Below are 126442 nucleotides of genomic sequence, written 5' to 3'. Positions count from 1 at the left end.
AAGGTTTGTTGGAAAGACAATAGTTCTTTGTAATGTCACGTTATAAAGACCTGCAAGGTTTGTTGGAAAGAGAATAGTTCTTTGTAATGTCACGTTATAAAGACCTGTAAGGTTTGTTGGAAAGAGAATAGTTCTTCGAAATGTCACGTTATAAAGACCTGCAAGATTTTTTGGAAAGAGAATAGTTCTTTGTAATGTCACGTTATAAAGACCTGCAAGGTTTGTTGTTAAGATAATAGTTCTTTGTAATGTCATGTTATCAGGACCTGCAAGGTTTGTTGGAAAGAAAATAGTTCTTTGTAATGTCACGTTATAAAGAACTGTAGGGTTTTATAGAAAGAAAGTAGTTCTTTGTAATGTCACGTTATAAAGACCTGCAAGATTTGTTGGAAAGAGAATTGTTCTTTGAAATGTCACGTTATAAAGACCTGCAAGGTTTGTTGGAAAGACAATAGTTCTTTGTAATGTCACGTTATAAAGACCTGCAAGGTTTGTTGGAAAGAGAAGAGTTCTTTGTAATGTGACGTTATAAAGACCTGCAAGGTGTGTTGGAAAGAGAATAGTTCTTTGTAATGTCACGTTATAAAGACCTGCAAGGTTTGTTAGAAAGAGAATAGTTCCTTGTAATGTCACGTTATAGAGACCTGCAAGGTTTGTTGGAAAGACAATAGTTCTTTGTAATGTCACGTTATAAAGACCTGCAAGGTTTGTGGGAAAGAGAATAGTTCTTTGTAATGTCACGTTATAGAGACCTGCAAGGTTTGTCAAAAAGAGAATAGTTCTTTGTAATGTCACGTTATAAAGACCTGCAAGGTTTGTTAGAAAGAGAATAGTTCTTTGTAATGTCACGTTATAAAGACCTGCAAGGTTTGTCAGAAAGAGAATAGTTCTTTGTAATGTCACGTTATAAAGACCTCCAAGGTTTGTCAGAAAGAGAATATTTCTTTGTAATGTCACGTTATAAGACCTGCAAGGTTTGTTGGAAAGAGAATAGTTCTTTGTAATGTCACGTTATAAAGACCTGCAAGGTTTGTTGGAAAGAGAATAGTTCTTTGTAATGTCACGTTATACAGACCTGCAAGGTTTGTTGGAAAGAGAATAGTTCTTTGTAATGTCACGTTATACAGAACTGTAGGGTTTTATAGAAAGAAAGTAGTTCTTTGTAGTTTCATCTTTTAAAGGTCTGTAAGGTTTGTTAGAAAGAAAGTAGTTCTTTGTAGTTTCATCTTATAAAGATCTGTAAGGTTTGTTAAAAAGAAAGTAGTTCTTTGTAGTTTCATCTTATAAAGATCTGTAAGGTTTGTTAGAAAGAAACTAGTTTCTTGTAGTTTCATCTTATAAAGATCTGTAAGGTTTGTTAGAAAGAAAGTAGTTCTTTGTAGTTTCATCTTATAAAGAACTGTAAGGTATTTAGAAAGAAAGTAGTTTTTTGTAGTTTCATCTTATAAAGATCTGTAAGGAAAGAAAGTAGTTCTTTGTAGTTTCATCTTATAAAGATCTGTAAGGTATTTAGAAAGAAACTAGTTTCTTGTAGTTTCATCTTATAAAGATCTGTAAGGTTTGTTAGAAAGAAACTAGTTTCTTGTAGTTTCATCTTATAAAGATCTGTAAGGTTTGTTAGAAAGAAAGTAGTTCCTTGTAGTTTCATCTTATAAAGAACTGTAAGGTATTTAGAAAGAAAGTAGTTCTTTGTAGTTTCATCTTATAAAGATCTGTAAGGAAAGAAAGTAGTTCTTTGTAGTTTCATCTTATAAAGATCTGTAAGGTATTTAGAAAGAAACTAGTTTCTTGCAGTTTCATCTTATAAAGATCTGTAAGGTTTGTTAGAAAGAAACTAGTTTCTTGTAGTTTCATCTTATAAAGATCTGTAAGGTTTGTTAGAAAGAAAGTAGTTCCTTGTAGTTTCATCTTATAAAGAACTGTAAGGTTTGTTAGAAAGAAAGTAGTTCCTTGTAGTTTCATCTTATAAAGAACTGTAAGGTTTGTTAGAAAGAAAGTAGTTCTTTGTAGTTTCATCTTATAAAGAACTGTAAGGTTTGTTAGAAAGAAAGTAGTTCTTTGTAGTTTCATCTTATAAAGATCTGTAAGGTTTGTTAGAAAGAAACTAGTTTCTTGTAGTTTCATCTTATAAAGATCTGTAAGGTTTGTTAGAAAGAAAGTAGTTCCTTGTAGTTTCATCTTATAAAGAACTGTAAGGTTTGTTAGAAAGAAAGTAGTTCTTTGTAGTTTCATCTTATAAAGATCTGTAAGGAAAGAAAGTAGTTCTTTGTAGTTTCATCTTATAAAGATCTGTGAGGTTTGTTAGTAATAAAGTAGTTCCTTACAGTGTCACGTCTTGATATATTCTACTTGTAAGTTACACAGAACGTGCGGTAACACTTTAAGTCTGAAATATCTAACGAGCATCGTTAAAGTACACAAATCCTTAAAGTTAATTCCAAAACAATCATTTGTAGCCAAGTGAGTACGTAATAAGTTCTCTGAGCGTGACGTCTAGTGAGGTGAACACTTCACAGGTCTTTAGAAGTTAAACCAAAACAAGTGAATACGTCATAAGTTCTCTGAGAGTGACGTCAGTGAGGTGAACACTTCATAGCTAGTTACTTCTCAATACTTTAGATAAATCTGATCACATGTATTACTAAAAGTTTCTTATAAGTTGGTATGGTACATAAATGTTCGTCACTTCCTAATATTTACTTATGAACGTTGTTTTAAATTATCCAATGTTACAAGTTCCACTAAAATGCGAGTTTCCTACCCACGTTCCTACTTTTAGTTCAACACACCAGTAACAAAATAAACTTACTTTCAGAAATACTGAAATATTCGTCAGTTTCTTTGTAGTATATAATTAAATTTCTTTTTCCTTTCCACAAGATTTCTGTTTTTCCCCTACTGTTGAAGATGTCGTACTTTTCTTCTGCATAAAGTGTTGTTTGCTAAATAAACACAATTCAACACCAGTGTTATGTTCGTGGCTGTGTTTAAACGAAGTAAATAAACATTATGTTACCACCTTTATTATATATGTGAAATCCTGGCCTCTATAACTTACTGGTTTTTATACATTAATTTAGGCCTAACACTCCACCACACAGATATGCTTTGATTTCAATAGACTAAAATCTAATAAATCTAATTTCCGTTGTTCACATTTACGTTTTCACATTGGAAAACTGTGTCATTCATAACATCCGACTGCCACATTTGGTATCCAAAACTTAGCAACGTTATTCTCTATTGCTACGTCTGATATCCAAACCTGAAAAATGTTTTGTTTATTGTCAAGTCTGGTATCCTAAAATTAGTGACGTTTTTGTCTATTGCCACTTTTGATATTAAAAACACAGTAACGTTTTTGTCTATTGCCACATCTGATATCCAAACCTGAGTAACGTTTTGTCTATTGCCACGTCTGATATCTAAACCTGAGTAACGTTTTGTCTATTGCCACGTCTGATATATAAACCTGAGTAACGTTTTGTCTATTGCCACGTCTGATATCTAAACCTGAGTAACGTTTTGTCTATTGTCACGTCTGATATCTAAATCTGAGTAACGTTTTGTCTATTGCCACGTCTGATATCTAAACCTGAGTAACGTTTTGTCTATTGCCACGTCTGATATCTAAACCTGAGTAACGTTTTGTCTATTGCCACGTCTGATATCTAAACCTGAGTAACGTTTTGTCTATTGCCACGTCTGATATCTAAACCTGAGTGACGTTTTGTCTATTGCCACGTATGATATCTAAATCTGAGTAACGTTTTATCTATTGTCACGTCTGATATCCAAATTAGTAATCTACAGATGACAATGGTATGTAGTATTTGACCTGCTTGGAGTTCATGTTTTGTTTTTGACGCATGTCTTAAAGTAATAAAGTTTTATTCTCATTTTCCCTGTATATATATTTAAAAATATGAAATAATCAAAACATTACTAATATTATTAACTAACTTTATCACCTGGTCATCAATATTGGCTTCTACACTCATGTGATATCCCAAGTGACTGACAGAGAGGTCGAAGATGTTTGGAAACGGATGATCTGAAATAAACATAAATTATACTTCTATAAGTGTTGACAATGATAATTGTTTACTGACATAAGAATTACCACCCATTGAATCTTCATTACATGGTAAATGTAACAATGATAATTGTTTACTGACATAAGAATTACCACCCATTGTATCTTCATTACATGGTAAATGTAACAATGATAATTGTTTACTGACATAAGAATTACCATCCATTAAATATTCATTACATGGTAAATGTAACAATAATAATTGTTTACTGACATAAGAATTACCATCCATTAAATATTCATTACGTGGTAAATGTAACAATGATTATTGTTTACTGACATAAGAATTACCATCCATTGGGGAAAATAAAACTACTTTCAACGCAAGGTTTACTATTTAGGTACCATTAATATAACTAATTACTGTTTAGGTACCTTGAATATAACTAATTACTGTTTAGGTACCTTTAATGTAACACATTAACGTATAGGCACTCTTAATATAACTAATGACTGTTTAGACAATCTTAATGTAATTACTTACTGTTTAAGCACCCTTAATGTAACTAATTACTGTTTAGATACTCTTAATATAACTAATTACTGTTTAGGTACCCTTAATATAACTAATTACTGTTTAAGCACCCTTAATGTTACTAATTACTGTTCAGGTTACCTTAATGTTACTAATTACTGTTTAGGTACCCTTAATATAACTAATTAGTGTTTAAGTACCCTTAATGTTACTAATTACTCGTTAGGTACCCTTAATGTTACTAATTACTGTTTAGATACTCTTAATATAACTAATTACTGTTTAGGTACCCTTCATGTTACTAATTACTGTTCAGGTACCCTTCATGTTACTAATCACTCGTTAGGTACCCTTAATATAACTAATTACTCGTTAGGTACCCTTAATATAACTAATTACTGTTTAGGTACCCTTAATATAACTAATTACTCGTTAGGTACCCTTAATATAACTAATTACTGTTCAGGTACCCTTAATGTTACTAATTACTGTTTAGGTTACCTTCATGTTACTAATCAATGAATGAGAGAACACTCCATCCTTTATGTGTAAATTATTGATCTCCTAATTTGTTACTTACCAACAGTAGTTTCTGCATCCTCATCACAAAGTCCATATGTCTGTCTGCACACAGCCAGTAATAAAAGAACAATCTTACACAATTGGCCCATGCTGGATTACCTTCTTCTGGTCTGAAAATAGTAACCTTTGCAATTAGAAAAGCAAAGATGGATTGAAACGTCTAGGGCAAAAATATGATAATTAAAAAAAAACTAACAAAATTTTGACTCGCTTGGACTTAAGTCCAGTATCTGCAAAAATAAATACATAAATGAATCCCATATCCATGTTCCCATTAAACGCATTATGGTTCTGGAAATTACCCAAACTAGCAATGATTTTCTCACTTTCTAGTTAACTGGTTGACACGGTAACCCTATTAAGCAACTAGTTTCATTTCTTTGTTGTTTTAAAGCCTAGACAGTTGTTTATCTACGTGTTGCGGGTATTGAACCGCGATTTTTAGCCTTATGAACCCTCAGACTTACCGCAGAATCAATAAACTGTTTTGTCGAGAATATTGGTATCAAGGTAAAATTGTTCTATTGAACTTGTATTGGTTTTACGGTATTCCAACATGAAAAACACAAGATGTTAATGCTTATTCGTATTTAATATTTCTATCGTTTCTGTCGCGTTAAAACAATGTTTAAGTTTGAAATGCATATTAGTTCTTCTACTGAACTAATATTTTCTAACAAATAATTTACAAACAAAACGAGCCAACGAAACTTTAGTAATGCAGAATACTAAATGTACGCAAAAGTTTATGTGTTCCTTAATAAAACAATGTGAAATCGGTGATATTTTCATCGCGGGGATCAAACTCCGAATTTTAACATGATCAGTCGTCAGACTCGCTGCTGGACCTCTAGTGGTGAAGGTGATAAAATGCTCAGTAACGAAACTTTGTCAACAGCCTCGTTTTCAGTTTTGAAACTGAAAACAATTCATTCGTACACTACACGTCTCTATAGATTACACTATGTAAGAGAAATTTTGTTCCTAGATAGTATGTTATTTATTAATTACTTGTGTTGTAAAAGTACAGAAAACGACCATTATTCCCTTCAAACGTTGCTTTTGTGACCTGGATAATGAAATTTAAAAATTAACCTATTTTTTTGTAAAAACAGGCAAATTTGCTCATTTTCATTTACATAAAGTCTCAATAAAACAACCTATGAATCAAGATTTACGTGTATTTATACTAAAGTTATACAAAAATGTTTAGAAGTTAGTAGTTTTTCGAGACTTGCAACTGTAATGTAAATCACTTTCACGTATCAGCCCCCACATGTTGTCTTTTATCACGTTTTCGTTATACGCTTCTAGGTCACAAAAGCAAAGTTTGAAGAGAAATATAAGTGTTTTCCATTTACTTTAGACGTAAACAATTGGGAAATAACACTTTCTGCCCAGGAACAAGAAAAAGTAAACATTTTGTTACGTAGTGTTATCACAATGGGCTGTGTATGCATTCTATGTACTGCAGAGACACAAGCCTTTCGATTTTGTTTGTTTGTTTGTTTTGGAATTTCGCACAAAGCTACTCGAGGGCTATCTGTGCTAGCCGTCCCTAATTTAGTAGTGTAAGACTAGAGGGATGGCAGCTAGTCATCACCACCCACCGCCAACTCTTGGACTACTCTTTTACCAACGAATAGTGGGATTGACCGTCACATTATAACGCCCTCACGGCTGAAAGGGTGAGCACGTTTGGCGCGACCGAGATGCGAACCCGCGACCCTCAGATTACGAGTTGCACGCCTTAACACGCTTGTCCATGCCAGGCCTCAAGCCTTTCGAATAAAGTGTATTTGATTTTTGAACCAACTTCAGAAATTACTCGGGGTTTCTCTGTTTAAAATACAAATACAAATATTAAGCGTGAGTGATATCTTCTGAAGTTTACATCACAGAGTAATTTAAATATGTCTTTATTTATACTAATAACTAACCCAGTTTGAACAAAGAATAAATTATTTGTATTAATAAGAGATTCCTCAAAATCTACTGCACTTGAAATTCTTTGAGGCAAGATTAGAGTAACTTGATGTATGAGAACTAGGGCGTGGTCAAATACATCAATCAAAAGAGTTTGAGCCTCTGAGTCCAAAATTAAAATTAGATCTCAAATCTTCCAAGAGATGACGGAGCTACAAACTAAAAATTGTGATTGAAAAACTCAGAGCCATTATACCACAGCTAAAGATAAACAGAACGAAGTACTCATTCCAAGATATTTAAAGTTTTCACAATATTAGTCCTAACCGAATAAATTTTCTTTGTTTTTTGAATACCCTGTTTTGTTCAATAACTTTAGTTCGTAATTATTAAAACGTTAAACGTCAACAAATCAGTCTAAGCAAAACAAAGGATAATTCTAAAAGCCTCATTGGTGAAAATCATAATATTCTAAGATGAATTTAATCTGGTTACAAAAAAATAAATTGAAACTCGCAACTAAACATACCTTCATTCCATTATCCTCCGCCAGTTTATACCCTATTTTAAATTTTACCATTTGTCTTTAATTTTATTTTAATAAATATAATATTATTAAGGTTCTGAATGGTGAATATATTCTACTAACCTTTCAGAAGTAAAACGATTTTTAGTGTTAATTGTTCCTTGTTCTTCCACCTACTAATGATCATTACCAAATTTCTTCACCTGTGGAGACGCCTACCTCCGCATGACTTTGAGTGGGCGTTAACAATGATCTTTGTCTCTTCATTATCGTTGACGTACTCACAGGGATAACACCAGAAAATTATCTAATCGATGAGTCCAACACAATCACTTGGATACGAATGTATCTTCAGAAAAAAAACGTCGAAGTCTGTTAACGTACAGACGATGCTAATAACAATATATAATCTCTTCTGTTCGAAACTAGGTAAATAATTCAAATTAAACTCTTTCAAACAATTTGTTTGTTTGTTTTTTGGAATTTCGCGCAAAGCTACTCTAGGGCTATCTGTGCTAGCCGTCCCTAATTTAGCAGTGTAAGACCAGAGGGAAGGCAGCTAGTCATCACCACCCGCCGCCAACTCTTGGGCTACTCTTTTACCAACGAAGAGTGGAATTGACAGTTACAGTATAACGCCCCCACGGCTGGGAGGGTGAGCATGTTAGGCGCGACGCGGATGCGAACCCGCGACCCTCAGATTACGAGTCGCACGCCTTAACGCGCTTGGCCATGCCGTGCCCACTTTCAAACAAACCAACATCTATGACAGTGATGTCGAGAAACCCACTTGTTGGGAAATTTATATGCAAAAGCGGCTCGTTTGGGTTGAGAAAATATTTTACATAGAAGAGCGAACAACGTTTCGACCTTCTTCTGTCATCGTCAGGTTCACAATGTAAAATATTTTCTCAACCCAAACGAGCCGTTTTTGCATATAAATTTCCCAACATCTACGACAGTATTATATCAACAAACGAGTGAACATGCGCAGAACAAAAGTAGTTAGTGTTAATATAATGTTTAGGCCCGGCATGGTTAGATGGGTTAAGGCGCTCGACTCGTAATCTGAGGGTCGCGCGTTCGAATCCCGGTCACGTCAAACATGCTCGCCATTTCAGGTGAGGGGGCGTTATAATGTTACAGTCAATTCCACTGTTCGTTGGTAAAAGAGAAGCCAAAGAATTGGCGGTGGGTGGTGATAACTAGCTGTCTTCCCTTTAGTCTTACACTGCTTAATTAGGGACGACTAGCGCAGACTACACTAATGTAGATTTACACGAAATTCAGAAAACAAACAAATATAATGTTTACCTAAAAATGGTAAAATAATTTTTCCAAAAGCGGTTTAAATTTGTTTGTTTTTGAATTTCGCACAAAGCTACGCGAGGGCTATCTGTCCCTAATTTAGCAGTGTAAGACTAGAGGGAAGGCAGCTAGTCATCACCACCCGCCGCCAACTCTTGAGCTACTCTTTTACCAACGAATAGTGGGATTGACCGTCACATTATCTCGCCCCCACGGCTGAAAGGGCGAGCATGTTTGGCGCGACGGGGATGCGAACCCGCGACCCTCAGATTATGAGTTGCACGTCTTAACACGCTTGGCTATGCGGTTTAAAAAAATACAAATTCAAAATACATTATATTAAAATATTTTTCGTGCGCATCGACAACTGACATGGCGTGCGTATTAGGACACTTTACTCGCAACATATGGGTCACGAATTCGAATCTCGTCAGTGAACATGCATCACTTTTAGCCTTGGGTGAGTTATAATGTGCGATCTATTTCCTTGTTCGTTCATAAAGAGTAGCCCAATAGTTGACGTATGGTGATGTTAATTAGTTGCCTTTCTTCTAGCCTATTACTTCTAAATTAGGGACGGTTAGCGCAAGTTGTCTTTGAGTATAACTCCGCGAATTAAAAAAAAAAAGCACCGAAACATACAAACAGATAAGTATTTTAATTAAATATGGAAAATACCTTCGTTGGCTATGTCCTCGAACTCAGGCTTAACTTGATTTAAGATGTATCTTTTGTCCTCGAACTTAGGCTTAACTTGATATAAGATGTAAGTATCTTTTAACATCAATGTCGACTGAAACTATTTTTCAAAGTTGAAAACAGAATACTTATATTCGATACTTAAAAAGTTGAGTATGAATCCCGGTATTTATTTTTAGGTTACATTGGATCCACTGCTAAAGGGCTTCAAACTTGCGTACCAATACATTCGAACCTTTACGTCATTTTCCATCATCACGTACTAAGTAAATAAGAGCGGGAAATGTTCAGCTAATGTTTGTGGGTTCTGAAAGCAATGTGTACTCTATTATTCTGAGTTTGTTACTTTCATTAATAATATTTGTTAGAATGGTTAATATATCTAATGTTTATTACTTCTTTTCTTTTTACATAATTCTATTTTTATTATAAAGAATATTTATTTGGTACTGTTAACTTGATATGTGGATTTAGGACTATCGAAAATTTCCCAAGATGGCCGAGCCTCGTGAAATATTACTGGGATCACAGACGAAAATATCGTTAACAGGAAGGGTATTCAAATTGTGAAACAATGCATTCTAAACTCTACAAGCGAGATCATAAAAAAGTATACTTAATTAGTGTTAGTTATTGTCGGTAACTTTTCTTTCTGACTGTAGGTAGTTTTTATCGGAAGTTAATATTAATTAACAAGGAAAAATTAACTGATTTATGAACTCCAACATGAGGAAAGTACTGCAGTACGTTTTACACTTCATATTATGTTAGAAAAATATTAGGATAGCATGACGTAGTCAGAAACTACAGATTTGTCTAGGATGTCTACATAAACCTTGTCTGTTTTCACTCTACCGGACACTTCCCTATTACCAAATAAAGTGTCTGTCTTCACTCTGACCCATACTTTCCATTTTTAAGTATTTCAGTATGTTTTAATTGTTAATTTGTCGAATATATAAACAATGAATAACAATTTTCGTACTAAGCTGTCCAGAAAGGCAAGCTGACCATTAAAGGTTTTTGTAATTTCCTCTTACTCTAAATTTAACACCTATACATTATTTAATAAATGATATTTTAGTTTTATAGAAACGTTTTACCTATACAAATTTATCATGCACTACTTTGTAACACCGAAAAAAGTTAAAGTCAGGTTGTTATTCATATTGTTTCTAAATAGTTAAATCCAGTTCTGTTTGGAGTAGTATTTGAAATATCAAAATATGCAACACATCATCACAAAAAGATAAGTGACCTAAAAATGTAATAAACAACTACAGGATATTGATATGTTCATAATTTTAACTACAATCATTTATTTGTACCAAACAAAGTGATGTTACTTCTAAAACAATATAATTGTCAAGAACCTTCTGCTGTGTTTACATTGTTATTACACAGCGTTATGTATATTACACAGATAAGAACAAATGTGTAACTGTTTTGAACTGTAGGACCTTTCCATATCACTGACATCATGTTAAATTAAAATAAGAAATTTGTATTTAAAAATTCCAATAAGATAAAAATTTCAAAAACTATTTATTTTTATCTTAATTTCTAAATCTCAGAGTGAATTCAAGCTAGTTGTAAATTTATGGAAAATTTTCTTTTATAAAAATGTCAGTGCTGTCCCTAAGTTATAAAAAATATAAATGAGCTAATAAAAACAATGTGAGATTCTTGAATTTCTAGACTGTGTGACAAATCTCATGGTAGACAGATTTATTAAGTGTGATAGTGATAAAATGAACATTTTGATTTCAAAAGTCCCAAAGGACTTTTGACAACCAGGATATCATGATACAACTTGTTGGTAAGTGAAGTGATTGGCTCTATTTAGTGTCTTTGAAATGTATTTAGAAATGTTCCAATAGACATTCCAACATTTAACTGAAGGTTTACTGAAGACGAGGTCAGAAGCTGGTTGTCTTCAGGTGACTGGTCATTCTGGAAAGGGATCTATATTTATGGCCTACTAGAGAACTACAAAGACACATAGTTCAACTGTTTTATTGGAATATGACACAAGACAGCCAACAATAGAAATATGAAATTACTGAACTTTCTATAAGGTTAAAGCCATGGAACAGTGCCACTAATGAAATGCCCAATTATCTTACTTTTCATAAAGTCAGTAATAAACTCATTGTTAAAATCATATACAGGGAATGTTTACATAAAATCACATTCAGTAAACCACATGACGAGAACACCACAACTCATTTACCAGTTGATGCCAAGTCAGAAAGTTGACGAGCTGTCCAATGGTACACCGAAACCAAATACTTCTGTATTGTCACTCCGGTATCAACAGCATGTTTCTGTAGGTTCTCTATGGAAAGACTGCCCCTGTAAATAGTTAAAATAACATCCATTTAACACTTATTGGTCTTACCTGTAACAGGCAGTACTATAAAATTATTCGTGATACCAAAAAACTTATAAAATAATCATAAGTTGGTTAAATTATGATTTATTAAACTTGAAAATTACCCCTCTTTGTACCTTCCTTAATGTTATAAAAATATATCTAACTCTAAAAATCAAAATGGTGAGTTAATTACTAAGAAAACAACAAACACGTGTCAAAAAATCAAAATTGAAATCTAGAAAACTTTTAATTTAAAAATGAGTCAAAAAACTTAATCTTCAGAATAAAAAATTAAACACAAAAACATATTTATATTTCCATAAATTATGTAAAAACAATAACTCCAAAAGGTAGCTTATAAAATTAAAATTCAGAGTGCTTATATCAATTATTAATTTGTAAATGATAAAGAAAATTAAAACCTCATGAAAGTTCCCGTTATCTAAAAGAATAAGCTACTTACGTGAAAACATATTCCTGTAACCACGTCCCAATGATTGAGGTGTAATACAGCAAGTGGCTTCCAAGCCATGACAAACACATCTGAAGTGCTATTAACATCTCCAACACCACGGCTAGGGCCTGCTCCAGGTAAACTGGAAGTTTACTGTTCAACTGAAAAGAGTACAATTTGGTCTTTTCAAATTAAACAGGACCTTGTGCAACCTGATAAGCAGCCATCCTTAATGTAGAACTACTAATAGACAACAGTCAAAACCTGTCACCTACACAGCAGCTGCTTATAACGAAACAGGATTATTTATCTGGATAAGTTTCAGCTTTATACCACAGCTTGAAACTGAGGTTTACCATTTTCAGCTTTATACCACAGCCTGAAATATATATCTCATCACTCATAGACCACCTGGAAGAAATACATTATGTATTTACATATATTTATTAACTGGAGATTTTATTTCAGGATGTAGGAAAGTGTAGGTTTTACATTTACACAAATATTAAATGGAAAAAGGTTTAATAATTGTTTTAATAACCCTTTACCTGTATGTTAAAGTTAAATTCTGTAAGAAAGAGGCACATGTAGAATAGCCCTATTCCATTTTCATTAAATATAAATCACTAAACTGTTTCCTGGTTTATAACCAATATAATATTTCAAACTAGTACTTACCTGATTTAAACTATTAACCCACTTGAACCAAGATCACACCACTCTGATCATCAGCCCAATAACACATCACCATAATTAGTCTTATACAAGAGCACACTGAGTTAACCCTAGTCTGATGCACCACCACACACAGGGTTGAATACCAGTCTGTTACAATATTACACCCTGTTTAACCCCATACCTGATATAACACTATAACATGATCAGATACATAAAATATTCAAAATTATTAATTCAACATGTGGGTAACACAAACGTCGTGAGATTAAGTAAGAAATATACACTGAGACCACAAACATCTTTGAACATGGTCTGATACAGTTTCTTATTAACTCAAGAAATATGGCCCGATAGTCTATTATTGTAAATATTCACAGTGCATCATCTAATGATTGTTATTGTTAGAATCACATCCTAGAAAAATGTTTCACGTCTTACGATCTTCATTATTTGCATTTATAAATTATTACTTTTGCTTTTATAACAATAACAAACCTACCGATTCAAGTAAAGGTGGAATTTTCACATTTAGCCAGTCTCGTACACCTTGAGTACTGACCCACAGGTACACACAGAGGGCAAAAAGCTTTCTCCAAAATATCTCCAGGTAGTAGTTCACAAAAGAAGAAACCTTTCTGGAATACATGGGTGCATTACTTTGAACCCATCTGAAAGAAACAAACAAAACTAAATAAAAGATTTATCTGAGCATAAATACTGATAAACTCAGCTGTCTTTTTTTAAAAACCTAACTGTAGCTGAGTAAAAGAACTGGTTTTACCAAACATTGAAACTAAGACCTCACTGTAACCAGATGGCTGAGTTTGTTTTACCAGACACTGAAACTAAGACCTCACTGTAACCAGATGGCTGAGTTTGTTTTACCAGGCACTGAAACTCAGACCTTACTGTAACCAAGTGGCTGAGTTTGTTTTACCAGACACTGAAACTCAGACCTCACTGTAACCAGGTGGCTGAGTTTGTTTTACCAGACACTGAAACTCAGACCTCACTGTAACCAGATGGCTGAGTTTGTTTTACCAGACACTGAAACTCAGACCTCACTGTAACCAGGTGGCTGAGTTTGTTTTACCAGACACTGAAACTAAGACCTCACTGTAACCAGGTGGCTGAGTTTGTTTTACCAGACACTGAAACTCAGACCTCACTGTAACCAGGTAGCTGAGTTTGTTTTACCAGACACTGAAACTCAGACCTCACTGTAACCAGGTGGCTGAGTTTGTTTTATCAGAAACTGAAACTCAGACCTCACTGTAACCAGGTGGCTGAGTTTGTTTTACCAGACACTGAAACTCAGACCTCACTGTAACCAGGTGGCTGAGTTTGTTTTATCAGAAACTGAAACTCAGACCTCACTGTAACCAGGTGGCTGAGTTTGTTTTAACAGACACTGAAACTCAGACTTCACTGTAACCAGGTGGCTGAGTTTGTTTTACCAGAAACTGAAACTCAGACTTCACTGTAACCAGGTGGCTGAGTTTGTTTTACCAGACACTGAAACTCAGACCTCACTGTAACCAGGTGGCTGAGTTTGTTTTACCAGACACTGAAACTCAGACCTCACTGTAACCAGGTGGCTGAGTTTGTTTTACCAGACACTGAAACTCAGACCTCACTGTAACCAGGTGGCTGAGTTTGTTTTACCAGACACTGAAACTCAGATCTCACTGTAACCAGGTGGCTGAGTTTGTTTTACCAGACACTGAAACTCAGACCTCACTGTAACCAGATGGCTGAGTTTGTTTTATCAGAAACTGAAACTCAGACCTTACTGTAACCAGGTGGCTGAGTTTGTTTTACCAGACACTGAAACTCAGATCTCACTGTAACCAGGTGGCTGAGTTTGTTTTACCAGACACTGAAACTCAGATCTCACTGTAACCAGGTGGCTGAGTTTGTTTTACCAGGCACTGAAACTAAGACCTCACTGTAACCAGGTGGCTGAGTTTGTTTTACCAGGCACTGAAACTAAGACCTCACTGTAACCAGGTGGCTGAGTTTGTTTTACCAGACACTGAAACTCAGACCTCACTGTAACCAGATGGCTGAGTTTGTTTTACCAGGCACTGAAACTCAGACCTCACTGTAGCCAGGTGGCTGAGTTTGTTTTACCAGGCACTGAAACTCAGACCTCACTGTAGCCAGGTGGCTGAGTTTGTTTTACCAGGCACTGAAACTCAGACCTCACTGTAACCAGGTGGCTGAGTTTGTTTTACCAGACACTGAAACTCAGACCTCACTGTAACCAGGTGGCTGAGTTTGTTTTACCAGACACTGAAACTCAGACCTCACTGTAGCCAGGTGGCTGAGTTTGTTTTACCAGACACTGAAACTCATACCTTACTGTAGCCAAGTGGCTGAGTTTGTTTTACCAGAAACTGACACCCAGACCTCACTGTAACCAGGTGGCTGAGTTTGTTTTACCAGAAACTGACACTCAGACTTCACTGTAACCAGGTGGCTGAGTTTGTTTTACCAGACACTGAAACTCAGACCTCACTGTAGCCAGGTGGCTGAATTTGTTTTAACAGACACTGAAACTCAGACCTCACTGTAACCAGGTGGCTGAGTTTGTTTTATCAGAAACTGAAACTCAGACCTTACAATAGCCAAGTGGCTGAGTTTATTTCTGTAAAAGTTTATCTTCAAGCTGGTCTCTAAGCAACCAAAAAATATTCAGTTGTTATGAGATTTAATTTCAAACTAATTTGAGCAAAATATTTTTAGTAAGCAATCATGTTTTACATGAAACAGTAAATTTGCATGTGATTAGAATCAATGCAAGGCTACAAGAATGATAACATGTTATTTAGATACACTCCTTTATATTCATTGTATGGTTTATATACAGTTGTGTTTCAAGATTCTACAAACAATACAACTGCATCTATAACACAATGTTACACAAATTTTGTTTCTGGATAGTAAGTGTTATTTCTTAATTGCTTGTGTTGTAAAAGTACAGAAAATGGCCATTATTCCCTTCAAACTTTACTTTTGTGGCCTGGATAATAAAATTTAGAAAGTAATCTATTTTCTGTGTAAAAACAGACAAATTTGCACATTTTCATTTACATAAGGTCTGAATAAAACAACATATGAATCAAGATTTACATGTATTTATACTAAAGTTATACAGAAAAGTTTAGAAGTGAGTAGTTTCTCGAGATTTGTGACTGTAATGTAATCACTTTCACGTATCAACCCCCAAATATAGTCTCCCATCATGTTTTCGTTATATGCTCCTTCGTAGCAGTGTTCAAAGTCCAGTATATCTTGGTGCTCACCTTGCTCCTCTGAGTATGCTCCCATGTTCTCCTTGAATTTATCAAGATGAGTGTCGAGGATATGGACTTTCAGGGACAACTTGCAGCCCATTTTGCCGTAGTTCTCCACCAGAGCTTCAATCAATTCCCCATAATTTTTGACCTTGTGATAGCCCAAGAAGCCCCAAATCACTGTGACAAAGGTGCCCCAAGCTTTGTTTTTTTTTCTTTCCTACTGAGCTTCTTGGGAAATCCTGTGCACTCAAGGATCCTCTTTATTTGTGGTCCAATAAAGACACCAACTTTGACCTTTGCTTCAGACAGCTTAGAGAAGTCTTGAAGGTATTTAAAGGCTGCAGACTCTTTATCAAGAGCTGTGACAAATTGCTTCATAATACCCAATTTTATATGCAACGGTGGGAACAACACCTTCTGGAGGTCCACTAGTGGCTCACACTTAACACTGTGCCTCCCTACAGAGAATCCGGTCTGTTGTGACCAGTGCTTCCTGTTGTAGTGTGCTGCGATGTCCCTGCTGTTCCAAAGGCAAAGATAACAAGGAAACATAGTAGAGCCTCCTTGGAGACCAATCAGGAATGAAATTGTAATCTGGATCTTCAACATATACCTCATATTCTGATTTGCTGCTCTCTTCTGAGGATGGTAGCTTTCTCTCTGGCTGAGTGGTTATAGGGAGCTCAGGGCAGTGTGGCACTAGGGCAATGGATGATGGAAGGTCCAAATACATGATAGCAAATGCATTTTTGCTAGCCCAACATTTGAAAGGGTCCACCATGCAGAAGTAGTAATCACTTGAGTGGTCAGTGGGTTTGTGCCAAATTCTTGGAATAGCGAACTTCATGGCTCTCTTTTACCCTCTGTACCATCCTGCAAAAGAGCAAAATAAAATTGTTATTATGAAGAATAAATTTATTTCTGTGATGCAAACCCACTTGTAGAGAAAAGCCTTTGTGAACCTGACGATGACCAAACAGGGTCGAAACGTTGTTCACTCCTCTACGTAAAAAATTTATTTCATCCACAACTATTGTGCAAGAGGTTCTTGTAAAACATTTTGTGATATTTTTCTATACTATTGAAAATTTAAAAAATTAAAAGGTATTAAAATTTTAAAATATCTTAAGTTTGTATAATATAAAATCCTACTATTCAAGCAAGCAAAAATTGTCCGTCTTACCTTCTACAGTTTTTTTGCAGTGCTCACAGGTAAAATGAGGTGCCCAGGGTTTGTCTTCATCTCCGACAGGCATGCCGAAATATGCCTTGAAGGCTTTGCACAGTTTAGCATATGCTGTCACAGAGTATGTTTTTGTTCTTATCTTGATAAATTGGCCACATAGATAGCAGAATGCATCTGGAGAATGCTTGCAGTTTCTTGATGCCACCTCTGATAAAATCAGATAGGTCTATTTGTTAACTTAGGCAGCTAGAACTAAATTGAAGTGATGAGTTATGAGCCCCTGGATAAACACTGCTGGCCAAAATCTTAAGGCCAATGAACATAAAGAAAAAATATACATTTAGATTGTTAGACTCAACTACTTATTTGTGTAGAGCTTCAAAAGATGAAAGTAAGAAAAGGGAAAAAAAACAAAAAACTTTTCTAGTATTTGTGGAAAATGTGAACACTATGAAATTAGCCTAAATACTAGCTGGTTAAGACCATACCAAAAAGAAATCCTAAACATGGTAGAAAACGCCCACCAAGAGGTCTCAATAGTGAGTTGCACAGTCGTCATTGCGAATAACTGCAAACATTTGCTTTGGCATGGTCGACATAAGCGTTTGCAGAAGGCTGAGTGAAATGTTATTCCAAGTGGTGAAGATGGCTTCCCAAAGATCATGCACTGTTTGTAATTGACATCCATTTCTATAGACTTCCATTGCCATTCACCCCCAAATATTTTCAATGCGGTTCAGTTTGGGCGAACACGCTGGATGGTCCAAAAGAAACACGTTATTCGTCATGAAAAAGTCCTTTGTCCTGCGGGCATTGTGGATTGCATTGTTGTCCTGCTGAAAGATCTAGTCATTTCCACACAAGAAGGCCTTCAGTCAATAAGGATGCTCTTTCCGACATGCCAATGTAGCCTGCTGCTGTTTGACACCCCTGTATAACCAGAAGCTTCATTGTTCTATGGAAGCTCTACTCAAATAAGTGGTTGAATCGAACAATGCAAAATGTATATTTTTTATGTTTATTGGCCTAAAGATTTTGGCCAACAGTGTATATATTACTATGGAAAGTTCTACAACATTCTAGAAAGTTCTTGAAAATTCTTGTAAGTTTGAGAAAATTTTTGTAAGTTTGAGAAAATTCTCTATCACATACTCAGCACTGAATCTACCTGGAATGTTTGGGAAAATGTGTAAATTTGAAAAATTCCATTACCCAGGTCACAAAAGCAAAGTTTGAAGATAAAAATAGGTCTTTTCCATTTACATTAGGCATAAGCAATTGGGAAATAACACTTTCTGCCCAGGAACAAGTAAAAATTTTGTTACATAGTGTAATCAGTGATAATAATTTACTTAGTAAACTGTCATAATAGTTAATGAGAACAAAATGATAACAAATAGAACTCACAACAAAACAGATCAAACCTACAGCAGAAACTTCACAAAAGAACTAACTGGTGATAAATAAATTATTCACCTATATGCCTTTCTTAAATAAACTGATGTACTCCTCCAAGCCTGTTGGCAAACTGTCAGGACACCAGCATCCTTCAAAAACTTTCCAGTCTGAGACTCTAGAAAATAGTCAAAACAATTTATGAAATAACAATAACATCTAATGAAAAACAATTGAACAAAGTAACTATGCTTTGGATAGCAAGGACACACTACACAAAAGAAGGAGAACCTACGATTCACAAACAGTGACTTTCATTCCCTACAGTAAAAGGTAAGTTCCCTTCCCTCACAATGAATATTTAATAAACTCATTTTTGGATATAGTCTACAGAAAACAGTACAACGAATTCAGCAGTGTTTATCATACAGTCTACAGAACACAGTACAAAGAATACAGCAGTGTTTATCATATAGTCTACAAAACACAGTACAACGAATTCAGCAGTGTTTATCATATAGTGTACAAAACACAGTACAAAGAATTCAGCAGTGTTTATCATACAGTCTACAAAACACAGTACAAAGAATTTAGCAGTGTTTATCACATAGTGTACAAAACACAGTACAAAGAATTTAGCAGTGTTTATCACATAGTGTACAAAACACAGTACAAAGAATTTAGCAGTGTTTATCACATAGTGTACAAAACACAGTACAAAGAATTCAGCAGTGTTTATCATACAGTCTACAGAACACAGTACAAAGAATACAGCAGTGTTTATCATATAGTCTACAAAACACAGTACAACGAATTCAGCAGTGTTTATCACAGTCTACAGAACACAGTACAACGAATTCAGCAGTGTTTATCACAGTCTACAAAACACAGTACAAAGAATTCAGCAGTGTTTATCACATAGTCTACAAAACACAGTACAAAGAATTCAGCAGTGTTTATCACAGAGTCTACAGAACACAGTACAAAGAATTCAGCAGTGTTTATCACATAGTCTACAAAACACAGTACAAAGAATTCAGCAGTGTTTATCACATAGTCTACAGAACACAGTACAACGAATTCAGCAGTGTTTATCACATAGTTTACAGAACACAGTACAAAGAATTCAGCAGTGTTTATCACATAGTCTACAGAACACAGTACAAAGAATTCAGCAGTGTTTATCACATAGTCTACAGAACACAGTACAAAGAATTCAGCAGTGTTTATCACATAGTCTACAGAACACAGTACAAAGAATTCAGAGGTGTTTATCCTTTTACCACAGAAAAATGGTTTTTACTGGTAATTTGAATAAATATAAATGTTACTGCTGTAACCTGTCAGACAAAATAGCTACTATATATTACTAGAATAAACAGTTTTCAAATGTAATTAGCACTTTTCTCAGAATTGGAACACAAAGTTAATTTCTACTTACTCTGAAAAGAACCGTGCACCTGGACATCATAGTAAACTCCAGCAGTAACAACAGATATTAAAACCACTAAGAACCACCTCCATGGAAATTGTGTTGCTTTCATAATGGGCAGTAAAAATCCTAGAAGCATTGAAAATAAAAGACAAAATGTTAATTAATTATAATTAATTATATATATTAGTGATAAAAATGTATCAAAAATATCTTAATATCAAATACCTTAAAGTTTGCAAGAAAATGAATTTATCGTACATGAAAATGAGCTCATAATATATATCAAGATATAAATTTGATTTTATTATATAACACATAATGTGTGACAGTTTATATTACTTGAGTAATAATTATACAAAATCATTTGAGAAGATAACTAGTACATTGTCGTCCTTTGTTAGACTGCTTGGGAAGAATGTTTCACATTAGACTGGAATGAATGAAAATTTACACTTGTAAAAACTTATAAAAACCTACAATTTTATAAGTTGACTGACTGAAGAGACACAATCAAAACACTGTAAATTATTTTGTCAAGGATAAGAGTCAGAAATATAGTGAATGTTTATTATCCCAAAGCTGGTTCTGTGAAATTAACCAGTGATCAAAAATATAAGAACTCTGAGAAGAATGAACATCAAAGTGACTAATGTGAACCTTTTGTCTGATAACAGAAGTTAAACTGGACATCTCCTAACACAGATGGTGGTAGTTCAAGTTGTTTCACCCAGCTGACCTATTTCAACACAACTATAAATGATGACTTAACGGCTCTGCCCAGAATTCATTGATGAAAACAATCTGAGAAGAATGGTATGTTATAGCAAAGTAACCAATAACAAGCAGTGAAGTTTGTTTGGTTGATGTTTCTTACAGATATTATGCAGAAATGCGAGATTTAATCGTATTGGCCAACTTATCTGCTCTAATTTTCAAACATCTTCTCGACGTTGGAGCTATAAAGTGTGTCAGCAATAAATGAATTAGCAGAAAAATACCAACTATACCAGTAAATATAGGCACAATTCCGACTATACCAGTAAATATAGACAATACATTTACCAGTAAATAGAGACAATACATTTACCAGTAAATATAGACACAATACCAACTATACCAGTAAATATAGGCACAATTCCAACTATACCAGTAAATATAGACACAATACCAACTATACCAGTAAATATAGCCAATACATTTACCAGTAAATATAGACACAATACCAACTATACCAGTAAATATAGGCACAATTCCAACTATACCAGTAAATATAGACACAATACCAACTATACCAGTAAATATAGCCAATACATTTACCAGTAAATATAGCCAATACATTTACCAGTAAATAGAGACAATACATTTACCAGTAAATATAGACACAATACCAACTATACCAGTAAATATAGGCACAATTCCAACTATACCAGTAAATATAGACACAATACCAACTATACCAGTAAATATAGACACAATACCAACTATACCAGTAAATATAGGCACAATTCCAACTATACCAGTAAATATAGACACAATACCAACTATACCAGTAAATATAGCCAATACATTTACCAGTAAATAGAGACAATACATTTACCAGTAAATATAGACACAATACCAACTATACCAGTAAATATAGCCAATACATTTACCAGTAAATAGAGACAATACATTTACCAGTAAATATAGACACAATACCAACTATACCAGTAAATATAGCCAATACATTTACCAGTAAATAGAGACAATACATTTACCAGTAAATACAGACACAATACCAACTATACCAGTAAATATAGCCAATACATTTACCAGTAAATAGAGACAATACATTTACCAGTAAATACAGACAATACATTTTTATATACACCACTATAAAGATTACACATTCTATGTTCTAGAGACCTAATACATCTTGAAGAAACAATAGAGGATTGGATGGGGAAACTCTAAATGTAATAGATACTTTAAAATACTGGCCAGTTGGCAGATCATGAATTAGATACATGAAAATACTGAGCAATTGGCAGATGAAGAATTTGAATTCCATTTCAGTCAGCTACTGAATTATCAAAAATACATTATGATGCATCAGAATGACCAGATCTCAAACCTGTGATGTCCAGCTTACATTAATATTCTGAGGGCTCAAGTCCAAAGCAGTTAACTCTCCATCCTGACCATCATGGGACAAACCCCAGTGACCTGTCCTTGAGCTAACACACTACACTACCAGACTTTTCAAGCTGTTTGCCATTTCAACACAGCAAGCCAGCCTACCACATACACACACAGTTTCATCAGCCATCTATTCAACTCACACAATTATAAGTGGGTAGGACAACAACTAGAAAAACAACCGTACAAGAAATCTGAACTTCAACCTGGGATTTTTTCTTATGTTAGTGCTCAAAGACTACTGCTCTTACAATCTACATAACTATGCTGCAAGTTACATGCAAAGACTATTGCTCTTACAATCTACATAACTATGCTGCAAATTACATGCAAACAGTTTTATCCTGATGGTACAACATTTATTAAAAAGATCTGCATTGTCTGTTTTCATGGTTAACTAAACATTTTCTGAAAATGGATTACAGTAGAACAATAAGTATGTACATAAAACTTGTTTTCAAGACACAAGATAACTGAAACTTAGTTGATATGCATCAAGTGTCAAAAAATCAACTACAGCACTTAGTTTCAGTAGTTAAGTTACAGAATCAGATAACCAACACTTTCACTATATATACTAGTAAGATTTAGCAACCAAATCTCTCAACAATGCTTATTGAACCCAGTAACTCAGTTTCAGTAGAACTCAAGTTCAGATGAACTTGTCACTGAATCTGATGTGAAAGGTTAGCTACCCAGGCTGGTCAATACACATATAAAAACGTTGGTTTAATATTTCAATGTAAAGAAATTTATAAAAATTAATCACCAATTTTAATTCTGCATTATTAACCAAAACTTGCATTGGATAATTATTACACAATACACACAATTTACTGAAAAAAATATTTATTTACAAACCTTGTTCATGTGAACTTCTTGTTACAATTTATTTTAATTGTGAATTGAAATTTTCATTTTTCAACTGGCCATCAAAAAATTGTCTAGCTCAGGTTAAAATCTGTAAAACAAGGTAATTAACTCTTCGTTTACTAAACGTAAAATAACTTACATTCAACCGGTAATAGCAACATAAAAGCAAATTAAAAACACAATAATATGGAAATTATATAAAGACATATTACAATAAATTGGTAGTAGCAGTAATACTGTACCTCTCTTACCGTGAAAAATAATCGATCAATTAGTTGAATTACGGTTTAACTTAAGGTTCAAGAACATCAAACTTTCAACTTTACTCGGTTACTGACACTGTCGGCGATTGTTTAACATAATCATAAAACGGCAAATATAATTATATGATGACATAAGTTAAAAACTGTCAATTTTAAGTAGAGCTCTAATTTTCGAAATTATGCCATGCAAATATTGATTCAAATATTACGTTTTCTTTTCTTAACTGTGCGTGACAGATATTGTCTTTTTCCTTTCAGACTTTACAATTCCATAACTCTGCAATTTGATTTCGTCATAAGCCTCGCACGGATTCCCGGGAACGATAGCAGTAGTGAGCCAATCAAAAATGAATGCTATTTCGATATTACTTTATATTATTGCTTCATTATGATTATTATTATTATGTTTATTTTTTTAGACCTTAAACAATGTTCCACTTATTTTAATGATAAAAATAAAAGTTACAAGCGGATTTTTTTTTCATGTTGTGTCCGTTACATCATGTTTATAGTTAGTTAGTCTTATTGAAATTTACGTAATAAATAAAACGCCACTAATGCATAAGTACACCGTAAAATACGCCATAAAAGATGATGTGTTTAAATAAAGTGTAATTTTAATTATACAGCATTTGATTGTTTAGTTCATTTGTTTGTTGTTAAATGCAAAAGTACACTATAGGCGAAGTGTGTTCAGCCCACCTCGGGTATTTTTAGCGTGGTAAGCCCTCAGATCTACCGTTTAGTCATCAGGAGGATGATTAGTCAGAAATAATTTTATGTTTTCGCCCCAGAGAATGACAAGTTTATATGATGGAAACCCTGGATTATTTTCCTATTAATATTTTAATACAGTTTCCTTCATGACGCATATCAACAGTATTTAAAATAATTAATTTAATTAACGTTCCATAATATTTTGTGTTCTGTACATGACAAGGCAATTTTTCCATTATTATATTATTGAATGTTTTTTTTCTAAGTGTAATAATTACTCGTCGCTACTATTTATAAAATACAAAAATGTTGAAACATTGTAATGTTTCTTTCAGCAGCAAAATGAATTGATGTTGACTATTTAGTACTCTTAATCAGTACCAGGTGGCATCATTATGTTTTTTTGAGGCTGGCGGGTAAATGGTTTTCGGTTTTAAAAAAATATCAGGATTGTTATTAAGCTTTTCACTTAGAAAAACAAAACAGTTGATTAAATCAAACTTACAAACGTGTACTTATGTTTTGCCTGGTAAGTCAAAACATCAACACTAACTTGTAATGTTATTCTAGTAAGAGTATTGTAGCGATAATACTAGTTATAGTGTGGTTCTGAGTGAAAATATCATAATGTATTGTAATTAAGTTACTATAATATAACATATTATTCGTAATACAATAGAATTAGTGGATGAATTAGACTATTTTTGAAACTTCTAATGTACGATTAAATGAAGCTTAATTTTTATGATAAGGACAATCTTTTGCATTGTACCAACATAATAGTTAAAACTTAATACTCGTTAATAGTTTATGTACTTATGTTTTGTATGCATCTGTGTTGACAAGGGCATGTCTCTTCACTCCAAAATATATACAAAGTCAGATTACAACAAAATCAGGGTTAGCTCAAGCAATTTTGGAACAACCTGCAGTAAATACAAATGAGGCCCCAAATGTGTACATAAATTATAAACTCTCACAAATATATAAACATTTAAAAATTTAATACAAATATACGCAAAGATAAAGGATACACAAATATAAATGAATTGCACCTATGTATATAAAGGCATCATATAACTAGACATTAATAAATAACTGAATGCAAGATAAAAGTTTATAAATATGAATAAACTGAAATACCTTTTAATCATGTGGAATCTGGTGTTTCAAAATAATTCTTTTTGTAAAAAATAAATCAACTTGAAATGAAGATAAGGAAATAAGTAAATTAATATCTGTTCTTAACACTGAAATGGTATTAATTTGGAAGATAAACTCACATGAAACACTTAAGCTGTCACTGACAACCATTGTTTACTTATGTATGACATTGTTAAATTCAGAAACACATTAGTCATATTGGTGAGACCCTAACTTTTATAGGTAATGTACAGTTTGTACATAAAATACAATGTACAGTATGGAAAGTAGAACAGATAATATACAACTAGAGGTTCAGATAATATACAATTAGTAGAACAGATAATATACAGTTAGAGGCTCAGAAAACAGATAATATACAATTAGAAAACAAAATTTTAAAACAATTGTTTCAGAAGAAAATGCTCTTTAGATTATTTTTTTTTACAAATTGTGTATTTTTAAAATCCATAGTAGAGTAATTGGATACGTATTTTAACCCAATAGGCACATGAAATAAGCTTCATGTAAGCTCAATACCACACAAGTAACATCAGATAAAGTTTAGAAAAGAAACATGGAAGATTATGTAATGTATCTGAAAACAAATACAGAAGTTGAAACAACATTTAAAACACAAGATGATGAAATCAACCAGCTAATACATTCACTTTTAGAGTTACATAACTCGTTTTTTAGCTTACATTTGCCAGTATTGTAACTAGTTTGCTCTGTTAAAACCTGTTTTCATAGTCATCAAAGTATAACATCTTGATACTCTAAATTCTGGTACAAATTTATGTATTGTTCCAATTCTTCATTTAAAAAAAAAACAAACATCAGTTGATGGTGTAAAAATACAAGGCAACTTATAATTATTGATCAGTTTCTGGTCCCAGCTCAGGTCAACTAACAATGTTACTATGTGCTCGTGGTGTCAGTTCAGGTCAACTAACAATGTTACAATGTGCTTGTGGTGTCAGATCAGGTCAACCAACACTATTACTATGTGCTTATGGTGTTGGGCCAGGTCAACTAACACTGTTACTATGTTTAGTAAAGACTCAAGCAGTATTTATCAATTTGAGCAATTAATAGATGAAAACAAAGTTGAACAAGACAGTTGTATAAACTGATACATGAAAACAAAGTTGAACAAGACAGTTGTATAAATTAATGAATGAAAACAAAGTTGAACAGGACAGTTGTATAAAGTGATGGATGAAAACAAAGTTGAACAAGACAGTTGTATAAAATGATACATGAAAACAAAGTTGAACAGGACAGTTGTATAAACTGATACATGAAAACAAAGTTGAACAGGACAGTTGTATAAAATGATACATGAAAACAAAGTTGAACAGGACAGTTGTATAAACTGATACATGAAAACAAAGTTGAACAGGACAGTTGTATAAATTGATGAATGAAAACAAAGTTGAACAAGACAGTTGTATAAACTGATGGATGAAAACAAAGTTGAACAAGACAGTTGTATAAACTGATGGATGAAAACAAAGTTGAACAGGACAGTTGTATAAACTGATACATGAAAACAAAATTGAACAAGACAGTTGTATAAACTGATACATGAAAACAAAATTGAACAAGACAGTTGTATAAACTGATGGATGAAAACAAAATTGAACAAGACAGTTGTATAAACTGATACATGAAAACAAAATTGAACAAGACAGTTGTATAAACTGATGGATGAAAACAAAATTGAACAAGACAGTTATATAAATTAATGAATGAAAACAAAGTTGAACAAGACAGTTGTATAAACTGATGGATGAAAACAAAATTGAACAAGACAGTTGTATAAATTGATGGATGAAAACAAAATTGAACAGGACAGTTGTATAAACTGATACATGAAAACAAAGTTGAACAGGACAGTTGTATAAACTGATACATGAAAACAAAATTAAACAAGACAGTTGTCTAAACTGATACATGAAAACAAAGTTGAACAGGACAGTTGTATAAACTGATACATGAAAACAAAGTTGAACAGGACAGTTGTATAAACTGATACATGAAAACAAAATTGAACAAGACAGTTGTATAAATTGATGGATGAAAACAAAGCTGAACAAGACAGTTGTATAAATTGATGGATGAAAACAAAATTGAACAGGACAGTTGTATAAACTGATACATGAAAACAAAGTTGAACAAGACAGTTGTATAAACTGATACATGAAAACAAAATTGAACAAGACAGCTGTATAAACTGATGGATGAAAACAAAATTGAACAAGACAGCTGTATAAACTGATGGAAGAAAACAAAATTGAACAAGACAGTTGTCTAAACTGATACATGAAAACAAAGTTGAACAGGACAGTTGTATAAACTGATACATGAAAACAAAATTGAACAAGACAGCTGTATAAACTGATGGATGAAAACAAAATTGAACAAGACAGCTGTATAAACTGATGGATGAAAACAAAATTGAACAAGACAGTTGTCTAAACTGATACATGAAAACAAAGTTGAACAGGACAGTTGTATAAACTGATACATGAAAACAAAGTTGAACAAGACAGTTCCATAAACTGATACATGAAAACAAAATTGAACAAGACAGCTGTATAAACTGATGGATGAAAACAAAATTGAACAAGACAGTTGTCTAAACTGATACATGAAAACAAAGTTGAACAGGACAGTTGTATAAACTGATACATGAAAACAAAGTTGAACAGGACAGTTGTATAAACTGATACATGAAAATAAAGTTGAACAGGACAGTTGTATAAATTGATGGATGAAAACAAAATTGAACAAGACAGTTGTATAAACTGATACATGAAAACAAAGTTGAACAGGACAGTTGTATAAATTGATGGATGAAAGAAAATTGAACAGGACAGTTGTATAAATTGATGGATGAAAACAAAGTTGAACAGGACAGTTGTATAAATTGATGGATGAAAACAAAGTTGAACAGGACAGTTGTATAAATTGATGGATGAAAACAAAGTTGAACAGGACAGTTGTATAAATTGATGGATGAAAACAAAGTTGAACAGGACAGTTGTATAAATTGATGGATGAAAACAAAGTTGAACAGGACAGTTGTATAAATTAATGAATGAAAACAAAGTTGAACAGGACAGTTGTATAAAATGATAGATGAAAACAAAGTTGAACAGGACAGTTGTATAAATTGATAGATGAAAACAAAATTGAACAAGACAGTTGTCTAAACTGATACATGAAAACAAAATTGAACAAGACAGTTGTATAAACTGATACATGAAAACAAAGTTGAACAGGACAGTTGTATAAACTGATACATGAAAACAAAGTTGAACAGGACATTTGTATAAACTGATACATGAAAACAAAATTGAACAAGACAGTTGTCTAAGCTGATACATGAAAATAAAGTTGAACAGGACAGTTGTATAAACTGATACATGAAAACAAAGTTGAACAGGACAGTTGTATAAACTGATACATGAAAATAAAATTGAACAAGACAGTTGTATAAATTGATGGATGAAAACAAAATTGAACAAGACAGCTGTATAAACTGATGGATGAAAACAAAATTGAACAAGACAGTTGTCTAAACTGATACATGAAAACAAAGTTGAACAGGACAGTTGTATAAACTGATACATGAAAACAAATTTGAACAAGACAGTTGTCTAAACTGATACATGAAAACAAAGTTGAACAGGACAGTTGTATAAACTGATACATGAAAACAAAGTTGAACAAGACAGTTGTATAAACTGATACATGAAAACAAAATTGAACAAGACAGTTGTATAAACTGATACATGAAAACAAAATTGAACAAGACAGCTGTATAAACTGATGGATGAAAACAAAATTGAACAAGACATTTGTATAAACTGATACATGAAAACAAAATTGAACAAGACAGTTGTCTAAACTGATACATGAAAACAAAGTTGAACAGGACAGTTGTATAAACTGATACATGAAAACAAATTTGAACAAGACAGTTGTCTAAACTGATACATGAAAACAAAGTTGAACACGACAGTTGTATAAACTGATACATGAAAACAAAGTTGAACAAGACAGTTGTATAAACTGATACATGAAAACAAAATTGAACAAGACAGCTGTATAAACTGATGGATGAAAACAAAATTGAACAAGACATTTGTATAAACTGATACATGAAAACAAAATTGAACAAGACAGTTGTCTAAACTGATACATGAAAATAAAGTTGAACAGGACAGTTGTATAAACTGATACATGAAAACAAAGTTGAACAAGACAGTTGTATAAACTGATACATGAAAACAAAATTGAACAAGACAGCTGTATAAACTGATGGATGAAAACAAAATTGAACAAGACAGTTGTCTAAACTGATACATGAAAACAAAGTTGAACAGGACAGTTGTATAAATTGATGGATGAAAACAAAATTGAACAAGACAGTTGTATAAACTGATACATGAAAACAAAGTTGAACAGGACAGTTGTATAAATTGATGGATGAAAGAAAATTGAACAGGACAGTTGTATAAACTGATACATGAAAACAAAATTGAACAAGACAGTTGTCTAAACTGATACATGAAAATAAAGTTGAACAGGACAGTTGTATAAACTGATACATGAAAACAAAGTTGAACAGGACAGTTGTATAAACTGATACATGAAAATAAAATTGAACAAGACAGTTGTATAAATTGATGGATGAAAACAAAGTTGAACAAGACAGTTGTATAAATTGATGGATGAAAACAAAATTGAACAGGACAGTTGTATAAACTGATACATGAAAACAAAGTTGAACAAGACAGTTGTATAAACTGATACATGAAAACAAAATTGAACAAGACAGCTGTATAAACTGATGGATGAAAACAAAATTGAACAAGACAGCTGTATAAACTGATGGATGAAAACAAAATTGAACAAGACAGTTGTCTAAACTGATACATGAAAACAAAGTTGAACAGGACAGTTGTATAAATTGATGGATGAAAACAAAATTGAATAAGACAGTTGTATAAACTGATAGATGAAAACAAAGTTGAACAGGACAGTTGTATAAATTGATGGATGAAAGAAAATTGAACAGGACAGTTGTATAAACTGATACATGAAAACAAAATTGAACAAGACAGTTGTCTAAACTGATACATGAAAATAAAGTTGAACAGGACAGTTGTATAAACTGATACATGAAAACAAAGTTGAACAGGACAGTTGTATAAACTGATACATGAAAATAAAATTGAACAAGACAGTTGTATAAATTGATGGATGAAAACAAAGTTGAACAAGACAGTTGTATAAATTGATGGATGAAAACAAAATTGAACAGGACAGTTGTATAAACTGATACATGAAAACAAAGTTGAACAAGACAGTTGTATAAACTGATACATGAAAACAAAATTGAACAAGACAGCTGTATAAACTGATGGATGAAAACAAAATTGAACAAGACAGCTGTATAAACTGATGGATGAAAACAAAATTGAACAAGACAGTTGTCTAAACTGATACATGAAAACAAAGTTGAACAGGACAGTTGTATAAACTGATACATGAAAACAAATTTGAACAAGACAGTTGTCTAAACTGATACATGAAAACAAAGTTGAACAGGACAGTTGTATAAACTGATACATGAAAACAAAGTTGAACAAGACAGTTGTATAAACTGATACATGAAAACAAAATTGAACAAGACAGCTGTATAAACTGATGGATGAAAACAAAATTGAACAAGACAGTTGTATAAATTGATGGATGAAAACAAAATTGAACAGGACAGTTGTATAAACTGATACATGAAAACAAAGTTGAACAGGACAGTTGTATAAACTGATACATGAAAACAAAGTTGAACAAGACAGTTGTATAAACTGATACATGAAAACAAAATTGAACAAGACAGCTGTATAAACTGATGGATGAAAACAAAATTGAACAAGACAGTTGTCTAAACTGATACATGAAAACAAAGTTGAACAGGACAGTTGTATAAATTGATGGATGAAAACAAAATTGAACAGGACAGTTGTATAAATTGATGGATGAAAACAAAGTTGAACAGGACAGTTGTATAAATTGATGGATGAAAACAAAGTTGAACAGGACAGTTGTATAAATTGATGGATGAAAACAAAGTTGAACAGGACAGTTGTATAAATTGATAGATGAAAACAAAGTTGAATAAGACAGTTGTATAAATTGATGGATGAAAACAAAGTTGAACAAGACAGTTGTATAAATTGATGGATGAAAACAAAGTTGAACAAGACAGTTGTATAAACTGATACATGAAAACAAAATTGAACAATACAGTTGTATAAACTGATGGATGAAAACAAAGTTGAACAAGACAGTTGTATAAACTGATGGATGAAAACAAAGTTGAACAGGACAGTTGTATAAACTGATACATGAAAACAAAATTGAACAAGACAGTTGTATAAACTGATACATGAAAACAAAATTGAACAAGACAGTTGTATAAACTGATGGATGAAAACAAAATTGAACAAGACAGTTGTATAAACTGATACATGAAAACAAAATTGAACAAGACAGTTGTATAAACTGATGGATGAAAACAAAATTGAACAAGACAGTTATATAAATTAATGAATGAAAACAAAGTTGAACAAGACAGTTGTATAAACTGATGGATGAAAACAAAATTGAACAAGACAGTTGTATAAATTGATGGATGAAAACAAAATTGAACAGGACAGTTGTATAAACTGATACATGAAAACAAAGTTGAACAGGACAGTTGTATAAACTGATACATGAAAACAAAATTGAACAAGACAGTTGTCTAAACTGATACATGAAAACAAAGTTGAACAGGACAGTTGTATAAACTGATACATGAAAACAAAGTTGAACAGGACAGTTGTATAAACTGATACATGAAAACAAAATTGAACAAGACAGTTGTATAAATTGATGGATGAAAACAAAGCTGAACAAGACAGTTGTATAAATTGATGGATGAAAACAAAATTGAACAGGACAGTTGTATAAACTGATACATGAAAACAAAGTTCAACAAGACAGTTGTATAAACTGATACATGAAAACAAAATTGAACAAGACAGCTGTAGAAACTGATGGATGAAAACAAAATTGAACAAGACAGCTGTATAAACTGATGGAAGAAAACAAAATTGAACAAGACAGCTGTATAAACTGATGGATGAAAACAAAATTGAACAAGACAGCTGTATAAACTGATGGATGAAAACAAAATTGAACAAGACAGTTGTCTAAACTGATACATGAAAACAAAGTTGAACAGGACAGTTGTATAAACTGATACATGAAAACAAAGTTGAACAAGACAGTTCCATAAACTGATACATGAAAACAAAATTGAACAAGACAGCTGTATAAACTGATGGATGAAAACAAAATTGAACAAGACAGTTGTCTAAACTGATACATGAAAACAAAGTTGAACAGGACAGTTGTATAAATTGATGGATGAAAACAAAATTGAACAAGACAGTTGTATAAACTGATACATGAAAACAAAGTTGAACAGGACAGTTGTATAAATTGATGGATGAAAGAAAATTGAACAGGACAGTTGTATAAATTGATGGATGAAAACAAAGTTGAACAGGACAGTTGTATAAATTGATGGATGAAAACAAAGTTGAACAGGACAGTTGTATAAATTGATGGATGAAAACAAAGTTGAACAGGACAGTTGTATAAATTGATGGATGAAAACAAAGTTGAACAGGACAGTTGTATAAATTGATGGATGAAAACAAAGTTGAACAGGACAGTTGTATAAATTAATGAATGAAAACAAAGTTGAACAGGACAGTTGTATAAAATGATAGATGAAAACAAAGTTGAACAGGACAGTTGTATAAATTGATAGATGAAAACAAAGTTGAACAAGACAGTTGTATAAACTGATACATGAAAACAAAATTGAACAAGGCAGTTGTATAAACTGATACATGAAAACAAAGTTGAACAGGACAGTTGTATAAACTGATACATGAAAACAAAGTTGAACAGGACAGTTGTATAAACTGATACATGAAAACAAAGTTGAACAGGACATTTGTATAAACTGATACATGAAAACAAAATTGAACAAGACAGTTGTCTAAGCTGATACATGAAAATAAAGTTGAACAGGACAGTTGTATAAACTGATACATGAAAACAAAGTTGAACAGGACAGTTGTATAAACTGATACATGAAAATAAAATTGAACAAGACAGTTGTATAAATTGATGGATGAAAACAAAATTGAACAAGACAGCTGTATAAACTGATGGATGAAAACAAAATTGAACAAGACAGTTGTCTAAACTGATACATGAAAACAAAGTTGAACAGGACAGTTGTATAAACTGATACATGAAAACAAATTTGAACAAGACAGTTGTCTAAACTGATACATGAAAACAAAGTTGAACAGGACAGTTGTATAAACTGATACATGAAAACAAAGTTGAACAAGACAGTTGTATAAACTGATACATGAAAACAAAATTGAACAAGACAGTTGTATAAACTGATACATGAAAACAAAATTGAACAAGACAGCTGTATAAACTGATGGATGAAAACAAAATTGAACAAGACATTTGTATAAACTGATACATGAAAACAAAATTGAACAAGACAGTTGTCTAAACTGATACATGAAAACAAAGTTGAACAGGACAGTTGTATAAACTGATACATGAAAACAAATTTGAACAAGACAGTTGTCTAAACTGATACATGAAAACAAAGTTGAACAAGACAGTTGTATAAACTGATACATGAAAACAAAATTGAACAAGACAGCTGTATAAACTGATGGATGAAAACAAAATTGAACAAGACATTTGTATAAACTGATACATGAAAACAAAATTGAACAAGACAGTTGTCTAAACTGATACATGAAAACAAAGTTGAACAGGACAGTTGTATAAACTGATACATGAAAACAAATTTGAACAAGACAGTTGTCTAAACTGATACATGAAAACAAAGTTGAACAGGACAGTTGTATAAACTGATACATGAAAACAAAGTTGAACAAGACAGTTGTATAAACTGATACATGAAAACAAAATTGAACAAGACAGCTGTATAAACTGATGGATGAAAACAAAATTGAACAAGACATTTGTATAAACTGATACATGAAAACAAAATTGAACAAGACAGTTGTCTAAACTGATACATGAAAATAAAGTTGAACAGGACAGTTGTATAAACTGATACATGAAAACAAAATTGAACAAGACAGCTGTATAAACTGATACATGAAAACAAAATTGAACAAGACAGTTGTCTAAACTGATACATGAAAACAAAGTTGAACAGGACAGTTGTATAAATTGATACATGAAAACAAAGTTGAACAGGACAGTTGTATAAATTGATGGATGAAAACAAAATTGAACAAGACAGTTGTATAAACTGATACATGAAAACAAAGTTGAACAGGACAGTTGTATAAATTGATGGATGAAAGAAAATTGAACAGGACAGTTGTATAAACTGATACATGAAAACAAAATTGAACAAGACAGTTGTCTAAACTGATACATGAAAATAAAGTTGAACAGGACAGTTGTATAAACTGATACATGAAAACAAAGTTGAACAGGACAGTTGTATAAACTGATACATGAAAATAAAATTGAACAAGACAGTTGTATAAATTGATGGATGAAAACAAAGTTGAACAAGACAGTTGTATAAATTGATGGATGAAAACAAAATTGAACAGGACAGTTGTATAAACTGATACATGAAAACAAAGTTGAACAAGACAGTTGTATAAACTGATACATGAAAACAAAATTGAACAAGACAGCTGTATAAACTGATGGATGAAAACAAAATTGAACAAGACAGCTGTATAAACTGATGGATGAAAACAAAATTGAACAAGACAGTTGTCTAAACTGATACATGAAAACAAAGTTGAACAGGACAGTTGTATAAATTGATGGATGAAAACAAAATTGAATAAGACAGTTGTATAAACTGATAGATGAAAACAAAGTTGAACAGGACAGTTGAATAAATTGATGGATGAAAGAAAATTGAACAGGACAGTTGTATAAACTGATACATGAAAACAAAATTGAACAAGACAGTTGTCTAAACTGATACATGAAAATAAAGTTGAACAGGACAGTTGTATAAACTGATACATGAAAACAAAGTTGAACAGGACAGTTGTATAAACTGATACATGAAAATAAAATTGAACAAGACAGTTGTATAAATTGATGGATGAAAACAAAGTTGAACAAGACAGTTGTATAAATTGATGGATGAAAACAAAATTGAACAGGACAGTTGTATAAACTGATACATGAAAACAAAGTTGAACAAGACAGTTGTATAAACTGATACATGAAAACAAAATTGAACAAGACAGCTGTATAAACTGATGGATGAAAACAAAATTGAACAAGACAGCTGTATAAACTGATGGATGAAAACAAAATTGAACAAGACAGTTGTCTAAACTGATACATGAAAACAAAGTTGAACAGGACAGTTGTATAAACTGATACATGAAAACAAATTTGAACAAGACAGTTGTCTAAACTGATACATGAAAACAAAATTGAACAGGACAGTTGTATAAACTGATACATGAAAACAAAGTTGAACAAGACAGTTGTATAAACTGATACATGAAAACAAAATTGAACAAGACAGCTGTATAAACTGATGGATGAAAACAAAATTGAACAAGACAGTTGTCTAAACTGATACATGAAAACAAAGTTGAACAGGACAGTTGTATAAATTGATGGATGAAAACAAAATTGAACAGGACAGTTGTATAAATTGATGGATGAAAACAAAGTTGAACAGGACAGTTGTATAAATTGATGGATGAAAACAAAGTTGAACAGGACAGTTGTATAAATTGATGGATGAAAACAAAGTTGAACAGGACAGTTGTATAAATTGATAGATGAAAACAAAGTTGAACAGGACAGTTGTATAAAATGATACATGAAAACAAAGTTGAACAGGACAGTTGTATAAATTAATGAATGAAAACAAAGTTGAACAGGACAGTTGTATAAATTAATGAATGAAAACAAAGTTGAACAGGACAGTTGTATAAAATGATAGATGAAATCAAAGTTGAACAATGGGCAACAATGGTTGGTTGTATTTAAGTACAAAGCTACACAATGGGCTATCTGTGCTATGCTCACCTTGGGCATCGGAATTGGGAAATAATAGGCGTTGTAAGTCCTCAAACATACCTCTAACCACTGGAATGCTGATCTATTTGTCTCACATCAGTTGTGGGAAAGTTTTTGGAAAGTATGGTAAAAAGATACTTTATAAAGTCATTTAATAAAGTTTAGAATTTTATTGGATAACCAACACAGGAAAAGGCTTGCCTTACAAATCTTTTCTCACTCTTTGTGAAGGTTACTACTTATATAGATGAAGGTAAGAGTATAACGGTGTAAATTTGATTTGTCTAGATTTTCAGAAAACATTTGACAAAGTGCCACATAAAAGATTTGTAAAGAAACTTATCTCTATTGGTGTGAGAGATGAGTTAACTATTTGGATAGAAGAGTGGCTTGATGGAAGAAAACAGAGGGTTATTATAAATGGAGTTTAGTCGAACTGGATTAATGTTACAAGTGGGGTACCTCATGGTTCAGTCTTAGGACTTTTGAACTTTTGTATTTACATCAGTGACATATTGAATGAATGGTCAATAAATTATTCAAATATACTAATGATATTAAGATGTTGGTGACTGTGAACAGGATGTTACTGATTTATAAAATGATTTAGATCATTTAGTTAATTGGATAAATAAATGGTTTTAATTATAATAAATGTAACATAATGTATGTAGTTTATCATAATTTGAATTATAGGTATAATTTAGATGTGAATAACCTTAACAGTTTTATGAAGGATAGAGATCTTGGTGTAATGGTTGATCAGTCTCTAAAGTCATCCAATCAGTGTTGTTGTTGGTAGTAGTAGGACAAATAGGTTTTTAGGTTGTATTTACAGAAATATTAAATACAAGTCTAAAGAGGTTATAATTTTACTATACAGGTCACTGGTTAGGCCACATATAGAATATTGTGTTCAGTCATGGGTTCCTTACCTTAGAAAACACATCCAATTGTTGGAAATGGTTCAGAGAAGGGTTACTAGAATGGTACATAGGATATAGGGGTTGTTATATGAGGAGAGATTAAAACTTTAAAACTGTTTTGTTTTGAATAAAGAGTTAGAGGAGATCTGATTGAAGTGTTTAAGATTGTAAAAGGAACTGATACTGTTGATGTGTCGATATTTGTTATACTGAACTGTGAGAATTATAGAACTAGAGGACACACATATAGATATAGACAAAGTAGAAACTGTCTTCAGATAAGACAATTTTATTTTTAAACATGGTGGTTTGCCAATGGAATGAGTTGCCTGTGGATGCTGTAAAGACAGTAAATTTGAGTGAATTTAAAAGAAAGCTTTTAAGATAAATGAATGATAAAGGTTGGCTTTAAATAGTTTTATATATATATTTTTTTAGAGTTTTAATTTAGCTTAGAGGATGGGACACCTGAGATGGACCAACATGACCATTGTTTTCTTTAAACATTATGTTTGTGATGTCAGTCAGATCAGTTCTGATGTAGCACAAATTTCACTGACACTGTTGCTGTGCTCGTGGTGTCAGTCAGATCAGTTCTGATGTAGCACAAAGTTCACAGAATTAACACTTGCTGTGCTCGTGGTGTCTGTCTGATCAGTTCTAATGTAGCACAAGGTTTGTAGCACAAAGCTGTGTTTGTCAGCTAAACTCTGATATAGTAGAAAACTAGGCTTCAGTCTATTTTACTTTGTGTATTATACAGAGTCCAGTGAGAGTTTGGTTTATGCTGAATTTTCTTTAAACACAACATACAGATAACACAAGAATATTTGATCCTTTAAGGCTCTGACTGCACTCCTGTCTCAGGAAAAAGTGAAAATGAAAATTTGAATCCTGTGTTTTATTTTTCAGAAATTTTGTCAGTTTTCTTCTTTAATTGTGAAGTACCAGCTTCATCTACTGCCAATAAAGAAATGTTCCACAAGCAAAAACATGTATTCTAAAGACATTTGGTATGGGTATTAGAACTTCAATCGAAATAAAGATCAGAACCTTCAACCTTCTGTACTTTATTTTAATTAAAGTGCTAATACCCAAACGAAATCTTTCAGAATACATTTTACTTCAAGTGGGTTTCTTTTCATTATGAAATCCACAAGTCAGTAACTCTGTTTGAAAAATAAAATTGTCTTCAGCAGAAACTAGCCGGCTTTTGTCAAACCCTCAACTTATTCCATCTTCCTGTTGTTGTCAAGGTCCAACACAATATTCAACTTATTCCATCTTCCTGTTGTTGTCAAGGTCCAACACAATATTCAACTTATTCCATTTTCCTGTTGTTTTCAAGGTCCAACACAATATTCAACTTATTCCATTTTCCTGTTGTTTTCAAGGTCCAACACAATATTCAACTTATTCCATTTTCCTGTTGTTTTCATGGTCCAACACAATATTCAACTTATTCCATCTTTCTGTTGTTTTCATGGTCCAATACAATATTCAACTTATTCCATCTTCCTGTTGTTTTCAAGGTCCAACACAATATTCAACTTATTCCATCTTGTTGTTGTTTTCAAGGTCCAACACAATATTCAACTTATTCCATCTTCCTGTTGTTGTCAAGGTCCAACAAAATTTTGAACTTATTCCATCTTCCTGTTTTTTCAAGGAACCACATAATAGCTTTTAGGCCAACTGTTAAATACTTTGACTGGTCTGTAACTTTCAGAACAACTCTTAAATACTGTGACTGGCCTGTAGTTTGCAGGACAACAGTTAAATAATTTGACAGACGTAGTTTCCAGGACAACTGTTATGTACTTTGAATGATTGTAGTTTGCAGGACAACTGTTAAATATTTTGACTGGCCAGTAGTTTGCAGTACAACTGTTAAATACTTGAATTATTAAAATTAGTAAATTTTAGAATTGAACTTTGGTTGTTAATGAAATAAGCTTGTTTTTTTTTAACAGCTTGAAAATATGCCTGGCTCAAGGAAACGTCTAAGTTCCTCACCGGATGTCTCAGAAAATAAACGAAGCAGGCAGGAGTCACCTACGGAAACCATCGCTGTCCCTCTAACAAGAAATCCCCAACTTTCTAAAACTGAAGTACGTATCAGTTTTGTGGTTTGTTTATTTTATTTTACACTTGGTAATTTTGTGTGTTTCATAGATACTGTCTTAAACATTTTTTGGGATCTGATGAAGTTATAAAAATAAAACTGTTTTCATCCTCTGTGTATTGGAACAATAAGAAAACATTATGGTTGTGTTGAGTGTATGACCACTATGGATCATAGTATAATAACATTTTGAAGGTGCAGAAAATGTATTTATGTATGTTAATCATGGTCGAGAATTTCGCCAGACATGTAACAGCTTTTGGCATATGATACAGATTGACTCTTTGGACTTGGCTATTTTTGTGTTAGTTTATAGAACATACTATTTAGTATGTATTTGTTGTTTTCTTTGATGGCAAGAAAACTATCGTTTTCATAACATGCGGCCATTTGTAGTTCTTATAGTGGTACAGGTCTGTAATAAGTTTACACATGCTACAACGTATTTCTTCCAAGAAAGACACACCTTATAGGAAAGTCCTGGTATAGTATATAAAAACTACTTTACACAGTATGCAGTGATGGTAGCTTTATATGTCAGCTGTTATACATTAAAGAAAGAGATGTCACATAATCGTACAGGTAATATGTTGTTTCTCATGGCAGTGAGTACAGATAAACCTCAAAATGGGTTTCATGCAATTGAAACAAAGATATATTTAGCACACACATCCATGTTTGTTTAAAGCGTATAGTAATTAAAATGTGCAGATAACGATAGATTGACTGTGGCAGAGTAATAGCTGATCATTGGTTAATGTGATACATGTTTAACAGGTTACATGTTACATTACATTTAGTTGTATGAGAGTTAACAGTTAACTAGTATTCAGTATTGTCTGTTTTTAACAGGTTACATTATATTTAGTTGTACAAGAGTTAACAGTTAACTGGTATTCAATATTGTCTGTTTTCAACAGGTTACATTACATTTAGTTGTACAAGAACTAACAGTTAACTAGTATTCAGTATTGTCTGTTTTCAACAGGTTACAGAACATTTAGTTGTACAAGAGTTAACAGTTAACTAGTATTCAGTATTGTCTGTTTTAACAGGTTACATTATATTTAGTTGTACAAGAGTTAACAGTTAACTGGTATTCAATATTGTCTGTTTTCAACAGGTTACATTACATTTAGTTGTACAAGAACTAACAGTTAACTAGTATTCAATATTGCCTGTTTTCAACAGGTTACATTACATTTAGTTGTACAAGAGTTAACAGTTAACTGGTATTCAATATTGTCTGTTTTCAACAGGTTACATTACATTTAGTTGTACAAGAACTAACAGTTAACTATAACTTAATATTGTCTGTTTTCAACAGGTCACATTACGTTTAGTTGTACAAGAGCTAACAGTTAACTAGTATTCAGTATTGTCTGTTTTCAACAGGTCACATTACATTTAGTTGTACAAGAGTTAAGAGTTAACTATAACTTAATATTGTCTGTTTTCAATAGGTTACAAAACATTCAGTTGTAAAAGAGCTAACAGTTAACTGGTATTCAATATTGTCTGTTTTTAACAGGAAGAGGCAGAAGTTGGAATTATCGAGTCAATTTCTCTAAAGAACTTCATGTGTCACGGACGTCTTGATTTTCGCTTTGGACCCAACGTAAACATCATCATAGGACACAATGGAAGTTAGTGTTAATAATAATTTATTTTTGTGTTAAACAAGTTAATGTTAATGATAACATACACTTGTGTTAAACAAGTTAGTGTTAATGATAATTCATTTTGTGTTAAACAAGTTGGGAATAGTATTGATAACAAATGTCAGTACAGGAGAGAACAGTATTTATCAAATTAATTTAATAGTACTACACATTTTACTTGTTTGTTATATCATTTAATGTGGACAGTAATTATAGATCAAGGAATGTGTTATTTGTAATTACTGTTTCACAGGTGGGAAGAGTGCTATTTTAACAGCCCTCGTGGTTGGTCTGGGTGGCAAAGCACATGCAACTAATCGAGGATCGAACATTAAAGGCTTTATCAAGACGGGAAAACTGTAAGGCATTTTTGATTGGTTGACGTCACGTTGAAAGGATTCTTGTGATGTTCTTACAATAACTGACTCATAAACAAAGACTGTTATAACTTTATTTTTTATAAAGATTACATTTTTATTAATATTTATATTTGTAGCAATGAAATGATCTTTCTACAAAATATTTTATTAACTTCCAATCAGAGAAAGCTGTCTTAGCAGATTAAAACTAAATATTGATCCAACAGTAAATGTAGCTCATTAAATTTACTTTACTCAGTTTCTTAATTATAACAACAAGCATTTTTATATCAGTTTCATTCTTATGTTTCTGACAGCTAATTCAGTAGAGATTACCCAATTAGTCATTGGACTCATTAGTTAATTATATTCAACTAATTAATTATTCACACATTTGAGTTTTAGAATTTTGTAAACATTTTTGAACTACTCTTTGGTTAGTAAAATAATGTGTTCAGGTACAGTGATGTAGAATTCAATTCCTATTTTAATCCCAAACTGTTGTACGGAAACATATATTTGATACATATGCAACATAGGTGATTAAAAATTTCACTTCCAAAACAGATGCAATGTAGGCTTAGGTGATTAAAATGTTCTCTCCAAACTGTTTGTGGTTTAGGTAACAAAAAAAACTTTGTAGCTTAGAAATAGACATTGAACTTTTGTAACCTTCCTGTATTGTAGGTCAGCAGAAATAGTTGTAAAATTAAGAAACAGAGGGGTGGACGCACACAGACCTGAAGAATATGGGTCAACCATCACTATCGAGAGAAGGATCACATCTGATGGTACCAGCACATACAAAATGAAAGGGTTGTCAGGTTTGTCTTTGAAAATTTGTAATTATACCTTATGTAGTGATCTAAGGTGGATGCATTCTTGATATCACATAACTTTTGAATATTCAAGTACTTGTTGTCCAGTTATAGGTTAATATTCCCAAATGTTTCACCTTCATAATAAAAATAAGTTGAAAGAATACAATGAGTTATGACCAAATAATTTAAAGACAATAAATTAAAATTGCATACATTATTACAGAGTATAAAGTCCATCTGTTTCTATGTTTAACATTTCATTTCTTCTTGTATCCTTTCACATAAACTATCCTTAATCTTATCCTTCACAGATAATATAGGTTTCTTACATTCATTGTGAGCTATCCTTAATCTGATCTGTCACAGATAATACAGGTTTTTAACAATAACTGTGATTTATCCTTAATCTTATCCTTGACAGATAATATAGGTTTCTTACATTCACTGTGAGCTATCCTTAATCTTATCCTTCACAGATAATATAGGTTTCTAACATTCATTGTGAGCTATCCTTAATCTGATCTGTCACAGATAATATAGGTTTTTAACAATAACTGTGAGTTATCCTTAATCTTATCCTTCACAGATAATATAGGTTTTTAACAATTACTGTGAACCATCTTTAATCTTATCCTTCACAGGTATCGGTTTCTAACATTCCTAGTGAGCTATCCTTAATCTTATCCTTCACAGATAATATAGGTTTCTTACATTCATTGTGAGCTGTCCTTAAATTTATCTGTCACAGATAATATAGGTTTTTAACAATCACTGTGAACCATCTTTAATCTTATCCTTCACAGGTATTGGTTTCTAACATTCCTTGTGAGCTATCCTTAATCTTATCCTTCACAGATAATATAGGTTTCTTACATTCATTGTGAGCTGTCCTTAAATTTATCTGTCACAGATAATATAGGTTTTTAACAATAACTATGAGCTATCTTTAATCTTATCTTTCACAGATAATATAGGTTTTTGACATTCATTGTGAGCTATCCTTAATCTTATCCTTCACAGATAATATAGGTTTCTTACATTCATTGTGAGCTATCCTTAATCTGATCTGTCACAGATAATACAGGTTTTTAACAATAACTGTGAGTTATCCTTAATCTTATCCTTGACAGATAATATAGGTTTCTTACATTCACTGTGAGCTATCCTTAATCTTATCCTTCACAGATAATATAGGTTTCTAACATTCATTGTGAGCTATCCTTAATCTGATCTGTCACAGATAATATAGGTTTTTAACAATAACTGTGAGTTATCCTTAATCTTATCCTTCACAGATAATATAGGTTTTTAACAATTACTGTGAACCATCTTTAATCTTATCCTTCACAGGTATCGGTTTCTAACATTCCTAGTGAGCTATCCTTAATCTTATCCTTCACAGATAATATAGGTTTCTTACATTCATTGTGAGCTGTCCTTAAATTTATCTGTCACAGATAATATAGGTTTTTAACAATCACTGTGAACCATCTTTAATCTTATCCTTCACAGGTATTGGTTTCTAACATTCCTTGTGAGCTATCCTTAATCTTATCCTTCACAGATAATATAGGTTTCTTACATTCATTGTGAGCTGTCCTTAAATTTATCTGTCACAGATAATATAGGTTTTTAACAATAACTATGAGCTATCTTTAATCTTATCTTTCACAGATAATATAGGTTTTTGACATTCATTGTGAGCTATCCTTAATCTTATCCTTCACATATAATATAGGTTTCTTACATTCATTGTGAGCTATCCTTAATCTTATCCTTCACATATAATATAGGTTTCTTACATTCATTGTGAGCTATCCTTAATCTTATCCTTCACATATAATATAGGTTTTTTACATTCAGTGTGAGCTATCCTTAATCTTATCCTTCACATATAATATAGGTTTTTTACATTCAGTGTGAGTTATCCTTAATGTGATCTGTCACAGATAATATAGGTTTCTAACATTCACTGTGAGCTATCCTTAATCTTATTCTTGACAGATAATATAGGTTTTTAACAATAACTATTTGCTATCTTTAATCTTATCTTTCACAGATAATATAGGTTTTTGACATTCATTGTGAGCTATCCTTAATCTTATCCTTCACATATAATATAGGTTTTTTACATTCAGTGTGAGTTATCCTTAATGTGATCTGTCACAGATAATATAGGTTTCTAACATTCACTGTGAGCTATCCTTAATCTTATTCTTGACAGATAATATAGGTTTTTAACAATAACTATGAGCTATCTTTAATCTTATCTTTCACAGATAATATAGGTTTTTGACATTCATTGTGAGCTATCCTTAATCTTATCCTTCACATATAATATAGGTTTTTTACATTCAGTGTGAGTTATCCTTAATGTGATCTGTCACAGATAATATAGGTTTCTAACATTCACTGTGAGCTATCCTTAATCTTATTCTTGACAGATAATATAGGTTTCTGACATTCACTGTGAGCTATCCTTAATCTTATCCTTCACAGATAATATAGGTTTCTGACATTCACTTTGAACTATCCTTAATCTGATCTGTCACAGATAATGTAGGTTTCTTACTTTCATTGTGAGTTATCCTTAATGTGATCTGTCACAGATAATATAGGTTTCTAACATTCACTGTGAGCTATCCTTAATCTTATTCTTGACAGATAATATAGGTTTCTGACATTCACTGTGAGCTATCCTTAATCTTATCCTTCACAGATAATATAGGTTTCTGACATTCACTTTGAACTATCCTTAATCTGATCTGTCACAGATAATGTAGGTTTCTTACTTTCATTGTGAGTTATCCTTAATGTGATCTGTCACAGATAATATAGGTTTCTGACATTCACTTTGAACTATCCTTAATCTGATCTGTCACAGATAATGTAGGTTTCTTACTTTCATTGTGAGTTATCCTTAATGTGATCTGTCACAGATAATATAGGTTTCTGACATTCACTTTGAACTATCCTTAATCTGATCTGTCACAGATAATGTAGGTTTCTTACTTTCATTGTGAGTTATCCTTAATGTGATCTGTCACAGATAATATAGGTTTCTGACATTCACTTTGAACCATCTTTAATCTTATCCTTCACAGGTATTGGTTTCTAACATTCCTTGTGAGCTATCCTTAATCTTATCCTTCACAGATAATATAGGTTTCTTACATTCATTGTGAGCTGTCCTTAAATTTATCTGTCACAGATAATATAGGTTTTTAACAATAACTATGAGCTATCTTTAATCTTATCTTTCACAGATAATATAGGTTTTTGACATTCATTGTGAGCTATCCTTAATCTTATCCTTCACATATAATATAGGTTTTTTACATTCAGTGTGAGTTATCCTTAATGTGATCTGTCACAGATAATATAGGTTTCTAACATTCACTGTGAGCTATCCTTAATCTTATTCTTGACAGATAATATAGGTTTCTGACATTCACTGTGAGCTATCTTTAATCTTATCTTTCACAGATAATATAGGTTTTTGACATTCATTGTGAGCTATCCTTAATCTTATCCTTCACATATAATATAGGTTTTTTACATTCAGTGTGAGTTATCCTTAATGTGATCTGTCACAGATAATATAGGTTTCTAACATTCACTGTGAGCTATCCTTAATCTTATTCTTGACAGATAATATAGGTTTTTAACAATAACTATGAGCTATCTTTAATCTTATCTTTCACAGATAATATAGGTTTTTGACATTCATTGTGAGCTATCCTTAATCTTATCCTTCACATATAATATAGGTTTTTTACATTCAGTGTGAGTTATCCTTAATGTGATCTGTCACAGATAATATAGGTTTCTAACATTCACTGTGAGCTATCCTTAATCTTATTCTTGACAGATAATATAGGTTTCTGACATTCACTGTGAGCTATCCTTAATCTTATCCTTCACAGATAATATAGGTTTCTGACATTCACTTTGAACTATCCTTAATCTGATCTGTCACAGATAATGTAGGTTTCTTACTTTCATTGTGAGTTATCCTTAATGTGATCTGTCACAGATAATATAGGTTTCTAACATTCACTGTGAGCTATCCTTAATCTTATTCTTGACAGATAATATAGGTTTCTGACATTCACTGTGAGCTATCCTTAATCTTATCCTTCACAGATAATATAGGTTTCTGACATTCACTTTGAACTATCCTTAATCTGATCTGTCACAGATAATGTAGGTTTCTTACTTTCATTGTGAGTTATCCTTAATGTGATCTGTCACAGATAATATAGGTTTCTGACATTCACTTTGAACTATCCTTAATCTGATCTGTCACAGATAATGTAGGTTTCTTACTTTCATTGTGAGTTATCCTTAATGTGATCTGTCACAGATAATATAGGTTTCTGACATTCACTTTGAACTATCCTTAATCTGATCTGTCACAGATAATGTAGGTTTCTTACTTTCATTGTGAGTTATCCTTAATGTGATCTGTCACAGATAATATAGGTTTCTGACATTCACTTTGAACTATCCTTAATCTGATCTGTCACAGATAATGTAGGTTTCTTACTTTCATTGTGAGTTATCCTTAATGTGATCTGTCACAGATAATATAGGTTTCTAACATTCACTGTGAGGTATCCTTAATCTTATTCTTGACAGATAATATAGGTTTCTGACATTCACTGTGAGCTATCCTTAATCTTATCCTTCACAGATAATATAGGTTTTGAACAATAACTGTGAGCTATCTTTAATCTTATTCTTGACAGATAATATAGGTTTCTTACATTCACTGTGAGCTATCCTTAATCTTATCCTTCACAGATAATATAGGTTTTTAACAATCACTGTGAACCATCTTTAATCTTATCCTTCACAGATATCGGTTTCTAACATTCATTGTGAGCTATCCTTAATCTCTTCCTTCACAGATAATATAGGTTTCTTACATTCATTGTGAGCTGTCCTTAATCTGATCTCTCACAGATAATATAGGTTTTTAACATTCACTGTATCCATTGTGTTGAGTATTTAAACCTGGATTATGTGTATCATTTCCATATATCTTGTTTATGTTTAACTTGAAGACCAACATTGAATATTTAGTTTGAAAAGGACCAGATTAAGCTATGGAATTTCTGTACTATTACTTTGAAACTGATTTATGTGTCTTCATGAAATTTTTCAAACCTTCAGCTTTGTAGATGAAAAAAAAAAAAATCAGAATATTTAATAAAGTATTTTGACTTCAAATTTCTCCATGAAGATATGGAGTCAAAGTGTTGACTGTTCACAGTGATTTTCATGGTAAGATTAAAATACGTTTCTTTATTTTCAAATTTTCAAATTTCAAGAATCTTTAAAACTTCCTAAATAAACTTCAGTTTTCTTTCTTTCAGTAAAACTGTATATTTTATTCGTCACTTTCTTTACCCTAACTATAAAGAGTTGAGCAACTTTACCAAACTCATAACCACTGTATTAAAATATAAATATAAATTACACTTTAATTTGTAAGAAACAACTAGACATGTTTACCCTAAATAGATTAATATTAGTAACAGTATACATCTGTTTCTACTTAAAGTTTATCTTGTTATTGACCTTTGAATTCTAACTAATATCTTGCCACACAAGTGTGAGTCACTTATTAAATATGCAGCTTATGTTTCTCCTGAAATGATGTGATATATTAACTTTATAATTTGAGTTATTTTTATCATATAAATAATGCAGTATTTAATGTTATAGTAACTATTAGCAAATAGAGAAATAAAAGATGAGACAGATGGGTATGGCAAGAGAGGTTGAATTTTCTTGTTTATGGCTCTGTAATAAAATAAGATAGAAGGGAATGCAAAGTATACTTTGACTGAAAAATAACATTATTATAATAAGTAAGTCATAGTAAATATTTTTTAGAATGTTGATAAATAAATTAGTGGAAAGAGATATTTAGCAAATATTGTATTTGATGTACTAGGGTGAAATAAAGTATTTGTTTAAGTGTTTTCATATAAATTTAAGAGCTTAATATATAATATTAATGTTAAAGTATGACTTGTTAATTATTATTTATTCCAAGTGTATATTTTTGCCATGATAATAAAGTGGTTATTTAAATTTTGAATGTAAGCCTAAAAAGTTGTGACATGCACATTTCTGTAGCATGAGGGTTAATACAAAACATATAACCTTTTAACACAACAAAAGTTAGTCTTTATGAATGTTTTCATGGCCCAATAAATAATATGTAGGATAAAGCACCTAGAATATCAAATAATGTGTTAAGTATATATATATATTACCAAGTTTTGTTTTTGTTTGTTTTCATTTTATGAAGAGTTTTACATGAAACCTTAAGTCAGTGCTGTTCTTGAAGGTCTTAAAAACTTTTTGAAACTGTATTTATTGAAAGTGTTTTATATCTTAGAAAGCATTAAGATGAAAAAATATTAACTTTCATTAAAATGTGAGAACTTAAAAACCAGCTTCAGTCATTCTGTTTGCTATTCTTATGTGAGAACTTAAAAACCAGCTTCAATCATTCTGTTTGCTATTCTTATGAAACTTGTTATCTTTCAAACCTGCTATAAAGCAAGTTATAATTTTACCAAAATGATTTTAATAGCAAAGTTAATAATCTTATTAAATACTTTAACCCTAAAATCACTAATTTATTGTACAGAAATTCCATATGTTGGTGGAATCTTAGAACAAGAGAAAATCAACTAGAACAGTTTCTAATATGATTTTTTTCAGGTTTGAGAAATGCATCACAAGTCTCAGATTTTATGCAGTATTGATATAATGTATTCCCTAAGCCTTTTGTTCAGTTTCATTTCAGTATAACCCTAACTTTTAATATAATGACTTTCTATACACTTAATAGAAACAATAATAAATGTTTCACTAACTGTTTATAAGTTTAATTAGTTGATGTATGTTCAATCCAGGCAGGTGGGGGGCTGAGTGTTGATAAAGCTAAGGCAAATTTTGAGGTAACTCTTGTCCCCCTTTAGCACTATCCCTGTATCCAAGGCTTTACCCATAAATAAATAAATATATATAATGACATAAACCCTTTAACCCAAGCATTTTTGAAAGATGAAGGTTTCTTCTTCAGAGATAAACCATGTAACCTATGACAATATTAAGAAAACAGACACATATAAAGCTGTTGTATTATTTGTTATAAATTGTTAGGACAACAATTAGAATATTATTAGCAGAAATCTTGATCACTGTTAAAGCTGCTAATCTCAGTGAGATCGATTTCCAAAGTTTAGGGTTAGAAAAAAACCTCACAAAAATAACATTTTCACTGACTTACAAAAAAAACTTACAATGAAAAACATTGTTTGTATTGCAGGCTTTACTTCTAGTATTAGCTAGAAACAATTCTCTCAACATTTTGATGTTAAATGTTTTGTAGGTAATCTTGTGTCGTCGAAGAGGGAGGAATTGGTCCACATTTTAGATCAGTTCAACATACAGGTTTGTGTACCAATTAATTTTAACTCTTCTGAGGTCAGTAAAGGTTCATAAATATCTGTAATCAACAAACTGGTTATTAAATGTGATACATGTAGATAAGTGTTAATATTTGTTTCTAAATAACTGTATATGTATGGGAAACTGTTATACTAATAATTATATTTTACTGAAGTTCCTTTATAGGGTAGAAATTTAATATTACTGTTCTAATTATAATATCGCTAGTGGTTGAGTCTAAAACCAGGTTTTAGTATCTGTGGTATGTGCAACATAGATATGTGTAGCTTTCTGCATAATGATTGATGAAAATTGTTTTACACAGTAAGTAATTTTGTATTTGTAGAAAGTATAATTCATAGCTGAAATATGTATATTGTAAAACTAAAACTAATTATAGCATTTATTCATCAGTAGATGTGCGTGGAAATCTAAATTCCAACAATCAATTCTTAATTACAACTGTATGAATATAACGTAAGGTTAATTTATTTTCTAGAACTTTATTTTCTAGGTTGACAACCCTGTCGCTGTTCTTAATCAGGAAGTCAGCAGAAAGTTTTTGAGTTCAAAGAATGATCATGATTTATATAAGGTAAATATCTCCTGGTTTTTCACACGTTCTCTAGAATTCATTGATGTATAAAAACAATGTCAGTGTATTTCTTTTGTACATGGAAACTAAATTTGTTACGTGCATTACACCAGCTGGGTTGTTGTTATTTATTTGTTTGTTATCTTACTTGATTTCCTGTAATGTTATATTTTCATCTAAAGATTACAGCTCAACTTGTGGCTTCAAATTTTTTATTTGGAAATGTATGAAATATAACTTGCAACCTAAATTTATATTTCACACACACACACATAAATGCATTTATGTTTCATTGTTTTATGTTATTGTAGCATTGTCTTTATTTTGTGTATATATTCTATGTTTGTATAGAGGCTCAGTAAACTATGTTAAAACAGTTAGTGTGTCACTTGACAGCTACAGCCAGTATAAAATCATGATGGAAAGGTGTGTATTTAGAGCTACATTTTCACATTTTGTTCAGAGCATGTTGCCACCAAAAACTGATCTATAATAGGAAAGGTATGTAACACGTAAAATGTGTTTAAATTAGGGATTTAAAATTTTCAAGATGATGATATCCCTTCCAGTTAATGGTATTAGAAAGTGAAGAAATATGGATCAATCTAGGCCACCAGGTACATCCAGAAAGAGACTTGCAGCCAGTCCCACCCCTGCCATGGTAATAAGAGTGCAGTGTCATAAAACAGGTGTGGGTCCATGAATGTATTGAGAATTGTGATATGTGTCAAAGCATTCATCTGTCTCCTGCTTCCCACACTGTGGTTGAAAAAAGCTGTGCACGCAGACACAGCTCAAGATTCACTTGTAAAATGACGATATAACAGACATGAATAATATTGATGTCAAGTTTTATTTCACAAGCAGGATATTCTACACTAAATGTTTAGTAGTTATTCACGCTGTCATTCATGTTTCAAAATGTGACATAACTTGAATAATAAAAATGTAGATTTAACTGTATGTTACTGTTGAGTGATTCTTAGCATGAATCAAATACTCAACAGTTACTTTTAGTGGTGGGCGGTGTAAACAGCTTGGAGCTTTGGCTCTGAGTGAAACCAAGTGTGCAACACTATTGACCTTTTTAAAGTCCATGAAGTAACTTAAATTGATAAATTACATCAAACTCTTCCCGTTGCTGGGGACGGGTACTTTTCCTTTTGATCATATATGCCAGTTTTTAAACTTTTTACAATGATTCATGATCACTGCTGGATATTTTATTGGCATAAACTTATGTAACAAATTATTCGATGCAGAGGTCAAGGTTTACTGTTAGACCAATGTTCTTGAACTTTTGTATGAAAATAAAGCCAACAGGTATAGGTTTACCTGGGTACGGCTTCCAATCCTACTTCCTTCCTATTCAACAGTGACATACCTCAAGCATCTGATATATTTGTGCAATAACCTATGAAGACATTATTTTATGTGTAATGAAACTGTTGAAACTAGTGATGGGAAACTGCTATCTTCTGATACAAGTCGGATTATGAAAAGCAAATATAATGGACTAGTATGCTTTGGACATGATCCTTATGCAGTGAAGAGTATGCCTTGGACTATTGTCAAGATGAAGAGTCATCAGATAGAGCATAACCGTTTGTGGTGACGTGAACTTTAATACGTGCTGAGACTCAAGAACAGTCTTGATATAAGGTATTCAACATATAATGTATGGTTGATGTCTCAAACATAGTTATTTGTGATCTAAAAACATTTAAAGAAATGATGTTATTGTTGCTATACATACAACTATCCTCTTCACCATAATATTAAGTAAATAAAGTCAAAACTACATGTATGTGTCTTAGATTTAATACGAATCTTAAGAACATAGGTGCAGTGATAAAGTTTATTGTCTTTACCATTTGTCTTTTATCAGAATGTTTGGTATTTTTCAGTTTTTCCTGAAAGCAACTCAGCTGGGACAGATGTGTCATGATTATGATACTGCTGATGAACAGAAGATAATAACTATGGACATTCTGTCCATTAAAGAAGAAGTGAGTATATTCATTTTCACGAGCTGACTGTGGACTGTTTAAATGAACTGTACTTTTGTGGTGTTAATTCAAATTTTAATTCTCACCTATCAGTATGGAGAGGCTGACCATTATTACTGTTACATTTCGTATCACAATAGTAACGTAATTGTGGAACATTAGTACCATAATTAAATAACGGTTAAACATTTAACACTGATTAAATAACAGTGAAGCATTTAACACCATAAATAACAGTGAAGCATTTAACACCATAAATAACAGTGAAGCATTTAACACCATAATTAAATAACAGTGAAACATTTAACACTGTAATTAAATAACAGTGAAACACTTAACACCATAATTAAATAATAGTTAAACATTTAACACTGTAATTAAATAACAGTGAAACACTTAACACCATAATTAAATAACAGTTAAACATTTAACACTGTATTTAAATAACAGTTAAACATTTAACACTGTAATTAAATAACAGTGAAACACTTAACACCATAATTAAATAACAGTTAAACATTTAACACTGTATTTAAATAACAGTTAAACATTTAACACTGTAATTAAATAACAGTGAAACACTTAACACCATATTTAAATAACAGTTAAACATTTAACACTGTATTTAAATAACATAGAAATATTTAGCATAAAGCTGAATAACAGTGTTGTTGGTGTTTGTTATTAATCATAAAGCTACACAGCAGGCTATTTGTGCTCTACCATACATCGGTATCGAGGCGTGGTTTCTAGAGTACAAGTCTGCAGGCTGTACCACTAGGAGGCTGATTAATAGTGAAATATGTAACACAATTCAAAATTATATAAATGTTTCTATCACTTTTTGTAAGTAGAAACTGTTAAATATAGAGCATTATATTAACACTAAAATGAACTTATGTACCATGCTGACAGTTGTATGATTGGGTCATTGACTTCCTTTGTGTTTACACCTAATGGGTTTTTAATAATATTTTTACATATTTATGTATGATAGTTGTTATTCATTTTTTATCACATATTTCTAGTTACTTTTGAAATTTTGAACATTAAATGTTTTATCTAAACCAACTTTGACTCTATGTATGATCAAGGTGGATTGTCTTCCGTAACTTTAATAGCCGTAAAGATGGCTTAACGAACTTACATAGTTTACATTTCAAATTCATTTTACCTCTAAGAAAGACAAAGCTTACCTTGAGAAAGTGCTTGATAATGAATGTGAAGCAGAGATACCACTAATAAAGAGTAACTCAATAACAGTGAAACTGACAGACTCATAATCATGTTATGAACACAGTCCCTGCTGATTTGGCAGTAAAACTTACAACTGAAAACTTCTGGGATTCGATTCAGCATGGTGAACATGGCAGATAGCACAATGTAGCTTTTCATTAAAACAAACTGTTCTAAATAAATGTAAGTGAAAAAATGTCTCTTGTAATTAATGTGTACACTTTTTAAAACTCATTGAAACTATGTTAATATTTTTCATCTCTAGAACTTCAAAGTTCTTGAGAAAGAAGTAAAAGAGTGGGAACAGAAGTGGCAGTTCCATCAGTCGCTGGACCAGCAACGTCAGAAAATAGACAAGTTAAAGAAGGAAATTGCATGGGCTTACATCATTGAGCTTGAAAGGGTATTTAATATCTTATTATATAATATAGAAATACAAAAATATCTTATTCGTATTTCATAAGTAATCTTATATAAATTGTCATAAAATTAGTGATAAAGTTAGATGAGGAATTGTTGTGCCACTTATATGCAGTGAAGAGTTGTTTTATTTGTAAATGAGATATCCTTGCTAAGCCTTATAGCTGTCCTGAACACTTGCATAAGTATAAATATTTGGAATTAATAAGATTAACTGACGGAAGTTACACTCATTTCATCATTCACTTACATCCTATTTTACAGTTTTGTTGTTTTTTTAGTTCATTGTCATGTATCTAGTTCATAGTTATGTATCTTTAGTTCAGTGTTATGTATCTTTAGTTCATTGTCATGTATCTTTAGTTCATTGTCATGTATCTTTAGTTCATAGTTATGTATCTTTAGTTTATTGTCATGTATCTTTAGTTGATTGTCATGTATCTTTAGTTCAGTGTTATGTATCTTTAGTTCATTGTCATGTATCTTTAGTTCATAGTTATGTATCTTTAGTTCATTGTCATGTATCTTTAGTTCATAGTTATGTATCTTTAGTTCATAGTGATGTATCTTTAGTTCATTGTCATGTATCTGTAGTTCATAGTGATGTATCTTTAGTTCATAGTTATGTATCTTTAGTTCATAGTTATGTATCTTTAGTTCATTGTCATGTATCTTTAGTTCATTGTCATGTATCTTTAGTTCATAGTTATGTATCTTTAGTTCATTGTCATGTATCTTTAGTTCATAGTTATGTATCTTTAGTTCATTGTCATGTATCTTTAGTTCATTGTCATGTATCTTTAGTTGATTGTCATGTATCTTTAGTTTATTGTCATGTATCTTTAGTTGATTGTCATGTATCTTTAGTTCAGTGTTATGTATCTTTAGTTCATTGTCATGTATCTTTAGTTCATTGTCATGTATCTTTAGTTCATTGTCATGTATCTTTAGTTCATAGTTATGTATCTTCAGTTCATAGTTATGTATCTTTAGTTCATAGTGATGTATCTTTAGTTCATTGTCATGTATCTGTAGTTCAGTGTTATGTATCTTTAGTTCATAGTTATGTATCTTTAGTTCATTGTCATGTATCTTTAGTTCATTGTCATGTATCTTTAGTTCATTGTCATGTATCTTTAGTTCATTGTCATGTATCTTTAGTTCATTGTCATGTATCTTTAGTTCATAGTTATGTATCTTTAGTTCATTGTCATGTATCTTTAGTTCATTGTCATGTATCTTTAGTTCATAGTTATGTATCTTTAGTTCATTGTCATGTATCTTTAGTTCATAGTTATGTATCTTTAGTTCATTGTCATGTATCTTTAGTTCATTGTCATGTATCTTTAGTTCATAGTTATGTATCTTTAGTTCATTGTCATGTATCTTTAGTTCATAGTTATGTATCTTTAGTTCATAGTGATGTATCTTTAGTTCATTGTCATGTATCTGTAGTTCATAGTGATGTATCTTTAGTTCATAGTTATGTATCTTTAGTTCATAGTTATGTATCTTTAGTTCATTGTCATGTATCTTTAGTTCATAGTTATGTATCTTTAGTTCATTGTCATGTATCTTTAGTTGATTGTCATGTATCTTTAGTTCAGTGTTATGTATCTTTAGTTCATAGTTATGTATCTTTAGTTCATTGTCATGTATCTTTAGTTCATTGTCATGTATCTTTAGTTCATTGTCATGTATCTTTAGTTCATAGTTATGTATCTTTAGTTCATTGTCATGTATCTTTAGTTCATTGTTATGTATCTTTAGTTCATAGTTATGTATCTTTAGTTCATAGTGATGTATCTTAAGTTCATTGTCATGTATCTTTAGTTCATTGTCATGTATCTTTAGTTCATTGTCATGTATCTTTAGTTCATTGTCATGTATCTTTAGTTCATAGTTATGTATCTTTAGTTCATTGTCATGTATCTTTAGATCATAGTTATGTATCTTTAGTTCATAGTGATGTATCTTTAGTTCATTGTCATGTATCTGTAGTTCATAGTTATGTATCTTTAGTTCATAGTTATGTATCTTTAGTTCATTGTCATGTATCTTTAGTTCATAGTGATGTATCTTTAGTTCATAGTTATGTATCTTTAGTTCGTAGTTATGTATCTAGTTCATAGTCATGTATCTTTAGTTCATAGTCATGTATCTTTAGTTCATTGTTATGTATCTTTAGTTCATTGTCATGTATCTTTAGATCATAGTTATGTATCTTTAGTTCATAGTGATGTATCTTTAGTTCATTGTCATGTATCTGTAGTTCATAGTTATGTATCTTTAGTTCATAGTTATGTATCTTTAGTTCATTGTCATGTATCTTTAGTTCATAGTGATGTATCTTTAGTTCATAGTTATGTATCTTTAGTTCGTAGTTATGTATCTAGTTCATAGTCATGTATCTTTAGTTCATAGTCATGTATCTTTAGTTCATTGTTATGTATCTTTAGTTCATTGTCATGTATCTTTAGTTCATAGTTATGTATCTTTAGTTCATTGTCATGTATCTTTAGTTCATTGTCATGTATCTTTAGTTCATTGTCATGTATATAGTTCATAGTCATGTATCTTCAGTTCATTGTCATGTATCTTTAGTTCATTGTCATGTATCTTTAGTTCATTGTCGTGTATCTTTAGTTCATAGTTATGTATCTTTAGTTCATTGTCATGTATCTTTAGTTCATAGTTATGTATCTAGTTCATAGTCATGTATCTTTAGTTCATAGTCATGTATCTTTAGTTCATTGTTATGTATCTTTAGTTCATTGTCATGTATCTTTAGTTCATAGTTATGTATCTTTAGTTCATTGTCATGTATCTTTAGTTCATAGTTATGTATCTTTAGTTCATTGTTATGTATCTTTAGTTCATTGTTATGTATCTTTAGTTCGTAGTTATGTATCTTTAGTTCATTGTCATGTATCTTTAGTTCATTGTCATGTATCTTTAGTTTATAGTTATGTATCTTTAGTTCATTGTCATGTATCTTTAGTTCATTGTCATGTATCTTTAGTTCATAGTTATGTATCTTTAATAAGTGATGACGAGAAACCCACTTGTTGAGAAATTTATATGCAAAAACGGCTCGTTTGGGCTGAGAAAACACTTTTACATAGAAGAGCGAACAACGTTTCGACCTTCTTCGGTCATCGTCAGGTTCACAAAGAAAGAGGTAACTGACCGGAAGCTGACCACATGTTTGAAAGGGGTTGTGTAACTGTGTGTCGAAATGTAGAGGGCGGTATTAGATGTTTGAATATATAATTTTTATTTATTATATTAATATAGGTATAAAGGCGTTCCTTTATATTGGTTTATTTTGGGTTTAAGTTGTTGTATAAGTAAGGCTTCTTTAATTTTACGTTTGTTTATGTTTGTTTCTTTATTTAGTATTTGAGTGTTTTCTATGGTTATGTTGTGTTTATTTGACTTGCAGTGTTCGAAAACGTGTGAAGGTGACTTTTTATGTTCTTTGAATCTGGTTTCCATTTTTCTACTTGTTTCTTCAATATAGAAGTCATGGCAGTTATCACATTGTATTTTATAAATAATGTTGGTGTGGTGTTTGTCAGTGTAGTTTTTACATAGTATAGACCTCAGTTTTGTGCCGGGTTTTTGAATAAATTTGGAAAAGTTTTTTCTGTTTACAGTAAATGTAAAAAATATTTGTTGTTTTTTAAATTTCTCTCTGTGTTAAACATATAATTTTGGAATGGGTTACATATATGGTGCCAACCACGAGTATCAATATATAATATATACCATTATAAGCCCTCAAACATAGGGTTAAGCGACAAGTGGCATCATGTGTAAGTACAGTATTACCTATATCTTATGTTGTTTTCGATGACAACTTTGTTAAAGCTGTTTGTGTGTGTACATTCAGTCTTTCAGTTTTAAACATCACTCTACCTAAGTATAACTAAATTATAACGTGTTATTAATTAAGTTGGAGCCTATTCATTGGCTCACCAGTAAGTCCATGGACTTGTAATGCTCTAAATCCAACATGGCCTCAATCACCACATGGCAAAATGGTTACTGACCTGTGGCATATTAGTGTTTACTTCTATCATCTGTGATTTTAAAATATAATTAATTCTATCAATAAGTAAATACTGGGTATTTTCCTAACCCTTTATATCTATAGAAGCACATAATTTTATTTGTCACATGGAAAAATGTTAACACATTCTCCATAATTTTGGGGACTATGGAAAACTGTTGCACACCACAGCTATAAATTAACTATAGATACCTGTGGTAGGATCATCACATCAGCCCATTGTGTAACTTTGTGTTTTACAACAGACAATTGATATGAAATTTAATATGCTTTTCTACCAAGTTTAGCAAAATGAGTGCATGTGATTTCTTTAACTTAAATGTTATTTGCTTCTGGTTTATAAAGAACATTGAAGAACTGTTCAAAAGTTTTACAAGAGAAGATAAAAGCACTCCTAAGTATGAAGAGAAAGTTCAGGAGCAAGAGGTCAGCAGATTCACTCACTTGTTTATAAGTTAAAATGAGGAAATTTAAAAATTTAAGAAAAATAATTTGTTTCAAAAATGACTTAATCTTTTTACAGTAGTTGAAATGTATACTTCCCAGTGTTACACATTGTGACTGGGATATTTACCATTGTCAGTGTTCTTCATGTATTCCTCTGCTGAGTCCAGGCTCATCATCTTCACTGTCATCATTACGTAAATATCTCTCATTCTCTTGTCTCATTACTTCATCATCATCATCACTAGATGTAGAACTATCATCCTCTTGTCTCATTAATTCATCCTCATCACTAGATGTCGAACTGTCATCCTCTTGTCTCATTACTTCATCATCATCATCACTAGATGTAGAACTATCATCCTCTTGTTTCATTACTTCATCATCATCATCACTAGATGTAGAACTATCATCCTCTTGTTTCATTACTTCATCATCATCACTAGATGTAGAACTATCATCCTCTTGTCTCATTACTTCATCATCATCATCATCACTAGATGTAGAACTATCATCCTCTTGTCTCATTACTTCATCATCATCATCACTAGATGTAGAACTATCATCCTCTTGTCTCATTACTTCATCATCATCATCACTAGATGTAGAACTATCATCCTCTTATCTCATTACTTCATCATCATCATCACTAGATGTAGAACTATCATCCTCTTGTCTCATTATTTCATCATCATCATCACTAAATGTAGAACTATCATCCTCTTGTCTCATTACTTCATCGTCACTAGATGTAGTACTATCGTCCTCTTTTTTCATTACTTCATCATCATCACTAGATGTAGAACTATCATCCTCTTGTCTTATTACTTCATCACTAGATGTAGTACTATCGTCCTCTTTTCTCATTACTTCATCATCATCACTAGATGTAGAACTATCATTCTCTAGTCTCATTATTTCATCATCATCACTAGATGTAGAACTTTCATCCTCTCGTCTCATTACTTCATCATCATCATCACTAGATGTAGAACTATCATCCTCTTGTCTCATTTCATCATCATCATTAGATGTAGAACTGTCATCCTCTTGTCTCATTACTTCATCAACATCATCACTAGATGTAGAACTATCATCCTATTGTCTCATTATTTCATCATCATCATCACTAGATGTAGTACTATCGTCCTCTTTTTTCATTACTTCATCATCATCACTAGATGTAGAACTATCATCCTCTTGTCTTATGACTTCATCATCACTAGATGTAGAACTATCATCCTCTTGTCTTATTACTTCATCATCACTAGATGTAGAACTATCATCCTCTTGTCTCATTACTTCATCATCATCATCATCATCATCACATGTAGAACTATCATCCTCTTGTCTCATTATTTCATCATTATCATCACTAAATGTAGAATTATCAGCCTCTTGTCTCATTACTTCATCATCATCATCTAGATGTAGAACTATCATCCTCTTGTCTCATTAATTCATCCTCATCACTAGATGTCGAACTGTCATCCTCTTGTGTCATTATTTCATCATCATCGTCACTAAATTTAGAACTATCATCCTCTTGTCTCATTATTTCATCATCATCATCACTAAATGTAGAATTATCAGCCTCTTGTCTTATTACTTCATCATCGTCACTAGATGTAGAACTATCATCCTCTTGTCTCATTATTTCATCATTATCATCACTAAATGTAGAATTATTAGCCTCTTGTCTCATTTACTTCATAAGTCATCATCACTAAATGTAGAACTATCATCCTCTTGTCTCATTATTTCATCATTATCATCACTAAATGTAGAATTATCATCCTCTTTTCTCATTACTTCATCATCATCACTAGATGTAGAACTATCATCCTCTTGTCTCATTACTTCATCATCATCATCATCACATGTAGAACTATCATCCTCTTGTCTCATTATTTCATCATCATCATCACTAAATGTAGAATTATCAGCCTCTTGTCTTATTACTTCATCATCGTCACTAGATGTAGAACTATCATCCTCTTGTCTCATTATTTCATCATTATCATCACTAAATGTAGAATTATTAGCCTCTTGTCTCATTACTTCATCGTCATCATCACTAAATGTAGAACTATCATCCTCTTGTCTCATTATTTCATCATTATCATCACTAAATGTAGAATTATCAGCCTCTTGTCTCATTACTTCATCATCATCACTAGATGTAGAACTATCATCCTCTTGTCTCATTATTTCATCATTATCATCACTAAATGTAAAATTATCAGCCTCTTGTCTCATTACTTCATCATTATCACTAGATGTAGAACTATCATCCTCTTTCATTACTTCATCATCATCACAGTGTGAGGGTTAAAGATTAAAATATGAAACCTTAGCGGACTTTTCATCGCTACTCAGGTTTCATAACTTTGTAGAACATCAAAATTATTTATTTAGTGTAAAACACAAAATCTGGTGTAGATTAATTACTTTAAAATAAATAGTTGTGTTAACTCTTAAACTAAATTGTTTTCTATCTGTAATTACGGTTCAGTGTTACAAAAATATTGGTATAGGCTGGAATGTACAAATGGAACTAGTATAAATCATGAGTTACTTTTAAATTATAAATAATTCAGTATGTTCTTTACTTTCATGTTGGTGAGAATTTAAACACAAACACTGTCTTGTCTAAGTATAAATAATGAAGTATTAGAATTTGTCCAGAGAAATCATTTCTTTATTCTTCATTGAAACGTTTATACAAAACAATGTAGTGATGTAAGAACTTCTGTTAATTTTCCATAAATATACAGTCGAGAATAATGTTTATTTTTTTCACCAAAATTATGTTTTATAGTCTAAACTGAACAAAATAAGTCATCACAGAGAAGAATTTCAACATAAGCTAAAACAGATTCATGAGGAAATTCTCAGCAAACAGCCTGAACATGTAGAGTCCAAAGAACACTACACCAGACTCAAAAATAACCTGAGAAGCAAGACAGTAAGCTTTGATTTCAGTATTTTTGACTTTTTCTTTATAAAATAACATTCAAAATGACTATGCTTTTACTTATTTTATTAAAAACTGACATATCACATGTGATCCTTTCCTTGTAAAAAAAACCTGAATATTTTGTATATATTAGGTTTGGTTATGTTTAAGGGGTAATATCATGTATTCTAGGTGCTGGACAACACGTATCTGTAATCTTTAGGATTGGATACTCTATAGATATGACACTGGTCATTAAAGATAAAATAAATTTTAGTTTCTGTGGTATTTCCCAGCTTGTAGCTTACTTCATTGTAGTAAGATATGGTTGGCTACCTGGATGTTCTTAGGATACTGAGTTGTGAAGTTTGTCTCTGTTCGTTCTTTTGATCTACAACTGAATTCATCAGGAAAACAACTATAATAACTTAAAATGAAATCATAAACACAGTGACTAACACAAGATAAAACAGTGGCAAGTTGGTCTGTGTAAATGTGTTACTGTAAAGTGAAAGAAACACTTACTAACATTTATAACCAACAATATCTCAGTCTTAGAAACACTTACTAACATTTATACCCAACAATATCTCAGTCTTAGAAACACTTACTAACATTTATACCCAACAATATCTCACTCTTAGAAACACTTACTAACATTTATACCCAACAATATCTCAGTCTTAGAAACACTTACTAACATTTATACCCAACAATATCTCACTCTTAGAAACACTTACTAACATTTATACCCAACAATATCTCAGTCTTAGAAACACTTACTAACATTTATACCCAACAATATCTCAGTCTTAGAAACACTTACTAACATTTACACCCAACAATATCTCAGTCTTAGAAACACTTACTAACATTTACACCCAACAATATCTCAGTCTTCGAAACACTTACTAACATTTATACCCAACAATATCTCAGTCTTAGAAACACTTACTAACATTTACACCCAACAATATCTCAGTCTTCGAAACACTTACTAACATTTATAACCAACAATATCTCAGTCTTAGAAACACTTACTAACATTTATACCCAACAATATCTCAGTCTTAGAAACACTTACTAACATTTATACCCAACAATATCTCAGTCTTAGAAACACTTACTAACATTTATACCCAACAATATCTCAGTCTTAGAAACACTTACTAACATTTACACCCAACAATATCTCAGTCTTCGAAACACTTACTATCATTTACACCCAACAATATCTCAGTCTTAGAAACACTTACTAACATTTACACCCAACAATATCTCAGTCTTAGAAACACTTACTAACATTTACACCCAACAATATCTCAGTCTTCGAAACACTTACTAACATTTATGCCCAACAATATCTCAGTCTTAGAAACACTTACTAACATTTACACCCAACAATATCTCAGTCTTCGAAACACTTACTAACATTTATAACCAACAATATCTCAGTCTTAGAAACACTTACTAACATTTATACCCAACAATATCTCAGTCTTAGAAACACTTACTAACATTTACACCCAACAATATCTCAGTCTTAGAAACACTTACTAACATTTATACCCAACAATATCTCAGTCTTAGAAACACTTACTAACATTTACACCCAACAATATCTCAGTCTTCGAAACACTTACTATCATTTACACCCAACAATATCTCAGTCTTAGAAACACTTACTAACATTTAAACCCAACAATATCTCGGTCTTAGAAACACTTACTAACATTTTACCCAACAATATCTCAGTCTTGAAACACTTACTAACATTTATACCCAACAATATCTCAGTCTTAGAAACACTTACTAACATTTACACCCAACAATATCTCAGTCTTCGAAACACTTACTAACATTTATACCCAACAATATCTCAGTCTTAGAAACACTTACTAACATTTACACCCAACAATATCTCAGTCTTCGAAACACTTACTAACATTTATAACCAACAATATCTCAGTCTTCGAAACACTTACTAACATTTATACCCAACAATATCTCAGTCTTAGAAACACTTACTAACATTTATAACCAACAATATCTCAGTCTTGAGCACTTACTAACATTTATACCCAACAATATCTCAGTCTTGAAACACTTACTAACATTTATACCCAACAATATCTCAGTCTTAGAAACACTTACTAACATTTACACTTAACAATATCTCGGTCTTGAAACACTTACTAACATTTATAACCAACAATATCTCAGTCTTCGAAACACTTACTAACATTTATACCCAACAATATCTCAGTCTTAGAAACACTTACTAACATTTATACCCAACAATATCTCAGTCTTAGAAACACTTACTAACATTTATAACCAACAATATCTCAGTCTTGGAAACACTTACTAACATTTATACCCAACAATATCTCAGTCTTAGAAACACTTACTAACATTTACACCCAACAATATCTCAGTCTTAGAAACACTTACTAACATTTATAACCAGCAATATCTCAGTCTTAGAAACACTTACTAACATTTATACCCAACAATATCTCAGTCTTAGAAACACTTACTAACATTTACACCCAACAATATCTCAGTCTTAGAAACACTTACTAACATTTATACCCAACAATATCTCAGTCTTAGAAACACTTACTAACATTTATACCCAACAATATCTCAGTCTTAGAAACACTTACTAACATTTATAACCAACAATATCTCAGTCTTCGAAACACTTACTAACATTTATACCCAACAATATCTCAGTCTTCGAAACACTTACTAACATTTATACCCAACAATATCTCAGTCTTAGAAACACTTTACTAACATTTACACCCAACAATATCTCAGTCTTCGAAACACTTACTAACATTTATAACCAACAATATCTCAGTCTTCGAAACACTTACTAACATTTATACCCAACAATATCTCAGTCTTAGAAACACTTACTAACATTTATACCCAACAATATCTCAGTCTTAGAAACACTTACTAACATTTATAACCAACAATATCTCAGTCTTCGAAACACTTACTAACATTTATACCCAACAATATCTCAGTCTTCGAAACACTTACTATCATTTATACCCAACAATATCTCAGTCTTAGAAACACTTACTAACATTTATACCCAACAATATCTCAGTCTTAGAAACACTTACTAACATTTACACCCAACAATATCTCAGTCTTCGAAACACTTACTAACATTTATAACCAGCAATATCTCAGTCTTCGAAACACTTACTAACATTTATACCCAACAATATCTCAGTCTTAGAAACACTTACTAACATTTACACCCAACAATATCTCAGTCTTAGAAACACTTACTAACATTTATAACCAACAATATCTCAGTCTTCGAAACACTTACTAACATTTATAACCAACAATATCTCAGTCTTCGAAACACTTACTAACATTTATACCCAACAATATCTCAGTCTTCGAAACACTTACTAACATTTATAACCAACAATATCTCAGTCTTGGAAACACTTACTAACATTTATACCAAACAATATCTCAGTCTTAGAAACACTTACTAACATTTATACCCAACAATATCTCAGTCTTAGAAACACTTACTAACATTTATACCCAACAATATCTCAGTCTTCGAAACACTTACTAACATTTATACCCAACAATATCTCAGTCTTAGAAACACTTACTAACATTTATACCCAACAATATCTCAGTCTTAGAAACACTTACTAACATTTATACCCAACAATATCTCAGTCTTCGAAACACTTACTAACATTTATACCCAACAATATCTCAGTCTTAGAAACACTTACTAACATTTATACCCAACAATATCTCAGTCTTAGAAACACTTACTAACATTTATAACCAACAATATCTCAGTCTTGGAAACACTTACTAACATTTATACCCAACAATATCTCAGTCTTAGAAACACTTACTAACATTTACACCCAACAATATCTCAGTCTTAGAAACACTTACTAACATTTATAACCAGCAATATCTCAGTCTTCGAAACACTTACTAACATTTATACCCAACAATATCTCAGTCTTAGAAACACTTATTAACATTTACACCCAACAATATCTCAGTCTTCGAAACACTTACTAACATTTATAACCAACAATATCTCAGTCTTCGAAACACTTACTAACATTTATACCCAACAATATCTCAGTCTTAGAAACACTTACTAACATTTATACCCAACAATATCTCAGTCTTAGAAACACTTACTAACATTTATAACCAACAATATCTCGGTCTTGAAACACTTACTAACATTTATACCCAACAATATCTCAGTCTTCGAAACACTTACTAACATTTATACCCAACAATATCTCAGTCTTAGAAACACTTACTAACATTTACACCCAACAATATCTCAGTCTTCGAAACACTTACTAACATTTATAACCAACAATATCTCAGTCTTCGAAACACTTACTAACATTTATACCCAACAATATCTCAGTCTTAGAAACACTTACTAACATTTATACCCAACAATATCTCAGTCTTAGAAACACTTACTAACATTTATAACCAACAATATCTCAGTCTTCGAAACACTTACTAACATTTATACCCAACAATATCTCAGTCTTCGAAACACTTACTATCATTTATACCCAACAATATCTCAGTCTTAGAAACACTTACTAACATTTATACCCAACAATATCTCAGTCTTAGAAACACTTACTAACATTTACACCCAACAATATCTCAGTCTTCGAAACACTTACTAACATTTATAACCAGCAATATCTCAGTCTTCGAAACACTTACTAACATTTATACCCAACAATATCTCAGTCTTAGAAACACTTACTAACATTTACACCCAACAATATCTCAGTCTTAGAAACACTTACTAACATTTATAACCAACAATATCTCAGTCTTCGAAACACTTACTAACATTTATAACCAACAATATCTCAGTCTTCGAAACACTTACTAACATTTATACCCAACAATATCTCAGTCTTAGAAACACTTACTAACATTTATACCCAACAATATCTCAGTCTTCGAAACACTTACTAACATTGATACCCAACAATATCTCAGTCTTAGCAAGATGCCAAGTTAAGATTCAGAAAAGTCTCAATGAAATCTGTTAAACAAACTGGAACCTGGCTTTCAATAAAACATTGTTTTAAACCACACAAGAAATTCTATTCTGCTTGTGCCCACTGTACACTTAGAGCACAAAAGATATGTAAGTATCCAGTATAGAATGTTCCAAAACTACTGTAATTTAACTGGGATTCTGGGTAAAGTATTGTTCTGTAAGTGTTTAATATTGTAGAGAAACTAGTTGTTTAATGTTTCTACTTTCCTTATGTACTCAGTGAAGTATTGTTGTCTGAATTTTTATTTATACAGAAATATTTACACAAAGAACAAAACACTAAAAAACAAAATTGTATAAATCTGTTTATATCATTCTCACTCTGCTATAAGGTTCACACTATCCTTATGAAGGAAGTTGCAGTACTGTTTATTTATTGTTGTTGCTTTATTGTATTTTACATTGAGAAATGGAGCAATGTTGTGGTTAACCCTAAAATTAACAATACATGTTTAAACACTTATTTTTTAAACTTTTGACCAAATTGCTTCAGGATTTCTAAAAACATGCAAATTACATAAGGACAACAAAGAAGTCAGTACCATCATTACTGGGCCCAGCATGACCAAGCGTGTTAAGGCGTGCGACTAGTAATCTCTGGGTCGAGGGTTCGCATCCCCGTCGCACCAAACATGCTCGCCCTTTTAGTCATGGGGGCACTATAATGTTATGGTCAATCCCACTATTCATTGGTAAAAGAGTAGCCCAAGAGTTGGTGGTGGGTGGTGATGACTAGCTGCCTACCCTCTAGTCTTCACTGCTAAATTAGGGATGTCTAGCACAGACATAGCCCTCGAGTAGCTTTGTGTGAAATTCAAAATACAAATACCATCATTACTGGATGTGTTTCTTTTATAAAGATTGATTAATTTAATCCAGTTGTCTACATTGAATGTTGTAAGACTCAAAAACATTAATTTAGCGTGATGAAATATGTGAACCCAACTGGTTTAAAAATGATGTGGTGATTATTACTTGTTGTTCTGTAGAGAGAACTAAAAGCGATTGAAAATGAGATGGAAGCTGGAAGAAAAGAAAAAGAAGGACTTCTTATTAAAATTGAAGAACTGAGAAAAGCGTAAGTTGTGTCTAATTCTCCTTTTGTGTTTTTCTCTCATTGTACAAATTTATTAAATAGAAAGGGCTGTCTTACTGTGAGAAAACTGTCAAAGTAAAATTAACATTTCTATAGGTTTCATATTGCTATTCATTAAACTGGTTACAATTTATAAAACATTTTACTGAATCGGTCCAAGTTGAACGGTGAATTTCATGCTAAGAATAAAGATACTTATTTCTGTCTTATAGTTTTCTGAATCGGTCCAAGTTGAACGGTGAATTTCATGTTAAGAATAAAGATACTTATTTCTGTCTTATAGTTTTCTGAATCGGTCCAAGTTGAACGGTGAATTTCATGCTAAGAATAAAGATACTTATTTCTGTCTTATGGTTTTCAGGTTTCATTTGAAACACTTTTTTAGTTAAAGTTTCTACTTCTGTCTTTTCTCACCCTAACACCAGCTGTTAGATTTCTCAACATGCTGTGAAAACTTGAAAAACATCCACTAATCAAAGATACATAATTTTTCTCTATAATAGCTGCAGATTGTAACAGATAATTATAATTATTTACTGTAATTTCCAACTCTGATTTCTTTTTTTCCTGCCCTGTTTTAGGTTTATTGCTTTAGGCCTTCTAACGGTACACAAAACCAAATATCTTACAATGGGACAACTCAACAGATACAAGTAAACAAGGTTACATCACTTTAACACATAGCAATAAACAAACATATATGTAATCAGTGATGTCGAGAAAACCCACTTTTAGAGAAATTTATATGCAAAAACGGCTCGTTTGGGTTGAGAAAATATTTTACATAGAAGAGCGAACAATGTTTCGACCTTCTTCGGTCATTGTCAGGTTCACTCCTCTACATAAAAATTTCTCAACGCAAACCAGCCGTTTTTACGTATAGAATTGTTAACACATTATTAATATTCGTATTCATGTATATATTTTGGACATATGTATCCATTTATGTTTATTATATGTCTTGTATAAAAATGTATCTAGTGGACCAGTAGATTATGTTAGTGAACGGAAAGAGCGACTTAGAAAACTTCAGCTGTTAGAAGAGGAGAAACAGAAACTTCTCTCTCAACTATCAACAACCAAACTTCATTTACATCAGCTAAAAAAATCAGTTCTTCATTACACTGAAAAGGAAGACTCTATACAGTAAGTGGTGTTTCTTGGTTGTAAGATGTATTTATCAGTATTTCTTGTAGATAAATATTTCAGTTTAAATAATTCCTGTTTTGATGACTGACAGTTTGTACCTGCTAACGTCATAGATCGAATTATTTAAATAAACTTGTCAAAAAACTGTAAAATACGTGACGTTATAAATTAGATCACTTTCACTTGACATGCTTTACAGTGTACAAATAATTACATTTAGTTTTCCAAATAACCATAATAACTGTTGGATAACTTTTGTCTAGGACTGAAAAACAGGGACTGGAAATGGAACATCGTGCTCTTAATCGAAAGGTGCAAGACCTGGAAGCTAGTCGAGGAAATCAGCTGAGGATGTTTGGAACACAAGTACCAGAATTGATAACAAAAATTAATGAAGCATATCAACAAGGAAAGTTTATAAAAAAACCTCGTGGACCAATAGGTAAGACATTACTATATTTGGTGGTAGTTTGGACCAATAGGTAAGACATTACTATATTTGGTGGTAGTTTGGACCAATAGGTAAGACATTACTATATTTGGTGGTAGTTTGGACCAATAGGTAAGACGTTACTATATTTGGTGGTAGTTTGGACCAATAGGTAAGACATTACTATATTTGGTGGTAGTTTGGACCAATAGGTAAGACATTACTATATTTGGTGGTAGTTTGGACCAATAGGTAAGACGTTACTATATTTGGTGGTAGTTTGGACCAATAGGTAAGACGTTACTATATTTGGTGGTAGTTTGGGCCAATAGGTAAGACGTTACTATATTTGGTGGTAGTTTGGACCAGTAGTTAAACAGTTACTTGTTTGGTGGTAGTTTGGACCAGTAGGTAAGAAGTTACTGTGTTTGGTGGTACTTTATACCAATAGTTAAATAGTTACTGTGTTTGGTGGTACTTTATACCAATAGTTAAACAGTTACTGTGTTTGGTGGTACTTTATACCAACTGTTAAACAGTTACTGTGTTTGGTGGTACTTTATACCAATAATTAAACAGTTACTGTATTTGGTGGTCTATATACCAACAATTAAACAGTTACTGTGTTTAGTGGTACTTTATACCAATAGTTAAACAGTTACTGTGTTTGGTAATAGTTTGAACTAGTAGTTAAACAGTTACTGTGTTTGGTGGTACTTTATACCAATAGTTACTGTAGTTTCAAAGTGGAAGGTCTTTCACACATTGGCACAGACTTTCTGCTGCTTTTCCTACTGGTACCTCTGAGTTCCTCACATGGCTTTTCAACTGAGGGTCTTCAGTCTTCTCAATTTCACGTTATTTGCCAACCTTATCTCATACCCTTTATCTTTCCTGTTACTACAGGGTTTTACTCTCACCCATACTTACCATGTTAATCCATTTCTTCTGAATTTGTCAAACTGCCCTTGAGGATTGGGATATTAATGCAGTTCTTCATTCCCTTACTTTACCAAGAGTTAAACCCATATTTTTGTGTTCCTTATTTCACCTGTTGGCTTATTTCCTTCTACTTTTGTCCTGTGGGCATAGATAGTGTGAAATGTTTGCCATCAATGTTACTCACACACTTTACCACCATATGTATCTTCTCTTTTATCTGGATTGTTCCTCCCCTAAATCTCAGTAGTTCATGAGGGTAACTCCTCCTCTTGCCTGCTTCCCCTCCCTCTATTTCTCATCTCTACTCTCGTCCCGATTCCATTATTGTTGCATTGTCCATATGGCTTCCTTTTGTGGTTTCCATTCTCTTCTCTTTATCTCTTGGCAACCTTCTTCATCCAGAGATCTCTTCCCTTTAACACTCATCAGTTGGGTTTGTTGTTTGATCCAGTCAGCTTATTCCTGACATATTTTGTACTATGTTACCTCTCATCGAATGTGACACCTATTTTTCCCTTGTTTTTATCTTTATTAACTTCTGGAGGAGATCCTACAACCAAGCATATGGACCAACCCTGACACTCTCATTTCCTATTACTTTCATCATATTGAGGTTTCAGCTTCCTCAGGTTTTTCTTCTTCAATCTCTAGCTATATTTCAATCTTGAGTGCAACTCTAACCCTGGGTAACTCTTCAGAAGCCCAATTTTCGTGCCTTCCTTGCTTGGTATTTTCCTCTGCATAAATCTAATTCTACACTGTGTGCTATGTTGAACAGCACTTTCTTTTCCATGTCTATGACGGCTCATCATTTAGATGGGGTGTTTCATAAGATCTCTTGTAGGTGAATAACCTTGTAATATTTGCTTTATAAATTGGCGTTTTCCTGTAAATTACCACAGATGGACTTTGTGAGTAAAACAGAAGGGAATTTCTGCTCTTCTGTACCATGCCTTGATTGAATAAATTGGTCTGGTCTCCTTTTCAAAATAAGGTTTCATGATCACCCATTGCACTGTCTTGGTTGTCAATGTTCCTGTGCTTTCCAATGCATTATCATCATCCTTTCTTCTAGCAGAATATGGGTGTCCTTACCAGTTCCGAGTGACCAGTGTCGTTGATCATGGAGGTACTCTGCTCAACGAGTTCTGGATAATAAACATTGAGTTCAGATTAGGGTGGGAGTGTTTAGCCAGTGTTGATGATGTAATATCCTTTGATATATGATAAAACATAGTGATGTGTGACATCCAAATGCAGTTCACCCATATGATTGGAAGCTCTCTTCTTACCCTTGTGTGGATGTCAGTACCCTGCAGGCTGGTTTTGAATTTTGAGTGAACCAATCAGCGTACATCCCCAGGTTGTTTATCTTGATCCTTCAATTACTACTCCTGTGTTGTGAATCACAGTAGAGATATGTGGGATGTTTTGTCCTTGGCTCTCCCTTCTTACGTGGATGTTATTGTCACAATAGCGGGAGTTGATTGCACGTGATAAATTATCTTTCAGTACCAGATGTCACGTTCCTGAATCAATTGCTTGGAGCTGTGTGATCATGATAGTTTTCCTGGTTCTTGGTGAAGATGGCATGATCCTTGTCCCACCTTCACACAGATGTCCTTATCCCATGAGGAAGTTTGGAAGGTTGTTAACTTGCTCATTATGGTCCACAGTGTCCTAACCAATCTACACTGTTGGGCACATATTCAGTTACCTACTTTCTTATTGTTGGATTGAGTTACTATAATTCATTCCCCTTATGGTCACTTTCTTACCATGTTCTCTCCAACTAGGATGTACTTTGCAATCTACACTGTTGGACACATATTCAGTTACCTACTTTCTTATTGTTGGATTGAGTTACTATAATTCATTCCCCTTATGGTCACTTTCTTACCATGTTCTCTCCAACTAGGATGTACTTTGCAATCTACACTGTTGGACACATATTCAGTTACCTACTTTCTTATTGTTGGATTGAGTTACTATAATTCATTCCCCTTATGGTCACTTTCTTACCATGTTCTCTCCAACTAGGATGTACTTTGCAATCTACACTGTTGGACACATATTCAGTTACCTACTTTCTTATTGTTGGATTGAGTTACTATAATTCATTCCCCTTATGGTCACTTTCTTACCATGTTCTCTCCAACTAGGATGTACTTTGCAATCTACACTGTTGGACACATATTCAGTTACCTACTTTCTTATTGTTGGATTGAGTTACTATAATTCATTCCCCTTATGGTCACTTTCTTACCATGTTCTCTCCAACTAGGATGTACTTTGCAATCTACACTGTTGGACACATATTCAGTTACCTACTTTCTTATTGTTGGATTGAGTTACTATAATTCATTCCCCTTATGGTCACTTTCTTACCATGTTCTCTCCAACTAGGATGTACTTTGCAATCTACACTGTTGGACACATATTCAGTTACCTACTTTCTTATTGTTGGATTGAGTTACTATAATTCATTCCCCTTATGGTCACTTTCTTACCATGTTCTCTCCAACTAGGATGTACTTTGCAATCTACACTGTTGGACACATATTCAGTTACCTACTTTCTTATTGTGGGATTGAGTTACTATAATTCATTCCCCTTATGGTCACTTTCTTACCATGTTCTCTCCAACTAGGATGTACTTTGCAATCTACACTGTTGGACACATATTCAGTTACCTACTTTCTTATTGTGGGATTGAGTTACTATAATTCATTCCCCTTATGGTCACTTTCTTACCATGTTCTCTCCAACTAGGATGTACTTTGCAATCTACACTGTTGGACACATATTCAGTTACCTACTTTCTTATTGTTGGATTGAGTTACTATAATTCATTCCCCTTATGGTCACTTTCTTACCATGTTCTCTCCAACTAGGATGTACTTTGCAATCTACACTGTTGGACACATATTCAGTTACCTACTTTCTTATTGTTGGATTGAGTTACTATAATTCATTCCCCTTATGGTCACTTTCTTACCATGTTCTCTCCAACTAGGATGTACTTTGCAATCTACACTGTTGGACACATATTCAGTTACCTACTTTCTTATTGTTGGATTGAGTTACTATAATTCATTCCCCTTATGGTCACTTTCTTACCATGTTCTCTCCAACTAGGATGTACTTTGCAATCTACACTGTTGGACACATATTCAGTTACCTACTTTCTTATTGTTGGATTGAGTTACTATAATTCATTCCCCTTATGGTCACTTTCTTACCATGTTCTCTCCAACTAGGATGTACTTTGCAATCTACACTGTTGGACACATATTCAGTTACCTACTTTCTTATTGTGGGATTGAGTTACTATAATTCATTCCCCTTATGGTCACTTTCTTACCATGTTCTCTCCAACTAGGATGTACTTTGCAATCTACACTGTTGGACACATATTCAGTTACCTACTTTCTTATTGTTGGATTGAGTTACTATAATTCATTCCCCTTATGGTCACTTTCTTACCATGTTCTCTCCAACTAGGATGTACTTTGCAATCTACACTGTTGGACACATATTCAGTTACCTACTTTCTTATTGTTGGATTGAGTTACTATAATTCATTCCCCTTATGGTCACTTTCTTACCATGTTCTCTCCAACTAGGATGTACTTTGCTCATTATCCACCCAATGTTTACTGTGATCCACACCTGAATGAACAGTATAACTGGATCAGAAGTGGTGCAGTTCCCCTCTCTAAATCTTATCTTCTCTCATCTCCAAGGGTATCATTTGGACACTTTTAGGGCGTACATCTGTTCTTCCCTTGCACTAGTCCCTCCTCCTAATCAATGTGGGGTTCCAGTTGATCTTGTGAGTAGAGGGAAGTACCATATTGGAAGTTATTATTTTCTTACACTGAAAATGTATTTCAAGTAGGTACTTCCCTCAGAAGTTATGATTTTCTTACACTGAAAATGTATTTCAAGTAGGTTCTTCCCTCAGAAGTTATGATTTTCTTACACTGAAAATATATTTCAATTGGGTTCTTCCCACAGAAGTTATGATTTTTTTACACTGAAAATGTATTTTAATTAGGTTCTTCCCTCAGAAGTTATGATTTTCTTACACTGAAAATGTATTTCAGTTAGGTTCTTCCTTCAGAAATTATGATTTTTTTACACTGAAAATGTATTTCAATTAGGTTCTTCCCTCAGTCACAGTTTCTCCTCACTCACTTCTGTTACTTCCACCATCTGTCAAACTTTCAAGTGATCGTTTGTAGAAATACTCAGAGGGAACCACGTGCTCACATGAGTATATTTTACTCCTATTGATGGACAGGTGCACATGATGATTTACATGAGACACAAGTTGAAATTGCATGATTCCAATAGAGGGTAGCAGAAGTCTTGTGGCATATGTAATAAAAGAGTTGCTTATATAAGGCACCAATAAACAATAAACCAATAAACTGTCACAAATACAGTTTAACTTTCCTTATTTGTTCATACATTACCTTATTAAGAGTTACCTGATGATGTTGTTGTAATTGTGTTCATTATGTTTTAATTTGAAAGAACTTGTCACAATACCTTTTATTTTTTTACATTTAGGATCTTGCATTCATCTCAAAGATCCAAACTGGGCACTTGCTGTTGAAACTTGTCTCAAGTCATTGATGTTTGCTTTCTGTTGTGACAACCATAAGGATGAAAAACTTCTACAAGACTTAATAAATAGAGTTCTTGTAGATGGAAGGAAACCTCAGATTATATGTGCTACTTTCCAGGAAAAGGTTGGTAATGTCTTTCCTTTTAGCAGTAGTAGTCAGATCCTTGGATATCACTCATACCACTTTCCAAGGAAAGGCTCTTAACCAATTGATTAATAGCTGAGTCAACCTTGCCTTTAAGATCAAAATGGTACCATTAAATTGAAAAGCTTTCATAAAATAAATTCATATTTTTTTTTATTCGCACATTAAAGAAAAGTAAAACCTTGTGGTTGAAATTTATTTGATAAAACATCGCATCGCATTCTTAATGTGATTTAAAACATTCTAATATCTTGATCTTTTTTACTTTTGTAGCAGGATTTGGATTGACAAATAATCTTTGAGTAAATACTTTAAAATGACGCTTTAATATATTTGGATTATATTTTAAGAAAATAATGCTTTTTCACTCTGTTTTTTTATAAAAACAATCTATTATTTCAAAGCTGCTTCAAAGTTTATGTTGAAAAATGAATTATAATAACTTATTTGTTACTAATTGTAGGTGGCATTGTAGTTAGATGTTAGGTAATTTATAACCTAACATCTAACTGTAATGTCCCAAACAACCCCGTATCCGTTAACTCTTCTCCCTAAGACGTGTTAGGCAACGGTCAGTTGCAAACTCTTGTTATTAACCTGAAGATGATCTAAGAAGGTCGACACATTGTTCTCTATTTTAATAAAAGTTTTAATATCAATACCAGCTGTCTTGAGATACATTGTAGTAGTTAAAAGTTTTAAAAGAAAGTTTTGTATTTCTGTGTAAAGGACAATGAAGATACCCGACATCTTTCTTATTTATTGGAATTAAACCTTTTCTTTTACAAACATCTAGCTTTATTTGTTCTCTCTTTGAAACTTGAATGAACATTACTTCAGACCAGTTACTGGATACTTCATCAAGATAAAAACATGATAATTCTGTTTATATTAATTTTATAGAGAAGGTTTTCAGTTGGTAATTATCGTGTTATTCTGTTGTTGTGAACTTCAAGTAGATGTGTTCTATTATATTTCAAGTTGTTTTTATATTACAGATAGTTCTGTAAATACTCACCAGATTGTGCTGCTTTGTAAGTATAATTTGATGACATTTGTCACTGCCTTTTGTTCATAACAAACTTTTGTTGGTTCTTGAGAATTATTTGTTCTTTCAGCTGTACAATGTAGTGGATTTTGCTGTACAAAGCTCAGAATTCCAAAGTGTCCTGGAAATGTTATCCATTAAAGATCCGGTCATAGTCAACTGTCTTATTGATCAGGTAAGTTTTAAACTATCCATATCAGGTAAGTTTTAAACTATCCACATAGTGAAGCATATGTGTTCGTAGTACTGACAGATTTGTGAAAAGTTGTTTTGTAATGTCAGTACATTAATATTCCACTCACTTAAACAGCTGTAAACATACTATATACAGTCACATCTGTAAACAGTTTTAGTGTGCTTATTACACTAGATAAACAACCACATCTCTAAACAGTTTTAGTGTGCTTGTTACGTTCTATAAACAGACACATCTGTAATCAGTTTTAGTGTGCTTGTTACGTTCTATATACAGACATATCTGTAAACAGTTTTAGTGTGCTTGTTACATTCTGTATACAGACATATCTCTAAACAGTTTTAGTGTACTTGTTACATTCTGTATACAGCCACATATCTAAACAGTTTTAGTGTGCTTATTACGTTCTGTATACAGCCATATATCTAAACAGTTTTAGTGTGCTTGTTACGTGATGTATGCAGCCACATCTCTAAACAGTTTTAGTGTGCTTATTACGTTCTGTATACAGCCATATATCTAAACAGTTTTAGTGTGCTTGTTACGTGATGTATGCAGCCACATCTCTAAACAGTTTTAGTGTGCTTATTACACTACATAAAGAACCACATCTGAACAGTTTTAGTGTGCTTATTACACTAGATAAACAACCACATCTCTAAACAGTTTTAGTGTGCTTGTTACGTTCTATATACAGACATATCTGTAAACAGTTTTAGTGTGCTTGTAACGTTCTGTATACAGACGTATCTGTAAACAGTTTTAGTGTGCTTGTTACATTCTGTATACAGACATATCTCTAAACAGTTTTAGTGTACTTGTTACATTCTGTATACAGCCACATATCTAAACAGTTTTAGTGTGCTTATTACGTTCTGTATACAGACATATCTCTAAACAGTTTTAGTGTGCTTGTTATGTAACATAAACAGACACATCTCTAACCAGTTTTAGAGTGCTTATTACACTAGATAAACAACCACATCTCTAAACAGTTTTACTGTACTTATTACACTACATAAAGAACCACATCTCTAAACAGTTTTAGTGTGTTTATTAGATAAACAAGCACATTTCCATGTCATGTAATAATTAAGTGTATTTGTCATGAAACATTACTGTTATGATTGTCATATAGTTTCTTCAGTACGTTTAAAGTATTTGAAGAAGAGGACACATATGGTATTTCAATGACACTCTGTCCACTGTTTCTAATGTTGCCAGTATCATCAATGATACTCTGTCCACTGTTTCTAATGTTGCCAGTATCATCAATGACACTCTGTCCACTGTTTCTAATGTTGCCAATATCATCAATGACACTCTGTCCACTGTTTCTAATGTTGCCAATATCATCAATGACACTCTGTCCACTGTTTCTAATGTTGCCAGTATCATCAATGACACTCTGTCCACTGTTTCTAATGTTGCCAGTATCATCAATGACACTCTGTCCACTGTTTCTAATGTTGCCAGTATCATCAATGACACTCTGTCCACTGTTTCTAATGTTGCCAGTATCATCAATGACACTCTGTCCACTGTTTCTAATGTTGCCAGTATCATCAATGACACTCTGTCCACTGTTTCTAATGTTGCCAATATCATCAATGACACTCTGTCCACTGTTTCTAATGTTGCCAGTATCATCAATGACACTCTGTCCACTGTTTCTAATGTTGCCAGTATCATCAATGACACTCTGTCCACTGTTTCTAATGTTGCCAGTATCATCAATGACACTCTGTCCACTGTTTCTAATGTTGCCAGTATCATCAATGACACTCTGTCCACTGTTTCTAATGTTGCCAGTATCATCAATGACACTCTGTCCACTGTTTCTAATGTTGCCAGTATCATCAATGACACTCTGTCCACTGTTTCTAATGTTGCCAGTATCATCAATGACACTCTGTCCACTGTTTCTAATGTTGCCAGTATCATCAATGACACTCTGTCCACTGTTTCTAATGTTGCCAGTATCATCAATGACACTCTGTCCACTGTTTCTAATGTTGCCAGTATCATCAATGACACTCTGTCCACTGTTTCTAATGTTGCCAGTATCATCAATGACACTCTGTCCACTGTTTCTAATGTTGCCAGTATCATCTTATAAAAACGTTATTGTAACAAACGGTTCATATAGATAGTGTTTCTGTGTTCCAATCTATCTTTTGAGCCATTGTACTGATTGAAGTGTGTTGTCTCCATAAAAATTAGAATATTGGTGTGTAATAAGTGTGCATGTATAGGTTTGAAAATGTTGGAATTTGGTGTAGAAAGATGAGGAAAATGACAAAATATGGCTACTCTTATTTTACGTTTTCTAGCGGATGATCGAGTGTATTCTTCTGATTCCTGACAAAGAAAAAGCTCGTCAAGTCATGTTAAACAACGTCCCAACAAACTGTCGAGAAGCCTTCACAATAGAAGGAGACCATTTATATCCGTCGCCCAGTTTCCGTTACTATTCCTCATTAAAACACCGGGCCAGTTTGCTTCAAGGAAACGTGGAAGAAGAAATCAAGTGAGTAATACTGCTTGAAGTGTTGATAGATAATGAAATTAACTAAATGTGATAAAGTGACTTTGTCTATCAAGACACCACACTCAAACAGTATTACTAACTTTTTTAACTCTTGTCAATAAAGTCGTTCGAATCATAAATACTGTTGAAAGACGTCAAAGTGTGATGCCCAGAATTATATGTTTAAAAGTAGATTACGTGTAGACCAAAGGATTTAATATTAGGTTTTGCCCAGAATTATGTTTGAAAGTAGATTACGTGTAGACCAAAGGATTTAATATTAGGTTTTGTCCAGAATTATGTTTGAAAGTAGATTACTTCTAGACCAAAGGATTTAATATTAGGTTTTGTCCAGAATTATGTTTGAAAGTAGATTACGTGTAGACCAAAGGATTTAATATTAGGTTTTGTCCAGAATTATGTTTGAAAGTAGATTACGTGTAGACCAAAGGATTTAATATTAGGTTTTGTCCAGAATTATGTTTGAAAGTAGATTACTTCTAGACCAAAGGATTTAATATTAGGTTTTGTCCAGAATTATGTTTGAAAGTAGATTACTTCTAGACCAAAGGATTTAATATTAGGTTTTGTCCAGAATTATGTTTGAAAGTAGATTACGTGTAGACCAAAGGATTTAATATTAGGTTTTGTCCAGAATTATGTTTGAAAGTAGATTACTTCTAGACCAAAGGATTTAATATTAGGTTTTGTCCAGAATTATGTTTGAAAGTAGATTACGTGTAGACCAAAGGATTTAATATTAGGTTTTGTCCAGAATTATGTTTGAAAGTAGATTACTTCTAGACCAAAGGATTTAATATTAGGTTTTGTCCAGAATTATGTTTGAAAGTAGATTACGTGTAGACCAAAGGATTTAATATTAGGTTTTGTCCAGAATTATGTTTGAAAGTAGATTACTTCTAGACCAAAGGATTTAATATTAGGTTTTGTCCAGAATTATGTTTGAAAGTAGATTACTTCTAGACCAAAGGATTTAATATTAGGTTTTGTCCAGAATTATGTTTGAAAGTAGATTACTTCTAGACCAAAGGATTTAATATTAGGTTTTGTCCAGAATTATGTTTAAAAGTAGATTACTTCTAGACCAAAGGATTTAATATTAGGTTTTTTCCAGAATTATGTTTGAAAGTAGATTACGTGTAGACCAAAGGATTTAATATTAGGTTTTGTCCAGAATTATGTTTGAAAGTAGATTACTTCTAGACCAAAGGATTTAATATTAGGTTTTGTCCAGAATTATGTTTGAAAGTAGATTACTTCTAGACCAAAGGATTTAATATTAGGTTTTGTCCAGAATTATGTTTGAAAGTAGATTACTTCTAGACCAAAGGATTTAATATTAGGTTTTGTCCAGAATTATGTTTGAAAGTAGATTACTTCTAGACCAAAGGATTTAATATTAGGTTTTGTCCAGAATTATGTTTGAAAGTAGATTACGCGGTAGACCAAAGGATTTAATATTAGGTTTTGTCCAGAATTATGTTTGAAAGTAGATTACTTCTAGACCAAAGGATTTAATATTAGGTTTTGTCCAGAATTATGTTTGAAAGTAGATTACTTCTAGACCAAAGGATTTAATATTAGGTTTTGTCCAGAATTATGTTTGAAAGTAGATTACTTCTAGACCAAAGGATTTAATATTAGGTTTTGTCCAGAATTATGTTTGAAAGTAGATTACTTCTAGACCAAAGGATTTAATATTAGGTTTTGTCCAGAATTATGTTTGAAAGTAGATTACTTCTAGACCAAAGGATTTAATATTAGGTTTTGTCCAGAATTATGTTTGAAAGTAGATTACGTGTAGACCAAAGGATTTAATATTAGGTTTTGTCCAGAATTATGTTTGAAAGTAGATTACGTGTAGACCAAAGGATTTAATATTAGGTTTTGTCCAGAATTATGTTTGAAAGTAGATTACGTAGACCAAAGGATTTAATATTAGGTTTTGTCCAGAATTATGTTTGAAAGTAGATTACTTCTAGACCAAAGGATTTAATATTAGGTTTTGTCCAGAATTATGTTTGAAAGTAGATTACTTCTAGACCAAAGGATTTAATATTAGGTTTTGTCCAGAATTATGTTTGAAAGTAGATTACATGTAGACCAAAGGATTTAATATTAGGTTTTGTCCAGAATTATGTTTGAAAGTAGATTACTTCTAGACCAAAGGATTTAATATTAGGTTTTGTCCAGAATTATGTTTGAAAGTAGATTACGTGTAGACCAAAGGATTTAATATTAGGTTTTGTCCAGAATTATGTTTAAAAGTAGATTACTTCTAGACCAAAGGATTTAATATTAGGTTTTGTCCAGAATTATGTTTAAAAGTAGATTACTTCTAGACCAAAGGATTTAATATTAGGTTTTGTCCAGAATTATGTTTGAAAGTAGATTACTTCTAGACCAAAGGATTTAATATTAGGTTTTGTCCAGAATTATGTTTGAAAGTAGATTACTTCTAGACCAAAGGATTTAATATTAGGTTTTGTCCAGAATTATGTTTGAAAGTAGATTACTTCTAGACCAAAGGATTTAATATTAGGTTTTGTCCAGAATTATGTTTGAAAGTAGATTACTTCTAGACCAAAGGATTTAATATTAGGTTTTGTCCAGAATTATGTTTGAAAGTAGATTACTTCTAGACCAAAGGATTTAATATTAGGTTTTGTCCAGAATTATGTTTGAAAGTAGATTACTTCTAGACCAAAGGATTTAATATTAGGTTTTGTCCAGAATTATGTTTGAAAGTAGATTACGTGTAGACCAAAGGATTTAATATTAGGTTTTGTCCAGAATTATGTTTGAAAGTAGATTACGTGTAGACCAAAGGATTTAATATTAGGTTTTGTCCAGAATTATGTTTGAAAGTAGATTACTTCTAGACCAAAGGATTTAATATTAGGTTTTGTCCAGAATTATGTTTGAAAGTAGATTACGTGTAGACCAAAGGATTTAATATTAGGTTTTGTCCAGAATTATGTTTGAAAGTAGATTACTTCTAGACCAAAGGATTTAATATTAGGTTTTGTCCAGAATTATGTTTGAAAGTAGATTACTTCTAGACCAAAGGATTTAATATTAGGTTTTGTCCAGAATTATGTTTGAAAGTAGATTACTTCTAGACCAAAGGATTTAATATTAGGTTTTGTCCAGAATTATGTTTGAAAGTAGATTACTTCTAGACCAAAGGATTTAATATTAGGTTTTGTCCAGAATTATGTTTGAAAGTAGATTACTTCTAGACCAAAGGATTTAATATTAGGTTTTGTCCAGAATTATGTTTGAAAGTAGATTACTTCTAGACCAAAGGATTTAATATTAGGTTTTGTCCAGAATTATGTTTGAAAGTAGATTATATCTAGACCAGGGGTCACCAAATTTTTTCCACAGTGGGCCAAATTACTTGGGGAATGAGAAGTGCAGGCCACATGATCATTATGTTCAATACTCATAAACTAGAACGAAAGCTCTCTGTAAAAGACTTAACACTAAGTTTAGGATGCCACATTAGCCATGTGGGAGTAGCATGCAAAACACACATATAATAAAAAACAAACAGAAATACAACCAACATTTTTATTTACCAACAGGCTATCAAGGAAGGTGACATTAGCAAAAACAATTGTCACATTGCACATAGTGAGTACATATCTGAATTTCACTAAGCCACAAAAAAGTTAGTGAGATTTATGAAATTGGTATTTGGCTTTCAAAATATCTTCAATGTTTAGTTTTGAATTGCTGCATCCAATCATTAGAATTGCTTTCAAATGTTCATCAGTCAACCTTGATCGATGTACCGACTTCACATACTTCATTTTTGAAAATGCTTGTTCACAGATATAAGTTGTTCGAACACTGATGCCATACCAGATTGAACTGCTTCAGCTTTGGAAAATCATCTTCAGGTATGCAACTGTAAAATTCAATAAGTTGCCCTCTCTGTGTTTTGCTTTCAACAAGTCATTTTCTTGCAAATTGATGACCTCCAGCTGAAGTTCCACTGGCACGTCATCAATGACACAATCAAAAGGATTCTGAAATAGGAGAATGTCACTTTTGATTTTGTCGAGATCCAAAAATCTCTCTAAAAATGCTTATTTAAATCACTAATAATCTTTTTGGAAACTCCAGGTTGACATCTTCTGTGATTCCAGCATGAAACTCATTGAAACACTGAAAATGAGAGAGGTTTCCTCCTTCCAAATGTACTTCAAACAATGACAGCTTTCTCCAAAATCCTATAATGATTTTATAGAGATCACATATAAGGTTATTCCTCCACTGAAGTTTCAAGTTCAATTCATTCATGTGAGATGTGATGTCAACCAAAAATGACAACCAGGTTGGATCCGACAGAAGTGGATCGGCTCTATATTTCTCGATAAGAAATATAGCTATTTATCTTCTCAGCTTATAAAAACAAGACAAGACTTTACTGCAGCTGAGCCACCTCACCACCGTGTGATAAAGCAAGTCCCAGAAATCTGAATCCATTTTTTCAAGAATTGCCTTTTACTGGCAATGATTAAGTGCATTACCCCAAATTAAGTTCACTGTAGAAATGACTGGTTTCAGTTTGCAAGAAATATCTAAGTCTTTTCCACAGAGTGCTTGCTAATGTTTGATGCAGTGTATGAACAGAGCACTTGGGAGTTGAAGATCTTCCAACTGTTTCCTGATCAGCCCCACCAGACCCCAGCCATGTTTTCTCCTCCATCAACTGTTACACCTCTAAGCTGATTTTACTGAAGGTTATAGTCTTGCAAACTTTTATGTACTTCCATGAAAATGTCTTCTCCAGTTGTTCTTCCGTGCATGCTGCAAACTGATGCCAACTCTTCCGTGATCTGAAAGTCCAAATTAACTCCACGAATGAACATGAGAAGTTGTGACGTACTCGAGAGAACAGTTTACTCATCCAGTGCCAGAGAATACCATAGAAAGTTTTTACCTTTTTGGCTTATGTGTAATGCGATGCTCTCTCCAAGTTCTTCTGCTCTCCGTACAACTGAAGTTGCTGAAAGGCCAATACTTTCAAAGAAATTGGCTTTTTCAGGACACAGCTCATTTACTGTTTCTATCATACACTCTTTGATGAAGTTGCTGTCAGTAAAAGGTTTTCCTCGCTCTGCCATCCTATGCACCATTTTGTAACTTGTACGAGTGACAGATTCATTTTCAGCAAACTTTCTCATGAAAAGATTCTTTTGAGATTCAAAAACACGTTTCACAGATTCAAATTTCTCAGAACGGAACTTTCCTGAAAATTGCAAATATGTTGATCGATGTTTTAGTATAAATATTTACAGCTACAAAGGTTTATTATTATTTAGTATAAATATTTACAGTTACAAAGGTTTATTATTATTTAGTATAAATATTTACAGCTACAAAGGTTTATTATTTTTTAGTATAAATATTTACATCTACAAAGGTTTATTATTTTTAGTATAAATATCTACAGCTACAAAGGTTTATTCTTTTTAGTATAAATATTTACAGCAACAAAGGTTTATTATTTTTAGTATAATTATTTACAGCTACAAAGGTTTATTATTTTTAGTATAAATATTTACAGCTACAAAGGTTTATTATTTTTTAGTATAAATATTTACATCTACAAAGGTTTATTATTTTTAGTATAAATATTTACATCTACAAAGGTTTATTATTTTTAGTATAAATATTTACAGCTACAAAGGTTTATTATTATTTAGTATAAATATTTACAGTTACAAAGGTTTATTATTATTTAGTATAAATATTTACAGCTACAAAGGTTTATTATTATTTAGTATAAATATTTACAGCTACAAAGGTTTATTATTTTTGGTATAAATATTTACAGCTACAAAGGTTTATTATTTTTAGTATAAATATTTACAGCTACAAAGGTTTATTATTTTTAATATAAATATTTACATCTACAAAGGTTTATTATTATTTAGTATAAATATTTACAGCAACAAAGGTTTATTATTTTTAGTATAAATATATACATCTACAAAGGTTTATTATTTGTAGTATAAATATTTACAGTTACAAAGGTTTATTATTATTTAGTATAAATATTTACAGCAACAAAGGTTTATTATTTTTAGTATAAATATATACATCTACAAAGGTTTATTACTTTTAGTATAAATATTTACAGCTACAAAGGTTTATTATTTTTAGTATAAATATTTACATCTACAAAGGTTTATTATTTTTAGTATAAATATTTACAGCTACAAAGGTTTATTATTTTTTAGTATAAATATTTACAGCGACAAGGTTTATTATTTTTAGTATAAATATTTACAGCAACAAGGTTTATTATTTTTTAGTATAAATATATACATCTACAAAGGTTTATTATTATTTAGTATAAATATTTACAGTTACAAAGGTTTATTATTATTTAGTATAAATATTTACAGCAACAAAGGTTTATTATTTTTAGTATAAATATATACATCTACAAAGGTTTATTATTTGTACTATAAATATTTACAGTTACAAAGGTTTATTATTATTTAGTATAAATATTTACAGCTACAAAGGTTTATTATTATTTTTAGTATAAATATTTACAGCTACAAAGTTTTATTATTTTTAGTATCAATATTTACATCTACAAAGGTTTATTATTTTTAGTATAAATATTTACAGCTACAAAGGTTTATTATTTTTAGTATAAATATTTACATCTACAAAGGTTTATTATTTTTAGTATAAATATTTACAGCTACAAAGGTTTATTATTTTTAGTATAAATATTTACAGCAACAAAAGTTTATTATTTTTAGTATAAATATATGCATCTACAAAGGTTTATTATTATTTAGTATCAATATTTACAGTTACAAAGGTTTATTATTATTTAATACAAATATTTACAGCTACAAAGGTTTATTATTTTTAGTATAAATATTTACAGCTACAAAGGTTTATTATTTTTGGTATAAATATTTACAGCAACAAAGGTTTATTATTTTTAGTATAAATATTTACATCTACAAAGGTTTATTATTATTTAGTATAAATATTTACTGTTACAAAGGTTTATTATTTTTAGTATAAATATTTACATCAACAAAGGTTTATTATTTTTGGTATAAATATTTACATCTACAAAGGTTTATTATTTTTGGTATAAATATTTACATCTACAAAGGTTTATTATTATTTAGTAAATATTTACAGTTACAAAGGTTTATTATTATTTAGTATAAATATTTACAGCTACAAAGGTTTATTATTTTTAGTATAAATATTTACAGCTACAAAGGTTTATTATTTTTGGTATAAATATTTACATCTACAAAGGTTTATTATTTTTGGTATAAATATTTACAGCTACAAAGGTTTATTATTTTTAGTATAAATATTTACAGCTACAAAGGTTTATTATTTTTAATATAAATATTTACATCTACAAAGGTTTATTATTATTTAGTATAAATATTTACAGCAACAAAGGTTTATTATTTTAGTATAAATATATACATCTACAAAGGTTTATTATTTGTAGTATAAATATTTACAGTTACAAAGGTTTATTATTATTTAGTATAAATATTTACAGCAACAAAGGTTTATTATTTTTAGTATAAATATTTACATCAACAAAGGTTTATTATTTTTGGTATAAATATTTACATCTACAAAGGTTTATTATTTTTGGTATAAATATTTACATCTACAAAGGTTTATTATTATTTAGTATAAATATTTACAGTTACAAAGGTTTATTATTATTTAGTATAAATATTTACAGCTACAAAGGTTTATTATTTTTAGTATAAATATTTACAGCTACAAAGGTTTATTATTTTTGGTATAAATATTTACATCTACAAAGGTTTATTATTTTTGGTATAAATATTTACAGCTACAAAGGTTTATTATTTTTAGTATAAATATTTACAGCTACAAAGGTTTATTATTTTTAATATAAATATTTACATCTACAAAGGTTTATTATTATTTAGTATAAATATTTACAGCAACAAAGGTTTATTATTTTTAGTATAAATATATACATCTACAAAGGTTTATTATTTGTAGTATAAATATTTACAGTTACAAAGGTTTATTATTATTTAGTATAAATATTTACAGCAACAAAGGTTTATTATTTTTAGTATAAATATATACATCTACAAAGTTTTATTATTTGTAGTATAAATATTTACAGTTACAAAGGTTTATTATTATTTAGTATAAATATTTACAGCTACAAAGGTTTATTATTTTTAGTATAAATATTTACAGCTACAAAGGTTTATTATTATTTTTAGTATAAATATTTACAGCTACAAAGGTTTATTATTTTTAGTATAAATATTTACATCTACAAAGGTTTATTATTTTTTTTAGTATAAATATTTACAGCTACAAAGGTTTATTATTTTTAGTATAAATATTTACATCTACAAAGGTTTTTTATTTTTAGTATAAATATTTACAGCTACAAAGGTTTATTATTTTTAGTATAAATATTTACAGCGACAAAGGTTTATTATTTTTAGTATAAATATTTACAGCAACAAAGGTTTATTATTTTTAGTATAAATATATACATCTACAAAGGTTTATTATTATTTAGTATAAATATTTACAGTTACAAAGGTTTATTATTATTTAGTATAAATATTTACAGCGACAAAGGTTTATTATTTTTAGTATAAATATTTACAGCAACAAAGGTTTATTATTTTTAGTATAAATATATACATCTACAAAGGTTTATTATTATTTAGTATAAATATTTACAGTTACAAAAGGTTTATTATTATTTAGTACAAATATTTACAGCTACAAAGGTTTATTATTTTTAGTATAAATATTTACATCTACAAAGGTTTATTATTATTTAGTATAAATATTTACAGTTACAAAGGTTTATTATTTTTAGTATAAATATTTACAGCAACAAAGGTTTATTATTTTTAGTATAAATATTTACATCTACAAAGGTTTATTATTATTTAGTATAAATATTTACTGTTACAAAGGTTTATTATTTTTAGTATAAATATTTACATCAACAAAGGTTTATTATTTTTGGTATAAATATTTACATCTACAAAGGTTTATTATTTTTGGTATAAATATTTACATCTACAAAGGTTTATTATTATTTAGTATAAATATTTACAGTTACAAAGGTTTATTATTTTTAGTATAAATATTTACAGCTACAAAGGTTTATTATTTTTAGTATAAATATTTACAGCTACAAAGGTTTATTATTTTTGGTATAAATATTTACAGCAACAAAGGTTTATTATTTTTAGTATAAATATTTACATCTACAAAGGTTTATTATTTTTAGTATAAATATTTACATCTACAAAGGTTTATTATTTTTAGTATAAATATTTACATCTACAAAGGTTTATTATTATTTAGTATAAATATTTACAGTTACAAAGGTTTATTATTTTTAGTATAAATATTTGCATCAACAAAGGTTTATTATTTTTGGTATAAATATTTACATCTACAAAGGTTTATTATTTTTGGTATAAATATTTACAGCAACAAAGGTTTATTATTTTTAGTATAAATATTTACATCTACAAAGGTTTATTATTATTTAGTATAAATATTTACAGCTACAAAGGTTTATTATTTTTAGTATAAATATTTACATCTACAAAGGTTTATTATTTTTAGTATAAATATTTACAGCTATACAGGTTTATTATTTGTAGTATAAATATTTACATCTACAAAGGTTTATTATTTTTAGTATAAATATTTACAGCTATACAGGTTTATTATTTGTAGTATAAATATTTACAGCAACAAAGGTTTATTTTTATTTAGTATAAATATTTACAGCAACAAAGGTTAATATTTTTAGTATAAATATTTACATCTACAAAGGTTTATTATTATTTAGTATAAATATTTACATCAAGAAAGGTTTATTATTTGTAGTATAAATATTTACAGCAACAAAGGTTTATTATTATTTAGTATAAATATTTACAGCAACAAAGGTTAATATTTTTAGTATAAATATTTACATCTACAAAGGTTTATTATTTTTAGTATAAATATTTACATCAACAAAGGTTTATTATTTTTGGTATAAATATTTACAGCTACACAGGTTTCTTATTTGTAGTATAAATATTTACAGCTACAAAGGTTTATTATTTTTAGTATAAATATTTACAGCAACAAAGGTTTATTATTTTTAGTATAAATATTTACATCTACAAAGGTTTTTTATTTTTAGTATAAATATTTACAGCTACAAAGGTTTATTATTTTTAGTATAAATATTTACAGCGACAAAGGTTTATTATTTTTAGTATAAATATTTACAGCAACAAAGGTTTATTATTTTTAGTATAAATATATACATCTACAAAGGTTTATTATTATTTAGTATAAATATTTACAGTTACAAAGGTTTATTATTATTTAGTATAAATATTTACAGCTACAAAGGTTTATTATTTTTAGTATAAATATTTACAGCAACAAAGGTTTATTATTTTTAGTATAAATATATACATCTACAAAGGTTTATTATTATTTAGTATAAATATTTACAGTTACAAAGGTTTATTATTATTTAGTACAAATATTTACAGCTACAAAGGTTTATTATTTTTAGTATAAATATTTACATCTACAAAGGTTTATTATTATTTAGTATAAATATTTACAGTTACAAAGGTTTATTATTTTTAGTATAAATATTTACAGCAACAAAGGTTTATTATTTTTAGTATAAATATTTACATCTACAAAGGTTTATTATTATTTAGTATAAATATTTACTGTTACAAAGGTTTATTATTTTTAGTATAAATATTTACATCAACAAAGGTTTATTATTTTTGGTATAAATATTTACATCTACAAAGGTTTATTATTTTTGGTATAAATATTTACATCTACAAAGGTTTATTATTATTTAGTATAAATATTTACAGTTACAAAGGTTTATTATTTTTAGTATAAATATTTACAGCTACAAAGGTTTATTATTTTTAGTATAAATATTTACAGCTACAAAGGTTTATTATTTTTGGTATAAATATTTACAGCAACAAGGTTTATTATTTTTAGTATAAATATTTACATCTACAAGGTTTATTATTTTTTAGTATAAATATTTACATCTACAAAGGTTTATTATTTTAGTATAAATATTTACATCTACAAAGGTTTATTATTATTTAGTATAAATATTTACAGTTACAAAGGTTTATTATTTTTTAGTATAAATATTTGCATCAACAAAGGTTTATTATTTTTGGTATAAATATTTACATCTACAAAGGTTTATTATTTTTGGTATAAATATTTACAGCAACAAAGGTTTATTATTTTTAGTATAAATATTTACATCTACAAAGGTTTATTATTATTTAGTATAAATATTTACAGCTACAAAGGTTTATTATTTTTAGTATAAATATTTACATCTACAAAGGTTTATTATTTTAGTATAAATATTTACAGCTATACAGGTTTATTATTTTGTAGTATAAATATTTACATCTACAAAGGTTTATTATTTTTAGTATAAATATTTACAGCTATACAGGTTTATTATTTGTAGTATAAATATTTACAGCAACAAAGGTTTATTTTTATTTAGTATAAATATTTACAGCAACAAAGGTTTATTATTTTTTAGTATAAATATTTACATCTACAAGGTTTATTATTATTTAGTATAAATATTTACATCAAGAAGGTTTATTATTTGTAGTATAAATATTTACATCAACAAAGGTTTATTATTATTTAGTATAAATATTTACAGCAACAAAGGTTAATATTTTTAGTATAAATATTTACATCTACAAAGGTTTATTATTTTTAGTATAAATATTTACATCAACAAAGGTTTATTATTTTTGGTATAAATATTTACAGCTACACAGGTTTCTTATTTGTAGTATAAATATTTACAGCTACAAAGGTTTATTATTTTTAGTATAAATATTTACAGCAACAAAGGTTTATTATTTTTAGTATAAATATTTACAGCAACAAAGGTTTATTATTTTTAGTATAAATATTTACAGCAACAAAGGTTTATTTTTAGTATAAATATTTACATCCACAAAGGTTTATTATTATTTAGTATAAATATTTACAGCTACAACGGTTTATTACTTTTAGTATAAATATTTACAGCTACAAAGGTTTATTATTATTTCATATTATTTATTCCACATATTTTCAACATATCAATTTGCTGCCCACATTTTGTTTGTCAAGTCTGATGAGTGAGTCTTCACTCAAGAAATTTATCACAATTTAAATATTTGTTTTTTATAAATTAACCATGTTGTTAGCTTTTTTATTTATCTAAATTTATCTTATCATTGTTTGAAAATAAACCTGGTGAAACCTTCAACAGGTGAACCTTTCTTCTTGTGTTCAACCACAAGAAAGTTCTTGGATTTCTTTGAATGTGATTTATCAAACTATTTATCCTATGGGTGCTTTATTATCACAAGAGTTGTATTAAATAAAACCTTCTAACTTACTTCAAAACATCTCCTTTTTTTGTATTCGTGTATGAGATGATTGACATTTTTCAGCCATGTGTCGTCAGATCACTCCGGGATATTTTCAAGTACATACATTTAGCTTATAGCTCTGTTGTCTCTTGGCCAAATTCTGATCTAATTACAGTTTTGGAGTGAAGACTCCAAACCCTTTCAGTTGATGTATTTGACCACATCCAAGGTTTCATATATTTATATACTCCAATCCTGCCTTAAAGAATTTTAGTTTGAGAGTAGACTGGTATAGATCCTGTTGAGTGATAAAATCGGGTACATGCACGCCTCATAGCTTGATATTGCTGGCACACGAAAAATGGCTGAAAGAAAGGGCTCACCGACTAATTTACTCCAATCATACCCGAAAGAACGTAAAGTACTGTGGCTGTTGAGAATTTCTTCTTGTTTTGTTTTATTTATTTATTGTGAAAGTACAGACATCATTATTGGTAGTTTTTATCTGTGCTTTCTCTTTATTAAATTACTTCAATTAAAGTAAATGTTAATAATTGTAGAGTCAAGAAGCAGGAAGCAGCGTGTGTTTACGGTCAAATTCGGGAAATGCAGAGATTTTTGCAGGAAACTTCTGAACTGAAGCAGTCAAATGAAAAGGAAATGCACATTGCTGATGTGCAAGTTGCCAAGATTAATCAGTCAATAGCCCGCACGAATCTGGAAATAAATGACCTGCGGAACACTGAAGAACCCGAACCCGTGAACGTCAGTGCTCTGGTACGAATCTAGTGGTATTTCAAGCACATCAATAATAGCTTTGTATCATAGTGTCAGTTTTTCAGATAAAGAATCAGATTACAAATATGGTTTAACTCAGGAACTCTGTAGCCAGGGACGTTAGTTGTGTTTAAAATGTGTCATGAAGTTCACATATATGTGAGTTTTACTGTGTGCTTGTATATATTATCATATTGGGCATGCTCTGATGTTAAGTAATGTGTATTTGTTTCATTCACATTATTATTTAGCTGTTATTTAACTGAGAAAGAAACACCTTGTTTTTAGAAATGTTTTCACAAGCTCTTCTCGTTTATGTCTTTAAAAAACAAAGTAAATTCTGTAGATTTTCTTAAAAAATCAGCTTGAAACATGAATGTTTGTTTAGTTTTAGGTAAACTGTTAGAGAGTAAAATGAAGTTAATATTTTGTGTCACTGGAACATTAAGATGGTTACAGTGTTTAAGTTTCATCTATTTATTTGTGTTAAATTAGGATGATGAAGTTTCCCTCCTGGTCCAGAAACTGGAAAAATATGAAGCAGAACTAGAAAATTAAGATTGTGGTTGAAGAAGCGTTAAAGGAATTGAAGCAGGTGGATGATAAATGTCAGAGTTTGGATACAAGGATTAAATACTTGTTGAGCAAACTCATCCTGTCAAGGTAGTGTTACAGACTATATTCTGATTTAAAAACAGTACACGTTTACTAACTATTTGTTATACGAGACTGACGGAAGTACTTTACCAACTATTTGTTATACAAGACTGACGGACGTACTTTACCAACTATTTGTTATACGAGACTGACGGACGTACTTTACCAACTATTTGTTATACGAGACTGACGGACATACTTTACCAACTATTTGTTATACAAGACTGAAGGACGTACTTTACCAACTATTTGTTATACAAGACTGAAGGACGTACTTTACCAACTATTTGTTATACAAGACTGAAGAGCGTGCTTTACCAACTATTTGTTATACAAGACTGAAGGACGTGCTTTACCAACTATTTGTTATACAAGACTGAAGGACGTGCTTTACCAACTATTTGTTATACAAGACTGAAGGACGTGCTTTACCAACTATTTGTTATACAAGACTGAAGGACGTGCTTTACCAACTATTTGTTATACAAGACTGAAGGACGCGTGCTTTTACCAACTATTTGTTATCTGAGACTGACCGACGCACTTTACCAACTATTTGTTATACAAGACTGAAGGACGTGCTTTACCAACTATTTGTTATCTGAGACTGACGGACGCATGCTTTACCAACTATTTGTTATCTGAGACTGACGGACATACTTTACCAACTATTTGTTATACAAGACTGAAGGGACGTGCTTTACCAACTATTTGTTATACAAGACTGAAGGACGTGCTTTACCAACTATTTGTTATACAAGACTGAAGGACGTGCTTTACCAACTATTTGTTATACAAGACTGAAGGACGTGCTTTACCAACTATTTGTTATACAAGACTGAAGGACGTGCTTTACCAACTATTTGTTATACAAGACTGAAGGACGTGCTTTACCAACTATTTGTTATACAAGACTGAAGGACGTGCTTTACCAACTATTTGTTATCTGAGACTGAAGGACGTGCTTTACCAACTATTTGTTATACAAGACTGAAGGACGCATTTTACCAACTATTTGTTACACAAGACTGAAGGACGTACTTTACCAACTATTTGTTATACAAGACTGAAGGACGTACTTTACCAACTATTTGTTATACAAGACTGAAGGACGTACTTTACCAACTATTTGTTATACAAGACTGAAGGACGTACTTTACCAACTATTTGTTATACGAGACTGACGGTCGTTCTTTACCAACTATTTGTTACACAAGACTGAAGGACGTACTTTACCAACTATTTGTTACACGAGACTGAAGGACGTACTTTACCAACTATTTGTTATCTGAGACTGAAGGGCGTGCTTTTACCAACTATTTGTTATACGAGACTGACGGACGTACTTTACCAACTATTTGTTATACAAGACTGACGGACGTACTTTACCAACTATTTGTTATACGAGACTGACGGACGTACTTTACCAACTATTTGTTACACAAGACTGAAGGACGTACTTTACCAACTATTTGTTATATGAGACTGACGGACGTTCTTTACCAACTATTTGTTACACAAGACTGAAGGACGTACTTTACCAACTATTTGTTACACAAGACTGAAGGACGTACTTTTCCAACTATTTGTTATACGAGACTGACGGACGTACTTTACCAACTATTTGTTATACGAGACTGACGGACGTACTTTACCAACTATTTGTTATACGAGATTGACAGACGTACTTCACCATTTGTTATACAAGACTGACGGACGTACTTTACCAACTATTTGTTTTACAAGACTGACGGACGTACTTTACCAACTATTTGTTATACCAAACTGACGGATGTACTTTACCAACTATTTGTTATACGAGACTGACGGACGTACCGTGTCTTAAACATCAGTGTTTTTGAAAGTTTTGAACCTTCCTAGTAAATGAGTTATCTGAAAACTGTTTTCCTGCCGGATGTTGCTAACAGCTATCTTTTATTTCTCCAAGCTACACAGAATGATTTCAGTGCTTATCACCTCTGTTCAGTAATCCCCATTTTGAGGGAATACTACCCCCACTAATAACATCGATAAACCTAGTTTTAGATAAACCACTCTCTGTTAGTAACTCTAAACTAAATCAGATCAGTAGTACCAGATAGTTCTGTTATTTTTATGTGTCCAACATCTCTGTTTTAATGTTACATTATTCTTTTGTTTTACTTATAAGCATTCAGTTTAAACGTTTTTTACATTCTGGTTGCTGTTGCCAACAGATTCTTTGTACAAGGTGTTTATAATGACATGGGGATGGTTTGGAAATGTTTCCTTGTATTCTAGAAGAAAGAAGATTTTTATTACCACAAGTTTCTCCAAAAGTGAAAATAATTGCTTTAGAGTTGGATATTGTTCAGCATTCTTTTCTCTTTCTATTCGTTGAAATATATATAAGAATCTAATTGAGCAATGTAATTTTGTGTTTAAAAGATCTGGGGTTTAATTTCATAAGTGTAACAACAACAAGTATGGTATCAGTCATGATGTGTCACAAACTGGTGATACAGTAGGAGCATGGTATAACAACAAGTATGGTATCAGTCATGATGTATCACAAACTGGTGATACAGTAGGAGCATGGTGTAACAACAAGTATGGTATCAGTCATGATGTGTCACAAACTGGTGATACAGTAGGAGCATGGTGTAACAACAAGTATGGTATCAGTCATGATGTGTCACAAACTGGTGATACAGTAGGAGAATGGTGTAACAACAACAAGTATGGTATCAGTCATGATGTATCACAAACTGGTGATACAGTAGGAGCATGGTGTAACAACAACAAGTATGGTATCAGTCATGATGTATCACAAACTGGTGATACAGTAGGAGCATGGTGTAACAACAAGTATGGTGTCAGTCATGATGTGAAACAAACTGGTGATACAGTAGGAGCATGGTGTAAGAACAACAAGTATGGTATCAGTCATGATGTGAAACAAACTGGTGATACAGTAGGAGCATGGTGTAAGAACAACAAGTATGGTATCAGTCATGATGTGTCACAAACTGGTGATACAGTAGGAGCATGGTGTAACAACAACAAGTATGGTATCAGTCATGATGTGTCACAAACTGGTGATACAGTAGGAGAATGGTGTAACAACAACAAGTATGGTATCAGTCATGATGTATCACAAACTGGTGATACAGTAGGAGCATGGTGTAACAACAACAAGTATGGTATCAGTCATGATGTATCACAAACTGGTGATACAGTAGGAGCATGGTGTAACAACAAGTATGGTGTCAGTCATGATGTGAAACAAACTGGTGATACAGTAGGAGCATGGTGTAAGAACAACAAGTATGGTATCAGTCATGATGTGAAACAAACTGGTGATACAGTAGGAGCATGGTGTAAGAACAACAAGTATGGTATCAGTCATGATGTGTCACAAACTGGTGATACAGTAGGAGCATGGTGTAACAACAACAAGTATGGTATCAGTCATGATGTGTCACAAACTGGTGATACAGTAGGAGCAATGTGTAGGAACAACAAGTATGGTATCAGTCATGATGTATCACAAACTGGTGATACAGTAGGAGCATGGTGTAACAAAAACAAGTATGGTATCAGTCATGATGTATCACAAACTGGTGATACAGTAGGAGCATGGTGTAACAACAAGTATGGTATCAGTCATGATGTGTCACAAACTGGTGATACAGTAGGAGCATGGTGTAACAACAACAAGTATGGTATCAGTCATGATGTATCACAAACTGGTGATACAGTAGGAGCATGGTGTAACAACAAGTATGGTGTCAGTCATGATGTGTCACAAACTGGTGATACAGTAGGAGCATGGTGTAACAACAACAAGTATGGTATCAGTCATGATGTATCACAAACTGGTGATACAGTAGGAGCATGGTGTAACAACAAGTATGGTGTCAGTCATGATGTGAAACAAACTGGTGATACAGTAGGAGCATGGTGTAAGAACAACAAGTATGGTATCAGTCATGATGTGAAACAAACTGGTGATACAGTAGGAGCATGGTGTAAGAACAACAAGTATGGTATCAGTCATGATGTGTCACAAACTGGTGATACAGTAGGAGCATGGTGTAACAACAACAAGTATGGTATCAGTCATGATGTGTCACAAACTGGTGATACAGTAGGAGAATGGTGTAACAACAACAAGTATGGTATCAGTCATGATGTATCACAAACTGGTGATACAGTAGGAGCATGGTGTAACAACAACAAGTATGGTATCAGTCATGATGTATCACAAACTGGTGATACAGTAGGAGCATGGTGTAACAACAAGTATGGTATCAGTCATGATGTGAAACAAACTGGTGATACAGTAGGAGCATGGTGTAACAACAAGTATGGTATCAGTCATGATGTGAAACAAACTGGTGATACAGTAGGAGCATGGTGTAACAACAACAAGTATGGTATCAGTCATGATGTGTCACAAACTGGTGATACAGTAGGAGCATGGTGTAACAACAACAAGTATGGTATCAGTCATGATGTGTCACAAACTGGTGATACAGTAGGAGCAATGTGTAGGAACAACAAGTATGGTATCAGTCATGATGTATCACAAACTGGTGATACAGTAGGAGCATGGTGTAACAAAAACAAGTATGGTATCAGTCATGATGTATCACAAACTGGTGATACAGTAGGAGCATGGTGTAACAACAAGTATGGTATCAGTCATGATGTATCACAAACTGGTGATACAGTAGGAGCATGGTGTAACAACAACAAGTATGGTATCAGTCATGATGTATCACAAACTGGTGATACAGTAGGAGCATGGTGTAACAACAAGTATGGTGTCAGTCATGATGTGTCACAAACTGGTGATACAGTAGGAGCATGGTGTAACAACAACAAGTATGGTATCAGTCATGATGTATCACAAACTGGTGATACAGTAGGAGCATGATGTAAGAACAACAAGTATGGTATCAGTCATGATGTATCACAAACTGGTGATACAGTAGGAGCATGGTGTAACAACAACAAGTATGGTATCAGTCATGATGTTTCACAAACTGGTGATACAGTAGGAGCATGGTGTAAGAACAACAAGTATGGTATCAGTCATGATGTATCACAAACTGGTGATACAGTAGGAGCATGGTGTAACAACAACAAGTATGGTATCAGTCATGATGTGTCACAAACTGGTGATACAGTAGGAGCATGATGTAAGAACAACAAGTATGGTATCAGTCATGATGTATCACAAACTGGTGATACAGTAGGAGCATGGTGTAACAACAAGTATGGTATCAGTCATGATGTATCACAAACTGGTGATACAGTAGGAGCATGGTGTAAGAACAACAAGTATGGTATCAGTCATGATGTATCACAAACTGGTGATACAGTAGGAGCATGGTGTAACAACAAGTATGGTATCAGTCATGATGTATCACAAACTGGTGATACAGTAGGAGCATGGTGTAACAACAACAAGTATGGTATCAGTCATGATGTGTCACAAACTGGTGATACAGTAGGAGCATGGTGTAACAACAACAAGTATGGTATCAGTCATGATGTATCACAAACTGGTGATACAGTAGGAGCATGGTGTAACAACAACAAGTATGGTATCAGTCATGATGTATCACAAACTGGTGAAACAGTAGGAGCATGGTGTAAGAACAACAAGTATGGTATCAGTCATGATGTATCACAAACTGGTGATACAGTAGGAGCATGGTGTAAGAACAACAAGTATGGTATCAGTCATGATGTATCACAAACTGGTGATACAGTAGGAGCATGGTGTAAGAACAACAAGTATGGTATCAGTCATGATGTATCACAAACTGGTGATACAGTAGGAGCATGGTGTAACAACAACAAGTATGGTATCAGTCATGATGTATCACAAACTGGTGATACAGTAGGAGCATGGTGTAACAACAACAAGTATGGTATCAGTCATGATGTGTCACAAACTGGTGATACAGTAGGAGCATGGTGTAACAACAACAAGTATGGTATCAGTCATGATGTATCACAAACTGGTGATACAGTAGGAGCATGGTGTAACAACAAGTATGGTATCAGTCATGATGTGTCACAAACTGGTGATACAGTAGGAGCATGGTGTAACAACAACAAGTATGGTATCAGTCATGATGTATCACAAACTGGTGATACAGTAGGAGCATGGTGTAACAACAAGTATGGTATCAGTCATGATGTATCACAAACTGGTGATACAGTAGGAGCATGGTGTAACAACAAGTATGGTATCAGTCATGATGTATCACAAACTGGTGATACAGTAGGAGCATGGTGTAAGAACAACAAGTATGGTATCAGTCATGATGTATCACAAACTGGTGATACAGTAGGAGCATGGTGTAACAACAACAAGTATGGTATCAGTCATGATGTATCACAAACTGGTGATACAGTAGGAGCATGGCCAGTGGTTAGTGATTGTTCTGAGCTAATTCATATAAACTGAAATGTGATCACTTATTTATTGAAGAGTTGTACATCATATGTGATTCATTGTAATCATTGTTTCTTAGAGTTGTACATCATATGTGATTCATTATAATCATTGTTTGTTAAACAGTTGTACATCATATGTGATTCATTATAATCATTGTTTGTTATATAGTTGTACACCATATGTGATTCATTATAATCATTGTTTCTTAAATAGTTGTACACCATATGTGATTCATTATAATCATTGTTTGTTAAATAGTTGTACAACATATGTGACTCAATATAATCATTGTTTGTTAAATAGTTGTACATCATATGTGATTCATTGTAATCATTGTTAAATAGTTGTACATCATATGTGATTCATTGTAATCATTGTTAAATAGTTGTACATCATATGTGATTCATTATAATCATTGTTTGTTAAATAGTTGTAGATCATATGTGATTCATTATAATCATTGTTTGTTAAATAGTTGTAGATCATATGTGATTCATTATAATCATTGTTTGTTAAATAGTTGTAGATCATATGTGATTCATTGTAATCATTGTTTGTTAAATAGTTGTACACCATATGTGATTTATTATAATCATTGTTTCTTAAATAGTTGTACATCGTATGTGATTTATTATAATCATTGTTTCTTAAATAGTTGTACACCATATGTGATTCATTATAATCATTGTTTGTTAAATAGTTGTACACCATATGTGATTCATTATAATCATTGTTTGTTAAATAGTTGTACACCGTGTGTGATTCATTATAATCATTGTTTGTTAAATAGTTGTACATCATATGTGATTTATTCTAATCATTGTTTGTTAAATAGTTGTACACCATATGTGATTCATTATAATCATTGTTTGTTAAATAGTTGTACACCATATGTGATTCATTGTAATCATTGTTTGGTAAATAGTTGTACATCATATGTGATTCATTGTAATCATTGTTTGTTAAATAGTTGTACATCATATGTGATTCATTGTAATCATTGTTTGTTAAATAGTTGTACATCATATGTGATTTATTCTAATCATTGTTTGTTAAATAGTTGTACACCATATGTGATTTATTATAATCATTGTTTCTTAAATAGTTGTACATCATATGTGATTTATTATAATCATTGTTTGTTAAATAGTTGTACACCATATGTGATTCATTATAATCATTGTTTGTTAAATAGTTGTACACCATATGTGATTCATTATAATCATTGTTTGTTAAATAGTTGTACACCATATGTGATTCATTGTAATCATTGTTTGTTAAATAGTTGTACATCATATGTGATTCATTGTAATCATTGTTTGTTAAATAGTTGTACACCATATGTGATTCATTATAATCATTGTTTGTTAAATAGTTGTACATCATATGTGATTCATTATAATCTTTGTTTGTTAAATAGTTGTACACCATATGAGATTCATTATAATCATTGTTTGTTAAATAGTTGTACACCATATGTGATTCATGATAATCATTGTTTGTTAAATAGTTGTACTCCATATGTGATTCATTGTAATCATTGTTTGTTAAATAGTTGTACATCATATGTGATTCATTATAATCATTGTTTGCTAAATAGTTGTACATCATATGTGATTCATTCTAATCAGTCTTTGTTAAATAGTTGTACATCATATGTGATTTATTCTAATCATTGTTTGTTAAATAGTTCTACACCATATGTGATTCATTGTAATCATTGTTTGTTAAATAGTTGTACACCATATGTGATTCATTGTAATCATTGTTTGTTAAATAGTTGTACACCATATGTGATTCATTATAATCATTGTTTGTTAAATAGTTGTACATCATATGTGATTCATTATAATCATTGTTTGTTAAATAGTTGTACACCGTGTGTGATTCATTATAATCATTGTTTGTTAAATAGTTATACATCATATGTGATTCATTATAATCATTGTTTGTTAAATAGTTGTTCATCATATGTGATTCATTGTAATCATTGTTTGTTAAATAGTTGTACATTGTATGTGATTCATTGTAATCATTGTTTTTTAAATAGTTGTACATCATATGTGATTGATTATAATCATTGTTTGTTAAATAGTTGTAGATCATATGTGATTCATTATAATCATTATTCCAGGAAAAACTGAATCAAATTGACAGTGAAATAGAACAGCTTAAAGCAAGCCGACGTCATTACCAAGATAAACTAAAGAAACATGCAGAGACAGTTGCAAGGATGAGAAGAGAGTTTGAAATTGCTAAAAAGGATTGTGATGTGAGTATCATATGATAAATCAACTCCCAGTACTCTCATTCTACAAATAGCCCCAGAAACTATGGGTTTAATAAAATAGATTGCTGCGGTACATTTGTTTCTGTAGTTCTGATGTTACCTTAGTTTTTCAACATAGATCGTTTGATCTCTTTCAGAACTTTTAATCGGAAATAATTCATATTTATTATCAGAGTTTACATGGTCCACTATTGTATGCACAAAATAATATATTTCTTCAAGAAAATTTTATAGATGGATTTAGAAATTAAATTTATATTTAAGAGAATTTACAGTGTGTGTTTGTTTTTTAAACAAAGATGAATAGAATGTAACATATTACTCCAGAAGACAAATGTTTTGTTTGTAAGCCAACGTTTCTCTGTTCTCACTTCATCAGCGTAAACAGCATACTTACTGACTCAGGCTTATACAAAATAATTCAAAATAATTGAAGTCATTGGGACTTTACAAAAGAACATGTAGACCTCATATGGTAACATTATATTGTTCGACTTTGTAAGTTGGAATTACTTGCATACACAAAATTATACTATTTAAAGCACACATAAAGTATGTTGTGATACTGTTAATTAAACAGTATCTATAACTTAGTTTTGTATACATATGTTTAAGTTTTGGTTTTTGGACATCAAGTAACGTTACTGTCGGGAACCTTTCCAAAACAAAGTTGTGTTTGTTTAAAGAAGTAATACAGTCATATTTAGAACAAGAATTAACCTGTGAAAAGGAAAAGAAAGGATTGGTTATTGTAACAGATTCATACTTGTATTTCTGTGTTAGTGAAAAAAAGCCATCCTAGTAGGACACACAGTTTAATGAAGAATGAAATAAGTTATTCTTTTTCTACCATAGAAACAATATCTGTATGTTTTTAAAAAACAGACAAACAAGAGACGGTATTTATTTGTGTTGTTTAAAATTGCTTTGCTACAGACGGTACAAACTTCAGTACATAAGTAAAACTATAAGTATCTAAATCAGTAAAAACATAGTTTATTGTTGGCCCTTACCAAGACCTTAAACAAATCAGAATGGATGGATACATCACATTTATGTAGGGCTTGTTTACGTTTTTTAAACTTAACTAAAGACATGGTGTTAACATCTTCTCTTATACGACTTATGAACTGTCTTTTATGAACGTTCTTAGATCGGCTTACAACTTGTTGTAGAGGTTTTAGGATGAATCCATAATTTGTTTCCCATATTTTCTTATATAGATATTTTTATCATAAGGATTATTTTGTATTTATCTTGAAACATAGATTTAGAACTAACCTTAATCTCCAGAACTGGTCGAACCTTGAAAGTTTTTATTTTCATTATATATTGTTATCAGTGAAGAGACAAGATATTCTGTTATAGTATAATAATAATATTAATAACATTATGATAATTATAATTAAAGTTAGAGCAGAGTGTACAATTAGCTTTATTCATAACTGGAATAATGTTCAGTGCTATATAGACAGAATTTACTATTAGTGCTGAATAGGCACATTGACACCAGAATCTAGTATTAGTGCTACATATAGAGCTTGTTTTGACCTGAATCTAGTATTAGTGCAGTATAGACAGATTGTTTTGACCAGAATCTAGTGTTAGTGCTATATAGACAGATTTTTTTTACCAGAATCTGGTATTAGTGCTGTATAGACAGATTGTTTTGACCAGAATCTAGTATTAGTGCTGTATAGACAGATTGTTTTGACCAGAATCTAGTATTAGTGCTGTATAGACAGATTGTTTTGACCAGAATCTAGTATTAGTGCTGTATAGACAGATTGTTTTGACCAGAATCTAGTGTTAGTGCTATATAGACAGATTTTTTTGACCAGAATCTGGTATTAGTGCTGTATAGACAGATTGTTTTGACCACAATCTAGTATTAGTGCTGTATAGACAGATTGTTTTGACCAGAATCTAGTATTAGTGCTACATAGACAGCTTGTTTTGACCAGAATCTAGTATTTGTGCTGTGACAGATTGTTTTGACCAGGATCTAGTATTAGTGCTGTATAGACAGATTGTTTTGACCTGAATCTGGTATCAGTGGTACATAGACAGCTTGTTTTGACCTGAATCTAGTATTAGTGCTACATAGACAGCTTGTTTTGACCAGAATCTAGTATTAGTGTTACATGGACAGATTGTTTTGACCAGAATCTAGTATTAGTGCTGTATAGACAGATTGTTTTGACCAGAATCTAGTATTAGTGCTGTATAGACAGATTGTTTTGACCAGAATCTAGTGTTAGTGCTATATAGACAGATTTTTTTTACCAGAATCTGGTATTAGTGCTGTATAGACAGATTGTTTTGACCAGAATCTAGTATTAATGCTATATAGACAGATTGTTTTGACCTGAATCTAGTATTAGAGTAACATAAACAGCTTGTTTTGACCTGAATCTAGTATTAGTGCTAGATAGACAGCTTGTTTTGACCTGAATCTAGTATTAGTGCTACATAGACAGATTTATATGCAAAAACGGCTTACTTATACAACAACTTAAACCCAAAATAAACCAATATAAAGGAATGCCTTTATACCTATATTAATATAATAAAATAAATAAAATTATATATTCAAACATCTAATACTGCCCTCTACATTTGACACACAGTTACACAACCCCTTTCAAACATGTGGTCAGTTTCGGTCAGTTACCTCTTTCTTTGTGAACCTGGCGATGACCGAAGAAGGTCGAAACGTTGTTCGCTCTTCTATGTAAAAGTGTTTTCTCAGCCCAAACGAGCCGTTTTTGCATATAAATTTTCTCAACAAGTGGGTTTCTCGTCATCACTGATAGACAGATTGTTTTGACCAGACTCTAGTATTAGTGCTACATAGACAGCTTGTTTTGACCTGAATCTAGTATTAGTGCTGCATAGACAGATTGTTTTGACCAAAATCTAGTATTAGTGCTATATAGACAGCTTGTTTTGACCAGAATCTAGTATTAGTGCTACATAGACAGCTTGTTTTGACCAGAATCTAGTGTTAGTGTTACATGGACAGATTGTTTTGACCACAATCTAGTATTAGTGCAACATAGACAGCTTGTTTTGACCTGAATCTAGTATTAGTGCTACATAGACAGCTTGTTTTGACCACAATCTAATATTAGTGCTACATAGACAGATTGTTTTGAACTGAATCTAGTATTAGTGCTGTATAGACAGATTGTTTTGACCACAATCTAATATTAGTGCTACATCAACAGATTGTTTTGACCTGAATCTAGTATTAGTGCTACATCGACAGATTGTTTTGACCTGAATCTAGTATTAGTGCTGTATAGACAGATTGTTTTGACCACAATCTAATATTAGTGCTACATAGACAGATTGTTTTGACCTGAATCTATTATTAGTGCTACATCGACAGATTGTTTTGACCTGAATCTAGTATTAGTGCAACACAGACAGCTTGTTTTGACCTGAATTCGTATTAGAGCTGCATAGACAGCTTGTTTTGACCAAAATCTAGCATTAGTGCTATATAGACAGCTTGTTTTGACCAGAATCTAGTATTAGTGCTACATAGACAGCTTGTTTTGACCAGAATTTAGTATTAGTACTGTATAGACAGCTTGTTTTGACCAGAATCTAGTATTAATGCTACATAGACAGCTTGTTTTGACCAGAATCTAGTATTTGTGCTGTATAGACAGATTGTTTTGATTAGGATCTGGTATTAGTGCTATATAGACAGATTGATTTGACCTGAATCTGGTATCAGTGGTACATACACAGCTTGTTTTGACCACAATCTAGTATTAGTGCTACATAGACAGATTGTTTTGACCTGAATCTAGTATTAGTGCTGCATATAATTCACTGTAGAATAATGTAAGTGTAAAACAAACTTGGATGTCCATGTTCACAAATCAGTGGTTTAATTCACTGTAGAATAAGTAAGTGTAAAACAAACTTGGATGTCCATGTTCATAAATCAGTGGTTTAATTCACTGTATAATAAGTAAGTGTAAAACAAACTTGGATGTCCATGTTCACAAATCAGTGGTTTAATTCACTGTAGAATAAGTAAGTGTAAAACAAACTTGGATGTCCATGTTCACAAATCAGTGGTTTAATTCACTGTATAATAAGTAAGTGTAAAACAAACTTGGATGTTCATGTTCACAAATCAGTGGTTTAATTCACTGTAGAATAAGTAAGTGTAAAACAAGCTTGGATGTCCATGTTCACAAATCAGTGGTTTAATTCACTGTATAATAAGTAAGTGTAAAACAAACTTGGATGTCCATGTTCACAAATCAGTGGTTTAATTCACTGTAGAATAAGTAAGTGTAAAACAAGCTTGGATGTCCATGTTCACAAATCAGTGGTTTAATTCACTGTATAATAAGTAAGTGTAAAACAAACTTGGATGTCCATGTTCACAAATCAGTGGTTTAATTCACTGTTGAATAAGTAAGTATAAAACAAACTTGGATGTCCATGTTCACAAATCAGTGGTTTAATTCACTGTATAATAAGTAAGTGTAAAACAAACTTGATGTCCATGTTCACAAATCAGTGGTTTAATTCACTGTAGAATAAGTAAGTGTAAAACAAACTTGGATGTCCATGTTCACAAATCAGTGGTTTAATTCACTGTAGAATAAGTAAGTGTAAAACAAACTTGGATGTCCATGTTCACAAATCAGTGGTTTAATTCACTGTAGAATAAGTAAGTGTAAAACAAACTTGGATGTCCATGTTCACAAATCAGTGGTTTAATTCACTGTAGAATAAGTAAGTGTAAAACAAACTTGATGTCCATGTTCACAAATCAGTGGTTTAATTCACTGTAGAATAAGTAAGTGTAAAACAAACTTGGATGTCCATGTTCACAAATCAGTGGTTTAATTCACTGTAGAATAAGTAAGTGTAAAACAAACTTGGATGTCCATGTTCACAAATCAGTGGTTTAATTCACTGTAGAATAAGTAAGTGTAAAACAAACTTGGATGTCCATGTTCACAAATCAGTGGTTTAATTCACTGTAGAATAAGTAAGTGTAAAACAAACTTGTAACAAATCAGTGGTTTAATTCACTGTAGAATAAGTAAGTGTAAAACTTGGATGTCCATGTTCACAAATCAGTGGTTTAATTCACTGTAGAATAAGTAAGTGTAAAACAAATCTGGATGTCCATGTTCACAAATCAGTGGTTTAATTCACTGTAGAATAAGTAAGTGTAAAACAAACTTGGATGTCCATGTTCACAAATCAGTGGTTTAATTCACTGTAGAATAAGTAAGTGTAGAACAAGCTTGGATGTCCATGTTCACAAATCAGTGGTTTAATTGACTGTAGGTCTAAAATCCAAAGTCTGTGAGTTTTGGTTTCATGTTTTTTTCTTTGGCCACAAAACATGTTTCTCTTTTGTTACAGGCGAAGGTGAAACGAGCAGAAGCCCTCTGTGAACGAGTTAACACAAGACGTCAACCTCACACCGTTGAGAATGAGATGAAACAGATAGAATCCCAGTTAAAAGAGAAAGAACAGACGATGTCGAGAAATGCTTTTTGTTGTATTATTAACGATGTGATAATGGGGTTTGTATTGTGAAGATGTAGTAACATGATGTATGTTTACAATAAAGTGATTCGTAGTTTTGTAGTTTTCAGTTCCATCAAATAGTATTTTCTTACTAGTGTTTTGTATTGAACTAAAGACTGAAGGTTTTAAGTGGGCTCCCTTCAAAAATTTAAGTGTTCTTTTTATCAAATGTTTTTAAAATCTGATTTTGTTTTTTTGTAGACATGGCAACAAGGAGGAAGTTACTGTTAAGTATTATGAAACAAAACAAAAGTACAAAAAGATTCAACTGGAAATGAAAAAAATGAAGAAATTCATGGAGGTGCGTTTGGTATCAGTTATTTACAGTGTTGATCGATCAATCATTTGATATGTAATGTCCAGTGAGCACTTAAGTTTCAAATGAAAAACTTGTTTATGGTCAGACATAGTACAGCCTGGTGTCTGTATTTCCATACCCATTAGTAAGAAAGTCCGTAGCTACAAACTCTTACACATTTTTAGGGTCATGGTCCATGAGTATCATAGGAGCGACAGTCAAATCTCACTGATTTAAATTGAATAGCCAGAATATTGGGGTGTAGATGCTGTTGGCTGTCGGTCTTTATCAGCATATGTTTTTGGTACAAACATTCATAAAAAGTGGTTACCAAAGTTGCATATTACACATGAAGCTAGTAGCAGTGACAAGCATATAGGTTCCAAAGTGTATTAAGTTCCTGTTCTAAACTTAAACAAATAGTTGAGGTTTTCAATAAACAATGTTTAAATACTATGATAAATAAAAACCCAATAATTTCTTTACTAGAAGAACTGTTGAGTTTCTTTAGTTGAAGAAATAAAGTTGATACTCAGTTGAAGTTTCAGTTGTTGAAAGTTTTCACTCGGTGAAATGTTGTTACTTGTGCAGTGATAAGGTGGATTGTAAGCTTTTACTCTGATGTGTGAATACGTTATATGTCTTATGAGTTAACATTTCAGAGAGTATCTTCTTTTAAATAGGCATTAGATGAAGGTATTCAGAAGAGGAAAAGGGTTTATAGAATATTCCGACAGCAGCTTTGTCTACGTATAAAATATCTGTTTATCACAGCACTGTCTCAGAGGAATTATGATGGGAAAATCTCTTTTGATCACAAGGAAGAAACATTAAAGATTGAAGTGAGTCTCTCTGTACACATAGATTAATAAATAGTATTCTTTTAAAAGGTTCTGATGATATTTGTAAGAAATTATCAGAATGTTTTTTGTTCTTGAGTGTAACTGTGGTAATATTCTGTTATTTAGTGATTTTAGTTTTTATCTGGAATGCTTTTTCCAATACAAGTTTGCAAATTGAAAACTAAATTTCTGTTTAGCAGTTAAGAAACTCTAAAAATTTAAATCTTTAGGTTCGAACCAATGAAACTATCAAAGATTACAACTCTGATTTGAAATCTTTGTCTGGAGGTGAGCGATCATTTGCCACAGTTTGTTTCCTTCTAGCTTTGTGGGATGCCGTGGAATCACCATTTCGGATATTGGATGAATTTGACGTGTTCATGGTAATGTCAAATTTCAAATTTTGTTATAAGTGGGAAAAGGTTCAACATGAGAAACACAAATGAGACTATACTTATATTCAGAGCCTACAGATAACAGATTCTGTGTGAACTATATCTGTAGGATATTATTGGTTTAAACTTTCTTTCTTTCTTCGTTTTATATTTGAACTCCCAATACACTGAATGAAAAACTGTAATATGAAATATCCCTACACTTATTAAATTTTAATTTGTAATAATACAATAGGAAATAACCAACAGTCTCCTAGTGAGAGACTGGTGGGTTTATGAACTTACAGTGCTAAACTCCAAGGGTTTGATTCTCCAATGTAAAGACAGCTAATAGAACAGTGTGGCTTTGCCTAAAACTATATAACACGAACTAATGTTAAAACAGTGGTAAACTTTGTACTTTCCTAGTTTAATATTAATATTATTTTCTTAAATCATTTCATTACAAGCTTCAATTGATACATTTTTTCCAATAAAGCAAAATATAAAAAAACTAATTCTAGTGGTGTTCAGAGTGGCTGTTTTGTAGCAAATCAATCTAACTTTGCACTAGTTGTACCATCATGGCTGTTGTCATTAGTGTAGGCTTGATGCTTCAGAAGCTGTGAATTGTACCTTCACAGTAGTGGGTTTTGTGAACTAACTTGTTTAGAATGTAGAAAATAATCACATTGATGTATATACTGTTATTTTTGTTCATTTTCTGAAAACCTACAGAATAACGTTGCAGCTCTGTTGCAGTCAAAATTATCTATATAAAGGTTGACAACGTGTAAAGTTACACACAACTACCCTCAAAGGACAACTGATCAGCTAGTGTTGATAGATAATTAAACTTCTAAGTTACTAGTTTGTAACATTAACAAGTGCCAATACATGTATAAGTTACGTCAATGAATTTCCAACACAAGGTTAGCCTATTTGTGTTTGTCACAAAAACACAACAAATTTGTTTTTGAACTTTGTCAGGACATGGCAAACAGAAGGGTCAGTATGGACATGATGTTAGACACGGCTCTTCATAAGCTTCGACATCAGTTCGTTTTTCTGACGCCCCAGGACATGACCAAGATCCGAGCTTCTCCCAGGATTCGAATCTGTAGGATGCCAGATCCTGATCGACGACAGTCGACTTTACCTTTTGGCCAGTAGGTTGTAAACTCACACAAGGACTAAGTTAGAAAGTTTGTTCAGTTTGAATTTCTAAAGTGAATTAACTCAGCAGTTTCTTTATATCATTCAAACATTCTGTTTAATGTGTTACGATTGTCTTTTTACTTTGTATGAGCATTTTGTTAGTTTAAGGTTACAGAAGATTTGCTTTATATAAACTAAACTGTTTCATCAGATAGAAAAAACTAAGGTATCAGAATTTGTCACTGAATTTGTAGGTTTTAAAAACTAGAGACCATGTATATATTGTTGTATAGAGCTGTTAAACTATTCTTCAGTAATAGTAATCGTATGACTTCTGTTGTAGAAACCATAATTAACCATACGTGCATGGGCTCGGGCCTGACCTGGTATGGAAGAAGGAACACTGGCTGTAATTCTGATTTTTCTACATATGTCTACACAAAGAGAAGAAGATTGTTAGCAAAGTGTGCTGGTTTGTTGCACACTAAAAATCAAATGTTCAACAAATGTATGCCTGTGAATTAATGATGTCAGTTTGACCAGAGACTGACGGGTCCAAGTGCAAGCTTGTTATATAGCTTCTGATTGGTCTAATGCTCTTTCATAACATATGAACCGTTTGTTTTGGTATCCTTGTATCTGGTATTTACCAGGAACTGTCACTAAATCAACAGTGTAGGGTAAACTGACCAGTTGATAACCGTGACATGAAATACTGTTGAATGACATTCTGTGAACACTTTGACCACAACCCCTGCACATAAGAGTTAATACAATTTAAATGTTTTATTGTAGAAGTTGATTTGTACCAGTCATTCCAATCATGTTTAATACCATTTATATATCACTGAACTATGAGTGCTTCAGAAGAAATATTGTAATTATATCATTGTGTATTTATTACATGAAATGTGCCAGTTGTTCCAGAGATAAAAATATTGTAATTAAAAGTTAAACTTCTGAACCGATGCATGCTGATTCATTCTTTATTTAGTTATCACTGTGATAACAATAGTCTGTTTTTTTTTCTCTTCTGAAAAAACAAATTACCTTATGTACAATCTTAATATGACTTTTTGATCTGTTACATCACAACACATCTACAGGACATTAGATGTATGACATGGTTAAGATATACATTTTTGGCATCAGGAAAGCAGTTTATAAAGTATAGAAGGTAAAACATAGCCATGTATTTCATGCGAGCTATAAACCTTTTAACAGACATAGGCATAAGGGGGGAGACACCCACTTTTGTCCCCACCTTCCTATTTTTCATACTTTGAGTTACATTGGAAATGGAAGATATATTTTATGAAAGAAGGATTTTGAAGAGTCACTGCTTTAGTTTTGTGTCAATTTGAAATACAAATATTGATATTTTAATAAACTTGAGACTAGTTCTAATAATTTATAGCCAACTGTTTGTACATCTCTTGTGTTTTATGTTTTGTTATAAACACCTAGAATCAACGTACCTTTGTTTTAGTGGGTGTTGTATAAGACTTGCTTCAATGAATGTTACAAACAACTAATTAGTTGATAATGTAACACTCCAATGATGAAGGAACTGATGTGAGTACTATCATGATAAGGGTGTGATACTACAGGTGTTCCGCCTCTCTCTGCGTAAGGGTGTGAGACTACAGGCGTTCCGCTCTCTGCATTAAGGGTGTGATACTACAGGCGTTCCGCCTCTCGCTAAGGGTGTGATACTACAGGCGTTCCCGCTCTCTGCATTAAGGGTGTGATACTACAGGCGTTCCGTCTCTCTGCGTTAAGGGTGTGAGACTACAGGCGTTCCGCTCTCTGCATTAAGGGTGTGATACTACAGGCATTCTGTCTTTCTGCTAAGGGTGTGATACTACAGGCGTTCCGTCTCTCTCCGTTAAGGGTGTGATACTACAGGCGTTCCGTCTCTCTCCGTTAAGGGTGTGATACTACAGGCGCCCGCCTCTCTCCGTTAAGGGTGTGATACTACAGGCGTTCCGTCTCTCTCCGTTAAGGGTGTGATACTACAGGCGTTCCGTCTCTCTCCGTTAAGGGTGTGATACTACAGGCGTTCCGTCTCTCTCCGTTAAGGGTGTGATACTACAGGCGTTCTGTCTCTCTGCATTAAGGGTGTGATACTACAGGCGTTCCGTCTCTCTGCGTTAAGGGTGTGATACTACAGGCGTTCCGTCTCTCTGCATTAAGGGTGTGATACTACAGGCGTTCCGTCTCTCTGCATTAAGGGTGTGATACTACAGGCGTTCTGTCTCTGCGTTAAGGGTGTGATACTACAGGCGTTCTGTCTCTCTGCTACCCACTCTTCCAATCCACACATGTTCTGGTTGCTATGGGGCCTAAAGTTGTCTCTCTAATCCCTGTGATTTATAATACCATAGCTTGCCCGGTATGAATCATTAAATGCACATGAACAAACAAAAGTAAAAATAAAAGAAGTTTAACACCAAACAACATGATAAACAGATAAAACATAAAATATAATACACAATATGTACAAATGAAAACGGATAATACACAATATGTACAAATGAAAACTGATAATACGCAATATGTACAAATGAAAACGGATAATACCCAATATGTACAAATGAAAACGGATAATACCCAATATGTAGAAATGAAAACGGATAATACGCAATATGCACAAATGAAAACGGACAATACACAATGTGTACAAATGAAAACGGACAATACACAATGTGTGCAAATGAAAACGGATAATACCCAATATGTGCAAATGAAAACGGATAATACCCAATATGTACAAATGAAAACGGATAATACGCAATATGTAGAAATGAAAACGGATAATACCCAATATGTGCAAATGAAAAGGATAATACCCAATATGTACAAATGAAAACGGATAATACGCAATATGTAGAAATGAAAACGGATAATACACAATATGTACAAATGGAAACGGATAATACCCAATATGTAGAAATGAAAACGGATAATACACAATATGTAGAAATGAAAACGGATAATACACAATGTGTTTAAATGAAAACTGATAATACACAATGTGTTTAAATGAAAACTGATAATACACAATATGTACAAATGAAAACGGACAATACACAATATGTAGAAATGAAGACTGATAATACACAATATGTACAAATGAAAACGGACAATACGCAATATGTACAAATGAAAACGGACAATACGCAATATGTACAAATGAAAACGGACAATACGCAATATGTACAAATGAAAACGGATAATACGCAATATGTACAAATGAAAACGGATAATACACAATATGTACACATGAAAACGGATAATACACAATGTGTACAAATGAAAACGGACAATACACAATGTGTACAAATGAAAACGGATAATACCCAATATGTGCAAATGAAAACGGATAATACCCAATATGTACAAATGAAAACGGATAATACCCAATATGTAGAAATGAAAACGGATAATACCCAATATGTGCAAATGAAAACGGATAATACCCAATACGTACAAATGAAAACGGATAATACGCAATACGTGTAGAAATGAAAACGGATAATACCCAATATGTACAAATGAAAACTGATAATACACAATATGTACAAATGAAAACTGATAATACACAATATGTACAAATGAAAACGGACAATACACAATATGTACAAATGAAAACGGACAATACACAATATGTACAAATGAAAACGGACAATACACAATATGTACAAATGAAAACGGACAATACACAATATGTACAAATGAAAACGGACAATACACAATATGTACAAATGAAAATGGACAATACGCAATATGTACAAATGAAAATGGATAATACGCAATATGTACAAATGAAAACTGACACAACACAATATGTACAAATGAAAACTGATAATACACAATGTGTACAAATGAAAACTGATAATACACAATGTGTACAAATGAAAACGGACAATACACAATGTGTACAAATGAAAACTGATGATACACAATGTGTACAAATGAAAACTGATAATACACAATATGTACAAATGAAAACGGACAAAACACAATATGTACAAATGAAAACTGATAACACATGATGTCTGTTTGTAAATAACTTCCTTTTCTTTCTTTTTTTTTCACTTTTTGCTCAAAGAAAGTTCGAATTTAATTTACAACAGTAAGAGAATGTAAAATTAAAGTTTTTTTACCTACATATAATTTTTATCACCTGCCCTAAACGACTGAAAGCGAACTAAATGTATTTCCTGCGGTTTAAGGTAACACAGTTGTTAGTGCGACGGATTTTTAGCCAACAGGTCGAACGTTCGAAAACCGTTATCACAAAAGGAAATCGCACTATTCATTCAGACAACAGCAGGTAGGCATTGTTAACTAGTTGCCTTTTATCTCATCAAGATTAGAAAATACCTCTTGTGTAGCTTGACACGAACATTCTCAAGCAATCTGTAGTTATGTGTCTCAGAACGGCTGGTATGGATATTAACAATTTTGTTAATAAGAAGAGAACAACGTTTTGACTTTCCCTGGTCATCTTCAGGTTAGGAAAGAGAGCTTGCAAGTGACCATTGCTGAACACGTCTTAGGGACGAGAGTATAAACGGATACCGGATTGTAGGGGGCATTGCAGGTTGATGTTAGGTTATTAATTAGTATAGATATAAAAGTGTTCCTTTATATTGGTTTAATTTTGGTTTTAGTTGCTGTATAAGTAGGGATTCTGTGATTTTGTGTTTGTTTATATTTGTTTCCCTACTTAGTATCTGGATGTCTTCTATGGTTATGTTGTGTTTATTTGATTTGCAGTGTTGAAAAATATGTGAAGGTGAATTTTGTGTTCTTTAAAATCTAGTTTTCATTTTTCTTATTGTTTCTTCAATATACAAGTTGAGGCAATTGTTGTATTGTATTTTATAAATAATGTTGGTGTTGTGTTTGTCAGTGTAGTTTTTACATAGTATGGACCTTTGTTTTGTACATGTTTTTTGAATAAACTTGGTGTTTACTGGAATGTTCTGTTTGAGTTTTTTTCCAAATGCTGGTTATTTTGTCACTGATGTGTGGAACATATGGTATACAGAGGTATAAAGTTCTGTAGTTTGTTGTACCTTGGGATTTATTGTTGTTGGTATAGGTGTGTGCATATCATGTTTTCCACGGTTTCTTGAGGAAACTTATTGATGAAGTTTTCTTTTGTTGATTTCATCATTAATTTTATTAGGTGAACATAGTTTTGTGGTTGTGTTTGTTTTCTTAGCATGTTCAGTTTTTGTTTTGTTTCATGTGCTGAGTCCCAGGGAATGTATAATCCAGTATGCGTGATTTTTCTGTTTTGAATTGTGTATCAGTTCTAGTGATATTGAGGTTAAGAAATGATATTTGATTACTTTCTTCCTGTTCACATGTGAAGTTAATGTTGGGATGTATAGAGTTAACGTGATTGAAAAACTAAGTGTGTGTTCTGTAAATGTGAATCCAGCAGGTGTATCATCAACGTATCTGTACCAGTATAGTGATGGGTGTAAGGATGAATTGATCGCTTGTGATTCAATCTGTGTAATAAAAATGTTGGTTAGAACTGGTGACATGGGATTCCCCATACTTAGGCCATTTATTTGTAGGTAGTTTTGTTTATTGAACATAAAGTTAGTTTTAGTGGTAGTGAATTCTATAAGGGTTACTAACACATCCCCAGTATTTAAATCATTTTGACAAGGTTGTCATGCAGAGAAAACTGTTATAAAGGGGCTACCTAGAAAGTTTTCTTTTGGTAACAAATTTGATCTTGAGAAAGAAACAATAGCAGCTGTGGTTAATTACTGCATAAACATATCATAGAAATGCAACTAGTTTATTTTTAGTTATAACGTGAGAAACACGTTAAACCACATTTTGACATGTTGACCTTTCCCTTGGAGCTGACCGTTCTACTTTATATTGACCCTTCCACACTATGCTTACCTTTGTATTTCCTGTTGACCATAGAGAGAACGTACTGTACTGGATATACTTAATATGAACGAGTTACAGATTTCTAGTGAAGTATATTCATATATCATTACAGGTTTCCAGTGAAGTATATTCATATATCATAGGGGTTGACATTACAACAATCACACTATGAGAATAATAGGTTCATAACTAAGTATCCTATACTGAAACATGAAATTAATTACCCTAAACATGTGTTGGAGTTGTTAAGCAGAATGTTCACTGTATTTACTAAATGATTAATTAATTACTTCTACTAATCATTCATTAGTTAAGGAAGTGATACCCCTTACTTAGTATGTTATTAGAAAGATCAGGTAATAATAGTTTCTTTAGAGGATCTTATAAAAGTACCCCACAGATGAAGTAATAATATTTTCTTAATAATGGTTCTCGTGCGTTTAGTTGTGAGGGATCAGTAATGGTTGTCTGTGTGTTTTATTCACTTCATAAATTCAGTTCTGTAAGAAACTGATCAAATCTTTTGAATTCTCAAAACTTAAAATACAATCATTTGTTTCATGTTCCAATATGTTATTGGGAACATTTTGGACTTTATTTAAAACTTACTGAGAAGCCCAGTCTGAAACTTACTTTGTTTGAGCTTCTACAATAATTATTATTCTAATTTCAACGTTTACAATATATATTTTTTTATTTCCTGCCACAAACATAAAAATAAACCAGAAATATTTAATATCTGTATATAAAACTAACACATTATGATGTATCGGTCAATCCCACTATTCGTTGGTAAAAGAGTAGCCCAAGAGATGGCGGTGGGTAGTGATGACTAGCTGCCCTCCCTCTAGTCTTACACTGCTAAATTAGGGATGGCTAGCGCAGATAGCCCTCGTGTAGCTTTTCGTGAAATTCAAAAACAAACCCTTTGTTGGTAACGTTCAAATTAAGTCCGTGGTTTGTCCCAAATGGAAGTATTGAGTTCAGATCCAAGTCGAATGGGGATTTTTCTATAACTTTTTTAACTATTAACTCATCTTGTTTAGATAAAGACATTAATATAATATGAAAATACTATACTCTTACGAGAAAACAACAATAATATAATAGCTTACAAAAGATGTGTTTTTGTTGTTTTTGAAATCTGCACAAAGCTACTCGAGGGCTATCTGTGCTAGCCGTCCCTAATTTAGCAGTGTAAGACTAGAGGGAAGGCAGCTAGTCATCACCACCCACCGCCAACTCTTGGGCTACTTTTTTACCAACGAATAGTGGGATTCACCGTCACATTATAACGCCTCCACGGCTGAAAGGGCGAGCATGTTTGGCGCAACCGGGATGCGAACCCGCGACCCTCAGATTATGAGTCGCACACCTTAACACGCTTGGCCATGCTGGGCCTTGCTTACAAAAGAAAAATATTTGTTAACTTTACGTCACGAAGACTCAGTGTGATAGTAATTGTATCGCTTGACTTATGTGGAAATCTTGCCTTCAGTCACAAGTCGAGGCGAGAGTTTTCGTTGATTTATCTTTTAATATTTTTCTCGTACATTTATTACCACATTTACAATGAGCTCTTTAAATAGTAGGACAAAAAACGAACATAATTATACATAAAGTCAGGTATATCTCAGTACATACTAAACACGAGTGACTGTGTGTTAAAAACAATGTTAATGTTTTTCAACCTAATAGATAACATTAAAATACATTATTATGACTGCTTTTTCACCTTCAATAAAAGATTTAAAAAAAAATCGTGACATAATTTGAACATGTTTAATGAAATACATCTTCGTGGAGTTCACGTTCAACATACAGACATTTGAGAACTTGGGAATGTTTCACAAAGAACTAGTTTCAGTCTTTGGGGCTCCATCGTCAAGGAAATTATGAACATAAGATACATATATAGGTATACAAGTCAAATTATAGTCGAGGAACATTTAACAGGATGAAACAAAATACGTAAAAAATGTTTTCCTGCAATACTAGAAACAGTATGGTCAATATCCATTATACATCTTTACTAAAGTACAATGAACGTTTAAAAAAACATCTAGTTAGGCCTATTTTGTAGAAGAAACAGTAATAATTATTTTCTCATGTGATTTGTACTCAGTCAGTTTTAATATAAACCGTTGTTGGAGTGAACACCGAGTTTCAGATATTGTTTTATACCCTCAAAGTAGGGTGCTAGAAACACCGTCCTGTATGCACTCTGTCTAACGCAGGAATCAAGCCTTGAATTTTTGAGCACTATAAAACGTGACCATACCACTGACACACCGGTAATAGTACGAAACTTAGTAATTATTTATTTTATATTATTTGTGGTAAGTTGACTTAGCTATTTCATCTTAGTTTGTATTACGTGTAGAGTTTCATTAGAAATGTGAAAGTTCTGGAAAGCATTTTCCATAAAACCAGAATAGCTCGAATACCCGGATCTTGGACGATGAAATGCTGGACACACGAGTGTACGACGTTCAAACGAGATGACAAAGCTGAGAACCGATGTGAAACAACAGCTACGGAAAATGTAAGCTTCAAATAAGTGTGTTTAAAACAAAAACCGTTCCAAATAAAGCAATATGTTGCAAAATACAAGTACAGATACTTGTTCAGTAAAATATCCTACCGGTGAAAAACAGTAACTTATTGTGTAAACAGTGAGAAAAGTAGATGTTTTCATATTTCTCTTCACTTTTAAATCGCAATAAAATATTGGAGTTTTCTTTTATATTTTCTCCAAGAATTATCTTGTAAGCCAAAGAGTGAGTACAGTAATCTATTTTAATCACATCCAGTGAGTACAGTAATCTATTTTAATCACATCCAGTGAGTACAGTAACCTGTTTTTAATCACATCCAGTGAGTACAGTAATCTGTTTTTAATCACATCCAGTGAGTACAGTAATCTGTTTTTAATCACAATCAGTGAGTACAGTAATCTGTTTTTAATCACATCCAGTGAGTACAGTAATCTGTTTTAATCTATTTTAATCACATCCAGCGAGTACAGTAATCTGTTTTTAATCACATCCAGTGAGTACAGTAATCTGTTTTAATCTATTTTAATCACATCCAGCGAGTACAGTAATCTGTTTTTAATCACATCCAGTGAGTACAGTAATCTGTTTTAATCTGTTATTAATCGCATTCAGTGAGTACAGTAATGTGTTTTAAAATAAATTTAGGTTTAAATCTAAAAGACTACGAGAAAGTAACGCGAAAATGATAAATATATTTAACCACATAACAAAGACAGCAAATCTTCCTCCTCTATCATCCACCCACATAACAAAGACAGCAAATCTTCCTCCTCTATCATCCACCCACATAAGCAAAGACAGCAAATCTTCCTCCTCTATCATCCACCCACATAAACAAAGACAGCAAATCTTCCTCCTCTATCATCCACTCACATAAACAAAGACAGCAAATCTTCCTCCTCTATCATCCACCCACATAAGCAAAGACAGCAAATCTTCCTCCTCTATCATCCACTCACATAAGCAAAGACAGCAAATCTTCCTCCTCTATCATCCACCCACATAAGCAAAGACAGCAAATCTTCCTCCTCTATCATCCACTCACATAAGAAAGACAGCAAATCTTCCTCCTCTATCATCCACCAAAGTCACCCATGCATCCTTTTAACACTGAACTAACATACAGACAGAGAACTTTAGAGAGAAGCCACTCCATGTGCTAGCTTCAATCTGATGTATCATCATTGGGTGGGTTTCTTTGAAAAATTGAGACTTCCACTTTTATGCCCTTTCAACCCCTCATTGTCTGTTTGAAGTGTTATAATACAGTACAGGCTTAATTGGTTTCTGTAAGAAAAGCTTATATAGAAAATTCAGTTATTCGAAAAAAAAAACAGAACAAATTGCAAACTTTGGTATATAATTGACGACAGATGTACGTTTGACGATATAAATTATGAAGGTGGTTTAACAGAGAAAAGGCAGAGCACAATACATAAAACTACAACGAAGACATCAAGTTTTGAAGATTTAAATGCTACTCTACTTTTAGAAGAGCTGTGTAAACAACTCGGACGTTTTTTTAATAAATATAAATATATATTTTTTATCAGTTTTTGACTCATTAATTTTAAATGTTTCCAGATTTGATTAAGCGCTAAATTTATATTTAAAAATAAAACCAAATTAAATATGTATATAAATTAGCTGTTACAAATATTCCATCGCAATAAAATAAATCCTAAATATTTCACAAAAATATTCTTAAAAGTGGTTTACCACTTCTTCCACCAGGGGAACGAACAATTCTTTCAGGAGAAAAAAGTTTGTGTTAATCCGTTCAGAACAACAATGTCTGACTCCTGGACCATCTTCGACTACAAGATGTTAGCGAGAATAAATTTCATAAATACCAGTTATGACAAAAGTAACTGTGCAGCGACACCTACCGGGAACTCTACAAAGTCATATTTTAGAAAGCCCTTCAAAACGTTACAATGCTTCTGAGTAGCAAACAGAAAACAACAGATTCTTACTAGTAGCCGACATGAAAGTTAGGGATGGAGGAAGAGGTCTCGTGCACCTGACCCAAATACCCACACAGAAGAAACAAACAGAAGTTAAACTAAACGCTGTCTGATATGGTACGAGTTTTAATCTATCATTTTTAAATGAAGTTTTTTTTTTTTTTCTGAGCTATCTTGTTATTTGTTGTTCTCTAAAAACAAAACAACGTCTGGGATGATGTTTTGTAGAAGTTAGAAACAAAACAAAACAACGTCTGGGATGATGTTTTGTAGAAGTTAGAAACAAAACAACGTCTGGGATGATGTTTTGTAGAAGTTAGAAACAAAACAAAACAACGTCTGGGATGATGTTTTGTAGAAGTTAGAAACAAAACAAAATAACGTCTGGGATGATGTCCTGTAGAAGTTAAAAACAAAACAAAACAATCGGCTGCTACCAGTAAGCTGAAGCTGTTATAACACTGATGTAGGGTTTCAGTGCTTGTTATGGAGAAAGCACAGATAGCTCATCGAGAAGCTTTGTTTTTTAACAATAATCAGATATTGGATATAAAACAAGAGACGACACCATACCCTAAACACGTCCAGAATTCTCCATATTTCACGGTACTTCTAATTTAGTTCGTTTGTTATGGAGCGCAAAGTTACACATTTCTTGTTTGTTCTAGTTTTCTTTGTACTTGACATATTTCATGTTCTTTCTCCGAAACGTCTTTCAGCTGTATTTTACCGTTTCGTGGTTCTGTAATTTTACTATATTAGTTCCGTTACGGAAATAAACACCATGAATCTAAATCAATTACTGCCTAGCTCTCCATTTTCGTTTTACTTGCTACTTTGGCTAAAGGAGTTTCTTTTCTCGTACATATATGGAAAACCACCAAGCTGATTGGATAAAAACTTAATCGTTTTAGCACGATTCACCTTGTATCCAAATATATCAGTGACGTCATTTCACAAGAAGCAAACTCGTTGGCCATTGCAGATTAAGCATTTCTAACCACCAGCTTCAAATCGTATTCGTTTCTGCACTCGGAAAGAAACAAATTTTTTACCTGTTGAAATTCTTTTAAAAATGATATTACGAAAGCAATTTTTGTTAGATAATATGACAGAAGTACAGAGGACGCTTCTTTTGTAAAAGCGAATGTGATATGATTAAATTCAAAATAAATATTTGGGTGGACATGTATTACATCGAGGCAAAAGAATACGTTTCTGTCGTTAAACCGCGAATAAACGGCTTATTATTTGTAATAAACACTACTTTATTTTTATCTGTTATTTTACTTTTTAACAAAGTTAAGTTGAAAATATACTTTGCGACATGAGGCCTAATATAACCTTTAGTTTGTAGCTCCCTCTGCTGTGGATTACAGTTTGGTCTAGGCTTAATCGTTATGCCACAATATTATTTATACATCTAAATTACTTTTAGTTAACAAAAGCGGAATGAAAATTACTCAAACTTCACAAACAAAATATTTTTACGAGTCATGTACCGACTGGAAGCATTTATTTACATATTTAATATGTGGTTCAAGCGATTAATTTTAGTATTTTAAATTTTAATGGTAAATTTAAGAATTATAAAACACCTTTAGCAGCTGGAGTTCAATCATTTTGACATGAGGAAAACCTACTTTTGTTTTAGTTTTTTGTCATTGATTGGATTTATGTTACATCTACGTTTTAATTAGACATAAAAACTTGTTAACGTTTAGTACTACCAAGAAAATGTAATAAATCATAAATTCTCCTAAACAAAATGATACATATATAATATTGTCATAACTCAACCAAATACATTCATCTTCTGGGTTTGTTTTGTGTATTTTACCGTTAAAATATCAAATACACATAAGCGTTTGTTAATGGACAAATTAGTTCGCTAGTTTGCTGACGTTATTCGAAAGATTTACATAACTATTTGTATTCTATATTCAGAGGACTGTTTAAGAAGGCCAGTAAGCTAGGTGGTGTGTTATCATCCGTCATAAAAACAATTTTGAAAATCTCAAATGAACAATAACATTTTGTTCTTTGCTTAACTTGTCCCCGAGTTTTAGTTAAGATTACATTTAGTAGATTATTTCACGAGGACATTAATACACGATCCGATATTCCATGTTTAAAAACAAACGACACTTGAATCGTCAGTACACAACGTTCTAAACTTTTTCACCTTTAGAACAGTTAAGATTACGTGCTCACAACCCTGAAATGCAGGCCTCGATATTCGTGGTGGGACAACACAGAATTGAAATGTAACTGCATCATGCGTGGATATATTTAATATATTTGAATTAGTTTTATCCTAAATTTATTTTACGTCTACCGTTTCACAGAATTCTTACTTTAAGTTATAAAAATAATAATGTTATGTTAATAACTGTTTGTATACACGCTTTGGAAATACGAAAATAATGCATCTTTCAATACAAGATGCGCTGCTAATGGCTTGTGTTATCAATAGGGAAGTGTTGCTTATAAAGCGATGCAGTAATACGTGTTTATCATTAATCTATCAACACATGATAGTTATCTTTGTAGGTAGAAATAATTAATACCTGTACACTGAAAACATCACATTTATGCCCTATTTCCATAGCACATCAATAAGTTTATTGCGAAATAATCAATTTTAGGCTTAAAATAATTGGTTCATTTTGTAATGGAAATACTTTTCAATCAGTCAAAATAACATATTTTATTAACAACCAACTTATTTAATGTTAAATGGTTTAAAAAATATTTATTACATTTTCATTATAAAAGTTATATTATACTGTATACGTATATATTTATATTACTCAGAAGGAATGATACTTGGATAGCGTGTCGTAAGGTATTTAACGTTTCTTTACGCAAGTGAATTATGGTATTAAATGAAGTTAAAATCATAATAATATAGAAATACTTGGACTGATACATAGATAATTAAGAAAAGCGTCTATTTATTAGTGTTAAGGAGCCATTAAAGTGAAAAAGATACCAGAATTACTTTTTGTATCGTAGTCATAACAATTTATGTTGTAATAAGACCAAGTGCTGCTATTAGTGTGCAATTAGTTTTTATACATCTAACCTGTTTTACTCTTTTGTTGTTGTTTAAGAATTACAATTATCTTCACTTAAGATGTAAAACTAATGTTTAGAAATTAGGCACAGCGTATCTTTGTCAAGTTAACCGATAAATAACTTAACCAATTCCATCATAACCAGTTGTTGTCGCCACCTTACGAAGTTCAATCAACCACCTTAACTGTAGATCAGGTTTTGTGTTGGCGGAGCACAAACACTTCACTATGTAGCTTCAATTAAAAACACAATACACATACATACATTAGTGAAATTAAACATTTATATTCAAATGAGTAAACAAAATCAGGAGGAAGGACTGCGTGGAAAACAACAAATCCCTACCGCTGATTAATTATATTACGACCATAAATTTTTAAGCCATAAACAAAACACATTAAACTTAAGCAAAATACGCTGCATATTTTTAAAAGGATCCTCGGGTACAAGCTACAACGTGGGATTATAAAATGTATCCTAGGTTTTGGAGGTGACTGCGGAATTAGGACCCACATTGCGGTGGGGATACACCGTCTATCACTCTTAACCTCAAATACGGTAGTCTCACATATGAAGATTAGAAATTTAAAACTAGAAGAGCGAGATGTGTGCGCTCGTGCCCATAACGTCCCACATCTATAATCGCCCTTTACTGCCTGCAGACAGTTGGGAGAAAGTGACAGCTCTCCCAAGTTAAAATAAGAAAAAGATAAACATAAAAACATGAAAAAAAATGGAAATAAAGCGTTACCAAATGGAGGTAAGGAAGATAAAACTTACCTCTGGACGTTAGCATTCCTTCCCCCCTGCAATATGATAGAGACCCTAATTAACATGAGATTAGTAAAGTGATAGTTTAAAACTGCAAACTAACGTGGCAGGGGTTTAGTTTAGAGAGAGAGAAATCAGAAGAGTTCTCTCTCCAACTGGGGTGTTCAGGAACGTTGTGGTTCCTCTTCGTCCCCTTACATGAAAAATGTTTTAAAATATCCGTGGAATTTTTACTTTATTTTTAACATTTCAAAAATGGAGTGGGGTATTTTGTGAGTAAGAGGAAGGATGGGAGAACTGGACGAGAGCAGCGAAAGTGAAGTGAGCCAGACCTTGGCTCGAGGACGGAGTACACTGGCGGCTGGCGAATTGATTTTTAAAATTTACTATGATTGATTAGATACCCTGATTGATAGTTTACTGTGACTGCCGGGCTTTTATATTTGGCTCAAGGTGTACATCCGCATAAAGTAGTGCCGGTTTCTTAGATGACCTTATTTTTCACTAAAAATAATTTTAAATAGAATTTCTCTGATATCACTTTCTTTGTATTTATTTAATACATTTTTGTATTTATTACAGAATAATCTAATAATTTTATCTAAAATTTCTTTATTAAATCCATTAACTATTAATTTTTGTATCAGTATATCAACATTATGAATAAAATACTGTAATTTTTAACAAATGTTAGAATTTCCGAATAACTGTGAAGTTGTAATGTTTATAATAGATGAGCAGGGAGGGCAAACCATAAATTAGAAAATCTAAATCTTTTTTATCAAAAATATTTATATTGATATCCTTTTTATCAATTATTTTAATATCTAAATCTTAATAATGTACTTCTGTATTACAAATTGAAGTATTTTCAAATTCTAATTATGTTGTATAAATGGTGCCAATAACATTATATATTTCAGATTTATTTAAGTTAATTAAATCATCATTATATCTCTAAGTTAGCATAAAAATAACTTGACCTTCGATTGGTAACACTTTAAGAATAAAATGAATTTTAAAGGTTACTCAAAATTTAATAATTCTAGACAACAGTTTTTCTCTCTTCAGAATCTTTCTTATAATGAGCATACACAAAGTACAAGGAAAAGTACGAATAAACACGTGAATATCACAGCACACAGATTGAACTTCATGTAAAACAAAGTACCATTCAAATTATCTTAAATTTAAGGTTTACCCAATTAGTATCTCAGATATCTGATAGATGGCAGGAAACACACTCATGTCAAAAAGAGCTTTTTATGGTACTTTAATAAATTACCTGATGTTGAGCGTAGTAAACGTAGTTATGAATAAATGAAACGAATATAAGCTGAAAATAATCTTCAAATTTTACATTTTTAATTCTGTAACGTTTTGATGAATCAGGGACATTCGATTTTTGCATATCACTTTCCATTTAAAAAAGCATGTAAGAGATTATACTACGTGTATAACCAAACATGACGCAATTACAGGGTTTCCATATAGATGTTCAGACAACGAAAGAAACGGTGTTAATCGTGTTCAGGTAGTTAAACATCAACTTTGTTTACTGTTAGAAAACGTAACAGGTAGTTAAACAGAAACTTTATTTCTTGTTAGAAAAAGTAATAGGGAGTTAAACAGAAATTTTATTGTTAGAAAAAGTAACAGGTAGTTAAACAGAAACTATATTTATTGTTAGAAAACGTAACAGGTATTTAAACAGAAATTTTACTTATTGTTAGAAAGTAACAGGTAGTTAAACAGAAACTTTATTTATTGTTAGAAAACGTAACAGGTTGTTAAACAGAAACTTTATTTATTGTTAGAAAACGTAACAGGTAGTTAAACAGAAACTTTATTTCTTGTTAGAAAACGTAACAGGTAGTTAAACAGAAACTTTATTTCTTGTTAGAAAAAGTAATAGGGAGTTAAACAGAAATTTTATTGTTAGAAAAAGTAACAGGTAGTTAA

At 31.8% G+C, this 126442-nt stretch overlaps 3 protein-coding genes across 8 annotated transcripts; 1 reads left to right on the top strand and 2 right to left on the bottom strand.

Annotated features, from left to right (window-relative positions):
* Positions 1-11612: 11612 nt before the first annotated feature.
* On the bottom strand, positions 11613-24177 carry LOC143241629 (transmembrane protein 214-A-like). Of its 6 annotated transcripts, none has more exons than XM_076484808.1 (7): positions 23733-24058; positions 23479-23578; positions 20446-20565; positions 19086-19182; positions 13621-13789; positions 12453-12604; positions 11613-11967 (listed from the first exon to the last, which is right to left on the bottom strand). In XM_076484808.1, exons 3-7 carry the CDS (start codon positions 20546-20548, stop codon positions 11838-11840), a joined length of 651 nt encoding a protein of 216 aa, XP_076340923.1. In that variant the 5' UTR covers positions 20549-20565; positions 23479-23578; positions 23733-24058; the 3' UTR covers positions 11613-11837. The 6 variants fall into 6 exon arrangements, with proteins under 6 accessions (XP_076340923.1, XP_076340922.1, XP_076340924.1 ...); XM_076484807.1 differs by having other exon boundaries at positions 23742-24058; XM_076484809.1 differs by having other exon boundaries at positions 23963-24001.
* On the bottom strand, positions 13796-19079 carry LOC143241630 (uncharacterized). The gene is made up of 2 exons (XM_076484811.1): positions 17607-19079; positions 13796-17296 (listed from the first exon to the last, which is right to left on the bottom strand). The coding sequence occupies exon 2, from the start codon at positions 17268-17270 to the stop codon at positions 16866-16868; it is 405 nt and encodes a 134-aa protein (XP_076340926.1). The 5' UTR covers positions 17271-17296; positions 17607-19079; the 3' UTR covers positions 13796-16865.
* Positions 24178-24867: 690 nt separating the features above from the next.
* On the top strand, positions 24868-111132 carry LOC143241743 (structural maintenance of chromosomes protein 6-like). Its single transcript, XM_076484968.1, has 25 exons — positions 24868-24886; positions 39727-39864; positions 41410-41524; positions 41793-41898; positions 42586-42722; positions 50137-50198; positions 50710-50790; positions 52698-52799; positions 54301-54438; positions 58876-58956; positions 61796-61942; positions 68048-68136; positions 69136-69300; positions 69567-69745; positions 75254-75435; positions 76575-76679; positions 79034-79230; positions 92303-92519; positions 101768-101905; positions 107333-107448; positions 107702-107801; positions 108482-108640; positions 108871-109023; positions 110005-110183; positions 110516-111132. The coding sequence occupies exons 2-25, from the start codon at positions 39736-39738 to the stop codon at positions 110526-110528; spliced, it is 3090 nt and encodes a 1029-aa protein (XP_076341083.1). The 5' UTR covers positions 24868-24886; positions 39727-39735; the 3' UTR covers positions 110529-111132.
* The last annotated feature ends 15310 nt before the right edge of the window (positions 111133-126442 follow it).

Source organism: Tachypleus tridentatus, unplaced genomic scaffold (assembly GCF_004210375.1).
Source record: "Tachypleus tridentatus isolate NWPU-2018 unplaced genomic scaffold, ASM421037v1 Hic_cluster_1, whole genome shotgun sequence".
NCBI classification, from domain to species: Eukaryota; Metazoa; Arthropoda; class Merostomata; order Xiphosura; family Limulidae; genus Tachypleus; species Tachypleus tridentatus.
The sequence above is the reverse complement of the archived record's forward strand: the minus strand, read 5'-3'. Positions and strand labels throughout refer to the sequence as shown.

What these genes read in the sequence shown, in the direction of transcription:
- LOC143241630 (XM_076484811.1), bottom strand. Translation starts at nt 17,270, where the DNA reads ATGAAGTTCGCTATTCCAAGAATTTGGCACAAACCCACTGACCACTCA.
- LOC143241629 (XM_076484810.1), bottom strand. Translation starts at nt 20,548, where the DNA reads ATGAAAGCAACACAATTTCCATGGAGGTGGTTCTTAGTGGTTTTAATA. An exon ending in GGTGCACGGTTCTTTTCAGA is followed by an intron (nt 19,183 to 20,445) that starts GTAAGTAGAAAT and finishes ACTATTTTCTAG; the next exon opens with AGTCTCAGACTGGAAAGTTT. An exon ending in TTCCACCTTTACTTGAATCG is followed by an intron (nt 12,605 to 13,620) that starts GTAGGTTTGTTA and finishes TACTCTTTTCAG; the next exon opens with TTGAACAGTAAACTTCCAGT.
- LOC143241743 (XM_076484968.1), top strand. Translation starts at nt 39,736, where the DNA reads ATGCCTGGCTCAAGGAAACGTCTAAGTTCCTCACCGGATGTCTCAGAA. An exon ending in TAGATCAGTTCAACATACAG is followed by an intron (nt 50,199 to 50,709) that starts GTTTGTGTACCA and finishes TTTATTTTCTAG; the next exon opens with GTTGACAACCCTGTCGCTGT. An exon ending in ATAACCTGAGAAGCAAGACA is followed by an intron (nt 61,943 to 68,047) that starts GTAAGCTTTGAT and finishes GTTGTTCTGTAG; the next exon opens with AGAGAACTAAAAGCGATTGA.